The following is a 139,389-nucleotide window of genomic DNA, read 5'->3' as shown; positions in this document are numbered from 1 at the left end:
GCCAGCCAGGTATTGGAATTGCTCGGGCCTACTCCTTCTGACCCCTCCCTTTCCCAGAAGCTGACAGCAGATCCAGCTAAAGACAATTCAGAGTGGGAGGACGCTCGCTTCCGGAGATCTGAGAGGCGACGCCAGCAGAAGGAAGGGTGGGGCAGGCCTGGATAAATGCTGAGTCATGGAGCCACACCCCACAGCCTATATAAAGGACCTGCTTTTGGCATTCCAACCTTGAGTCAAGCTAAGTCTTATCGAGTTTGCTGATACCGGACCCTATCGCTGAAATCACAACTTGGACTCCTGCCTGCCCTGATAAACCTCGAAGGGATTTGGCAAGCTGCAGAGGCTTCGTTGCCAAGTTGGTCACAGACTTCCTTGACTCATTCGTCAGAGTGGGGGGTGGGACACGACATGTGGGCTGTGGCCCATGGGTTGGGGACCCCTGTCCTAAAGGACTATGGAAAAGAGCTCGGTTTAAAATCATTCACAAAAAGGTCCCCTCTGCTCTGAAAGATACGCAAGCAAAATTTGATTTGGAGTAGTTGAGATGATCCAGCCCTGGGCTTACACCTGAAGGAGTAGTGGAGCTGGTGAAATGAAAGTGTCTTATTTGCAAGGCTAAAATGGTTCGTGCAGCTACCAGTAAGTTAAGCCCCGAAATAGGATCCTAAGAATGGGATTTCCACCAATAGGATCTCCTGCTTGAGCAGGGGGTTGGACTAGAAGACCTCCAAGGTCCCTTCCTGTTGTTCTTCCTTTCCCCAATACAGAATAGCAGAGTTGGAAAGGAGTCTTCTAGCCCAACCCTCCACTCAAGCAGGAAACCCTATACCAGGGGGTGTCCAACTATGGGAACTTTTAAGACTTGTGGCTTCAACTCCCAGAATTAGCTGGCTGGGGAATTCTGGGAGTTGAAGTCCAGAAGTCTTAAAGTTGCTGAAGTTGGCCATGCCTGCCCTTTGCCATTCCGGACAAATGGTGGCTGTCCAATCTAAAACCTCCAGTGATGGAGTACCCACAACCTCTGGAGGCAAGCCCTTCCACTGTTGAATTGTTCCCACTGACTGGAAATTTCTCCTTACTTTTAGGTTACACACTATTCTTTCCTAACTTTCCATCCTTTCTGTCTTGTCTTGCCCTCAGGGGCTTTGGGGAATAGGTCAACCCCATCTTCTCTGAGAAAGATGAAATCTCTTGAGAGATGGCAACCACAAAGGAAGTTATTTCAAATACTCCTGAAGCAGCCTCTCCCAAGAGCAAGCCCAGAAGGATTCCAAACCACGCAGATGGTGGATAGTGTGGGGTGATGTTGCAAGCTCTTCTCTTTGGGACACCCATCATTGTATATTCAAGGACGGGGCCTATCTCACAATACATCATCTCCCAACCCTGCTGAAATTGACTCTCCCTTGAGAAGGCAGCTGGCCTATTCTAAACAGACTCCAACTGCAGGTATTGGACCAGGGGCAGATTTCAAAACCTGTCGCTACTGGTTCACTCATGGGCACCCACGCGCACTTGTGGACCTGTGCACACACACGCTTGCAACACTTCTGCACATGCGCAGAAGCATCTGGGCAAGTAGGCGGAACCTCCCACCGCCGCCACCAGTTTACCCAATCTGGGGCAAACCGGTAGCAACCCACCACTGTATTGGACTACCCAAAATGTCTATCCTGCCTGGCCAAAGACTCAGAATAACAGAGTTGGGGGGAACCTTGAAGGTCTTCTAGTCCAGGAGTGTCCAACCTTGGCAACTTTAAGACTTGTGGACTTCAACTCCCAGAATTCCCCAGCCAGCTTTGCTTTTGGTTTTGCTTTGCTGAGGAATTCTGGGATTGAAGTCCACAAGTCTTAAAGTTGCCAAGGTTGCCAACCCTGTTCTAGTCCAACCCCTGGCTCAAGTAGGAGACCCTATACCATGCTCCATTGGGAAGACTCATTTTTCTCAAGCCAAATTGCATCCTGCACTATAACGACCTGAAAAGATCTCATACAGAAGTTCCCACTGTCCAATCTGGCGAGAGTCTGGTAGCAGAACCATGGGTTGAATTTCCCTCCGAGAGCAAGCAATAGGTCACAGGTCATGGCTGAGCCTGGTTCTTACGGCAGGTGGTCCTGTGTATCCAGCTGATTTCAGAGCAGCTCAGCCCAGAGGCCCCGGGGGCTTAGGGAGCTTCGTGGTAGCCATCAGGCACAGACTGTCCCCTGCAATAGTTCGCTCTACTGTTGTCGTGACAGAAAAAAGCTTTTCGCCTCCCTTTCAAAGGAGGAGAGGATTTTGGAGAAATTCTCCTGCGTTTGGGATGAAATTTCATGGGAATCCGATTTGAAAGTTTTGTGCTAATCAGGGATGTAAATCCAAGTGCGGCATGTGTGTTTAACCCACATCCTCCAGGAGTCAGGAAATTCTTGTTTTTGTTAAATGCCCAAATAAGACATCAAGGGTAACCTCCAAGAGGCCTCCTTTTTAATAGTGTGGCTAAGGTCATCACAAAGGGGTCATCATTTTTCCTTACAAATTTTAGTCACTGTCGCAAAGGTTTCTTAGACTAAGTAACTGCCTTTTTCTTTTGTTAAGTGGGACTTCCTTCTAAATTGTTCACAACATCCAGAGTGATTCCGGCCCACAGTTTGAGAGCCTGGGATTATTAGGCAGCAGTTATTTCATTTGAAGAAGAGACTGGACAGACGCTTGTCTGAAATAGTGTAGGTTCTCCTGCTTGAGCAGGGGGCTGGACTAGAAGACCTCCAAGGTCCCTTCCAGCTCTAGTCTGTTCTACATTTTACATATGCTTGTCTGTACAGGATTCTTTTAAAAAGCCCAGCATACTTAGAGAAGAGGAGAGAAGGTCGCTTTCTCAGTCATCTCTGGACTGCTAAAGGGTTTCTTGAAAGGGGGAGGGGGACAGTCTCAGATACCCCATAAAATTTAAAAACAAGTGGACCTCGCCCGTAAAGAGTGAAAGCTAACCACGGTAGCAATGTGGAATAGAGATCCTGGAACAAAGTTTCTAAATTAACTCGGCCCACCCACCCCCCCTCTGAATGCATGGCAGAATTTGTTTAAATCCTTCCTCCAGCTGCTCTAGGATTTCAGCTTTCCTAATCCTCCCCTGCATTTGGAGGGCACCTGGTTGGGGAAGGGCAGTGCTGAACCATGAGGAATTCTGCCCATCTCTGCTTGGGAGCCAAGCCTGGGCTTCCCTGGAATGGTGGGAGGGGATTGGAGGGAGCCAAAAAGGGGGATGGGGGCCACGCCAAGCTCTTCCTGCTGGCCCTCTTGGTTTTCTGGGGCTTCATCCCACGCAGGGTGGGTCAGAAGTACGTTTCAGCTGGAAGCAGAAGAGGCAGTGCTGGTCCGAAGTTTGGGATTCTGTGGAAGAACTGCTGGAACGACTCCTAAAAGATAAAGGGGAGAGGGGTGCCAAGATAAATCAAGTCATCAGATAACTAGACAATCTCTATCAGGTAAGAAACCTGACACAGACCACCCTGCATTACAAACCTTCCTCCATCCCAAACAGAAATCTGGTACGCTGCAACCTGTCTTTAAAAAGAGAGATTAGAATTATAACAAGAAAAACAAGAGTTGGAAGGGACCTTGGAGGTCTAGTCCAACCCCCTGCTCAGGCAGGAAACCCTATCCCTTTTCAGACAAATAGTTATCCAATCTCTTCTTAAAATCTTTCAGTATTGGAGCATTCATAACTTCTGGAGGCAAGTTGTTCCACTGATTAATTGTTCTAATATCAGGAAATTTCTCCTTAGTTCCAGGTTGCTTCTCTCCTTGATTAGTTTCCACCCATTGCTTCTTGTCCTGCTTTCTGGTGCTTTGGAGAACAACTTGACTCCCTCTTCTTTGGGGTAGCCCCTGAGATATGAGAAGACTGCAGTCATGTCTCCCCTAGTCCTTCTTTTCATTAAACTTGACATACCCAATTCCTGCAACTGTGGCCATGGAGTATATGGCTTTAATTACTTCTGTATCTAAAATCCTGCCTAATGTGGAAAATATGGACAGGACTTTTTTCCCTTCCCCTCAGAATTTTGGAAATTGAAGATGATCCACTGAAATTAAAAGCGATTCTGAGCATACAGAAAGAAGGGCTTTGTACTTCCTGCAACTGACATTTTCTGCCATCAGATGTGAAGGTGATGTCCTCCAATTCAGAGATTTAAAAATGTGAGATAAAAGAAATAGAGCTAAGACTATACCATACCATAAATAACATCACCAGATTCACTCAGTACTGTATTTAGAAATCAAACTGACTGTAGAATAGAATAGAATAGAATTCTTTATTGGCCAATTGTGATTGGACAAACAAGGAATTTGTCTTGGAGCATAGCTTTTGGTGTACATAAAAGAAAAGATACATTCATCAAGAATCCTAAGGTACAACACTTAATGATAAGCAATCAAATTAGGAATCAGTCAGTATAAATCGTAAGGATACCAGCAACAGGGTTATAGTCATACAGCCGTAAGTGGGAGGAGATGGGTGATAGGAACGATGAGAAGATTAGTAGTAATGCAAACTTAGTAAATAGTTTGACAGCGTTGAGGGAATTATTTGTTTAGCAGAGTGATGGTGTCGTTTTGAGGGTAGGAGTTGAAACAGTTTATGTCCAGGATGTGAGGGATCTGTGGATATTTTCACAGCCCTCTTTTTGATTCGTGCAGTATACAGGTCCTCAATGGAAGGCAGATTGGTAGCCATTGTTTTTTCTGCAGTTCTAATTATCCTCTGAAGTCTGTTTCTGTCTTGTTGGGTTGCAGAACCAAACCAGACAGTTATAGAGGTGCAGATGACAGACTTAATAATTCCTCTGTAGAACTGGATCAGCAGCTCCTTGGGCAGTTTGGGCTTCCTGAGTTGGTGCAGAAAGAACAGTCTTTATTGTGCTTTTTTGATGATGTTTTTGATGTTCGGTGTCCATTTTAGGTCTTGAGATGTGATAGAACCTAGAAATTTGAAGGTCTCTACTGTTTATTGCTAAATAAAGTGGGATAGCTCAACTATAGCATCAAAGATATGGCCATGACTCACTGTGGAACAGAGCATAGCAAGGTTTGGGGTTAAGCTAAAGAAGGTGGTTTCTTGGAGTCTTAGTGGACAACCAATTAAATATGAGCTAGCAGTGTGCAGCGGCAGCCAAAAAAGCCACACAATCCTAAACTGAATTAACAGAGGGATACAATCAAGATCAAGGGAGGTACTACTACCACTCTATAAAGTAAAACCAACCTAGAGTACTGCATCCAGTTTTGGTCACCACACTATAAAAATGGTATTGAGACTCTAGAAAGAGTGCAGAGAAGAGCAATAAAGAGGATTAGGGGACTGGAGACTAAAACATATGATGAACGGTTGCAGGAACTGGGCCTGACTAGTCTAGTGAAGAGAAGGACCAGGGGAGATATGATATCAGTCTCCCACTTGAGGGGCTGCCACAGAGAGGAGGGGGTCAAGCTATTTTCCAAGGCACCTGAAGGCCAGACAAGGAATAATGGATGGAAACTGATCAAGGAGAGATTCAACCTGGAAATAAGGAGAAATTTTCTGACAGTAAGTGCAATCAACCAGTGGAACAGAAGTTGCCTTTGGAAGTTGTGGGAACTTCATCATTGGAAGCTTTTAAGAAGAGACTGGACTGCCATCTGTCAGAAATGGTGTAGGGTCTCCTGCTTGAGCAGGGGTGAGTGGGTGGGTTGGAATAGATAAACTACAAGATACTTTCCAACTCTGTTAATCTGTTAAAAAAGCCAGTAATCTGCTGGATATGACCTTGAATATATCCATCAACAGACAACAAGTGGTCAAAATTGGCAACACTATATCAAATCCTGTTCCTGTCAAAAGTGGTGTTCCCCAAGGCAGTGTTCTTGGACCAACACTCTTCATATTATACAGTAATTATCTTTGTGACCAAATAACAAGTAATTGTGTTCTCTTTGCTCTTTGTCAAACTATTTAACACCACCAACAATACAACTACCCTTCAAAAAGACCTTGACTTTATATCTGAATGGTCTAAAACTTGGCAACTCCAAATGTCAACCAGCAAATGCTCAGTCTTACATATTGGAAAAAAGAACCTAAATACTAAGTACAAGCTTGATGGACATTACCTTACAGATGACCCCCACCCCGTTAAAGACCTTGGAGTTTTCATATCAAATGATCTAAGTGCCAAAGCCCACTGCAACTACATTGCAAAAAAAGCTTTAAGAGTTGTAAACCTAATCTTGCGTAGCTTCTTCTCCAAAAACGCTACACTACTAACCAGAGCATATAAAACATTTGCTAGACCAATTCTTGAATACAGCTCGCCTGTCTGGAACCCATACCACATTTCTGACATCAGTACAATTGAACGTGTCCAAAAATATTTTACAAGAAGAGTTCTCCACTCCTCTGAATACAACAAAATACCTTATGCCACCAGACTTGAAATCCTGGGTTTAGAAAATGTAGAACTATGCCGCCTTCAACATGACCTGAGTTTAACTCATAAAATCATCTATTACAATGTCCTTCCTGTTGAAGACTACTTCAGCTTCAATTGCAACAATACACGAGCACACAATAGATTTAAGCTTAATGTTAACCGCTCCAATCTTGATTGCAGAAAATATGACTTCAGCAACAGAGTTGTTAATGCTTGGAATAAACTATCTGACTTTGTGGTCTCTTCCCAAAATCCCCAAAGCTTCAACCAAAAACTGACTACTATTGACCTCACCCCATTCCTAAGAGGTCTGTAAGGGGGCGTGCATAAGAGCACAAGTGTGCCTACCGTTCCTGTCCTAATGTTTCCTTTCGTTATATCCAATTAATATAGTTATTACATACTCATGCTTATATATATGCTTATATATTGTATAGTTATTTCATGCTTATGCTTATATATACTGTGTGACAAAAATAAATAAATAAATGCCAAAAATGGAGAAGAAAGCAAGCCGGATTTATTTATTTATTTATTTATTTATTTATTTGATTTTTATACCGCCCTTCTCCCGAAGGACTCAGGGCGGTGTACAGGCAAGATAAAACCAACAATATAATATACAGTTTAAAATGCAATTTAAAAAACTTATTTAAATTAGCCTGAAAATTAAAATTTGCCATGAACTAAAAACCCCATTTAATATTATTAAATTTTAACATTAAAATTCAATTTAAGCCACAATTTATGTCACAACTCACTGTGGAAATTGCTTAGAAGAAAAGAGAAAGCAAAGCAAGGAAAGCAAAAGTGCCAGAGATCTGTTAGAAGAGACAAGAAGCAATAATATCACAATAACATCTGTAAAGACCTCAAAGACGTAAACGATGTGCATAAACAAGAAAAGTCTTCCAGAAGATACCTGAAGTCAGAAGGAGGCGAAGGAGTGTGCAAAAACCAGATGTCAACATTCACGATACCTTTCTTAAGAAGGAATTCCTAATATTAAAAAGAGATTCCTTAATAGTGCCAAAAGTAAAGTTTTACACTGAGGCAAGAAAAACCAAATGCACAGGTGTAGAATAGGCATTACCTGACTCAACAGCACTAACTGTGAGAAGGCTCTAGGAGTCCTTTAGTATGAGCCAGGAGTGTGCTGCAGCTGCCCAAAAAAACCAATGCAGTCCTAGCTGCCTCAATACAGTAGCATCAAGATTATGAGAAGCAATAGTACTACTTTATGCCACACTCGTCAGACCACATTTGGAATACTACCTCTACCACAATACATACCCAAAAAGGGTGAAACTCTAGAAAGAGTGCAGAGAAGAGCAACTAACATTATTAGGGGTCTGGAGGCTAAGGCTAAACCATACAATGAAGGGCTGCAAGATCTGGGTTTGTCTAGTCTAATGAAGAGAAGGACTAGAGGTGAAATTGTAGCAGTCTTCCAATATTTCAGGGGCTGTCAAAGGCAAGAGTGACATTGAAGTGATGTCCCGGTGTCTGGAGGCCATGCGGGTCTGGATGGGGAGGGATGGGCTTCGACTCAATCCCTCCAAGACTGAGTGGCTGTGGATGCCGGCATCCCAGTACAGCCAGCTAGTTCCATCGCTGACTGTTGGAGCCGAGTCATTGGCCCCTATGGAGTAGCTCATTCCATAGGGCAGGTGCTCCCACAGAGAAGGGTCTCCCCCTGGGGGTTGGCAGCCGACATTGTTTGGCTGATGGCACCCTGAGGAGACTCTCCCTGTGTGAGCGCACAGGTCGGTGGGAGGCTATCGGTGGCAGCAGGCGGTCCCGTAAATAGCCTGGTCCTATGCCATGGAGCACTTTAAAGGTGGTAACCAACACCTTGAATTGCACCTGGAAGACCACCGGCAACCAGTGCAGCTTGCTCAGGAGAGGTGTTATATGGGAGCCACGAGTAGCTCCCTCTATTACCTGTGCAGCCGCATTCTGGACCGGTTGGAGCCTCCGGGTGCTCTTCAAGGGGAGCCCCATGTAGAGAGCGTTACAGTAGTCCAGGCGGGAAGTGACGTGAACTCAAGACTTTTCTGTTTTACTGCACAGGGCTGGCCTAATGCATTATGGTTTTTAATTGGGTTTTTTTATCATTTTTCTATTAATAGTTTTAAATGGGGTTAGCCAAATTGAATTAGATTTTTAAAATGTTTTTAATTTTATTTATAAAATTGTTTTTTATGTTGGCTGTAAACCACCCTGAGTCCTTTGGGAGAAGGGCGGTATAAAAATCAAATAAATAAATAAAATAAAATAAATAAATAAATAAGAGAGGGGAAGTCACCGTATTCTACAAAGCCCCTGAGGGCAGGACAAGAAGCACTGGATGGATGCTTATCAAAGAGAAATCTCACCTGGAATTAAGGAGGAATTGCCTGACAGCAAGAACAATTAATCACTGGAACGGAAGTTGCCTTCAGAAGTTGTGGGTGCTTCATCACTGGAGATTTTTAAGAAGAGATTGGACAGCCATTTGTCTAGAATGGTATAGGGTCTCCTGCTTAGGCAGAGGATTGGATTAGAACAGGGGTCCCCAACCTTGGCAACTTTAAGCCTGGAGGACTTCAACTCCCAGAATACCCCAGCCAGCAAAGCTGGCTGGGGAATTCTGGGAGTTGAAGTCCACCAGGCTTAAAGTTGCCAAGGTTGGGGACCCCTGGATTAGAAAGTCCCCTCCAACTCTGTTTTTTTGTATACAATGAAGTCAGATTAGCATTCTGATAATTACCAAACCAGAAGGCTACCAAAACTGATGAGACATCCACTGAAATATAAAATAGAAGGCACATTAGTTGTGCTAACACAAAGTCCGTTTGCCTACAGAGGGAAATGGGTCGACAGACAACGCCATAGCTACTGCTTTACATTCTGTAGCGAGCCATCTGGAGAAACCCGGGAACTATGTCAGGATGCTTTTCATAGACTATAGTTCGGCCTTCAACACCCTTCTGCCGAGCATCCTTATCGAAAAGCTGACCGACTTGGATTTTCCCTCTTCCATCTGTGACTGGATCAAAGACTTTCTGAGGGACAAACAGTGAGGGTTGGGTCTGTCATATCCACCCCCCTGAAGCTTAGCACTGGCTTCCCACAGGGCTATGTGTTCAGTCCCTCCTGTATTCACTGTACACACATGATTGTGTACCATCAGACCCATCAACTGTGATCATTAAGTTTGCAGATGACATCACTATACTGGGTCTTATTACAGGTGGAGACGAAACAGCGCCCAGGGGGAGGGTCAAAAACTTTCTATATGGTGCTTAAAAGACAACCTGCGCCTGAATATCAGCAAAACCAAGGAGATGGGGTTGGACTTCCAGAGGAAGAGAGAGGAACCTGCCCCACTTTACATTGAGGGGGGCTGTGTAGAGAGAGTTTCCTCCTTTAAATTCCTGGGAGCCCATCTCAGCAAAGACCTCACCTGGAAAAACAACACAATCCAGGTGGCCAGGAAGGCCCAACAGAGACTCCATTTCCTTAGGGTCTTGCGTAAAAATAGGGTGGAACAACAACCGATGACCTCCTTTTCCTGGTCCACAATAGAAAGCCTCCTCACTTATTGCATCACGGTATGGCATGCCGGATAGAAAAACATTACAGAGGGTAGTGAGTACATCGTGGGCTCTCCCCTGATACCACTGGATGAGATCGCTAGGGCTCGCTGCCTTAGAAGTGTGAGGAAAACTCTCAGGGACGACTCTCACCCTGGTCACCACTTCTTTACCCTCCTACCATCGGGAAGGAGATATAAAAGCATAGCCAGCTGCACAAACAGGCTGAAGAACAGTTTTAATCCATGGGCTGTCAGTCCTGAATCACGTTCCTATGATGCACTAAGCCAGTGCTTCTCAATCTTGGCAGCTTTAAGATGTGCAGATGTCTATGGAGATTCTCCAGGTCATTCATCCAGGTCCCAGTTGTCTCCAAAAAGTGCTTTTCAAAAAGCAACTGGACTTTTTTTCCTTGAAAACGTTTCACTTCTCATCCAAGGAGCTCCTTCAGTTCTGGCTGAGTGCTGGGGAATGGAAGGGTTTATATTCCTTAGCAGCAGTTAAGATGTACAGACTTCAACTCCCAGAATTCCCCAGCCAGCATGCCTGGACTTCAACTCCCAGAATTTTGGGATTCTCTTGTTGAGGTCTGCACATCTTAAAGCTGCCAAGATTGAGAAGCATTGCATTAAGCTATTGTGATTGGTTTCAAATGGCTTCGCATGTTTGGGCTAATGATCTAAGCCAGGGGTCTCCAACCTTGGTCCCTTTAAGACTTGTGGATGCAAAGCTGGCTGAGGGACCCTGGGAGTTAAAGTCCACAAGCCTTAAAGGGACCAAGGTTGGAGACCCCTGATCTAAGCTGTGGTGGCTTAATCACACTTTGATTAAACTGTGCATAATGCAAGGCAAAAATCCACTGAATATTCTGCTGCTCTAGTAAGATTCTCAGGTTGCCACCCTTGTCTCAGAGTCCAAAGACCAATGTTAGCTGGGCTGGTTTCATTTGCTCCGATCTTGCTCGAGGGGAAATTGGATCTTGATGATTTCCCACCTAAACACAACCTTTTGTAACTCCTCTACTACAGAACAGAGACCAGGTGAAGGAATTTCAGTTCAGGGACTTCCTCTCCCACTGGCCCAAAATCAAGGGTGCTATTCAATAGGTTCTGACAGGTTCTGGAGAACCGGTAGCGGAAATTTTGAGAAGTTCAGAGAACCGGCAAATGCCACCTCTGGCTGGCCCCAGAGTGGGGTGGGAATGGAGATTTTGCAATATCCTTCCCCTGGAGTGGGGAGGGAATGGAGATTTTGCGGTATCCTTCCCCTGCTATGCCCACCAAACCACACCCACAGAACCGGTAGTTAAAAAAAAATTGAATTCCACCACTGCCCAAAATGGAGTAAGTGCCCACCTGCCCCCCCCATCACCCAGATGCATAAATTCCACTCCTTTGGGCTACTGTTTCCCTATTTTGCTCCCTTCTCCTCATGGGTTGGGTGGCAGAGACGGGTCTATGACAACTTGCCACGGCAAACTCACCACGGGACAAGACTTACACTAATATCAAAGAAATAGTGGAATAGACACATTAAAGACAGGATGCAAAAGGAGGGCCTCTGGTGGCTCAACAGACTAATGCAGTCTGTTATTAACAGCAGCTGCTTGCAATTACTGCAGGTTCAAGTCCCACCAGGCCCAAGGTTGACTCAGCCTTCCATCCTTTATAAGGTAGGTAAAATGAGGACCCAGATTGTTGGGGTCAATAAGTTGACTTTGTATTTAATATACAAATGGATGAAGACTATTGCTTGACATAGTGTAAGCCGCCCTGAGTCTTCAGAGAAGGGCAGGATATAAATGCAAATAAAAAAAAAAAAGAAATGTGAATGACAAAAACTAAAATATTTTTTTAATTTTAATTTAAATAATGACATTGAATTGTTAAATTATTCTGCAGTGAGTTGCCCCATGGTGAGTTGGCCATGATGAGTTGTCTCGCAGCAAGTTGGTTATGGAGAATTGGCCATGGCGAGTTGATCATGGTGAGTTGATTGTGACAAATTGACCATGGCGAGTTGTCCCACTCCAGGCAGAGATTGCCGGTGCTCCCCGTCAGGATGCAATGGTCAATTTTTTTGGGGTGGGTGGGGGGGCTCACCTTTGTTGACTAGGAAGTTGCTTCCTCTTGGCATCCCGCAAGTTCAGCTGCCTTAAGATGCGAATCAGCTGGTTGATCTGTCGTAGTGTCATTTCTGGAGCCTGGCATGCCAGCCGCTGACGGTGGCTGATCAGGCACGGAGGATTGGCAAAGATGGAGAAGTAGCTGTTTCTGCCCAGAAGCTGCACAGCTTGCTTGTTCTTGTAGCAGGAGGCGTACTGGGCACCACGGAAGAAAGTCAGAGGAGTTTAAGGTTAGGGCTGGAGGAATCTGTCAGCTTCTTTTTGCCTCTAATTTACATTTGTGTATTGCAAATTGTTGCTTTTCCATTCCTCATTTCAAATTTTCTTTTGAATTTGATGCATGCATCTCCAAACAAGGATTTTTACACTTACACAATACGGTTTTTGCAAATAACTAAATCTAAAAGAGTGGGGTTTTTTCTAAACACACTTTTAAAGCGTAGGGAACATTTTTTCCTCTGAAAAACACTTCTAAAGTGGACAGGTAGTCCTCAATTTACAACAGTATATTTAGGGACGTTCAAAGTTACAACAGCACTGAAAAAACTTGAGTTATGACCGTTTTTCACACTTAAGACCACTGCAGCATCTCCATGGTCATGTGATTTACATTCGGATGCTTAACAACTGACTCACATTTATGACGGTTGAAGTGTCCCAGGGTCATGTGATCCCCTTTTGTGACCTTCTGGCAAGCAAAGAATGGGCAAGCCAGATTCACTTAACAATGGTATTACAACTGCAATGATTCACTTAATGACTCCACAAGACAGGTGATAAATTGGGACAAAGCTCACTTAACCCATGTCTTACTTAACAGTATAAATTTTGGGCTCAATTGTGGTCATAAGCCAAGGACTACCTGTACTGAAAGTGCGTTGCAGAATTTGGGAGCTGCATATTTTTAGGTTTGTGTCTGTGTTTGAGATGCAAAATTAGCTACGTTTGTAGTCAGACGGGAACCAGACGTACTCCCCACTCTAGTTAGAGCAGCCAAGGACCTACTCAAGATCCAAGGATTAGAGCTGGAGGTTGTTGCATCTTTCACTCATCCCTGTTCCCTAATTCTTAGCACCAGGAGAGGGGGGGATGAGTCTGCAAAACTGCCCCCCCCATTTAACCTTTTCTCCAATGGGTTAGCCCCTTGGAGGACAAGAGGATCAGGGGTCTCCAACCTTGGCCACTTTAAGACTTGTGGACTTCAACTCCACAAGTCCACAAGTCTTAAAGTGGCCAAGGTTGGAGACCCCTGGTCTGGAGGACTCAAGGAGCTGCAATCCCAACTGAATTAGGAAAGCTGCACTTCCCAGAGCCACAAAAGGCAGCTGTGTTGCAGAAGTTTTGTTGGGAGATGGTATAAGGCTTTCTGCCTTGATCAGGGGGTTAGACCTTGGAGACCCCTTTAATCTCTATGATTCTAAGATCCTTGCTCTGGACCAAGCTCCAAAGTCTTTTTCCAACAGCCTCTCCCAACTGCCTTCCAGTTTCCCTTGCAGACTTCCTAACTTTGGTTTAAAAAATAAAATAAACAATATCCAATTGAAGTTAGATGGTTTTCATTCATTGTCCATATTAGAATTGTGAAAAACTGAATATTCAAAGTTCATTAGACCTATCCCCTGCAATTTTGCCTTTACAACAGAGGGCTGGGTACGTTTAAAAGGGCAGTTGTTTGCCTGTGTGCATTGACCAAATTCTTGGATTTTAACCATGAGAAAAGAAGAATACATAGGCAGATCCCCAAATCCTAGAGGGCATTTTAAAGTAAAGGGGGAGGAGGCTGTAAACAGGTAACATTACCTAGCTAGAGGACAAATGGTAGAAATATTTGCTCACATTTCACTGATGGAGAAAGATGGACAAGAAATGCAATACAGAAGGAGGTAGAGGAAAAAGTAGCTTCTTACCGGAACAAATGTGGCCATTTTTCCTTGTAGCAAGAAAGATCAGGAGGGAGGGTTGGTTAGTTGGTAGCTGAAGCCTTGAGAGAATCAGCCGTCCCAATTTATAGGCTCACACCTGTGCGTCAGATCCAGAGAAGACCCGACTGCTGTGTGCTGCTGCCTTCCCCTCCCCCCTCCCCTCCTTTCCGTCTCATGTTCCAGCTGATTTCTTCCTTCATCAGGTTTCTGCCAGAAAGGTCTTGGCCACCTAGGCTGGCTCCGATTACTGGGGGGGGGGGGGAGAGGAAATATGAATTAATTATGGCCTTCCATAATTAATCAATTCAGAACAAGCTGGCAAGCAAGGGGTCTTTCGGGCCAACAGGAGACGAGAGAGAACAAAGCTGTAAGAGGGGCAGATCCCAGGAGCCATTTTCAGCTCCCCTTTAAGCTCAGCTTCCAAGTGTAATTAGTTACTGTATTTTTCAGAGTATAAGACGCACTTTAGTTTTTGGGGAGGAAAATAAGAAAAAATCTGATAGGCAGGTGGATCAGCCTCCCCAAATACCCCCAATCAGCTGTTGCAGAGGTGAATTTTAGCAAAGGGTTCCTTGGTTGTGAGCTCTGTGCCTTCCTTGCACTATTTTTTGCTTTTTTTTTCTGCCTCTGAAACTTCTGAAACTCCATTTCAGAAAAAAAAAATTTTTTTAATGCCTCTGAAAGCCTCTGAAAAAAAGCGTCTGAAGCTCTGTTTGGGGGCATCTTTTCTGAAGCTCCACTTCTGATGTTTTTTTCAGCCTCTGAAACCTCCATTTGAGAAGCTGGGCGGGGCTACATTCGGAGTATAAGATGCACCCAGATTTTCACCCTCTTTTTTGGGGGAAAAAGGTGTGTCTTATACTCTGAAAAATAGAATAGAATAGAATAGAATAGAATAGAATAGAATAGAATAGAATTTTTTTATTGGCCAAGTGTGATTGGACACACAAGGAATTTGTCTTGGTGCATATGCTCTCAGTGTACATAAAAGAAAAGATACCTTCATCAAGGTACAACATTTACAACACAATTGATGGTCAATATATCAATATAAATCATAAGGATTGCCAGCAACAAGTTATAGTCATACAGTCATAAATGGAAAGAGATTGGTGATTGGAACTATGAGAAGATTAATAGTAGTGCAGATTCAGTAAACAGTCTGACAGAGTTGATGGAATTATTTGTTTAGCAGAGTGATGGCCTTCGGGAAAAAACTGTTCTTGTGTCTAGTTGTTCTGTTGTGCAGTGCTCTATAGCGTCGTTTTGAGGGTAGGAGTTGAAACAGTTTATGTCCTGGATGTGAGGGATCTGTAAATATTTTCACGGCCCTCTTCTTGATTCGTGCAGTATACAGGTCCTCAATGGAAGGCAGGTTGGTAGCAATTATTTTTTCTGCAGTTCTAATTATCCTCTGAAGTCTGTGTCTTTCTTGTTGGGTTGCAGAACCGAACCAGACAGTTATAGAGGTGCAAATGACAGACTCAATAATTCCTCTGTAGAACTGAATCAGCAGCTCCTTGGGCAGTTTGAGCTTACTGAGTTGGCACAGAAAGAACATTCTTTGTTGTCCTTTCTTGATGATGTTTTTGATGTTAGCTGTCCATTTTAGATCTTGCAATATGATAGAACCTAGAAATTTAAAGGTTTCTACTGTTGATACTGTGTTGTCTAGTATTGTGAGAGGTGGAAGTATGGAAGGGTTTCTCCTAAAATCTACCACCATTTCTACGGTTTTGAGTGTGTTCAGTTCCAGATTGTTTTGGTTGCACCACAAGGCTAGTTGTTCGACCTCTCGTCTATATGCAGATTCGTCATTGTCTCGAATGAGACCAATCACTGTTGTGTCATCTGCAAACTTCAGTAGCTTAACAGATGGATCATTGGAGATGCAGTCACTGGTATACAAAATATGGTATGTGTCATGCAAAGCATCACTCTGGTTTGTTTGTTTGTTTGTTTTGGTGTGGGAACTTCTGAATTGGAAGTTCTACCATTAAAGAGAAGGAGGAAGATGTGTCAGTATGGTTTCCCTTTCTTAGATTAACGGATTAACAAATTAACAGAGTTGGAAGGGACCTTATAGGTCATCTAGTCCAACCCCCCCACTCAAGCAGGAGACTCTACACCATTTCAGACAGAGGGCAGTCCAGTTCTCTTCTTGAAAGTCTCAAGTGATGAAGCTCCCACAACTTCTGAAGGCAACTTCTGTTCCACTGGTTGATTGTTCTCACTGTTGAAACTTAGAGTCGGGGTGACTTCTCTGGTTATGTCTCCATTCTGGGCTGCCATGTCCACCGCCCTTATGAGACCCCCGTAAGTCCCTATTCAACAAAACATGTTCCGTGTGATTGCAACACATCCAGGTCTTTTACAAGAGCGATGATGGGGTGCTTGCCTGATTATTTCGGTTTTGTGGCTTGTGGCTCACTTTCTGCAAACGTGGCCTGTCTGGTGAGTCTTTGCATTTTGTAAATCCAAACGAGAGACGCTGACTTCGTAGCAACGTTGCAGAGTGCAAGAGTGAACATCTTGCCGGATTGTTCCCATAATCTCTCATTAATTAAATGCCTAGCCTGCAGCTGAGGAAACTCACAGTGTTCACGATAATCATAACCTGGATTCCAGCTTAAAGTTTTCACCCACGTGGCATCCTTGATCCACTGGCTGCCAGCCACATGCTGAAACCCCACCAAGATCTAAAGATTTTTTTTTGCATAGAAATTAGCCAAATTTATGACAGAGTAAATGGAAAATTACCTTCCCCACTCTGTAACGCTGCAAGTTTTTAAGAAGAGATTGGATAATCCTTTGTCTGAAGTGGTGTAGGGTTTCCTGCCTAAGCAGGGGGTTGGACTAGAAGACCTCCAAGGTCCCTTCCAACTCTGTTATTCTATTTTATTCTAACTGGAGAAGCAGGAGGGATCCTGCTGCTTAGGCTCTGGCTTGTTCTAATGTTGTGACCCAGGTTCCTGGACCCGGACTCCTGGACTCGGATGATTCAGAAAGTGAGGAAGAAGACCTGGCAAGCCCTGCTTCTCTTGGGCCCTCTCCCTCCCTGGCACCCACTCAAAGGGAGGAGGAGGGGCCGGCAAGGCCTGATTCTCTCGAGCCTTCTTCTGATTTGGCAACACCCCAAGAACAGTTTTGGAGTGATGCAAGACTGCGCAGATGTGACTGGCGCGCGCAGCAGAAGCAGCGTTGGGATAAAGCCAAGGAATGATGGTCATGCAGTGACATCTGCAGAGACTATAAATAGGAGGCGGGACTTCCTGGTTTTTTGTCTTGGACAAAGCAATGAATTTGCGCGGGCAAACTGTATCAATGGAGGGAAGAATATATTCGAGAGTAATTCTGGCCTTATCTATAATTTCCTCGTTATCTCCAGAAACTTGGCAGGCCCGTGGGTAGACGTGGCCAGGACTATGTAAATCTATGTAAATAAAGCAGAAGAGGAGGCCTTTGACTGACTCTTTGTTGGGAGTATTGGGGGAGGGAAACAGAACATCTAACTGATAAATACAGGTAGTCCTCAACCTATGACCAATTTTCACAGTTATAACCTTTGCAGTGTCCCCATGTTGTGTGATTAACATTCAGATCAGTGGTGAAATGCTACCAGTTCGCACTGGTTCGGGCGAACCAATAGTGATAAAAACTACCGATTCAGGTGAACTGGTAGTAAAAAAAAGCTACTGGTTCCCCTGAACTGGTATTTCCAATGATCACCTGTGCCACGCAATTTAAAATTGCTAGAAAGCAGGAAATCTGGCTTGGGAACTGGCCGCGATTGGGGCTTTAGACCGTGTCGTGCCTTTGCGGCCTCTGACCCGGCGTAGGTCTCAACCAGCTCCTTGGTTCTCCGACGAGCTGAGGGAGATGAAACTGCCGGAGAAGACGCCTAGAGAGTTCTTGGAGGTCCAGTCGTTCGGAGGCTGATCAAACACTAGTTAGGTCATATAATAGGACCTACCTAGTGGCATTGAGGGAAGCAAGACGTTGTTACGTCTCCTCCCTCATTGCGTCGGCAGATAACCGCCCGGCTGCCCTGTTTCGGGTGACTCGCTCTCTCCTTCAACAGGGGGAGCGGGATGACCCGTTACAGGGACGTGCTGAGGAGTTTAGTGGTTATCTATATGATAAAATCGTTCAGCTTCGGGATGGTCTGGATCAAAATTGGGTGGATCCAGGTGAGATGTCGGAGAGCTGTCTTGTTGAAGTTCAACCCTGTGGCTCTCGAGGACATGGACAGGTTACTGGGGAGGTTGAATGCCACCACATGTTTACTGGACCCGTGCCTCTCCTGGTTGGTACTGGCCACGCAGGAAGTGACACGAGGCTGGCTCCAGGGGATTACGAATGCTTCTTTGTTGGAGGGGATCTTTCCGGCCGCCTTGAAAGAGGCGGTGGTGAGACCTCTCCTCAAGAAGCCTTCCCTGGACCCAGCTGTATTAAGTAATTATCATCCGGTCTCCAACCTTTGCTTTGTGGCGAAGGTTGTAGAGAGTGTGGTGGCATGTCAATTACCCCAGTACCTGGATGAAACTGTCTATCTAGACCCGTTCCAGTCCGGCTTTCGGCCTGGATACAGCACTGAGACAGCTTTGGTCGCATTGGTTGATGATCTCTGGAGGGCCAGGGATAGGGGTTATTCCTCTGCCTTGGTCCTATTAGACCTCTCAGCGGCTTTTGATACCATCGACCATGGTATCTTGCTGCACCAGTTGGAGGGATTGGGAGTGGGAGGCACCGTTTATTGGTGGTTCTCCTCCTATCTCTCTGATCGGTCGCAGACGGTGTTGATGGGAGGGCAGAAGTCGACCCTGAGGCGCCTCACTTGTGGGGTACCGCAGGGGTCGATTCTCTCGCCCCTCCTGTTCAACATCTATATGAAGCTGCTGGGTGAGATCATCAGTGGTTTCGGTGTGAGGTACCAACTGTACGCTGATGATACTCAGCTGTACTTTTCCACACCGGGCCACTCCAATGAAGCTATTGAAGTGCTGTCCCGGTGTCTGGATGCCGTACGGGTCTGGATGGGGAGAAACAGGCTCAAGTTCAATCCCTCCAAGACAGAGTGGCTGTGGATGCCGGCACTCCAGTACAGTCAGCTGCAGCCGCGGCTGACTGTTGGGGGTGAGTCATTGGCCCCAATGGAGAGGGCGCGCAACTTGGGCATTCTCCTGGATGGCCGGTTGTCCTTTGAAGAACATCTGACGACCGTCTCCAGGAGAGCTTTTTACCAGGTTCGCCTGGTTCACCAGTTGCGCCCCTTTCTAGACCGGATGCCCTATGCACGGTCACTCATGCTCTCGTGACATCTCGTCTGGATTACTGCAATGCTCTCTACATGGGGCTCCCCTTGAAGACCACCCGGAGGCTCCAGTTGGTCCAGAATGCGGCTGCGCGGGTGATAGAGGGAGCCCCTTGTGGCTCCCATGTGACACCTCTCCTGCGCAGACTGCACTGGCTACCTGTGGCCTTTCGGGTGCGCTTCAAGATTTTGGTAACTATCTTCAAAGCGCTCCATGGCATAGAGCCGGGTTACCTACGGGACCGTCTGCTGCCACCGATTGCCTCCCACCGACCCGTACGCTCTCACAGGGAGGGACTCCTCAGGGTGCCGTCAGCCAGGCAATGCCGACTGGCAATACCCAGGGCAAGGGCCTTTTCTGTGGGGGCTCCCACCCTCTGGAACGAACTTCCCCCAGGACTTCGCCAACTTCCTGACCTTCGAACCTTTCACCGCGAGCTTAAGACACATCTATTTATTTGCGCAGGACTGGACCAGAATTTTAAATTTTAAATTTGGTTTTAATGGGGTTTTATTATTTTTATCGCCATTTTTTAATATTCAGCCTTATTTAATAAGTTTTTTAATTGGTGTTTTATTTTGTATTTATATGTATGTTTTTATTAGGCTGTAAACCACCCTGAGTCCCCCGGGAGATAGGGTGGTATAAAAATGCGATTAAATAAATAAATAAATAAAATCTAAATCTAGCGGCACAGCTGATCTCCCCTCTCACTGTTCTACTTACCTTCCCAAGCCTCCTTTTAATGCATGCTGCGCACGCACGCAGCATGTGTTTAGTGTGCAAAGTGCATGTCCACGCAACGTGTTTGGTGCGCACTGTGCATGTGCACACTTGGGACATAGTGCACATGAGCAGCCAGTGAACCGGTGGCACACCAGGTCAGATTTTATCACTGATTCAGATGCTTAGCAATGGGTTCAGATTTAGGACCTTTGCTATGTCCAAGGATGATGTGATCCCCCTTTGCAATCCTCTGACAAAGCCAAAGGAGAAGCCAGTGTCACTTAACAACCGGGATACTCATTGAACATCTACAGGGATTCACTTAACAACGGTGGCTTGAAAGGTCATAAAATGGGGCAAAATTCATTTCATTTAGCAACAGAAATTTTGGGCTCCATTGTGGTCCTTCTCTGGCACCAACACCCTAGGTGAGTCTTCCAGCCAACATACAGGAGGGATAGTCCTCGTTGCTAAGCAAGGGTGGTTGTTGATTGAGTTGTACTTGATTTTACAACATTTTTTGCCACTATTGTTAGGCGGATCACTGCTGTCATTAAATGAATCACATAGTTGTTAAGTGAATCCCCAATTGACTTTACACGTTGGAACCCCGCTGGGAAAGTCACAAATGGCAATTCCTTCAGGATGCCAAAACCAGTGTAAATACATGCTGGTTGCCAAGCAACCAAATTTTGATCACGTGACCAGGAGGATGCTGTAACTTCAAATAGTCACTAAGTGAATGGTTGTAAGTCCAGAACTACCTGTATTCTGTCCCACCGAGACTTCCAGCTTTTTCTACATAAATTTTATCAGTCAGCTCTTTTTTCCTCTCTGTTTATCGCACTTAAATTGAATTGTTTGTCTGGAACACTATAGGAAGTCCTCAAGTTACGACTGCAATGGAGCTCAACATTTATGTTGCTTAATAAAACATTTGTTAAGTGAGTTTGCCTCATTTTATTACTTTTCTTATCACAGTTGCTAAGTGAATCATTGGATTAGTTAAGTTAGTAACAGGGTTGTTAAGTCAATCTGGCTTCCCCATTGACTTTGCTTGCAGAAGGTCGCAAAAGGGGATCACCTGACTCCCAGACACTGCAACCGCCATAACTATGAGTCAGTTGCCAAGCATCTGAATTTGGATCATGTGACCATGGAGATGCTGCAATGTTTGTAAGTGTGAAGAATGGACATAAGTCTCTTTTTTCAGTGCCTTGTGACTTTGAAAATTCCTCTTATTTCCAGGTTGAATCTTTCTTTGTTCAATGTACATCCATTATTCCTTGTCTGGCCTTCAGGTGCTTTGGAGAATAGCTTGACCCTCTTCCTCCTCTCTGTGGCAGCCTCTCAGATATTGGAAGACTGCTATCATGTCTCCCCCGGTCCTTCTCTTCACTAGACAAGCCAGGCCCAGTTCCTGCAACTGTTCATCATATGTTTTGGCCTCCAGTCCCCTAAATCATCTTGGTTGCTCTTCTCTGCACTCTTTCTAGAGTCTCCACATCTTTTTTATAATCTGGTGATCAAAACTGGATGTAGGTGTGGTCTTATTAGGGCTTTACAGAGTGGTATTAGTACCTCCCTTGATCTTGATTGTATCCCTCTGTTAATGCAGTTTAGGATTGCAGTGGTGTTTTTGGCTGCTGGCTCATATTTAATTGGTTGTCCTCTAAGACTCCAAGATCCCTCTCACGGTTGCCACTATTAAGCCTGGTTTCACCCAATCTATAGGTGGACTTTTGGTTTTTCTTGCCTAAGTGTAAGACTTTACTTGTCCTCTACATTGAATTTCATTTTGTTAGATAGGGCCCAGTGTTCAAGTCTGTCAAGATAGTTGATGCTCTGTGTTTTATACAGTTCCCTCTTCGGCCATCCTCGGCTGCACTCTCTTTCTGGACCTTCTGTTCAAAAGGCAGAGATCCTGGAAAGAAAGGCACAGCAGGAGGGGAGCTCAGGTGCGTGGAGAAGAATCACTTCCCAGAACAAATCTAGCTGCAGACAGGCAGTGTGTCAACAATCTGACTTGGGACCGAAGAAGATCCTCTCGGTGCATGGTTTATTCATGCCATGACAAAGGCTCGGGTGACAGAGACGCTCTGTTAACAAGACGTCAGGCTGAAGTGGGGATAATGGGCTCTCAGGTTCTTCTTCTGCAGTCGTGCGAAACAGGAAAGCGGTTTGTCCTTCTGATGAAAATAGCTACCACTCTTTTAAATGTGGGGCTGCCTCCCCCCAAGTGATTCGCGAGCACAGAAGTTACAGGAAGTCCACAATTGATTCCAAAGTTTCTGTGGCTAAGAGAGACAGCTTTGTAAGTGAGTTTTGCCTCATTTTACGACCTTGCTTGCCAAGGTTGTTAAATGAATTCATGGTATCTGTTAAGTTAGTAACCTGGTTGTTAAGTGAATCTGGCTTCCTTAAAACATCCTTTTCATGACCTGTTTTTCTTCTTGCCTTCTGGGAGGGGGCTTCATGGTATCCAAAGCAGAACACCCAGATTCAGTCACACTTTTGTTCCATATAGCATCAACATTGTGAACAAAGTTTCCTTTTTCTGCTATGTATTTAAGACGGGCAGTGATTAATATTCACATGTATTTATATGTTAAGGTGTAGGTGTATACTATATATTAGAGTATGTCTATAGTATATCTATATGTTTGTTAATGTATGCATACACTTTTGAAAGCAAGCAATAAAATTTCATTTTTAATGCGTTCCAGAGTACCCACAGTAAAAAATGACAATAAAGGTTGTCTGTCTGTCTGTCTCTGTCTGTCTGTCTATCTATCTATCTATCTATCTATCTATCTATCTATCTATCTATCTATCTATCTATCTATCTTCTATCTTCTATGTTCTATCATCTATATCTATCCATCCGTCTGTCTGTCTATCTATCTATCTATCTATCTATCTATCTATCTATCTATCTCTATATCTTCTATCTTCTATGTTCTATCATCTATATCTATCCATCCGTCTGTCTGTCTATCTATCTATCTATCTATCTATCTATCTATCTATCTATCTATCTATCTATCTATCTCTATATCTTCTATCTTCTATGTTCTATCATCTATATCTATCCATCCGTCTGTCTGTCTATCTATCTATCTATCTATCTATCTATCTATCTATCTATCTATCTCTATATCTTCTATCTTCTATGTTCTATCATCTATATCTATCCATCCGTCTGTCTGTCTATCTATCTATCTATCTATCTATCTATCTATCTATCTATCTATCTATCTCTATATCTTCTATCTTCTATGTTCTATCATCTATATCTATCTATCTATCTATCTATCTATCTATCTATCTATCTATCTATCTATCTATCTCTATATCTTCTATCTTCTATGTTCTATCATCTATATCTATCCATCCGTCTGTCTGTCTATCTATCTATCTATCTATCTATCTATCTATCTATCTATCTATCTATCTATCTATCTATCTCTATATCATCTATCTTCTATCATCTATCATCTATATCTATCCATCCATTCATCCGTCTATCTATCTATCCATATATCATCTATCTATCTATCTATCTATCTATCTATCTATCTATCTATCTATCTATCCATCCATCCATCTAGCTATCTAGCTATCTCTATCACCTATTTATATCTATCCATCCACCCATTCATCCATCATCCACGTCTCAACTTCAACTCCCCAAATCCCCAGCCACACTTTAAAGTTGTCAAAGTTGAGAAAGATTAATTGAAGACAAATGGAAGGAAAGGAAAGATAAAAGTCCACACAGAATTTTGAAGCACACTAATTTAATCCCTGTAACCCTCAAAAGGAGTTCCTTGTGGTTCTCTTTACTATGGAAAAGAAAGACCAGATGAAACATAGGTTTGGCAGAATTTTACACAAGCATTAAGCCTCCCCAAAGAGACAAGGAAGGAACTCGTGAGCTTGAAATGAGCACATGGGGATCTGCCAACGGCTGCAGAAAAGGATAGTTCCTCTTCAACACCCTGAGGAGATTCCTGTTCGGTCGAGGGTCCCGCTCTGCTCCCCTCTTCATCCTCAGTCTCTTATTCGGCTGACTGAACAGGTTCTAAGAATGCAATTTACAACTGTATTCTCCAAAAATCGACTTATGACCACAACTGAGCCCAACATTTCTGTTGTTAAGTGAGACATTGCTTAAGTGAGTTTTGCCCCATTTTATGACCTTTCTTGCCTCAGTTGTTAAGTGAATCACTGCAGTTGATAAGTTGTTAAGTGAATCTTGCTTGTCAGAAGGTCACCAAAGGGGATCACATGACCCGAGATACTGCAACCGTCATAAATATGAGTCAGTTTCCAAGCCTCTGAATTTTAATCATGCGATCATGGGGATGCTGCAAAGGCCATAACTGTGAAAGATCGTCATAAGTCCCTTTTTTCAGTGTCGTCGTAACTTCGAACAGTCACTAAATGAAGTGTTGTAAGTTGAGGGCTACCTGTACTGATATTACCAACAGAAGAGAATATTTGTAGCCGTGGGTTCTTTGGTGTGCTCTGAGGGAGCCGGGTTGTTTTCTTGCAGACGTTTCATGACCCAGCTAGGCAACATCATCAGGTAACAGTTACGGATCTTTTCAAGAAAAGATTAGGCATCCTTTTATCTGGGATGGTATAAAGCAAAGCTGGGCGTTTGATGAGCCACATTTGGCCCTTTGACTGTCCCGGTCCAACCTTTGCCGGCAGAGGCTGCAGTGGTGGCTGCTGTGGTGGCCCCTTTGGAAAATTAATTAGCTGCCAGCCTCCGGTATAAGGACTCCTACCTTGGACAGGGGGAGGGACTAAAAGACCTCCAGCCTCTCTTCCAGAGCTTGGATTCTGTTACTTAGTTGGGTCATGAAACGTCTGCAAAAAAACACTCAAGTTCAGGGAGCATCAAGGACCCCCCCCTCCTCCTCCCCCCACTGCTTTGGAAAATAGTTTGACACCCCTTGTCTTTGTAGGAGCCCCTCAGATTTTGAAACACTGCTATCATGTCTCCCTGAGTTCTTCTTTTCATTAGACTAGACATACCCAATTCCTGCAACCATTCTTCATGTGTTTTAGCCAGGGGTGGGTGCATGCGCAGAGCATCAAAAACGGGACAGGATGATGTCTGGGAGGGTGAGTGGGCGGAGCCTCCCGCAGCCGCCAGATAGAACTGGCTGAATACCACCACTGGTTTTAGCCTCCGGTCCCCTCATCACTTTTATTGCTCTTTTCTGCATGCTTTCCATCCTCTTTTTTATATTGTGGTGGCCAGAACTGGATGCAGCCAAGATTGGAGAATCCTGTTCTAAAAGTTATAAGGTTATAAAGCCCATTTCTTTTAATTCCAACCTGCTCTGTACAGTACAACCTCTTGATTTTTTCCCCTTACTTCCCTTTATTTGATTTCTGGATTCCAGGGGACTAATTTTCATGTATTTGCTGAGTAATCTCACGATTTCCCTAAGAGGCTCAAGACAGCATATGCATAAGTCCTGGCACATGCGAAGTGCTTTCACATTGTTCTCCATTTCCTCTTGCCAAAGACATTTGAAGGCTAGGTGTCTGTAGCAAGCATTAGACATTCAAACACAGAGTAACAGACATATCACTGTACAGTTGGTGCAAGTTTCAGTGATGTTACAACATCTGATGCAAATCTATTATTTGCATCCTGATATCGTGATGCAATACAAGAGCAACCAATAGATTTAAACTTAATGTTAACCGCTCCAATCTTGATTGCAGAAAATATGACTCCTGTAACAGAGTTATTAATACTTGGAACACACTACCTGACTCTGTGGTCTCTTCCCAAAATCCCCAAAGCTTTAACCAAAAACTTTCTAATATTGACCTCACCCCATTCCTAAGAGGTCCGTAAGGGGCATGCATAAGAGCACAAACGTGCCTACCGTTCCTGTCCTATTGTTTCCTTTCGTTATATCCAATTAATATAGTTTTTTTTTAATTTGCATTTATATCCCGCCCTTCTCCGAAGACTCAGGGCGGCTTACACTATGTTAAGCAATAGTCTTCATCCATTTGTATATTGTATACAAAGTCAACTTATTGCTCCCAACAATCTGGGTCCTCATTTTACCTACCTTATAAAGGATGGAACCCTGAGTCAACCTTCCTGAGTCAACCTGAGTCAAGTTGTTGCATACTTATGCTTATATATATATGCTTATATATTATATAGTTACTTTCATGCTTATGCTTATATATATTGTTGTGAATAAATAAATAAATAAATAAATAAATAAAATTATACATCATTCTATACTGATATATCCTCCCTCCTAATCCCTCCCATTCTGTCAGCCCTTTAAGGTTGACCAGATCAGGAAATGGTTTCCACAAGGCATGCTAGAATCCTGTTTTAGTGAGGTGTGCTCTAAATTAGAAGACGGGTTTCAAACTTCAAACGTGACTGGCTGGAGAATTCTGGGACTTGAAGTCCACAAGTCTTAAAATTGTCAACTTTGGAGTTTCCTGTTGTACAAATAAAAGTTTGAAAACCTGGTAGCATTTCCTTTTTCCTTCTTTTTACACAAAAGAGAATCAAAGCAGGTCTGTCTTTAATTTCATTGTTTTTTAAAAAGGTTTTTTTTAATCCTGCCTTGATTAATAAATATAAATAAATATTCTCCTTTATTGATACCTTGATTACAGTATAAGTATCTCAAGATGGTGAGCATGAATTAATACTACTCTCTCCTCTTTCCCCCCCCCCCCATAACAATAACCTTGGGAGGTGGATTGTGCTGAGAAAGAAGAACCGGCCCAAAGTCACCTGGTCACCATCAAATAAACAGTGACGTGGTTCTGGGCCTTATGTGTTCTGAGGAAGATGAGAGCTATGATATCTATGCCAGAGGTTCAACCATACTGGGCAGGTTTCATCAGAGGAAACAGACAAAGTAGGTCTCTCCAGTGGTAAAATCCAAATTTTTTTACTACCAGATTTGTGGGCATGGCTTGGTGGGCGTGGTGTAACTTGGTGGGTGTGGCAGGGGAAGAATACTGCAAAATCTCCATTCCCACCCCACTCTGGGGCCAGCCAGGGGTGATATTTACCGGTTCTCCAAACTATTCAAAATTTCTGCTACCAGTTCTCCAGAACCTGTCAGAACCTGCTGGATTTCACCCCTGGGTCTCTCTCACAATAAATATGGTGATAGATAAACTCCAGAAACCCAAACCTGATCCATTGTTCCCTGGATCAGAATAACAGCTTTGGAAGGGATCTTGGCGGTCTTCTAGTCCATCCCCCTGCTCAAGCAGGAGAGCCTAAACCATTTCAGACAAGTGGCTTTCCAATCTCTTCTTAAAAGCCTCCAGTAATGAAGCTCCCACAACTTCTGAAGGGAAGCTGTTCCACTGGTTGATTGTCCTCACTGTCAACAAAGACTGGGCTAGATGTTGGACTTCTTGGACATCTGGTGAAAGACAGTCTACCGACCTCAGGCCTGTCGGCTGAGCAACCAGAGCCAGCAGCTGTAGGACTACTAAATAATAATAATAATAATAATAATAATAATAATAATAATAATAATAATAATAATAATAATAATAATAATAATAATAATAATAATAATGAGAAGGAGAAGGAGAAGGAGAAGGAGAAGGAGAAGGAGAAGGAGAAGGAGAAGAAGAAGAAGAAGAAGAAGAAGAAGAAGAAGAAGAAGAAGAAGAAGAAGAAGAAGAAGAAGAAGAAGAACAACAACAACAACAACAACAACAATAATAATAATAATAATAATAATAATTTAATTTTTATACCGCCCTTCTCCCGAAGGACTCAGGGCGGTTCACAGCCAGATAAAAACCAACAATAAATAGATACTTATCGTGTGCCAGTTTCCTCATGCTAGTAAAGAACTCTGAAAGACAATGGCTTCTGAGTTTTTTTTATGCAGAAGAGGTTTTTCTGGAACCCTGACATACAAATAAAAACACTGATAAAAAACTTATTAAATTTGGCCCCTAAATTAAAATACATAAAACTATAAAACCCCATTTAAAATTACAAATAATAATACTAATTCTATGCCAGTCCTGCGCGGAAGAATAAATACGTCTTCAGCTCCCGGCAGAAGGTCCGGAGATCAGGAAGTTGACGAAGTCCTGGGGGGAAGCTCGTTCCAGAGGGTGGGAGCCCCCACAGAGAAGGCCCTCCCCCTGGGGGTCACCAGCCAACATTGTTTGGCTGACGGCACCCTGAGGAGGCCCTCCCTATGGGAGCGCACTGGTCAATGGGAGGCAAACGGTGGCAGAAGGCGATCCCATAGATAACCCGGTCCTAAGCCATGGAGCGCTTTAAAGGTAGTAACCAACACCTTGAAGTGCACCTGGAAGACCACAGGCAGCCAGTGCAGCTTGCACAGGAGAGGTGTTATATGGGAGCCGCGCAGCTGCATTCTGGACCAACTGAAGCCTCTGAGTGCTCTTCAAGGGGAGCCCCATGTAGATAGCATTGCAGTAGTCCAGGCGAGAAGTGACGAGAGCATGAGTGACTGTGCATAGGGAATCCCTGTGGTTGCAGCTGACTGTACCGGGATGCCGGCATCCACAGCCACTCCGTCTTGGAGGGGTTGAGCTTGAGCCTGTTTCTCCCCATCCAGACCCGTACGGCCTCCAGACACCGGGACAGCACTTCAACAGCTTCGTTGGGGTGGTCTGGGGTGGAAATGTATAGCTGTGTCATCAGCATACAGTTGGTAACTCACCCCAAAACCACTGATGATCTCATCCAGTGGCTTCATATAGATGTTGAACAGGAGAGGCGAGAGAACCGACCCTGTGGCACCCCACACATGAGGCGCCTCGTGGTCGATCTCTGCCCTCCTGCCAACACCGTCTGTGATCGGTCAGAGAGATAGGAGGAGAACCACCAAAAAATGGTGCCTCCCACTCCCAAACTCCCCAGCCGGCGCAGCAGGATACCATGGTCGATGGTATCAAAAGCCGCTGAGAGATCTAAAAGGACCAGGGCAGATGAATAACCTCTGTCCCGAGCCCTCCAGAGATCATCAACCAACGCGACCAAAGCCATCTCTGTGCTACACCCAGGTCGAAAGCTGGACTGGAACGGGTCCAGATAGACCGTTTCATCCAGGTACTGGGGTAACTGACGTGCCACCACACTCTCAACAACCTTCGCCACGAAGCGAAGGTTGGAGACGGGACGGTAGTTTCCCAAAACAGCTGGGTCCAGGGAAGGCTTCTTGAGGAGGGGCCTCACCACTGCCTCTTTCAAGGCAGTAGGAACAACACCCTCCATCAAAGAAGCGTTAATAATCCCCTGGAGCCAGCCTCGTGTAACCTCTTGTGTGGCCAGCACCAACCAGGAGGGACACGGATCCAATAAACATGTGGTGGCATTCAGCCTTCCCAGCAGCCTGTCCACGTCCTCAGGAGCCACAGTATCAAACTCATCCCAGATGTTCTCAACAAGACTTGTCTCTGTCATCTCACCTGGATCTACCCAACTTTGGTCCAATCCGTCCTGAAGCTGAGCGATTTTATCGTGCAGATACTTTCTAAAATCCTCGGTCCACCCCTGTAGCGGGTCATCCCGAACCTCCTGATGCAGGAGAGAACGGGTCACCCGAAACAAGGCGGCCGGGTGGTTATCTGCCAATGCAATCAGGGAGGAGACGTAAATACGCTTAGCCTGCCTCAATGCCACTAGGTAGGTCTGAATAAATGACCTAACTAGTGTTCGGTCAGCTTCCGAACAGCTGGACCTCCAGGTGCTCTCTAGGCGTCTTTTCCGGCGCTTCATCTCCCTCAGCTCCTCGGAGAACCAAGGAGCCGGTTGAGTTCTACGCCGGGTCAGAGGCCGCAAAGGCACGACACGGTCCAAAGCCCCAGCCACGGCCCATTCCCAGGCCGCAACTAGCTCCTCGGCCGAGCTGTGGGCCAGATCCTCAGGGAACGGCCCAAGCTCCATCAGGAACCTATCCGGGTCCATCAGGCGCCTGGGACAGAACCAACGCATTGGTTCCATCTCCCTGCGGTGTTGAGCAGTGGTCCGAAAGTCCAGACGAAGAAGGGAATGATCCGACCATGACAAGGGTTCAATGACTAAGTCTCCCAGTTCCAGATCATTCAACCACTATCCAGAGTCAAAAATCAGATCCAGTGTGCCTCCCCCGATGTGAGTAGGGCCGTTAACTAATTGGGTCAGGTCCATGGCCGTCATGGAGGCCATGAACTCCCGAGCTGTCATCGATGCCACACCAGTCGATGGCAAGTTGAAATCCCCCATGACCATAAGTCTAGGGGTATCAACCGCCATCCCGGCTAACACCTCTAACAGTTCGGGCAGGGCTGTTGTCATGCAGCAAGGAGCCAGGTACATGATCAACAAGCCCACCTGCATCCTACGACCCCACTTCACAAAGAGGGATTCACAACCGGCTATCTGAGGTACAGTGGCCTCCCTCGGCTCTAGACTCTCCTTAATAACGACTGCCACCCCCCCACCCCTACCTTGGGCCCTCGGCTGATGGAATGCATGGAAACCCGGCGGGCACATTTCTACAAGGGGAACAGCCCCTTCTGTGCCCAACCAGGTCTCCAAAATGCCCATAAGGTCCGCGCGCCCCTGCCCCCGTATAAGATCACAAATCAGGGGGGCTTTATTTACCACGGACCTTGCATTGCATAACATCAGCCGAAGGTCCAAGCTCTGAGGATTCTGGCCACTCAGGAAACAGGAAAAGTCTGAGGGGCCGGAGCGCGCGATCGCTTTTAAACAGCAAGCGCGCACCCCCTTAACATGATACGGCCCCCCGCTTCTGCCATATCTTCCCCTCCCACTTACCGTGCTGATGGAGCAGCTCTCCTGGACAGGAACGTAATCGTCCCCTATTTCCTCCAAACCTGCTGGAATACAGCCGCGAGCATCCGCAAGAACTGGCCCCCTCCCACCCCCCAACCCAAACCCGTCAGTTCTCACCCTCCCCTTAAAACTCCCCTTAAAACTCCCCTTAAAAATTCCCTTAAAACAATTAGTTAAAAATCCCCTAAGCTTCCTATTTTTGGCATGCAAAGTTGTTCACCTGGTACAAATACACAAAGACTGAACTTGGAACAGGAAACATCCCACAATGATACTTTTTAACACCATAAAGCCACAATGTTTGCCAGTCCCAAGTAGTCCTCGACTAATGACCACAATTGAGCTCAAACTTTCTGTTGGTAAGCAAAACATTTGTTAAATGTTCTTAAATGAATCCCTGCAGTTGTTAGGTTAGTAAAATTGTTGTTAAGTGAATCTGGTTTCTCCATTGACTTTGCTTGTCAGGAGGCCGCAAAAAGAGATCACGTGACCCTGGGACACTGCGACCGTCATAAATATGAGTCAGTGGCCAAACGTCTGAATTTGGATCATGTGGCCATGGGGATGCTACAACGGTTGTTAGTGTGAAAAATGGTCATAAATTAATTTTTTTCCGTGCCATTGTAACTTTGAACAGTCACTAAATGAAATGTAAGTCGAGGACTAGCACAACTGTATTTTTTGTGCAGTATTTAGGAAAACAAACAAAAAAGTATTTTATTTAGTATCGTTATATGTACAAAGTTTGACCTAGTTCTTTGGAGCATTTAAAAAGCATTATTGGAAAAAATAACCTCATTCATTCATATTCCAGAAAAAAAATGAAGATTCTGGGAACAACTTGCATAAACGTTCATCTGTCGCCCGCTTTCAATTGGACTGAGATTCATCAATTAAAATAAGGGAGGGCAGGCCAATTTGCACTTCAATGAACTTCAATTTGGATACGTGAGAAGAAGAAGCCCATTTGCTCACTGGCATTGCCACAAAGCCCGGGCCAATTTGTGATGCAATGGCTTGATGAACAGGCTGGTTTTGCATAGCTGCATTCTCACCACACACATAATTGCAAATTGCCTAATCTTACTTTAACTTAGCGGTGTATCCACCTAATCAAGACATTTTCATTCCTGTCTGATCATATTTCAATATAACTACTGATAAGTGTTTGTAGTCTATTCTTGACTTCCAATGTGTTGTCCAAGGTTTCACAATGAAAAACAGGGAGCATAATGCATCTCACTAGCTCATGTCAGGGTTGCAAGTTCCCTTTTATTAGAAATGTCATATTGGCACATCTGGGAAAACCCGAATCTGAAAGCCTCCAAGTTTCCACCCACCCAAAGGAAAGTCCAAGTCCCTGCCCAACACCCACATGTCTAACACGTCGTCTAATCCAAGCACCATCCCAACTGGTACCAGCTGCAGGGCAAGATGTCCTTGACTCTCTGAGAAAGGAATGTTATTATTTTGACCCCATCAGGGGTCAAAATTTTTCCCTAACGGTTCTGTGGGCAAGGCTTGGTGGGCGTGGCTTGTGGGTGTGGCTTGGTCATGTGGCTAGGTGGGTGGGCATGGCCAACTCAATGTCACTCCCACCCAGTCACATGCCCCCCCCCGCCACACCTGCCCAGGTTTTGTGGCTCCCAGTGTTTTCTGTGTGAAATGGGTCATGTGACTGGGTGGGCGTGGCCAGCTTGATTGGTCTCACCCTTAGGAAATTTCTCCTTAGTCCAAATCCAATAAAATAGCACAATAAAATAGCACTGTTCCAACATTTAGAATAGAATAGAATAACCAAGTTGGAAGGGACCTTGGAGGTCTTCTAGTCCAACCCCCTGCTTAGGCAGGAAACCCCTATACCATTTCAGACAAATGGTTATCCAATCTCTTCTTAAAAACTTCCGGTGTTGGAGCCCTCACAACTTCTGGAGGCAAGTTGTTCCCCTGATTAATTGTTCTGTGAGGAAATTTGACTGGCTCTTACAAAAATGAGGGAGTCAATCTATTTTCCAAAGCACAAAGGGCACAATAAGAAACAATAGATGGAAACTAACCAAAGAGAGAAGCAACCTCGGACTAAGGAGAAATTTCCTAAGGGTGAGACCAATCAACCCATGGAATAGCTTGCCTTCAGAAGTTGTGGGGGTGCTCCATCACTAGAGGCTTTCAAAAAGAGTGAGGGAAGTACACCCAAAAGGGCAATGTCAGGAACCACTAAAACTGTTAGATCAGATGATGGATGAGATGGGCACAGCTCTTTCAGTAACAACAGCTCTTTATTAGTAGACCAGTACAACCCAACAACTTGCTTGTCTGACAGAGTCTCCTTTTATAAAGGGCTATCAGATGGTTTAACAATGAGCTTTAAGTATTTTCCCGCTGTTTTGGAGGACCTGAGTGAAGCCTATAGCTCACTCCTTATTTGGTATATGACACTCCTCCCCTCCTGGAATACATTAACTTAATTCAACATATGTACATAATTACAAAGGGACAAGGTGGCTCAGGGGCTAGGATGTTGAGCTTGTCGATCGAAAGGTCAGCAGCTCAGCGGTTCGAATCCCTAGTGCTGCTATGTAATGGAGTGAGCTCCCGTTACTTGTCCCAGCTTCTGCCAACCTAGCAGTTTCGAAAGCATGTAAAAATGCAAGTAGAAAAAATAGGGACCACCTTTGGTGGGAAGGTAACAGCGTTCCGTGCACCTTTGGTGTTGAGTCATGCCGGCCACATGACCACGGAGACGTCTTCGGACAGCGCTGGCTCTTCGGCTTTGAAACGGAGATGAGCACCACCCCCTAGAGTCGGCAACGACTAGCATGTATGTGTGAGGGAACCTTTACCTTTACATAATTACAGATGTAATCATGCAGGTAGGCGAGGCTAGTTGACCTGTGCAGTTCAGTTTGGTCCTGGGCGTTGACTTGAGCGGGTGGTTTAGTTGCTGTCTCTGGTCCCGCCACTGGAAGCTCCTGGAACACATCGCTGGGCGTGGTAGGATCTGGAAGGCCCAACCCCTCCAGAAGTCTGTGCTGGAGTCTTGGTTCCACAGGTGGGCATTCAAGCTGACAATTGGGTAAGAGTTAGTGTTAGACATTGGATTTAACAATTCAGGGCAGTCAGGGCCTGGCCAGTTGTCGGTTTCAGCTTTTTCTGGTATGCGAAACGAAGAGTTTGAAATTCGGCCTCAGAGCTGGTCCAAGTGCCAACGCCACAATCTTGGTTCTCTAACTTGACTTTGTAGGAGCAAGGACCAGATATTTCCACGACCGTGCCAGGAATCCATCCAACCAACTGGAAGTCATACTCAATTGAGTATTTCTTTGATTTGATATACCGGGTGCTCCAGATACTAGAGTTTTACTGATCAGTTTTGTTAAAATAAAAGAAATTATTCCTTCTATTCCATCTAACTCCCATTTTTTATTGTGGATGATCTAAAACTAAAGTTTCAGTAGAGTTTAAAATTGTAGCAAAATCAGAGTTCTGCTGAAGAAATTCTGCAATATAAATTGTTTTCCTGATCAGCATCTGAGAAATAATATTAGGTCAGGCAAGCATCTTTATCATGGGTTAAGAAACTTAAAATTAAAGGTTGACAATCACTACCTGCCCTGAACTAGGCATTAAATAATCTGACCAAAGGAAATAAATTAGTTGAAGTTAAACAATAATTATCATACTTGCCCATCACCCACAGCAAATGTGCTTATAAAGAAGAACCCCCGTAATTGATGTTCTGAACTTTACTGTCTGTCATCCAATCCACATTTTTTTTATTTCATTTGTCACAACAGTATACAAACATTGACATAAAACAACAACACATCATATATATATATATATATGTTTTCTGAGGTTTTCGCGGGTGTTTGTATGTAGGTCTTTGGTTATTCGGGTTTTCTCCCGCGTAAAATTCGTCCAAAGACCTACATATATATATATATATATATATATATATATATATATATATATATATATATATATGTGTGTGTGTGTGTGTGTGTGTGTGTGTGTGTGTGTGTGTGTGTGTGTGTGTCTTTGGTTATTCGGGTTTTCTCCCGCGTAAAATTGGAAGTGTCTTGGCAACGTTTCGACGAAGTCTCATTCGTCATCTTCAGGCTTCAGCTTCGTGCTTCTGGAAGCAATGTGTGATTGCAGCTGTTTCTTCCTTTTTAACTGCTAGTGAGGGTTTGAACTGATTGGGTGGGAGCTTGGCTGTGCTCTGATTGGATGGGGGTGTGTCCTGTTTGGGTGGGGGCTTGGTTGTGCTCAGATTAGTCTGAGTTGCAGGGGGATTTGAGCTGGTGAGCTGCATTGCTGCTGTTTGGCTTCCTGTTTGTGGTCGTGCTACATCTTCATAGTGGGTGTCTGTCTGCTGCATGTATGGATTGGAGGGGTTTGAAATGGCTAATGTTGCAGCTGCGGTCTGGCTTCTGGTCCTTGGTCGTGCTTCATGATCAGTGTGGGTTTGGGTCTGCTTTCTGGGTGGATGTGTGGTGGTGACATCCTGTGTGGACCTCGCGAGTGTGGGTCTGGTGTCATTCCTCATGTTAGGGACTCATTTGTCAATAAGGGCGGGTTTCCAAATGGCTGGTAGGCGGGAGGTATCATCTCATTTGTTCATGCTGTGTGGGCATTTTTCTATCTCGATGGCTTTTCTGATTATTCTGTTGTTAAAGTGTTCAGTTTTGGTGATAGTTCTGGTCTTTTTAAAGTCAATATCGTGTCCTGTGGCTTTAAGGTGTTGGACTAGGGAATATATATATATATATGTAGATCTTTGGTTATTCGGGTTTTCTCCCGCGTAAAATTGGAAGTGTCTTGGCGACAATGTGTGACTTGCTCCCAGAAGCACGAAGCTGAAGCCTGAAGATGACGAATGAGACTTCGTCGAAACGTCGCCAAGACACTTCCAATTTTATGAGAAAACCCGAATAACCAAAGATCTACATACAAACAATATATATATATATATATATATATATATATATATATATATATATATATATATATATATATATATATATATATATATATATATATATATATATATATATATATATAAGCAAAAGAATGCAATGACTATGTTAATTTGATATAACGAAAAGGAACAATAGGACAGGAACGGTAGGCACTTTTGTGCTCTTATGCATGCCCTCTTAGGAATGGGGTGAGGTCAAAAGTAGACAGTTTTTGGTTGAAGATTTTGGGATTTTGAGTAGAGACTATAGAGTCAGGTAATGAGTTCCAAGCGTTAACAACTCTGTTACAGAAGTCATATTTTCTGCAATCAAGTTTGAAGTGGCTGACGTTAATCTATTGTTTGCTCTTGTATTATTGAAGCTGAAGTAGTCTTTTACAGGAAGGATATTGCAGAAGGAAAATGCTTTGAATTGAGCTGCATTGGTGACTGGTGTGTTTCCAGGTGCAATTTGAGGTGCTGACTGTCACCTTTAAAACCCAATATGGCCTGGGACCAACTTACCTAAGGGGTTTCCTTTTCCCAAGTGTTTCTACCCATCCGATCTGATGGAGCAAATTGGGCATCCTGCAAATCAACCAGGGTGTTGACTGGCAGGAATTAGAAGATGGGCTTTTTCTGCAGTGGCCCCTGCTTTGTGGAATAGCCTCCCTTTGAAGGTTAGAATGAGTGCAACCCTCTTGGTCTTTCTCAAGGCTTTAAAAACCTTGCAATGTTCCCAGCCTGCGGTACTGAATGTACAAGACCCCTATTTCCTGACTTCACTATTAACTGGGCAAGTATCTCGGCTGCTGTGTATATTTATTTTGTTGTTTTTATTGTTTTAAAAAATGTTTGTACTAATGGATTAGTAAAGTATCAAATTTAGCAGAAATGGCAAAAATTTCTGCCAGTGGATCAATTATATTCAAAATAAGTATCAGATTAAAAAATACCAATTAGTTTTTGAGTGAAGTTAGGACTTGCTATGCATTAGAGTTTAAGAAAGAAGGGAATTGATAGTGTGATGGTGTGAAATGGAATGTTTTTATGTTATATTTTAGATTATGTTTGTTAGTTACTATACCCTGTATTCTGTTCTGGAAAGTCTCGGGGCGGGGGGGGGGGGAGGGAGGGGAAATGGGGGGGAAGGGGGAAGATTATAAATTGATTGATTATCATTGTACAGGAATAATGGTAAAATTAAATAAGTTGAAATGGAGTAAAGTCGGGGCTGCTCGGTAGCCACTCTGGAAGGGAAAGGGTAAGGAAAGAGGAAGAAAGAAGGAAGAAAGTAGGTAGGCAGGTAGGTAGGAGAGAAGGGAAGGGGAAGAAAGGATAGGAAGAGGAGAAGGAGGGGAAGATAGAGGGTTAGAAAGGATGGAAGTGAGAAGTGGGAAGGAGGAGGGGAAGTAGGAAAGTGAGGAGGAGGAGGATGGGGAAAGTAGAAGAAGGATGAGACTGGTAGAAAAGATTTAGGAAGGGAGTGGCAATTGAGCAGGCCCGATTGAGCATAATTTGAGTACAGGATCGATTATTGGATAAGTGATTGTACTGTACACTGGTCAAATTGTGGGAATTATTATGGAAAATAAAAAACTTTTTTAATATAAAAAAATGTTTGTACTGTTTTAATTGTATATAGGTTGCATAAATAGAGAGAGAGAATTAAGAGCATGTGAAATGTTAGTAGTACCACTTCATACTGCTTTGGTAAGGCCACACTTGGAATACTGCATCCAGTTTTGGTTAGCACAATGTAAAAAAGATGTTGAAACACTGGGAAGAGTGCAGAGAAGGGCAACAAAGATGATTAGGAGGGCCGGAAGCTGAAACATATGAAGAACGGTTGCAGGAACTGGGCCTGGCTAGTCTAGTGAAGAGAAGGACCAGGGGAGACAGGATAGCAGTCTTCCAATATTTGAGGGGCTGCCACAGAGAGGAGGGGGTCAAGCTGTTCTCAAAACGTTTGAGGGCAGGACAAGAAGTAATGGATGGAAACTAAGGAAGGAGAGAATAAACCTAGAAATAAGGAGAAATTTCATGAGAGTGAGAACAATTAACCAGTGGAACAGTTTGTCTTCAGAAGTTGTGGGTGCGCCAACATTTTAAGAAGAAATTGGACAGCCATTTGACATATATTTAATATGAATCATGCTTTAGCTGCTGGAGTTAGATGGTTTACGTTATTGATTAGCCCTTGAGTTATATCAAAGTGAAGAGTTCCAGACACAAATTATTATTACTGATAAAAAATTTAAAATGGAATTGGATAAAATACAATTTAAAATGAAATTGGAATAAAATACAATAATTTAATATATAAATAAAATATACAATAATAAAATTATATTTCGCTGTCACCCCTACAATCTACCCCAATCAGTCCCACATGTGCCGAACTTAACTGAACCATTTGGCTCAAGTCTTGTGCTGTGTTGTTTTCAAATTCTGGCCACTTATAAGGGAAGCTATTTTGATATGGCAATCCCAATGGGTCCTTCCTCTGGTACCTATCTCTCACCCTCTTGAACAGGCAACAATCAAATAGGATGTGAACTAGGTTTTCTATCTCTGCCGCTCCACAAATGCAGAGACATGCACTGTAGGGTATGCAATGCAATCTCCCATATCTGACCATTGTGTTAAGCTGTTCGAATCTCACTCGTGTAAAGATCTCCCTAAGATGTTTTGGCAATTGTAATATATTCAAATAATTCAAATATAGCCGTCTATTTGAAAAGTATGTTTGTATTTGCTCAGCCATTTCAATTACCCACCTTACTAAGGACAGCTATATCATGGCTTTAACTGCTGGGAAATAAATATTGATAATTATTAAATGCTTTAGTCTTAATCGGATTGTGCTTGTGTATTATTCACTAAGACGTCTCTGCCTGTAAAACACTTGGGACTAGGAAGACTTACGCCTGCGTTGTTCAGCCCCGCAGAGGATGATTGAAGCTGTTACACAAAATGGATTGAAGGCAGCCCTGAAGGTAAATGTGACTCTGTACCAAGGTGTCTTGTAATAAATTGATATCAAAATTACTTAAATATTGAGTAAAAGGAATATCGTTGTATGCTTATTAACAATATGATTAGGAGACTGGAGGCTAAATATATATAAAGAACGGTTGCAGGAATTGGGTATGTCTAGTTTAATGAAAAGAAGGACTAGAGGTGACATGATAGCAGTCTTCCAATATCTCAGGGGCTGCCCCAAAGAAGAGGGAGTCAAGCTCTTCTCCAAAGCACCTGAGGGCAGGACAAGAAGCAGTGGGTGGAAGACATTAAAGAGAGATCTAAACTAGAACGAAGGAGAAATTTCCTGACAGTTAGAACAATGTAGGCAAGCATTTGGAACGGCTTGCCTCCAGAAGGTGTGGGTGCTCCGACACTGGAGGTTTTAAAGATTAGGCAACCATTTGAAATGGTAGAGGGTTTCCTGAGCAAGGAGTTGGACTAGAAGACCTCCAAAGTCCCTTCCAATTCTGTTATTCTGTTATATTGTGAAAATATTCAAACTTCAACATGAGTGCAATTTGGTAATCTTTCCTGGTTGAAACTAGCACACTGATTCCTGCTTTTAGAATTATTTATTGATGAGCTTTGGGTGGACTTGGAGTCCCTTGTAAAGATCACTTAGTTGTCTGACCACCTAATTCACTGACCTTCTGGCTTCTCGTTGGCTACAGAATTGAAGCAGGCTCAATATTAGATTTATTTTGCAATCTTTTCCTCTTGAGATGCAATTTGCTCCAAATCAAAAGCAAACGTTACATTTTGTTGCTTGATTTGTTCACTTAATTATTTTCCCTGATTGTTGACAAGCAAGCTAGGGTTGCAGGATTGATGCATAATTGTTGCTTCTCTGTATAAAGACCCCAAAACCTTTTGGAAATTAATTTCTAGGGCTCTCACTGCTCCCACAGTCCTATATTGCTGTACAACATCCAAGACCTGGAAAAATATTTTAAAAGAATTGTTATGGAGCAGGAACAGCCTTTTACTAAGATAGGAAAAAATATTAAAGTTACCTACTTTTCCACAATAGGAACCAGGTTTAGAAGAAGAGATTGTTGAACTGATATCAGAAGTCTAGTATTAGGCTAGTCTAGTGAAGAGAAAGACCAGAGCTGACATGATAGCCATGTTCCAATATTTGAGGGGCTGCCACAGAGAGGAGGGATTCAAGCTATTTTCCAAAGCACCCAAAGGCCGGACAAGGAATAATGGATGGAAACTGATCAAGGAGAGATTCAACCTGCAAGTAAGGAGGAATTTTCTGACAGTGAGAGCAGTGAACCCATGGAACAGAAGTTGCCTTCAGAAGTTGTGGGAGCTTTATCACTGGAAGCTTTCAAGAAGAGACTGGACTGCCCTCTGTCAAAAATGGTGTAGGGTCTTCTGCTTGGATGGGGGGTTAGACTAGATGACCTACAAGGTCCCTTCCAATTCTGTTATTTTAAGTCTAAGTAAAATCTGGCAAGTCTCCTGGCCAGGGGGATTATACCCAATAAACCCCTTCAACAAAATCTAGACTGGTGATGTCCTATTAATCGCCTGAAATAGATAAACAGTTCTGGTTTAATCCTCCGCAGTTGGAATAGGGCTATAACAATCCCCCTATATAAGAAGGGAGATACAGGGAGTTCTCAACTTATAACCATTTGTTTAGTGGCCATTTGAAATTGCGGTGACACCAGGGGTGAAATGCTCCCAGTTCAGACTGGATCGGCCAATCTAGTAGTGATGGTGGCAGGTGGTTCAAAGAACCAGTAGCAAAAATCCCTGCCCCCCCCCAAACCGCCTATGCCAACCCAATGCCCAGTCGCCCGCTTCCCCGCTTGCCACTTCTTTTAAAAGGTAAAAAAAAAAGCTCTGACAATCCCAGCTGAGCTGCCTGATCCTCAGAGCCTCTTTTTTTTACTTTTAAATACATTTTTTTACAACCTATTTGGCCAAATAGGTTGTAAAAAATGCTTTTAAAAGTAAAAAAAAAGATTGTGCGCCACACACACTGCATGCTGTGCTAATTACCCCATGCCTTCCTTTGGCGTGCACTGTTAGGAAATTGTTATTTGTCTAACTAGTTGGCCAGGCAATATATAACTAACTATGCATGTTTGCAGTAAGAAAGGTATTATATTGCTTTAAGGCTGTGCTGCATAATCATGCGTCCTGATTGGCTGAGCTCTGTGACCAGTGTATATAAGGAAAGCTAAATGATGGCTTGTGAGGACTCTACAGCATTGTTACCTGATGATATGCTGCAACTGTATATTTGAGCTCTATGATCATTGCTTGATCAGGGCTATTTACTGATTCCTCAATATTTACTGACTGTTGTGTATTGAACTGTGTTCCTAAAGATCTGGTTTGTTGTGCAAGTCTACAATTGGTAAGAAGACTTGGTATTTGTAATATCCCTGGACTGGCTTTATATGTGAATGACATATAATGGATTGTTTTGGACTATGATTTGGCTTTTTCCCTAAAAAAAAATTAAAAAAAAAATATCATGTAACTTACAACTTCTCCACTGTAAAAACATATGGACTACAAATCTTGATCAAGGCAAAACAATAGATGCAATCTACATAGACTTCTGCAAAGCTTTTGACTCAGTAGTACACGACAAACTTCTCCTAAAACTAATATCCTATGGCATCTCAGGACCCCTTCACAAATGGATATCTGGTTTTCTGTCTAACAGACAACAAGTGGTCAAAATTGGCAATGCTTTATCAAATCCTGTTCCTGTCAAGAGTGGCGTTCCTCAAGGCAGCGTCCTTGGACCAACACTCTTTATACTATACATTAATGATCTTTGTGACCATATCTCAAGTAATTGTGTTCTCTTTGCTGACGATGTCAAACTATTTAACACCACAGACAACACTTCTATCATTCAAAATGACCTTGACCATCTAACCGCTTGGTCTAAAAATTGGCAGCTCCAAATTTCAACCAGCAAATGCTCAGTCTTACATATAGGAAAAAAGAACCCAAACACTAAGTACATACTAGATGGACATTACCTTACAGACGACTCCCATCCCGTTAAAGACCTTGGAGTTTTCATGTCAAATGATCTAAGTGCCAAAGCCCACTGCAACTACATAGCAAAAAAAGCTCTAAGAGTTGTAAACCTAATCTTGCGTAGCTTCTTTTCCAAAAACACCACACTACTAACCAGAGCATATAAAACATTTGCTAGACCAATTCTAGAATACAGCTCACCTGTTTGGAACCCTCACCACATCTCTGACATCAATACAATTGAACGTGTCCAGAAATATTTTACAAGAAGAGTTCTCCATTCCTCTGAAAACAATAAAATACCTTATCCCACCAGACTTGAAATCCTAGGCTTAGAAAACTTGGAACTCCGTCGCTTCGACAAGACCTAAGCTTAACTCACAGAATCATCTATTGTAATGTCCTTCCTGTCAAAGACTACTTCAGCTTTAATTGCAATAATACAAGAGCAACCAATAGATTTAAACTTAATGTCAACCGCTTTAATCTAGATTGCAGAAAATATGACTTCTGTAACAGAATCATCAGTGCTTGGAATACTTTACCTGACTCTGTGGTCTCTTCTCATAATCCTAAAAGCTTTAACCAAAAACTTTCTACTATTGACCTCACCCCATTCCTAAGAGGACCATAAGGGGCGTGCATAAGCGCACAAACGTGCCTACCGTTCCTGTCCTATTGTTTTTCTTTTCTTCTTCCTCTATATATATATGCTTATACCTCCTTATATTTACTCATATAAGTGTTTATATACTATATAATCTTTTGTATGATACCTACATATATTGTTGTGACAAAATAAATAAATAAATAAATAAATAAATAAATAAATAAAAGTAAAGGAATATCAAACCCCAGTTTGTAACTGTTATTGTCCACAACCAGCCTCAGTCGTTTTCATGCATAGGGTACTCTGCTCAATGGTCCACAACCTTGGTTATGAGCCTGGATTACCCCTAACATGCACTGTACGTGCGCACCTTGCATTTGGTTCATGGCGCACACTGCACATCCGCGGCCAGGGAATTGGTAGTAAACCGGTTCAGATTTCACCACTGAGTGACACGGAAAAAAGTAACTTATGACTGTTTTTCACACTTAAGACCATTGCATGGTCATGTGATCAAAATTCGGATGCTTGCCAACTGGCATGTATTTATGATGGTTGTAGCATCCTGGGGTCCTATGATCTCTTTTTGACAAGCAAAGTCAATGTGGAAGCCAAGTTCACTTAACATTCGGGTTACTAATTATCAACCAAGGTCCCTTCCAGCTTCTATTTCATTTCATTCCATTCTATTATTCTATTCTATTCTGTTCCATTCCGTTCCATTCCAATACTCTGACGTAGCCTACACAGGAATTATGTCAAGCTAGTCCAACTGTTATTCTGTATTCTGTGTAGTATAATGCAAGTTAGGTACAACAGGAGAGGTTCCTTAGGTGCTCCATTACTGGAGGCTTTCAAGAAGAGATTGGATAGCCCTTTGTCTAGAACTACGTATCTTGTCTCCTGCTTGAGCAGGGGGTTGGACTAGAAGACCTCCAAATTCCTTCCAACACTATTCTATGCCCCATGAGACAAAATTGCATCCAGGCCTCTACACTATTTAACATCTATCTCAATGACCTCAACAACCACATTACTTCAGCTAGGATCCATCATCCATCATTTGCCGAAATGAGAATCTGGGCTTTGTTATTTGCTGGTAATGCTGTTCTTTTTTTCCCTTTCTTCCCACATACTAGATTGGATGTAAAACATTGACTATTTAAGTATTGTCAAGAAAATCAATTACAAAGGGACTATGATAAAACTGAAATGATGTGGGTTTTTTGGGAAAAAAGGTTAAAAAGTGCATGTGGAAAATTCAAGACCATATAATATCATAAATAGAGAATTTTAGTTATTTGGGCATTTGATTTTTCCATGCTCTAACCTCACAACAACGTTGTAAAGCAACAGAGGTTGTTCTCGACTTATAACCACAATTGATCCCCAGATTTCTGTTGTTAAGCAAGTCATTTGTTAAGTGAGTTTTGCCCCAGCTTACAACCTTTCTTGCTACAGCTGTTAAGTGAATCCCTTCTGGTGTTAAGTTAATGACACGGTTGTTAAGTGAATCTGGCTTCCCCCATTGACTCGTCAGGTCACAAAAGGGGATCACGTGACCCCAGGACATTGAGACCATCATAAATATGAACTCGTTGCCAAGCATCTAAATTTTGATCACATGATCATGCTGAAAAGGTGTGAAAAGTGTGAAAAATGGCCATATATCACCTTTTTTAGTGCCGTTGTAACTTTGAATGGTCACTAAGTGAACTGTTGTAAGCCGAGGACGACCTGTGCTTCTGAAAACAAAATCTCCTAGGAAGGCTTTGCTTCAGTACTTTTACTCAAAAGAAGGAAGATACGTACCTGCAATAAACGTTTTTAATGCCAAGGTGGCTCTTAAATGTTATACAGAGCTCCAATTTGGATCGTGTTTGGTTGATTATTAACATAGCTGTCAACTTGGAAACAGAGCAATACAGTTGATAACAAAGGTCGATTAAGCATTATTAAATTTAGGTAACAAATATTTGCTTTTAACAACAAGGAAGGATTACTTCAGGAAATCTGAAAATAAATCGTCTCTAAATATGTGGTTTAAAGACATGACTTAAAGCAGGAGTCTCCAATCTTGGCAACTTTAAGCCTGGAGGACTTCAACTCCCAGAATTCTGGGAGTTGAAGTCCTCCAGGCTTAAAGTTGCCAAGGTTGGAGACCCCTAACTTAAATGATAGTCAGATTGGCACTGATCTTGACTATTTAATTATTTAATCTCCAGGAACATGCTGTTACCATTTCAACAAACAAAAAGTATGTGATAATTCAACGTCAGGGAATTGTCCTGAGCTAAAGCCAAACCAGGGTTGTGTTTTACCTTGGGGGGCCCGGGGTGGGCGTGGCTCAGGTGGATGTGGCCAGGCTAACATCACTCATGTCGCAGGGGCGCCTGGGATGGCCTGAGGGCTTTGCCAGTGAAAATGGGCTCTCAAGCTCCATTTTTGGCCACAATGGTCTCCTGCAGCCCTCTGCCAGCGAAAATGGAGCTGGGGGTGGGGGGGCATGCATGTCCTGAGCTCCGTTTTCATTGGCAGAGCTGCAGGAGGCTGTCACAGCTAAAAACAGAGTCTGGGAGGGCTGCGCATGGCCCTCCCCAGCCCTGTTTTCGTTAGCAGAGGCACCATGGGCCAGTCCTTTGCTGTTTCCAGGGCAGCCCTGCAGGCCAGATCTAAGCACCCTGCGGGCCACATCTGGCCCACTGGCCTTGAGTTTGACATCCCTGAACTATAGATACTTTTTCTCAACTTCCTAAATATTTGAATAGCTTACATTTAAGTGAATACACAATGGCCTTATCAAAAGCCAGATAAATAAGTTGACATCACATTATGCTACAGGAATTCCTCAAGTTACGATGACAATTGGGAGCAGAATTTCTGTTGCTAAGCAAAGCAGTTATTAAGTGAATCACAACTGATTTTACAAATTTTTTGGGCCACAGTTGTTAAGCAAATTACCGCAATTCTTAAGTGAATCACATGCAGTCATCAAGTGAACCTGGGTTCCTCTATTGAACTTGCATGTCGGAAGCTGTCTGGGAAGATTGCAAATGACAATCTCATGGCCTGAAACGTTGCAACCATCATAGATACATGCCAGTTGTTTACCAATTTCCAATATCTCAGGTGCTGCAACAAAGAGGGAGTTAAGCTATCTCCAAAGCACCTGAAGGCAGGACAAGAAGCAATGGGTGGAAACTCATCAAGGAGTGAAGCAACTTCTAGCAACTAGAACTAAGGAGATATTTCCTGACACTTAGAACAATTAATCAGCAGAACAACTTGCTTCCAGAAGCTGTGAATGCTCCAACACTGGAAATGTTTAAGAAGAGATTGGATAACCAGTAAAGTGGTGTAGGGTTTCCTGCCTAAGCAGGGGTTGGACTAGAAGACCTCCAAGGTCCCTTCCAACTCTGTTATTCTATTCTATTTTGATCATATTACTGTGGACATGCTATAACATTTGTAAGTCATAAGTAACTTTTTTTCAGTGATGTAACTTTGAAGAGTTGCTACATGAATGACTGTAATCTGAGAATTACCTGTATATGGTACATTTTTTAAAAACCCTGTTTCTCAAAGGTTTTATCCCTATAATAGTACTCAACCAGAAATGGTGGATCATATTTTATGGTATTGTGATGTACGAATGTCTATGGAGATTGTCAATCACACTCTCAGAGTGGCAACAACTGGATGAGTGCAAAGAATGTAAATCAGGGGTGTCAAACTCAAGGCCCTCAGGCTGGATCCAGTCGGCAGGGCTGCTCTGAAAACAGCGGAGAACCGGCCCGTGGTGCCTCTGCCAGCGAAAACAGAGCTCGGGAGGGCCCCACACGGCCAAAAATGGAGCTCCATTTTCACTGGCAGATGCTCAGGCCACACAAGTGCTCCTGACACAAATGACATCAAGCTGGCCAGGCCCCTTCTCACCATGCCCATCCCAGCCCTCTGGGGTCAAACACAACCTTGATGCGGCCCTCCATGAAATTGAGTTTGACACCCCTTCCATTCCCCCACCAGTTAGTTAGAAATGAAGAAGCTTCTTGGATGAGAAGTGAAATATTTTCAAAGGAAAAAAAAAACCAAGAAAGTCCAATTGCCTTTTGGGAAAAAAGGCATCACCTTTGTGATGTCAGGTAACAGAGTTGGAAGGGATCTTGGAGGTCATCTAGTCCAACCCCCTGCTCACGCAGGAGACCCATACTAGGGATTCGAACCGCCAAACTGCCAACCTTTCTGATCGACAAGCTCCATGTTTTAGCCACCTAGCCAAGTCAGAAGAAAGTAAGGTCATGATCCAAGCTGGGGTTTAGCACGAAAGAAGTTGGGCACGCTGCTTTAGCAGGGAGATAGTTTTATTTGAGAGCATGAAGACAACACTTGAAGATAGGCTACAGTTTAAGGTACAGAAGAAGTTGGTAATATTTACAGAAGAGATGGTCTTTTGTGTGTGTGTGAATGTGCCCAGGGTAATGTATAATTTAGCGGACTTGCTGTTGTGATGGGCAAATGTTTTATTTGACTTTTATTGAATGTACAAATTTTCTTTGATGTGACTCTAAGTGCCCCTCTGTATGCTCAGGTAAGTTTGCATTCTGTTTACTTGTTTGACTTACTCATTTTCAGCCTGACTGTCAGTTACCAGCAGAAGAAATAGTCTAGGAACCTTTCCAACATTATATTGACTCTGCTTGATGGTCATACAGTATAAATCATTAAATAAAACATCAGAGATAGTGCAGGATTAAATTCAATTTTGATTTAAATCTTACTACAGCAAAATTGTAAGCCTTTGGCAGGAACTTAATCCAGCCTATTTTAAAAGCCAAACCAGGAAGACAGATTTCTGAGCATGTACACATTTTACTCGCTGATGAAAATCCTATAATTACAGTGGCAACAGCCAGATTTTTAACGACGGCTATAAAAACAAGGTTTTTAGTAAAAAAAAATCAGTAAGTTGCAGTTTAAGTGTATAATGTAGTATATATTAGATACTTTGTTAAATTGTTTTAAGTTACATTTTATACTTGCTTCAGGATCTTTTGGTCAAAAATAAAATGGATGGATTGATAAGTCAATTAAGAATGAGGTAAAGAAGGTTTTTCTAAAAATTAACTTGCAACAAGGATTCTGGTAGCAAAATACAGGTAATCCTTGACTGACAACAGTTTGTCTGGTGACTGTCCAAAATTATAAGAGCACTAAAAAAAGTGACATGACCGTTCTTCACACTTACGGCTGTTCAGATGCTTGGCAACTGACTCAAATTTATGACCGCTGCAGAATCCTGGTGTCATGTGATCCCCTTTTGCAACCTTTGGACAAACAAAATCAAAGGAGAAACCAGCTTCACTTAACAACCGTGTTACTAACTTAACAACTTTAGTGATTCACTTAACAATTGTGGCAAGAAAGGTCACAAAATGGGGCAAAACTTACTTAACAAATATCTCACTCAGCCACAGAAATTTTGGCATCAATTCTGGTCGTAAATTGAGGATTAGCTGTATTGAGAGATGAACTTTGTACACTTGATTTTTTTATTTTTTTTTGTTTACATTTATATCCCGCCCTTCTCTGAAGACTCAGGACGGCTTACAATGTATAAGGCAATAGTCTCATTCTATTTGTATATTTTTTTACAAAGTCAACTTATTGCCCCCCCACAACAATCTGGGTCCTCATTTTACCTACCTTATAAAGGATGGAAGGCTGAGTCAACCTTGGGCCGGGCTCGAACCTGCAGTAATTGCAGGCTTTGTGTTCTAATAACAGGCTTCTCTATTGCCTGAGCTATCCCGGCCTATTTCAGGACTTTCATATGTTGTGTTACTCCAAAAGGAGAACAGTCCTGAACTTAAGATAATTTTCCTCACCTCCTGCAAAAAAATGAAGAATTGGCATGGAGGAAAAATGCAATATCAGTAAAAATCCTGGAAAATGCCCAGCTACCTATCTTGTCTCCTGCTTGAGCAAGGGGCTGGACTAGAAGACCTCCAAGGTCCCTCCCAACTCTGCTATTCTGTTGGACTGTGAATTCCAGATGAGGCCAATCTCAGAAACATTTCCTTTTCTTAAGAAAGGTATGCATGGGAAAATCACGCCCACATTTTCTAATTGCTGGGCAATAAACCTCCATTGGCAATTTTTTTTTAAACATTGCATTGTAAAGCTATATTTAGACCACATCATTTTACACAGAACTGGCCAAAACAAGGCAATGTCTATTGCTGATCAAGGCTTCCTGCTTGACCGTGTTTACAAACCAAGTCATGACTGCCCTCCAGAGTTAATTTGGGAAAATGAAAGAGTCTGACGGCATCTGTTTCGATTAACATGCTGTCTCAAAAGATGTCAGCTTTTGTGATATTTTTTGTCATGTTAACACGGCTCTCATTCTAAAACATCTACAACCTGGCATAGAAGGGGAACTTACCAAATTTGTGAATGATGCTAAGCTGGCAGGAATAGCCAACACTCTAGAAGATGGGCTCAAGATCCAGATGGATCTTGACAGACTTGAACACTGGGCCCTATCTAACAAAATTAAATTCAATGTAGAGAAAAGTAAAGTCCTACACTTAGGCAAGAAAAACCAAAAGCACACATATAAACCAGGCTTAATAGCAGTGACTGTGAGAGGGAACTTTGAGTCTTAGTGGGCAACAAATTAAATATGAGCCAGCAATGTGCAGTGGCAGCCAAAAAAGCCAATGCAATCCTAAACTGTATTAACAGAGGGATACAATCAAGATCAAGTGAGGTACTAATACCGCTCTATAAAGCCCTAGTAAGACCACACCTAGAATACTGCATCTAGTTTTGGTCACCACACTATAAAAAAGATGCTGAGACTCTAGAAAAAGTGCAGAGAAGAGCAACCAGGATGATTCGGGGACTGGAGGCTAAAACCTACAAGGAACAGTTGCAGGAACTGGGCATGGCTACTCTAGGGAAGAGAAGGACCAGGGGAGACAGGATAGTGGTCTTCCAATATTGAGGGGCTGCCACAGAGAGGAGGAAGGGGGTCAAGCTATTCTCCAAGGCACCTGAAGGCCAGACAAGGAATAATGGATGGAAACTGAACAAGGAGAGATTCAACCTAGAAATAAGGAGGAATTTCCTGACAGTGAGAACAATCAACCCATGGAACAGAAGTTGCCTTCAGAAGTTGTGGGAGCTTCATCACTGGAAGCTTTCAAGAAGACACTGGACTGTCATCTGTCAGAAATGATGTAGGGCTGTGATGGTGAACCTATGGCACATGTGCCAGATGTGGCACACAGAGCCGTCTCTTTGGGCACGTGCACAGTCGTCCCAGCCCAGCTCCAATCGTGTTTCTCCATCACATTCCACTCAATTCCAACTTTTCACGAAAGAAAAAGATCTCGTGAAGTTGGAATTGATTTTATTTTATTTATTTATTTTGTCACAACAGTATATATAAGCATAAGCATGAAAATAACTATACAATATATAAGCATATATATAAGTATGAGTATGTAATAACTATATTAATTGGATATAATGAAAGGAAACAATAGGACAGGAACGGTAGGCATGTTTGTGCTCTTATGCACGCCCCTTAAATTGATTAATTTTTTTAAATTAAATTAAATTGATTAAATTGATTAAAAATTAAAATGATTGAGTGAACATTTTCACTTACGCGCTTCACAATGGGGGAGTCAGGGTCCCGTCCTTGTCCTGAAGCCCATTATGACGCGGAGCCACAATGCAACCCTGCGTCAGCTCGGCTTGGCAAAAAAAAAGCAGAGCTGCCTGTGTTGGGATGCCCTGCCTCCCCACCAGACAGCTGAGATTCAGTGCACTGCTCCTGAGCTCATTGGCCTTCGGACATCAGATTCCCACCAGCCAGCCCCAGTTCAGGGGTTCCTTCCCCCTGGTGGGGGGAGCGAAATAGAGAGAAAGAGAGAGAGAAACAGAGAGAGAGGGAGGGAAAGAGATAAATGATATTACAAAAGTTTTCCTTTTTTATTGTTGCTAAATGTAATATTTCAAAAGCAGAAACAAAAATGAAGGGGCATAAAAGTGCATTTATCACATTTTTCTTAGAACAATTAGCTGATCTCTGCATTGTTTATCATTATTTTAAGTAGTAAAACCTCATTATTGAGGTTAAATTGCCATGTTGGCACTTTGCGGTAAATAGGTGGGTTTTGGAGTTTGGGCACTCGGTCTCTAAAAGGTTCACCATCACTGGTGTAGGATTTCCTGCTTGGGCAGGGGGGTTGGACTAGATGATTTACAAGGTCCCTTTGAACTCTGTTAGTCTGTTAATCTGGTAAACAGAGTCAGCTGTGCATCACTTCCTCTCTGCACCAGGATCAAATCTACATCAAAAGCACAATTTGACCAAGATTGGGAGTTGCTGTTGGAGCATTTCCTGAAGATTTATCTGCTGGAACTCAAAGTGGCTTCCACAGTTATATAAGCATCACTAGCCTTCACAATTTTTCTTGGAAACCTGCCTGGGTAGGATCATAGCATGTGTGAGGTGTTGACACCTGCTTCTTCCTTCTGTGACATGCCTGGTTTTCAACAGCCTCCCTACAACATCTGTCTTTTCCTCTGAAAAGGCTGAATGGGGTGTCCCCAATCACTTTGTATATCTCCACATTGCACCCTGAATCCTACTTACGGCCACAAATTTAATAATAGTCCTATAAAATATGGGGCAAGGAAGGACAGATATGAACAAATATTGAATTAATTGCAGCTGAGCTCACAATTCATTGCAATTAATTGCTATGCACAGAACTTTAGATGAAGATGGATAAAAGGAGGTTACTTAGGCATGCTTGGGAAGGTGGCTGTGGTTATAAACCTGCTGTGTCAACCAGGGTATCATTATTATTATTATTATTATTTATTATATTTGTATACCGCCCATCTCCCGAAGGACTCAGGGTGGTTCACAGTCAAAAAACAACAGAAAACATATAATAGATAAAAAACAGCTAAAAGAATAGATAGTTAAATTCAATTGATGCTCTAACTTTTAAATACAAATTTAAAACCTCATTTAAACCCCTTTTTTAAAAATCCCAATTTAAAACTACATTCAAGCTAGTCCTGCTCTTCGAAACAGCAACGTCTTCAGCTCACGGCGGAAGGACTTGAGATCGGGGAGTTGACGAAGCCCAGAGGAGCTCGTTCCAGAGGGTAGGGGCCCCACAGAAGGCCCTCCCCTAGAGGTCGCCAGCCGACATTGTTTAGCTGACGGTATCCGGAGGAGGCCCTCTCTGTGAGCGCACTGGTCGGTGAGAGGCTAATGGTGGCAGTAGGCGGTCCCGTAAATATCGGCCCTAGGCCATGGGCGTTTAAAGGTGATGACAAGTACCTTAAAGTGAACCCGGAAGACCACTGGGAGCCAGTGCAGATTACGCAGGAGGGTGTTACATGGGGCCAAAGGTGCTCCCTCTATCACCCGCGCAGCCGCATTCTGGACCAGTTGGAGTCTCCGGGCACACTTCAAGGGGAGCCCCATGTAGAGAGCATTACAGTAGTCCAGGCAGGATGTAACAAGGGCATGAGCGACCGTGCATAAGGAAGCCCGATCCAGAAAGGGGCGTAACTGGCGTATCAGGCGAACCTGATGAAAGGCTACCCTGGTGATGGCTATCATATGATCTTCTAAAGACAGCCGTGCATCCAGGAGGACGCCCAGATTACGAACCCTTTCCGTGGGGGCCAATAGTTTGCCCCCAATGGTCAGTGATGGAATTAGCTGACTGTACCGGGCCGCCGGCATCCACAGCCACTCGGTCTTGGTGGGATTTAGTCTGAGTCTGTTCCTCCCCATCCAGACCCGTACAGCCTCCAGGCACTGGGACATCACTTCAACAGCCTCGTTGGGGTGGTTAGGGGTGGAAATATAGAGCTGAGTATCATCAGCGTATAGATGACAACTCACCCCAAGACCCGAGCCCTCAAGAGATCATCAACCAGCGCGACCAAGGCTGTTTCCGTGCTGTGACCAGGCCGGAAACCGGACTGGAATGGATCAAGATAGACAGTTTCATCCAGGTACTGGGGCAACTGTCGTGCAACCACACTCTTGACAACCTTTGCCAAAAAGCGAAGGTTGGAGACTGGACGATAATTTGCTAAACTAGCTGGGTCAAGGGAAGGCTTCTTGAGGAGGGGCCTCACCACCGCCTCTTTCAAGGTGGCAGGGAAAACACCCTCCATCAAAGAAGCGTTCACGATTTTCTGGAGCCAGCCTCGTGTCACCTCCCGGGTGGCCATGTCATGTCAGACCATCACAAAACAGGCGTTCGGATGTGGCTTGCTGCAGGAACATTGCGTTCCTTTCTGCTGCTTGGGACAGGAGTGAAGAGGCAGGTATGTGGTCAGAAGACAGCCTTGCTTGGTTGGGGTAGCCTCAGGAAGCCTCTTCAAAGCCCAGCAGGAAACCAGCAGGCAAGGTCCGCACTGGGGTGGGGAGGGGAGTGACCTTGAAGGACTCCAGCCGCCACCCAAGGGTGCCGGGAGAAGGAGGAAGCTCCCTTGATGCCTGCTGGTCACAGAATGCCTGGATTTACACAACTCACTGGATCGTCTGCAAACAGGTTGGGTTCTATACTCTTCCATATGCTGTGGGGATCTCGCACTTGATTACCAAATAGAATGAACCAGGCCATTGCTTTAAGCCAAAATCAGTATAGATACAGTAGATAGATAGATGATAGATTCATCTAGATCAGGAGTGTCAAACTTAAGGCCTGCGGGCCAGATCCGGCCTGTGGGGTGCTTAGATCTGGCACACGGTCCTCTCAGACTCCGTTTCTGTCCATGACAGCCTGCTGTTGCTCTCTGACAGTGAAAATGGAACTGGGGTGGGGGGGGGCTGTGCGCTCCATTTTTGCTGGCAGAGGGTGGCAGGAGGCCATCACAGTTGAAAATGGAGCCTGGGAGGGCCGCATGCAGCTTCCCCGAGCTCTGTTGTTGCTCACAGAAGGCAGCAGGAGACTCTTGCAGCCAAAAATGGAGTTTGTGAGCCTGTTTTCTCTGGCAGAGCCCTCAGGCCACCACAGGTGCCCCCGACATGAGTTATGTCAACCTGGCCATGCCCCCTGCCCCCCCCAGGTGAAACACAACCCTGATGCGGCCCTCAATGAAATCGAGTTTGACACACCTGATCGAGAGAGAAAGAGAGAGAGAGATGGATGAATAGATATAATTTTATTCAAGATTTTATTACAACAGTAAAAACTAATACAAACTAAACTTAAAAGGAGAGAAGAAGATACTGTAGAATAAAAAGTGCAAGAAAAGAAGGAAAAAAGAAAAAATATAATAAAGGAAAAGAAATACATAAAGCAGTGACTTCCAACCCTTGTCACAAGAAGTTCCACATACTTACAAGTAATCCGCGATTTGCAACAATTCATTTCGTGACCATTCAAAGTTACAATGGCACTGAAAAAAGTGACTTTATACTCCTTCCTTTTACTTCTAACAGTCTTAATCTTTAATTTATTCAATTTTTTTAAATTTGCATTTATATCCCGCCCTTCTCCGAAGACTCAGGGTGGCTTACAATGTGTTAAGCAATAGTCTTCATCCATTTGTATATTATATACAAAGTCAACTTTATTGCCCCCCCAACAATCTGGGTCCTCATTTTACCTACCTTATAAAGGATGGAAGGCTGAGTCAACCTTGGGCCTGGTGGGACTGGAACCTGCAGTAATTGCAAGCAGCTGTGTTAATAACAGACAGACTTAGTCTGCTGAGCCACAGAGGCCCCTAAATATTGTCATAGGATTTGTTTTCTCTTCGTCTTTGTTCCATCACAGAGAATGTAATGAGCCTCTTTTGTAGATTCAGTAAGGAAACATTTTCCAGGTCTTTTTCCTTTTTGTCATTTGTATTTCCCGTTAATTGTTAAAACTTCAGTCCGCTTCCTATGTATATCTAGCAAAGTGTCCTTTTCCACATCATTTTGCTTGGCCTGCTATTTGTAATTTCACTTTCCGTACTTATCTTCTCAAACAAAACATGTTCTACATCTGATCTGTTATTTCTTTTTTCAGTATCTTTTGGACAAAATTTATCCATAGCATCATTCCTTGCATTGTGGGTAAAAAGGGGAGTCCATTTGGACTGTTGCAAGGTTTCTATCTTGACAGTTTTAACTCCCCCCCTCCAATTCTCCTTGCATGCAAAAAGAGGGCAGGACCCCATCCTGACACATTTAAATCCTTTCCTTCTCTTGAGGGCAATTCTTTCATCAGACAAGAAGTCCTGCATGAAATCCTGATTCCTTCGGGAGAAGGGCGGTATAAAAATTTGATTAATAAATAAATAAATAAATAAATTGGCCATTACTTCCTAGGTAATGGGGAGAAAATGTCACAGATTTTGCAGGGCTTTGAGTGACTCCTTGGCTGGGATTGAAGGGGAGAAGAGGGGCTGCTTCACTAGGTGTTTCTTTTTAACGTATGCTGATTAGTGTACATTCAAAGTGACAATAGTTATTCTAAGTCGAAGTCTAAGGGTGGAGGGCACGACAGCTTCTAAAGGAAACGATCTTGTTGGGCAGCTGTGATGTTCTGCGATTTCTTATTTCAATCAATCAGAATAGAGCTGGAAGGGATCTTGGAGGTCTTCTAGTCCAACCCCCTTTTCAAGCAGGAGACCCTATACCGTTTCATTCCCTCCTCTAGCTTTTGGATGACAAAAGCTTTTATTCATTAGATATAAACGTCACTTGCTTCTTATTCAGGCTCTCCCGGAAGCAGAGATGTGGTCCCTCCTCTCTTGTCCCCTAACAACAACACTCTTGCGAGGTAGGCTCTTAGTCGCGGGACCTCCCGCTGGCTCTCAGACTCGCGGGGAGAAGGTATCCCTCGTGGGATCTCTGTCAGGAAATCTTCCCAGGCAAGCTGGAGTCGGGAGATTCTCGCGGCGGGAACATTGCGAGGCTGGAGGCTCCCGGCGCTCTGCGGACCGAGCCTCGCTGTACCCAGGCCGGGCGCCGCGCCATCCTCTCCCGCGGCCGTCCAGCCGCCCAGGCGTCCCAAGAGTTCCGGGCTTCCCTTCTCACTCCATCGGAGCCGTTGCAGCACCGCCCGGGCCGTCGGTTCCCCGCCCTTCGAGGGTTCGGGCTCTTGAGTGGCTCCGTTACGCCGCCTCGTCCCTCTCCCCGAACGGGTCAGCCGCGTGTCGTGCGAATAAGATGATCAAAGGTCGGAAACTAAAACATACGAAGAACGGCTGCAGGTTCTCGGTTTGGCCCCTCTAAAGAAAAGAAGAATTGGGGGACGGGGGATGATAGCAGTCTTCCAGCAGTTATGGGGCTGCTCCAAAGAAGATGGGGTCAAATTATTCTCCAAAGCACCAGAGGGCAGGACAGGAAACAATGGACGGAAACTAATCCAAGAGAGAAACTTCCTAACAAGGAGGCCAATGAACTCGTGGAACTGCTTGGCCTCCAGAAATCGTGGGCGCTCCATCACTGGAGGTCTTTAAGAAGAGGCGGGACAGCCACTTGTCTGAAATGGTCTAAATTCTCCTGCTTGAGCAGGGGCTGGACTAGAAGACCTCCGAGGCCCCTTCCAGGTCTAGTCTATTGTAAAAACGAGACAAGCGCGCCGGCGGGAACGACGCGGTCCGGTCTCAGGAGGGCCCGCCGGAGGCGCTCCGAGGCCCCCTTTCTCGGGCTCGCCGGCCCAGGCAGTGGCGGCTGGGGCGAGGGCGGGCTGGCCGCGGGCGCGATGCCTCGGCGGAGGGGCGGCGCCGTCGGGGGCGGAGCAGGGCGGGCGGGCGAGCGGCCGCATAAGCCTGAGGCCGGCAGGTGCCCCGCCAGACGCTCCCCGATGGCCGCCCCGCCAACCAGCCGCTCCTTCAGCCGCGCCGAGCTACGCTCCGGCTGCGCCCAGGGCGCTTGCCTGGTGCTGACCGGCCGCCGCCTCTACGACCTCAGCGCCTTCGCGCGCCTCCACCCGGGCGGGCAGCAGGTGCTGCTGGAGCGGGCCGGCACCGACGTGAGCGCCGCGCTGGACGGGCCGCCGCACCGGCACTCGGCCAACGCGCGCCGCTGGCTCCAGCAGTACTACCTGGGCGAGCTGGAGCCCGACGGGGCCGCCGAGCAGGTAACGGGCGCGGATGCTGGGCGAAGGGCCGGGCTGCGGGGCTGTCCCGCCGCGGGTCCCTCCGGCTGCCGAGCCCGGCTCGCCTTTCGGCCGCGGGAGCGAACAGCCGGCCGTAGGCGGGGAAGAACCGAAAAGGGCCGGGTTGTCTCTCGTCCCTCAAGTCCCCGCCGCCTCGCCTGGTGGCGACGACGAGCCCGCGTCCCGTGCCTGACCTGCCGCCTCGCCCTTTACCCAGCCGGGCCCTTTTTGGGGGCGTGAGGGCTTCATCTGGCGGCCTTCTCTGCAGGGGCCAAGATGCCCGGAGGGATGCTGGGAGTTGAAGTCCACGGCTGGCAGGGCCACCCCGCTTTGGGAGGCTCCCCTGCGCCCTCCGCCCCTGTAAGGCGCTTCTTGAACTCAGAGCCATAATTAACCAGTTAACCAAAGCCGATGCTTGAAGTAGCTGCGGGTAGCCTGGCAAGGGCATTTAAACTGATAGGTCGCTTTATGTGGGAAACAATACCAATAGCACTTATATCCTGCTTTATGTGGAAAGGACAGTCAGACATAGAGATAGATAGCAATAGCCCCCAGTAATCTTTGTCCTCATTTTATGGACCTTGGAAGGATGGACAGATGAGTCAACCTTGAGCCTGGTGAGAAGTGCTGTGCAAGAGAGAAAAACTCCAGTTTCCATCCACCCCCAGTCAGGATTGTCTGTGCACGATGGGTGCTGGGGTTGGTACCTGTACAATTTGGAGAGTTTATCCGGAGTGCTGTGCTAGGTGAGGGTAGACACCCGTTTATTTCAAGAGTTGCCCATTTCAGTCCCAGAAGCAGTTCAAAGTGGCTCCAGGCAATCCCAGCTGTTTTGTTCTGTTTCTGGTAAACGGGCTCAGCTGATGGATTGGGCTGCCCCCAGTGTAGGATTTCTATAGTCTGGGCAGTTTCATGGGGCACTGAGCCAGTTTTGGCCATGAAGCTTGTGCTGGAGACTTCTTCTAGTCAGAAGGCTGGGACAAAAAAACCCCAATCCTCCAGTTTAGTAAAATTCATTTGTGGTGACTTTTCTACTCTGTCCTCAGCTGCCAAGGAGAGAGAGAAGATAGAAAGAAAGTTTGGACGAGAAGAAATTAAAAGCTTAAGGGGAAGGTTATGGTGACAGATAGTCTGGAAGAAGAACAAAAAAAAGGTGCTTGTAAAATCAGCAACTCTTACCATGTTGCATGTCAGTGAAAGGATAGGAGCGGATAGGAGCATCATACCCAAAGTTAGTTTATGCATGGAAACACCTGAAAGCAAAGTTTTAGTGCTTGAATTTCTTAGAAACCTTTTGTGCTCTTTTTTTACTCACTCGTTTTCAAAGTACAAAATCAAGGATAGATCCATCACTAGGGAGGTAGAGTGGGCAGGTGCTTCCCAGGGTAATACTTTACTTATCTGTTGCATGGGTGTAGTCCATGAAAGTTGGTGCTGCAGTCATTTTTGAGATAATGAAAGATTGCACAATAAGGAGGAAAAAAAGCCAAATAACCTTCACGTGACACTTGACTCCTTGTGCATTGCCATCACCTTGGCAGGGCATCATGTACGTGGCTTTCTGTGGCTTCTCTTGATGCGTTCTTTTGACTTTGCTGTCTAACCTGCAGCCCTTTCCTTGTTGTATGTATGTGCTGTGTACACACAGAGGCATGGCCACAACATTATATGCTCCCGCTTCAAGCCGGGGAACGTATCAGATTATCTATTTAGTTCAGAGTTCATTTCTTAAGGGTTCAGGTAAAAGGTAGCGCTGGGTGGAGTGGAGGCTAATCTGTGCCAGGGCAAACATGGAAAGGCTTGTGCGTGATACCGGTGGTGGCAGCAAACTTGATTCACTACTTATTAGCTTCCTCGCTGCCTGCCTTGCCAGTTCTTAGCTCTCCTGCCATACTGTGTGATTTTTCTGCTCCTTTCATCTGCCTCCTTCCCCTACAGTTGCTTGGGTTAGCATGTTACGATTTATTTATTATTTATTCATTTCCATCTTGCCTTTATTATTTGTACAAATACCCGGTTTCCCCTAAAATAAGTCTTCCCCTGATAATAAGCCCAATTGGGCTTTTGAGCATATGCGCTAAAATAAGCCCCCCCAAATAAGCCCTCCCCAAAAATATTTAACCGCATGCGCAGCCGGTCCCCGCCATTTCCTCTGGTTAGGGGTTAGGGAGACAGAGCTAGAAATCAGGTAAGACAGCAAGAGGAGCCCTGTTTTGCTCCACGCTCCCCAAAATAATAAGACCATCCCGAAAATAAGGCCAAGCGCTTATTTCGGGGTTCAAAAAATATAAGACAGGGTCTTATTTTTGGGGAAACATGGTAACTCAAAATGGCGAGTACCTTCCTCCTCCTATTTGCCTCACAACAGCCTCCCTGTAAGGTGGGTTGTGCTGGGGGCAGGGGGACTGGCCCAAGGTGACCCAGCTGGTTTTCAAGCCTAAGGCAGGACTAGAACTCACTATCTCCTAGTGGTTGGTCCAAAGTCAGCCAGCTGGTATTCATGCCTAAGGTGTGACTACTCTCCCAGCCTCTAGCTGGTGCCTTAACCACCTTTTTTTTGGGGGGGGGGAGATTTGCTGAGCCCACCTTTGCTAGCGGATGAATCATGATTTTTCCAGTCGCGGAAAAAGGCCCAATCAAACAGGAATAGGATTTGATTGAGGTCAGGAAGATATCTTTTATTTTTTCAGCGTAATGTTCAATGCCCCTGAGTTTAAACAAGTCGGCTGAGAGGGGCTCACACAACAAGTCGGCTGAGAGGGGCTCACACAACGTGCAAAGAGGACCAGACAAAGGTTAACCCTTGGAGAGCTTCATGGGTATAAACTACATTGCTTAGATCTTAATTTTATTTTAAATAATAAAAATAATAAATCTTGACCGGTCCCAAGAATACCGTTTCCCCTCCACTTTTCCATCAACTCTCATTGACACAGGAGCAGTGATTCTTCCAGTGATTTTGATTTAGGAAAGACGGTGAGATCAGGCCCACCGAATGCTTTCCTCAAAGGTAACTGGGAACCTTTAAGCTGGTGGGAGTTGGACCCTTGACTGCTGGATGGCTTCCTCCTCCTCTGCAGTTAGGATTAATTCTGCATGGGGGGAAGGGGAAAGCAGCATGCCAGGAAGCTCCTGGGTTGAAAGAAACATATTGGCACAGAGGCTTGGCACAAGCCACAGTCATATTAACCCCATATGGTCTAGTGCAGGGGTCTCTAACCTTGGCAACTTGAAGCCTGGAGGACTTTAACTCCCAGAATTCCCCAGCCAGCTTTGCTGGCTGCGGGATTCTGGGAATTGAAGTCCTCCAGGCTTCAAGTTGCCAAGGTTGGAGACCCCTGGTCTAGTGGTCAAGATCAGGGCTAAAATCAGTGATAGCTGATAGCAATAGCACTTAAGACTTGTATGCCACTTCACAGGGCTTTACAGCTTTCTCTTAAGCGGTTACACACCACTAATCAAAGGTATATAAAGCTAAGGTAATCCCCATGCTCCTATATGGAGCTGAGGTGTGGGATTTACACAGTTTTAGAACAAACACAGTCTCAGCACCTGAGGTGTATTGTGGGTGTGGACCCTACGACACCTGCTGCAGCAATCACAGCAGAATTGGGAATTTACACAATTCATGCACTGTCTAAAATTAGAACTACTGGCTGAAAATTAATGAAATGGAGACATATGGAGACAATTATGTCTACTAGTGCAGTTAAACTCGCAATCACAAGCCAGCCTAACACCCCCTGTCCCCAACCCAACCCAATTTTATCAGTCTGGCTCAGCATTCTTCGAACTGCGGCTGCCACACGTCTGGAGGGCTCTTGATTGTGGGGGGCTGATCTTAGAAGCTGCTTTTCTGGTTAAACAGCAAACTTGCCAGAAATGTGTGAGAAGTAGGGTTTTTTTTGCTGATAGCAGTCTTCCAATATCTGGGGGATTGCCACAAACTCTCCAAAGCATCAGAGGGCAGGACAAGAAGGAACAGGTGGAAGCTCAGAGGGAGACACCACTTAGAACAGGAGAAAATTTTTTGGCAGTGAGAAGAATTAACCTGTGGAATGGCTTGCCACCAGAAGCTGTAGGTGCTTCATCACTGGAGGTTTTCAAGAAGAGACTGGAGAACCATTTGTCTGGAATGGCAGAGGGCCGTAATGGCGAACCTATGGCATGCGTGCATGCAGAGCACGCCCAGCAGCCAGCTGCTCTTCTGGGTTCCGTCATGCGCGTGCGCACCAGCCAGTTGCTCTCTTCTGGGTTCTGGTGCTCTGACATGTTCGTGTGCACAGGCATGTGCACAAGGGGCGGGTTTCAAAACCTGTTGCTACTGGTTTGCTTATGGGCACATGTGTGCGAGCGTGCACGCACAACACTTCTGCACATGCGCAGAAGTGTCCGGGTGGGTAGGGCGGAGTCTCCCGCCACCACCGCTACCGGTTTGCCCAATCCAGGGCCAAGCCACCACTGAGGCACACGCTCTAGTTTCAGCACTCAGTGCCCAAAAGGTTCACTATCACTGGTATAGGATCTCCTGCTTGGGCAGACGGTTAAGCTAGAAGATCCTGGAACACCAGGGAACTACCAGAGGACTGGAAAAGAGCTGATGTGGTTCCCATCTTCAAAAAAGGAAAGAAAAAAAAAAACAGACCCAGGAAACTACAGACCTAACATCAATACCCGGGAAGATACTGGAAAAGATAATTAAAAAACAGATCTGCCAACACCTAGAAACAAATAAAGTAATCACGGGTTTGTTAAAAAGAAATCATGCCAAACCAATCTTATTTCATTCTTCAACATAGTGACTAAATTAGTAGACCAGCGAAATACTGTGGACATAATATACTTAGACTTCAGCAAGGCATTCGAGAAAATAGACCACAACCTACTTCTTGGTAAGCTTAAAAAAAGTGGGATAGATAACATCATCACCAAATGGATTCATAACTGGCTGACAAATTGTACTCAACGAGTAGTCCTTAATGGGTCTACGTCTAGGAGGGAAGTAAGCAGTGGAGTACCACAAGGTTCCGTCTTAGGCCCAGTACTCTTCAATATCTTCATAAAGGACTTAGATGAGGGAATAGAAGGGGAACGCATCAAATTTGCAGATGAGACTAAGCTGGCAGGAATAGTTAATACCCTAGAAGATAGTCTCAAGATCCAGATGGATCTTGACAGACTCGAACACTGGGCCCTATCTAACAAAATGAAATTCAGTATAGAGAAAAGTAAAGTCCTACACTTAGGCAAGAAAAACCAAAAAGACACATGCAGACTGGGTGAAACCAGGTGTAATAGCAGTAACTGTGAGAGGGATCCTGGAGTCTTAGTGGACAACCAGTTAAATATGAGCTAGCAGTGTGCAGCGGCAGCCAAAAAAGCCAATGCAATCCTAAAATGCACTAACAGAGGGATAAAGTCAAGATCAAGTGAGGTACTAATACCGCTCTATAAAGCCTTAGTAAGACCACGCCTAGAGTACTGCATCCAGTTTTGGTCACCACACTATAAAAAAGATGTTGAGGCTCTAGAAAGAGTGCAGAGAAGAGCAACCAGGATGATGAGGGGACTGGAGACTAAAGCATACGAAGAACGGTTGCCAAAACTGGGCATGGCCAGTCTAGTGAAGAGAAGGACCAGAGGAGATAGGATAGCCGTCTTCCAATATCAGAGAGGCTGCCACAGAAAGGAAGCTGTTTTCCAAGGCTCCGGAAGGCCAGACAAAGAATAATGGATGGAAACTGAACAAGGAGAGATTCAATCTGGAAATAAAGAGGAATTTTCTGACAGAGCAATCAACCAGTGGAACAGAAGTTGCCTTTGGAAGTTGTGGGAGCTTCATCACTTGAGACTTTCAAGAAAAGAATGGACTGCCATTTGTCAGAAATGGTGTAGGGTCTCCTGCTTGGGCGGGGGGGGGAGGGTTGGACTAGATCACCTACAAGGTCCCTTCCAATTGTGTTATTCTGTATTCTGCTACGAGCCTCCCCCATTCCCTAGTCTCCTGGTGAAGATGCCAGGGAACCTGCTTGTCAGCGAGTGCCACATTCCATGTTCGTGGCCATACTCCCTGTGCCTAACCAGCACCTTTCCCCTCCTCTTCTTCTTCCTCTCTGTGCCCTCTCTGGAATCCCCCATCTCCCCTCATCCCTGCTCTGGCAGAACAAGTCCAGCCAGTTCCCAGGAACTGGCTGAACTCAACAAACGGGTTCTTATTCTGCTTCCTTTGAAATGCCAGTGGTGGTACAAATCTACGAGCCAGTTGACGAGGCATCTCAAGCACACAATTGCCGCCTGGCACCAAAGGGGCGGCTTGCCTGCCTCCAGCTCAAGCTGGTGCTCCTCGCTGTTGTGCTTGTGTTTCCTTCTTGGAGACTGACTTTCTCCTGCCCTTGGCAAAGGCTGACCAACAGAGCAGGCTTTCTTACTTACTCATCCCTTATTCGGTGGTCGGGAGGACAGAGGGTTGGGATCAAGCCAGAAATGGTTTTTGATGTAAACAAAGTCTGGATCTATTCCTATGAGTGTATCAGAGCTATATGTAAATACACAGAAGATATTTAGGGGGGTAAACAATGTCTGGATCGATTCCTGTAGGATTCAGGACATGTTGTGACTTGTCCCAGCATGGCGGGGGGGGGGGGTGAACTGTGTACGCACGTAATGATACACGTGACCAAAGGGAGTAGGACATGTTCAGGCTTGTCCCATGAGTATAGTGACCAGATTTTACCATTGGTAAAGTGGGACACCATTGACGGGGTGGGGGCCAGGGGTGGGTTCTATTTTTTTTACTACCGGTTCTGTGCGTGTGGCTTGTTTGGTGGGTGTGGCTTGGTGGTCATGTGACTGGATGGGTGTGGCCAAGTTGATGTCACTCACTTCAAAGGTTAGGGTGCCTGACCTCTCCTCGCCTCAATTTGTATCCATCCATCTTCTGTCTGTCTGTCTGTCTGTCTGTCTATCTATCTATCTATCTATCCATCCATCCATCTATCTTTGATATTCAAAAAGTTTTTATTAGTCAAAAAAAGGTTTATACAAATACATATCAGGTATGGTAAATTTTCATTTTTCTTATCTAAAATAAGAATTTTACTCAAATTTTTTAACACATACAACAGCCATGTGGCAAGCAGGTAACACGAAGTAGCTAAGTTTACTAATTTTAAATACGTAATAAAGAAGGGTCAAGAATAAACAGAATATCGTACTAAAGAGAATAAGGAAAACCAACACAATCCCAAATATCTTTATCACTTCCTAGTTTTGGATCTCAGAACTCTGGGTTCAGCCTGACCCAGCTCCAGGGCCGCAACAGCGGCAGCCGCTCCGCCCCATGATCTATAACCTCCTTCTTCAATTCCTGGGTCATCTGATTCCAGGAGGCTTTGTGTTCCTCCACATAGGCCGTAGCCTCCGCAATTGTACTGATTTTTTCGTAATGCCCTCCCGAAAATCATCAATCCTCTGGCATCAGCCATCTGAAGCCCACTCCTTCTGGTACAATTTGCTTGACAAAAATAATATTTCTTTCTTTTTCACGCACCTGTCTGGGAATCTGCCTCAGAATGGCTATCTCCTGCCCCTGTAAATCAGTGCCCCACTCCTATGTTTTCTAAGAATTTCATCTCTCGTCTCTCTTCTCACAAATTTGACATGAACCTCTCTGGGAACTGCATGCGTGCATATTGCTAATTAACTCTATAAACTCGATCCACATCCCAATTCATGAAATCAACACCTCTCCCAAGAAATTCTCCCAACAATTTAGTCACAACATCTCTCAAGTCTTCTTGGTCCACTTCTTCCAAATTTTGAAACCTAAGGAAATAAGACATTTTATCCATCTGTAGTCCAAGCACAGCATTGCCTGTCGTCTCCTCTCTTTTCTGCACTGCCCGCATCTCACCCTCCAAACCTTCCACTTTCTGCTTGTTTTCTGCTGAAACTTGTTGAGTATCCTTTAAATCCTTTTGGATAGTCACAATTTCTGCTCTTATTTCATCCAATTTCTTGTCCATATTAGATAACTTTTCCAAAATTCTCCATCTCTCCAGCAGTTGGTCTCTGACCTTTGCCATTAAGGAAAAAAAAAATACAAAATCCTCAGGCAGGCACAGTATCCTTGTAATTTCCTCCGGATCCACCAGGGGCCCTCACAGGAGCAGCGAGTCCAGAGTACAGTTAGTCAACCAGGAAGCCGAAGGGAAGTGATGCCATCAAAATTCTCATAGTGAAGGCGGAAGCTGGACGCCACCACTGTTCCCCAGAAGGAGGGGGGGCCTCAAACCTTCCCTCCTAAATTTCTCCATCACCTCTTCTCTCCAGAGCTCCACAAAACCGGTAATCTTCTTATTTTAAGTTCTCCTCTCTCCAGAATAACTCGTGCTCTTCCAACCGCAGGGGAGAAAACCCCCGCACCGGAGCACTCCACCACGCCACCGATATTCCCTTCCCTTCTCCTCCTCAATTCTTCTCCGCTCCCTGTTCACCACCAGGCTGCTGCAGTTATAAATCCAATGCCCCGTGTCACGGGCACAGCGCCCAGGCGACGACCAAAATAATGGCGCGGCCTGTGGCCTCAAACCCCGCCAAGCCTAGGACGCGCCAGCATCGGTCCCCACAGTCCTGTATGTCGGCTGGGAGACCCCTGGCGGGCCGTCCGTGCGGCAGGTGTCCTTTTCGGAACACCTGGCCCCTGAGGGCCTCGGCGGCGGCCGGATTCGGGCACTGGAGGCAGGAGAAGCCTTCCAGACGTCCGTTGCCGCTGGACACCGGAAGTCGTCTCCTCCATCCATCCATCTATCATCTATCTTTCTATCTATCTTTCTATCATCTATCTTTCTATCTTTCTTTCTTTCTATTATCTATCGATCTATCTATCTATCTATCTATCTATCTTGCTATATATCTATCTTTCTATCATCTATCTATCTTTCTATCTTTCTATTATCTATCTATCTATCTATCTATCTATCTATCTATCTATCTATCTATCTATCTATCTTGCTATATATCTATCTTTCTATCTATCATATGTCTGCCTAACAATCATCTATCTATCTCTCTTTCTGTCATCTATCCATCCATCTTCTTTGTCTGTCTCTGTCATCTATCCATCCATCTTCTTTGTCTGTCTCTGTCTATCTATCTTTCTATCAACTATCCATCCATCCATCCATCCATCCGTCCATCCATCTTCTGTCTGTCTGTCTGTCTCTCTCTCTAATCTGTCAAATTTGTCATCTGTCAATCTTATCATCTGTCAGTATCTGTCTGTCTGTCAGCCAGTCAGTCTGTCAGTCTGTCTACCAATCCTTCCTTCCTTCCTTCCTTCCATCCACCCACCCACCCACCCACCCATCCATCCATCCATCATCCATCATCTGGTAGCCTTAAAGCTAAATACACGTATATGTATGTGATCCCAAGAGTTGGCCCTGCCTACAGGTATCTCTGTCTCGAAACTTCTCCTTAAATCTGAACTGCCTAACTATGCTTGACGGTCCCTTTACAGCAGCACCCAGTTCTCCCCGCCCCGCAAAACGCAAAGTCCTTCCTTGTTCCACCAAAAAACAAAACAAAACCCAAGAACGTGCTGACGTTGTTGCAGTCTAATAAACTTTTCGCGGCTTTGCCTCCCTTCTACAGCGCAGTGATCAAAGGCTGCGTAAGACAAGCGGCCACCTCAACCCCCTCCCCAAAAAGATCTCTCTCCATTTGCTCAGAGTGAGACGCTGCCTCCTTCTGCCGGCTCCTTCCTCTTGCAAGAGGACTCTCCAGGTTGCCCTCCTCCCTCCTCCTCGGAGCCCTCTTCCCTTGGCTCCCGGCTGCTTCCTCGAGGAAGGTGCCTTTTCCCTGGGCAGAGTTGGCTTTGCAGAGCCGGCCTCCGGGCGAGCCCTCCGGAGGGATCAGCTGGAGGGGCTGGAATTGGGGGGGGGGGGCGGCTGGAGAAACAGTCCTGACGTGCTCCCCACCTACCCTGGAGGGGATGGGGACTTCACACGCATCCTGCCCGCTCTTCCCCTCCTTTCTTCCAACTCCTCGCCCCTCCCTTGGAAGGAATCTCCTGTCTTGGGGGCTCCTCTGCCCCCCTGCCTGCCCCAGGTTTGCCAAGGCAGCGTCGGAAGAGGCAAAGTGAAGCCCAAATTGACCACGTGAAAACTCTGCCTCCTGGTCAGCCAAGGACCCTCGCTCGCGCTCGCTCTCGCTCTCCTGGGTGGGGGGAGATTCGGCTCTGCCTAAAATGAACGGATGCCGCAAAATGCACCCTCACCTCTTCGGCGCCTCCCCAGGAAGTCTCAATCGGGACTTTTTCAGAACGCCGCGGGACGGGGGACAAATTTAAAAAAAACGGGACTGTCCCGCCAAAAGCGGGACGTGTGGTCACTATACCTATGAGCAGTCAACTCATCAACTCATCTGCTTAAAGCATAGACAGTTTTTTAATAATAAAATGGATCATAGTGACAGCAATAAAAAAAACGATGCTAAGCCAGAGTCAGAGGCTGATTTATTCAATGTAGATGTGAGACCCGAATCACCAAAGAGAACCCGCCGCCTTAGGAAAAGCTGTAAAATGTTTAACATCAAGAGTAAGCGAGGCTTGGTGCTTAAGATATGTTATTGCAGATTCTGCCAAACAACAAATGGTAATTGTATGCAGAATGTAGAGAACAAAAAAAGTTTCATGATTTTGAAAATTGAATATGTTAATGTAAATGGAGTGAATTTCAAATAAAAGAAATCACCCCTTTCTTATCAGCTTCAACATAATACACACCCTGTACCCCCCCACCCCACCAGACGTCTGTAGTGTCACATATAATCCTTTGAGCCAATACCCTTTACAGAACAGAAATAACACATTTCCAAATGGTTCAATATAGCTCTTTTATTTGAAATTCACTCCATTTACATTAACATTGGCTGACCAATTGGCCCCCATCTTCACCCATATTTTCAATAAATCACTAGAGATGTGCTATGTTCCTTCTTGCTTCAAACGCTCTACCATCATCCCAGTGCCGAAGAAGCCCACCATCAAGGAACTGAATGACTACAGACCAGTTGCTCTAACATCTGTAGTCATGAAAACCTTTGAAAGGCTAGTGCTTTCCTACCTGAAAACCATCACGAATCCGCTGTTAGACCCCTTGCAATTTGCATACCGAGCAAATAGATCAACAGATGATGCTGTTAATATGGCTCTGCACTACATCCTACAACATCTTGAGTCTCCAAAGACCTATGCAAGGGTCCTTTTTGTAGACTTTAGTTCAGCATTCAATACCATCATTCCAGACATTCTTCTAACTAAACTAAACCAGCTACAGGTACCGGAACAGACTTGTAAGTGGATCACAAGCTTCCTAACAAACAGGAAGCAGCAGGTGAAGCTAAGCAAGATCACATCAATACCTGTACAATTAGCACAGGGGGCCCCCAAGGCTGTGTGCTCTCCCCATTTCTCTTCTCTCTGTATACCAATGACTGCATCTCCAATGATCCATCTGTTAAGCTACTGAAGTTCGCAAATGACACAACAGTGATTGGTCTCATTCGAGACAATGACGAATCCGCATATAGACGAGAGGTCGAACGACTAGCCTTGTGGTGCAACCAAAACAATCTGGAACTGAACACACTCAAAACCGTAGAAATGGTGGTAGACTTTAGGAGAAACCCTTCCATACTTCCACCTCTCACAATACTTGACAACACAGTATCAACAGTAGAAACCTTCAAATTTCTGGGTTCTATCATATCGCAAGATCTCAAATGGACAGCTAACATCAAAAACATCATTAAAAAAGGACAACAAAGAATGTTCTTTCTGCGCCAACTCAGTAAGCTCAAACTGCCCAAGGAGCTGCTGATCCAATTCTACAGAGGAATTATTGAGTCTGTCATTTGCACCTCTATAACTGTCTGGTTCGGTTCTGCAACCCAACAAGAAAAACACAGACTTCAGAGGATAATTAGAACTGCAGAAAAAATAATTGCTACCAACCTGCCTTCCATTGAGGACCTGTATACTGCACGAATCAAGAAGAGGGCCGTGAAAATATTTGCAGATCCCTCGCATCCTGGACATAAACTGTTTCAACTCCTACCCTCAAAACGACGCTATAGAGCACTGCACACCAGAACAACTAGACACAAGAACAGTTTTTTCCCGAAGGCCATCACTCTGCTAAACAAATAATTCCCTCAACACTGTCAGACTATTTACTGAATCTGCACTACTATTAATCGTTTCATAGTTCCCATCACCAATCTCTTTCCACTTATGACTGTATGACTATAACTTGTTGCTGGCAATCCTTATGATTTATATTGATATATTGATCATCAATTGTGTTGTAAATGTTGTACCTTGATGAACGTATCTTTTCTTTTATGTACACTGAGAGCATATGCACCAAGACAAATTCCTTGTGTGTCCAATCACACTTGGCCAATAAAATTCTATTCTATTCTATTCTATTCTATTCTATTCTATTCTATTTCCTTGTAATAAATTTCTGACACAGATTGGCATATTAATCTTTTGACAAATATAGGTGTCTCTTCTTCTATCTTCTTGCAGAGTTTTCACGTGGTCAATTTGGGCTTCACTTTGCCTCTTCCGACGCTGCCTTGGCAAACCTGGGGCAGGCAGGGGGGCAGAGGAGCCCCCAAGACAGGAGATTCCTTCCAAGAGAGGGGCGAGGAGTTGGAAGAAAGGAGGGGAAGGGCGGGCAGGATGCGTGTGAAGTCCCCATCCCCTCCAGGGTAGGTGGGGAGCACGTCAGGACTGTTTCTCCAGCCGCCCCCCCCCCAATTCCAGCCCCTCCAGCTGATCCCTCCGGAGGGCTCGCCCGGAGGCCGGCTCTGCAAAGCCAACTCTGCCCAGGGAAAAGGCACCTTCCTCGAGGAAGCAGCCGGGAGCCAAGGGAAGAGGGCTCCGAGGGATGGAGGGAGGAGGGCAACCTGGAGAGTCCCCCTCTTGCAAGAGGAAGGAGCCGGCAGAAGGGAGGCAGCGTCTCACTCTGAGCAAATGGAGAGAGAGATCTTTTTGGGGGGAGGGGGGGTTGAGGGTGGCCGCGCTTGTCTTACGCCGCCTTTGATCACTGCGCTGTAGAAGGGAAGGGAGGCAAAGCCGCGAAAAGTTTATTAGACTGCAACAACGTCAGCACGTTCTTGGGTTTTGTTTTGTTTTTTGGTGGAACAAGGAAGGACTTTGCGTTTTGCGGGGCGGGGAGAACTGGGTGCTGCTGTAAAGGGACCGTCAAGCATAGTTAGGCAGTTCAGATTTAAGGAGAAGTTTCGAGACAGAGATACCTGTAGGCAGGGCCAACTCTTGGGATCACATACATATACGTGTATTTAGCTTTAAGGCTACCAGATGATGGATGATGGATGGATGGATGGATGGATGGATGGATGGATGGATGGATGGATGGATGGATGGATGGGTGGGTGGGTGGATGGAAGGAAGGAAGGAAGGATTGGTAGACAGACTGACAGACTGACTGACTGACAGACAGACAGATACTGACAGATGATAAGATTGACAGATGACAAATTTGACAGATTAGAGAGAGAGACAGACAGACAGAAGATGGATGGATGGATGGATGGATAGATGATAGAAAGATAGACAGAGACAGACAAAGAAGATGGATGGATAGATGACAGAAAGAGAGATAGATAGATGATTGTTAGGCAGACGTATGATAGATAGATAGATAGATAGATAGATAGATAGATAGATAGATAGATAATAGAAAGAAAGAAAGATAGAGAGATGATAGATGATAGAAAGATAGATAGAAAGATAGATGATAGATAGATGGATGGATGGATAGATAGATAGACAGACAGACAGACAGACAGACAGATAGAAGATGGATGGATGGATGGATACAAATTGAGGCGAGGAGAGGTCAGGCACCCTAACCTTTGAAGTGAGTGACATCAACTTGGCCACACCCACCCAGTCACATGACCACCAAGCCACACCCACCAAACAAGCCACACGCACAGAACCGGTAGTAAAAAAAATAGAACCCCCCCTGCCCCCCACCCCGTCAATGGTGTCCCACTTTACCAATGGTAAAATCTGGTCACTATACTCATGGGACAAGCCTGAACATGTCCTACTCCCTTTGGTCACGTGTATCATTACGTGCGTACACAGTTCACGCCCCCCCCCCGCCATGCTGGGACAAGTCACAACATGTCCTGAATCCTACAGGAATAGATCCAGACATTGTTTACCCCCCTAAATATCTTCTGTGTATTTACATATAGCCAGACATTGCATACCCCATAATTCCCTTCTGTGTATTTACATATAGCTCTGATACACTAATAGTGTAATGTATTTAAACTTTAGGAGGGAAGTTTGGGCGGGAACAAGCACGTTGCTGATTGGTTGAAGCCTCAGCCAAAATACTATTTAAAGAGGGGTTTTGCCTGTTGCTGTTTGCTGGGATCACAATAAACCAAAGAGCTGCTGTCACTTGTATCGTCTCCTGCCTCTTCATTGCCCGAACGTAACAAATAGGAATAGATCCAGACTTTGTTTACATCAAAAACCATTTCTGGCTTGATACAATCAACCCACCATGCGGTGTGCGTAAACAGACTTTTTAAATTAATTTTGTCCCCCCTCCCCCTGCAGTTCTAACGCTAACCCTAAACATTCCTGTAAAAGGGGTTGGAAGGAAGACAGGAGGGCGAGGGATTATGATGTCACAGTCCTCCAAGGGCTGGATACCGGAAATGATGTCACAAAATGGGTAGGGCTAAAATAGTCCTCCAAAGGCTGGGTAACGGAAATGACGTCACAAAAGGGGCATGTAGTAAGGAGTCCTCCAAGGGTGGGACCGGAAATGACGTCACAAAGGGGCGGGGTTAGACATGACATCACAAAAGGGGCGGGGCTAAAGTCCCATTATAAATTTGGTATACACTCCTTACTACTTATATATAAGCATAAGCATGTAATAACTATACAATATATAAGCATATATTGGTTGGCCGACGGCACCCTAAGGAGGCCCTCCCTGTGAGAGCGCACAGGTCGATGGGAGACTAATGGTGGCAGTAGGCGGTCCCGTAAGTATCCCGGTCCCAAGCCATGGAGCGCTTTAAAGGTGATGACCAACACCTTGAATTGCACCCGGAAGACCACCGGCAACCAGTGCAGTCTGCACAGGAGAAGTGTTATATGGGAGCTTCGAGATGCTCCCTCAATCCCCCGCGCAGCCGCATTCTGTACCAGTTGGAGCCTCCTGGTGCTCTTCAAGGGGAGCCCCATGTAGAGAGCATTGCAGTAATCCAGGCAGGAGGTAACGAGGGCATGAGTGACCATGCATAAAGAATCCCGGTCGAGGAAGGGACGCAACTGGTGAATCAGGCGCACCTGATAAAAAGCTCCCCTGGTGACGGCCGTCAAATGATCTTCCAAAGACAGCCGTGCATCCAGGAGAATGCCTAAGTTGCGCACCGACTCCCTGGGGTCCAGTGACTCATCCCCCACAGTCAGCTAGGGAACTAGCTGACTGTGCCGGGATGCTGGTATCCACAGCCACTCTGTCTTGGATGGGTTGAGTCAGAGTCTGTTCGTCCCCATCCAGACCCGAACAGCCTCAAGGCACTGGGACATCACATCGACGGCTTCGTTGGGGTGGTTCGGGGTGGAAATGCACAGCTGGATGTCATCAACATACAGTTGACAACTCACCCCGAAACCACGGATGATCTCCTCCAGCGGCTTCATATAGATGTTGAACGGGAGAGACGAGAGAATCCACCCCTGTGGCACCCCACAAGTGAGGTGCCTAGCGGCCAATCTCTGCCCCCCTGTCAACACCGTCTGCGAATGGTCAGAGAGATAGGAGGAGAACCACCGAAAAACGGTGCCCCCCACTCCCAAACCCCCCCAACCATTGCAGCAAGATACCATGGTCAATGGTATCAAAAGCCGCTGAGAGATCTAATAGGACCAGGACAGAGGAACAGCCCCTTTCCCGTGCTCTCCAGAGACCATCAACCAATGCAACCAAAGCCATCTCCGTGCTGTACCCAGGCCGGAAACTGGACTGGTACAGGTCTAGATAGACAGTTTCCTCCAGGTACCGGGGAAGCTGTCGTGCCACCACACTCTCAACAACCTTCGCAAGAAAACGAAGGTTGGAGACCGGACGATAGTTAGCTAATATTGCTGGGTCTAGGGAAGGCTTCTTAAGGAGGGGCCTCACCACTGCCTCTTTCAGGGCGGCTGGGAAGACTCCCTCTACCAAAGAAGCCCTAATAATTCCCAGGAGCCAGCCTTGTGTAACCTCCTGCATGGCCAGTACCAACCAGGAGGGACATGGGTCCAGTAAACATGTGGTTGCATTCAGCCTCCCCAGTATCCTGTCCATGTCCACGGGAGTCACAGAATCGAACTCCGCCCAAGTAATATTCTCAAGAACTGCCCCCGCCATCCCACCTGAATCCACCCAATCAGCGTCCAACCCATCAGGATCTGAGCGATTTTATCGTGCAGATACACTCCAAACTCCTCAGCACATCCCTGCAAGATTAACATTAAGCTTAAATCTATTGCAGCACACGGCTGGCTCACACTTAAGTGGCTGTCCATTAGGACTCCAAGATCCCTCTTGAAGTTACTGCCATTGAGCCAGGTACAGACACAATTAAGAAGCCGAAATTTTATTCTGTTTTTGTTTACAGCAGGAAAGTCACACCAGAGATACAGGAAAGGTTCTCATTCAGTGGTGGGATGCTGTCGGTTCGGGTGAACTGGTAGTTGCGACCTGTGGGTGGGTTCTACCTGCCAGGGTGCAATCCCGTCCTATATCGCTCTGTTTTTGATGCCGTACACATGCACAGAAGGCACGCGTGAGCGAATTACCGTGGTTTTTGACACTGCACGTATATGTGAATGGCACACGCAAGCGGATTGCCATGCTTTGTGACGCCACGTGTGGATTGTGCGCGAGTGAAGTGACCAAGCACACACACTCACATTTCTGGTGCTGGGCGAGCCAGTTGTTACAGTATGTGATGCCCACCTCTGTTCTCATTCAAGGTTTATTGAAACAGTTAGGAAAATCTAATTTATAAATGAAAATAGTTGGATAAATGTCATAAAAAGAGCCCATGTTATGCAGACCAGTATGAACATATCTCTTCTGAAACGATTCAAACATATTAACCAGCAAATTTCAGAAACCTGGGAGGGAAATATGGGAAAAGTGCATCCTTCCTGAACTTATATGGGAAATATAGATAGATATTTTTAATATTTATTTTGTTTATGAAATAAAAGGGCTGGATGAAAGCCTCAAAAAATGTTTGCAATTGGCAGCTGCTGCCATTGTGAGAGTTTGCTTCTACGGGAAGGTAACAGGGCTGAAGAATAATCTGCTGAGTTATAATGCGTGGTCATGCATTTCTGATTGCTTTCTGTTGCCAAGCCACACTCTGAAACGATAAAGAACAATTTCAGAAATCAGATAAAGAAGAACAAAATGTATTCAGAAATGACTATTGAGTGGTTCAGTCCACATAACGTAAGTTCTGGGTGATTAAAGTTACCCACAATAGCTGATGTTTGTGGTGTTGTGGTCGTTAGTCTTATGCAAATCAGCCCCTTTTGGGCCGTTGTATGGTACGGTAGGGAATAGGTTGATTCAGTAGCTAGATTAGATGCGCCATTGAACCTGGCTGGGTTGGCACATTTAACCTTCTCTGGCTGGAGAGGAAGACGGGTGTCTTATCTGGTCTTTTAAGAAGCTGGTCATTGGTGCCCCTGCCAGGCCTGGCTTCACACATTGTACTCAGCCAAAATGTGGCTTGTCAAATTTTGGCCTAACCTGATGTCTGAACCTAGTTCTTTGTGGTTTCTCAACCGTGAAGCGCATCCAGCTTCTAACTTGGTTCAGGATTGCTTAGTTTCCTGCAAAAGGTTGCTTTGATTCGGAATCTCTCGTGAATCCATCAAACTTGGGAGCTTCGCTGACAGGTGCCCAAATTTCCTGGACTAAAAAAAATCATTGTTGGGACCTGAGTGGGATGCTGGGAGGCAGGGCAGGACAATGATTAAATTAGGCTGAAAACAAATCCATTGTTCTCCATATATGAGCACTTTTAACTTTCGGTCCCATTACAGCTTTGAATGATGGGGTGTTAGTTAAAGAGCCATGTAATGATATGAAGCTGGCATGGACCCATCCCTGGCCTGGGGAAACCACAATCTAGGGATTTGGAGCCGGAACTGGGATACTGAAATTTGGCAGCCCTAGATAATAGCCTTGTGATTTGCAAACATGAGGATCAGAGGGAGTTTTAACTCTGGAACTGATTGGTTTCTCAGAGGCATCTTGCTTGTATACCTCTGGATGTGTTTTGGAGTCATTGCTCATCTCCCAATGATTTCAGAGACGTATCAATTCCCTGCAGCTTTCCACAATCCCAGATATCTAGTCAGGAGCAGGGCTCTCCAACCTTGGCAACTTTAAGCCTTGGCAGACTTCAACTCCCAGAATTCAGGAACCTTTGATCACGACACCAAACTGGCTCTCTTGTTTGAGTCAGTCCTGACTCCTGGTAACTACCGGGGCAAGTCCCTGCAATTTTCTCAGTGACATTTTTCAAGCCGTTTATCCTGGCCTTCTTGCTAGGGCTGAAAGGGAGAGATTGTGGCAAAAACTCTGTGCTTAAAGTGAAGTTACACCTCTGAGTTTCCCAGATTCCAATCTAACATCTTTAACCACTTGGTCAAACTGTCTCTCTTCTGTTCCCGTTCCTGTGCTGGAGAGCAGCAAAATTATACTGCCTGTCCATTTTGCTTCCTGATTCGAGCCAAGTCATCTCAGGGTGTGGAAGGAGGCTGAAGAGATCCTTTCAGAGGTGGGATTCAAATAATTTAATAACCAGTTCTCTGCCCTAATGATGGCTGGGTAGATGTAGCCATGGTGGGTGTGGCCAGGGCGCGTGACAGGCAGCACTTGGCCTCCTGCACCCCCTGGGAGCAAAAATGGGCCACGGGGGTGTGTGGGTGCCGCACCCCTCCGCACCTTGTTTTGGACCTAGTAGGCCTCCCTGCACTTACCTGGGAACTAAAACAGGGCACGTGGGGACTGGAAATTGAATGGAAAAAATGGATTGATTATTTACAATATAGATATCAGATTAAGAGATACCAGATTGCCTTTGAATAATTAGGATGTATTATCTTAGAATGTTATGGGGAGGTTAGGAAATGAAAAGACTCGGATGAGGTTAATTGGGTAAGAAAGGAAAATCTTAGTCTATGTTTGGTTTATGTGTAATAATACCCTGTGATTGACCCGGGAAGGGGGGGGATGGGCTGAAGGGAGGGGGGAAGGGGGTTTTGAGGGGGGGGGAAGGGGGAAAATGTTTCTTTGGTTTTTTAAAAACTTTTTCAATAAAAAAAAAGAGCTAATAAGGTGGTGACAGAGTTGAGGCTGCTGACAATTGGTCTGAGCGGAGTTCACTGCTTTGTGGGTTTTGGGAAGTCCATATATGGCTGGGGGAACTTCCCCAGAGTAAAGACGGTCATATTGGGGCTTGACCAGCTTGTTTCAAAGTCTCTAGAGCTGTTTTTTAATGTACCATAAACAATTTCATCTCTGTATTTTTTAAAAAATCTTGATTTGGGAAAGTTATTACTATAATGGAATGGGTGGCTGGGAATTATCCTGTCTTTTTTCTGCCTCATTTTTATGACAGTAGCTTTCCAAAGATATATCTGGAACCAAGTTTATTATTTTTTTCTAAACATGTATTAATCCCAAACCAAACAAACTCTATTCTGGGTTTGTGCATCTTTTTTTTGTTGTCTTCTAGCATCCAAATGACTATGGAAGAGTTCAATTCGGGGTGGGATTTTTGTAGATGTTTTGAGTCAGAGGCCTTAATTAAATAGGCTGAGAAGCAGATCCCATGAGTTTATTTATTTATTTATTTATTTATTTATTTATTCGATTTTTATACCGCCCTTCTCCCGAAGGACTCAGGGCGGTGTACAGGCAAGATAAAACAATACAATATACAGATTAAAATACCATTTAAAAAACTTATTTAAATTAGCCTAAAATTAAAAATTTCCATACTAAAAACCCCGTTTAAAAATTGATAAAAGATAAAATTCAATTTAAGACAGCCCCGCGCAAATAAAAAGATGCGTCTTCAGTTCGCGACGGAATGTCCGAAGGTCAGGTATTTGGCGTAAACCCGGGGGAAGTTCGTTCCAGAGTGTGGGAGCCCCCACAGAGAAGGAGTTCATCTGCACCCTTATGAAGGTACTGTTGGAAGAAATATCCATCTGGTTCAGTTCCAAGCTGGGAGAAAGACACTGGAGGGTGATTGGAAAGAGGGTTTAATGAAGCAGAACCACCAAGCACATGGTTCTGGGCAGCTAACCACATGGAGTTGTGAGTTGGGGGGGTGGTATTTATACCTTCTCTTGGGCTTCGCACTTGAGTTTCCTGTTCCTGTGCAAGAACAATAATAATAATAATAATAATAATAATAATAATAATAATAATAATAATAATAATAATAATAATAATAATAATAATAATAATAATATCAGAGTTGGAAGGGACCTTGGAGGTCTTCTAGTCCAGCCCCCTGCCCAGGCAGGAAACCCTACACCATTTCAGACAAATGGCTATCCAACATTTTCTTAAAAATTTCCAGTGTTGGAGCATTTACAACTTCTGCAGGCAAGTTGTTCCACTGATTAATTGTTCTAACCATCAGGAAATTTCTCCTTAGTTCTAAGTTGCTTCTCTCCTTGATTAGTTTCCACCCATTGCTTCTTGTCCTGCCCTCAGGTGCTTTGGAGAATAGTTTGACTCCCTCTTCTTTGTGGCAGCCCCTGAGATATTGGAACACATTAAACTAGGCATACCAAGTTCTTGCAACCGTTCTTCATATGTTTTAGCCTCCAGTCCCCTAATCATCTTTGTTGCTCTTTTCTGCACTCTTTATAGAGTCTCAACATCTTTTTTACATCGTGGCGACCAAAACTGAATGCAGTATTCCAAGTGTGGCCTTACCAAGGCATTATAAAGTGGTATTAACATTATAAAGTGGTATTAACATTATAAAGTGGTATTAACCACTTTATATGTATTCTACATATAGAATACATATAATACATGTATTCTATTGGCTGTTGTCAGACTCCCATGGGGCCATGTACAAATCCTAGGAGTTTGTTTGATGAGCTAAGCTTGGTTGAGGTTTGGGCTGATGCAATGAAGGGGCTTGTTGGGCAATTCCTATTGTGGCTGAGGGCTAATCCTACCTTTGCTCAGACCTTGCGGCAGGGAATTTGCTTATGAATAGAGCTAGCTATCTCTTTATCCCTTAAGTGCTGACATCTGCTGTGGGCTGTTAAGGAAGGTGGGGGCTGCTTTCCAAGGGCATGTTTCTCCATTTCTCATCCAGGGAAATATAACATTCTGCCTCTTTAGTATTGCTCAAAATGTTTCATTCTTCTAGGAGAGGGGTAGGTGCTAACTTTCTACAGTACATTAACCGGCACTGATTTGGACTTAAATCCATCCAGATTCTCTTTGGGTCTACATTCTTTTGAGGAACATTGCCACTGTGAACCAACAATCTTACCACACAGTAACAGAGTTGGAAGGGATCATGGAGGTCATCTAGTCCAATCCCTGCTGTCACAGGAGATCTACACTATTTCTGATAGATGGCTGTCTGGTCTCTTCATAAAAGTTTCCAGTGTTGGGGAGCTCACAATTTCTGGAGCAATTTGTTGACTATTAGGAATTTTCTCTTTCATTCTAGGTTGCTTTTCTGCTTGATTAGTTTTCATCCATTGTTTCTTGTCTTGCCTTCTGGTGCTTTTGAAAATATTTGCCCCCCTCTTCCTAATGGCAGCCCTTCAAGTATTGGAAGACCATTATTGTGTCACCCCTGGTCCTTTGTTTCACTACACTAGGTATACCAAGTTCCTGCAATCGTTCTTCATATGTTGTAGGCCCCTAATCAGCAGTGAAATCCAGCCAGATCTATCTGGCTCGCGCGAACCAATAGTGCTGGTGGTGGGAGGCTCCACCCACCTGCCAGGACATCATTACGTCCCATTTTTGATCATCTGTGCATGCAAAGATGAGGCGTGCAAAGCGTGTGTGCGTGCTCCTGTGTGCTCCCATTCCCGAACTGGTAGTGAAGGTAAGTGGATTTCACTGCTGCCCCCTAATAGTTTTTGTTGCTGTTCTCTGAACTCTTTCCAAAGTCTCAACATTGTTTCTGCATTGGGGTGACCGAAGTTGGATGCAGTGTTATAAGTGTGGTCTTACCAAGGGTTTGTAGAGTGGTACTAGCACTTCACACAAAATGGCTGTCCACTAGGACTCCAAGATCCCTCTCACAGTTTATTTATTTATTTATTTATTTTATTTATTTATAATTTAATTTCTATACCGCCCATCTCCCGAAGGACTCAGGGCGGTTTACAGCCATATTTAAAAACACAAAATACAAACAGCAAATTTAAAACAGAATTAAAACCAAATATTTAATAGGCCGAATCAAACTAAAACGGTCATAGACCGACGTAAAACCCATTTAAAAATTTCGATTTAAAATTACCTTTAGGCCTGTCCCGCACGATGAAATAATAAAGTCTTAAGTTCATGTTTGAAGGTCCTGAAGTCAGGGAGTTGGCGCAACCCCGGAGGCAGCTCATTCCAAAGGGCTGGTACCGCCACAGAGAAGGCTCTCCCCCTGGGGGCCGCCAACCGACATTGTTTGGTCGATGGCACCCTGAGAATGCCCACCCTGTGGGAGCGCACAGGTCGTTGGGAGGCTATCAGTGGCAGAAGGCGGTCTCATAAATAGCCCGGTCCTAAGCCATGGAACGCTTTAAAGATGATGACCAGCACCTTGAATTGCACCCGGAAGGCTACCGGCAGCCAGTGCAGGCCGCGCAGGATAGGTGTTATATGGGAGCAACGAAGTGCTCCCTCTATCACCCGCACAGCCGCATTCTGGACTAGCTGGAGCCTCCTGGTGCTCTTCAAGGGGAGCCCCATGTAGAGAGCATTGCAATAGTCCAGGCGGGAAGTAACGAGGGCGTGAGTGACCGTGCGTAAGGAGTCCCGGTCTAGGAAGGGGCGCAACTGGCGAATCAGGCGAATCTGATAAAATGCTCCCTTGGCGACGGCCGTCAGATGTTCCTCTAAGGACAGCCGATCATCCAGGAGAACGCCCAAGTTGCGCACCCTCCCCCTGGGGGCCAGTACTTCACCCCCAACAGTCAGTGATGGCGTAAGCTGACTGTACCGGGACGCCGGAACCCACAGCCACTCTGTCTTGGAGGGGTTGAGTTGGAGCCTGTTCCTCCCCATCCAGACCCGCACGGCTTCAAGACACCGGGCCATCACCTCGACGGCTTCGTTGGGGTGCTTCGGGGTGGAAATGTACAGCTGACTATCATCAGCGTACAGATGGTATTCCACCCCGAAACCACGGATAACCTCGCCCAGCGGGGGCGAGTTACTACAATAGTTACTACTATTGAGGCAGGTTTCACCTACTCTGCAACTGTACTTTTGATTTTTCTTTTCTAAGTGCAAAACCTTGCTTTTTCTCTACGTTCAATTTCCTCTTACTGGATAGGGATCAGTGAACAAGTCTTATCAAGATCCATCTGGATCTTGAGCTTCTCTTCTGGGGTGTTGGCTATTCCTGCCAGCATGGTGTCTTCTGCAAATTTGATTAGTTCCCCTTTATTCCTTCATCTAAATCATTTATGAAGATACTGAAGAGTACTGGCAGAACCTAGGGCAGTGATGGCGAAACTTTTTAACACCAAGTGCCCAAACCGGAGTGTGTGTGGCACAGCCCTAGAAACTCAAAGACCAGCTGGCCGGTGCGCATGCGCACACTGGCCACCTGGTCTTCAGTTTTTCAGTGCATGCATTCATGCTGGCCAGCTGGTCTTTGCGTGTGCTGGAGCGCCAGAAACCCAAAGACCAGGTGGTCTTCAGATTTTCGGGGCTCCGGCATGCACGAAGATCTGGAAACCCCAAGAGCAGCTGGCAAAGGCGCGCGTGCCCACAAAGAGGGCTCTTTGTGCCACCTCTGGCACACATGCCATAGGTTCGCCATCATGGACCTAGGGATACCCACTGCTTACTTCCCTTTGTGTAAATGTGGTTCCATTAAGGACACCAAGAGGACCTGATGGTGTATCATCAAAGAATGAATGGAAACATCTATTGGTTTTAAAATTAGCAGGCCTGTTGGGTTTCCCACATGTAGGGAGAAGTTGGGATAAGGTAGGGTGTTAAAGGCTAGCGTGGATTCCAGATTGCTATCCTGTTTTTTTGAGAATTACTGTATCTTCTACACTAAAAGATGCCTATCGGTCTTTACCACGTGCAGCTGTAGGACACTCTGATCATTGCATGATTCACCTTGTACCTGCTTACAGGCAAAGACTTAAAGCCATAAAACCAATAATTAAATCAGTGAAAACCTGGACGGAGGAATCAGAATTAAAGCTACAGGCATGTTTTGACTGCACTGATTGGAATATTTTTAAAGATACCTCTGCAGACCTGGATGAACTCACAGATACTGTAACATCATATGTCAGCTTCTGTGAAGACCTATGTGTACCTACAAAGAACTTGTGAATACACAGTAATAACAAACCTTGGTTTACACCTAAACTTAAGCAGCTACGACATTCCAAAGAGGAAGCCTACAGAAAAGGTGACAAAATGCTGTACAATCAGGCCAGAAATGCACTAACAAGGGAGATAAGAGCAGCAAAGAAGCTACTCTGAAAAGCTAAAGAATCAATTTTCAGCAATTGACCCAGCAAACATGTGGAAAACTCTTAAAAATATCACTGGCTATGGCAAACCTCCTTCCCAGGCTGAAGGTAACCAACAACTGGCAGATGACCTGAATGAGTTTTACTGCAGGTTTGAAAGGAAACTACAGCCACCTATCTCCACAACCCGCATCTCAGACACACCAACAACAGCCAAGCCTCCTACAACTGACCCCATTTCATTGGGTTCACAACCCCTAGTGATCACAGAAAAGGAAGTGCAGGACCTATTTCACAGACAAAAGCCAGGAAAAGCTCCAGGCCCAGACAAGATAACTCCTTCTTGCTTAAAAGTCTGTGCTGACCAATTGGCCCCATCTTCACCCATATTTTCAATAAATCACTAGAGATGTGCTATGTTCCTTCTTGCTTCAAACGCTCTACCATCATCCCAGTGCGAAGAAGCCCACCATCAAGGAACTGAATGACTACAGACCAGTTGCTCTAACATCTGTAGTCATGAAAACCTTTGAAAGGCTAGTGCTTTCCTACCTGAAAACCATCACGAATCCGCTCTTAGACCCCTTGCAATTTGCATACCGAGCAAATAGATCAACAGATGATGCTGTTAATATGGCTCTGCACTACATCCTACAACATCTTGAGTCTCCAAAGACCTATGCAAGGGTCCTTTTGTAGACTTTAGTTCAGCATTCAATACCATCATTCCAGACATTCTTCTAACTAAGCTAAACCAGCTACAGGTACCGGAACAGACTTGTAAGTGGATCACAAGCTTCCTAACAAACAGGAAGCAGCAGGTGAAGCTAAGCAAGATCACATCAAATACCTGTACAATTAGCACAGGGCCCCCAAGGCTGTGTGCTCTCCCCACTTCTCTTCTCTCTGTATACCAATGACTGCATCTCCAATGATCCATTTGTTAAGCTACTGAAGTTCGCAGATGACACAACAGTGATTGGTCTCATTCGAGACAATGACGAATCCGCATATAGACGAGAGGTCGAACGACTAGCCTTGTGGTGCAACCAAAACAATCTGGAACTGAACACACTCAAAACCGTAGAAATGGTGGTAGACTTTAGGAAAAACCCTTCCATACTTCCACCTCTCACAATACTTGACAACACAGTATCAACAGTAGAAACCTTCAAATTTCTGGGTTCTATCATATCGCAAGATCTCAAATGGACAGCTAACATCAAAACATCATTAAAAAGGACAACAAAGAATGTTCTTTCTCGCCAACTCAGTAAGCTCAAACTGCCCAAGGAGCTGCTGATCCAATTCTACAGAGGAATTATTGAGTCTGTCATTTGCACCTCTATAACTGTCTGGTTCGGTTCTGCAACCCAACAAGAAAACACAGACTTCAGAGGATAATTAGAACTGCAGAAAAATAATTGCTACCAACTTGCCTTCCATTGAGGACCTGTATACTGCACGAATCAAGAAGAGGGCCGTGAAAATATTTGCAGATCCCTCGCATCCTGGACATAAACTGTTTCAACTCCTACCCTCAAAACGACGCTATAGAGCACTGCACACCAGAACAACTAGACACAAGAACAGTTTTTTCCCGAAGGCCATCACTCTGTTAAACAAATAATTCCCTCAACACTGTCAGACTATTTACTGAATCTGCACTACTATTAATCGTTTCATAGTTCCCATCACCAATCTCTTTCCACTTATGACTGTATGACTATAACTTGTTGCTGGCAATCCTTATGATTTATATTGATATATTGATCATCAATTGTGTTGTAAATGTTGTACCTTGATGAACGTATCTTTTCTTTTATGTACACTGAGAGCATATGCACCAAGACAAATTCCTTGTGTGTCCAATCACACTTGGCCAATAAAATTCTATTCTATTCTATTCTATTCCCAGACCCTTTAGAAGGTCCTGGAAATATTGGGGTGAAATTCTCAGATGACAGGCAAAGACATATTGACGTCCTGCTCTTGGGTTAAATAGCAGGTAAATGCTTCCTTTAAAAAGAATATTCTCTAATTTGGACTGCCGAATTGGGAACTATATTACCAGGCAGCAGTGTTGATTTGGATGAGAGAATGGATCGAATTAAGAAACATAAGACTATTAACTTTGGAAGGACATGATTTACAATTGGGATGGCATGCATTTTTATGGTATGGTAGAACTAAGATGTATATTATATTTTTATTTTTATATTTTTTATTTTTATATATTTTATTTTTATATTATATTTTTATTTAATATTTTTATTATGAATTTTAAATGGGGTTTTAGTATCTATATTTTTAAATTTTTTAGGCAAATTATAATAAGTTTTTTAATCTTGCATTTTATATAATACTGTCTTGTCTGCTTTTATTTGCCTGTACACCGCCCTGAGTCCTTCGGGAGAAGGGCGGTATAAAAATTAAATAAATAAATAAATAAATAAATAAATATATGTATTTCATAGACATTTTATAAGAAATGCATTGTTATTGGTATGGGAGAAGGTCAGAGATAAATATTATTTGAAAATACCAATATGGTTATCAACAATGGAAGCATCAATACACCCAAATATTATTAACTTTAGAAATATTGTTAGATATAAAGATTTATTAACAGATATGGGGGGAATTGAAAGGGAAACAAGAACTGGAAGAACAAGGGATTGAGATGGATTGGTACACACATATGCAAATATGCGTATATGGAGAGAGTTCTCCACTCCTCTGATTACAACAAAATACCTTATGCTACCAGACTTGAAATCCTGGGTTTAAAAAACTTAGAACTCCGCCGCCTTCGACATGACCTGAGTAACTCATAGAATCATCCATTACAATGTCCTTCCTGTTGAAGACTTCTTCAGCTTCAATTGCAACAATACACGAGCACACAATAGATTTAAGCTTAATGTTAACCACTCCAATCTTGATTGCAGAAAATATGACTTCAGTAACAGAGTTGTTAATACTTGGAATACACTACCAGACTCTGTGGTCTATTCCCAAAATCCCCAAAGCTTTAACCAAAAACTGTCTACTATTGACCTCCTCCCATTCCTAAGAGGTCTGTAAGAGGCGTGCATAAGAGCACAAGCATGCCTACCATTCCTGTCCTAATGTTCCCTTTCATTATATCCAATTAATATAGTTATTACATACTTATGCTTATATATATGCTTATATATCGTATAGTTATTTCATGCTTATGCTTATATATACTGTTGTGACAAATAAATAAATAAATAATAAAATAATAATAAATACAAACATGATATGAAAAAGATGCAAAACTATATGATTTTTACTTAGAAATGACAAGTTGGATAGGATACAGGAACAGAGGATAAAAATAATAAAAAAAATATAATTTTTACTTGGTATTGAATTAAAAGAAGAGCAAGTAAAGGAAAAATGATAGCCTGGGGGAAAAAAATTGGATATTTAATTGAGTTAGACAGATGGCAACAGGAAAGGAATTATAAATTAACAATGTCCACTGCATATAAAGAAAATCAATATAAAATGTTTTATAGATGGCACATGCCTCCGGAAAAATTGGCAAAAGTGTTTAAAGATAAATCAGCGAAATGTTGGAAATGCCATTAGACATCAAGATCTTATTACCATATGTGGTGGACATGCCCAGAAGCTAGAAACTATTGGAGTAAAATTAAGACACAGTTAGAAGAAATGACTCAACAACATATTGACTTAAAACCTGAGCTGTTCCTATTGGGTATCCTTCAAGAGAAAATCAGTAAAGAAAATATATATCTGATTATACATGTAATAACTGCAGCAAGGATAATATTTGCGCAAAGATGGAAAGCAGAGAAAATCCCTTTGGAAGGGGAAGTAATTAAAAAAATTCTAGACTGTGCAGAAATGAGTAGATTAACATTGATAATTAAAAAGAGGATACAGAATCTTTTAAGATATGGGGACAATTTTATCATTGGTTAGAAAAGAGATATAGATAAATAAATTAATAGTTAAATAAGAGAATGGTATAATAAAAGTATTGTATTGTGGGAGTGGTGTAAAGAGTAAAGAGATTAAGAAAAAAATGAAGATAGGAGGAGTAACAAGAAGAATAGTTACACTGAGAACACATTCCCTGTGTGTGTCCAATCATACTTGGCCAATAAAAAAAGAAGGGTGGAAAGGACTAAGGAAGGGAGTGGCAGCTGAGTAGGCCCGATTGAGCATAATTAGAGTATAGGATTGATTGTTGGATAAGTGATTGTACTATACACTGGTTAAATTGTTGGAATTATTATGGAAAATAAAAACTTTTTTTTAAAAAAAATTATATTCTGTTCTAAATATTAATAGTATTAAAAAAAATCAATAACAAAGAAGACCAAATCATTTGGGTCAACATATCCTCACATTTCTTACATAGCCAGCCAAGAAAATCTGATGTCCATCTTTGGATGCCTTGGGGCTTCCCATAAACTTGGAATGAAATCTTTTGAGGAATTAATTACTTCCTCAAGGTCCAAGTGATGAAGGTAAAGAATTTGAATAATGTAGAAAAGCCAGGAGTTGAGGAACATCTTGTTTCCTTCTGGGCGGGGCTGCATTTCTTTCCTTCTCAGTGCAGAGGCTGTTTTGGATGTTCCTTCTCTCTGGAAACCTCTATCCGCTTTGTCAGCCCTTCGAGGTAGTCCAGAGCAGGAAACCAAGCCTAACCCTAACCTTTAGACTTTAGACTTTAACACTATCCAGTGAAAAAAAGGACTGGGGGGGACATGATAGCAGTATTTCAGTATTTGAGGGGTTGCCACGAAGAGGAGAGGGTCAATTTATTTTGCAAAGCCACAGAGGCAAGGTAGCTTTTTAACTGATTAACAGAATTGGAAGGGACCTTGTAGGTCATCTAGTTCAACTCCCCCCACCACCCAAGCAGGAGACCCTACTCCATTTCTGACAAATGGCAGTCCAGTATCTTCTTGAAAACTTCGAGTGATGAAGCTCCCACAACTTCCAAAGGCAACTTCTTTTCCATGGGTTGATTGTTCTCACAGTCAGGGAATTTCTCCTTATTTCTAGCTCGAATCTCTCCTTGACCAGTTTCCATGCATTATTCCTTGTTTGGCCTTCAGGGGCTTTGGATGGCTTCAGGGGCTTTGGATGGGCTGTGGGTGGCTCAGGCTGTAAGACAGCCTGTTATTAAACACAGCTGCTTGCAATTACACCAGGCCCAAGGTTGACTCAGCCTTCCATCCTTTATAAGGTAGGTAAAATGAGGACCCAGATTGTTGGGGGGGTGCAATAAGTTGACTTTGTATATAAATATACAAATAGGATGAGACTATTGCCTTACACAATGTAAGCCGCCCTGAGTCTTCGGAGAAGGGTGGGATATAAATGTAAATTTTAAAAAAAAATAGCTTGACCCCCTTCTGTCTATGAAAGCCCCTCAAATATTGGAAGATGGCTATCATGTCTCTCATGGTCCTTCTCTTTATTAGAGTAGTGAAAACAAGAAACAATGGATGGAAACTAATCAAGGAGAGAAGTAACCTGGAATTAAGGAGTAACTTCCTAACAGTGAGGACAATTAACCAGTGGAACAGCTGGCCTTCAGAAATGTAGGCGCTCCATCACTGGATGTTTTTAAAAAAGAAACTAGACAGTCACTTATCTGAAATGGTGCTTGAGCAGGGAGTTGGACTAAAAGACCTCCAAGGTCCCTTCCAGCTCTATTCTGATTGATTTTCCACAAACATTGAAGAAGGACATGCATTTTGAAGGCTCAGTCCTCTGAGCACAGGTTGGCCAGAAGAGAAGATCCTGGGATGGAGGAGATGCTCGAGAGGAATACCAGCCCTGAAGGGGGGTCAGGCAAATTGCTGGATCTCAGTGGCTCTTAAATGGAGCCTGCACCAGGGCACGCAATCAAAGGTGGGCACTGCCTTCAGGTAAAAAGCCCTGCAGACTTCTTCTGTCCTGTTCTGTGCTCAGCCTTAGGTGATCTGGGTTGGGAGGAGATTACGAAGCCAGCCCTCATTTTCTGCTGCCTCCAGCTGTCTGAAATGTTCTTTGATCCAGTAGACTCCCCTGAGGCAGGAATTCATCGGGGTGGCTGGAGCAGCTTCCTCCATCTTAGCCCATAGTCAGAAGATTGAGTGAGAAGAACAGGGAGCCGGTGGGACAGTTGGCCTTCAGAAGTTGTAGGTGCTTCATCACTGGAGGTTTTTAAGAAAAGACTGGACAGCCACTTGTCTGAAATGTTGCTTGGACTAGAAGATCACCAAGGTCCCTTCCAGCTCTATTCTGATTGATTGAGCTTTTAAAAACCCCTTTTCCTGTAAAAAGAAGCCATTGCAGATTATTTGACCTGATTTTGCTTTCTACATCACCCCAAAATATTTGTCGGGCTCTGGATAGAAAGACAGCTAGTTCTCCTCGCTCCTGAGCTCAATTCTTGTGAACTTTGCCCAAGACAGAAGGAAAGATTAATGGACTTTGTGCCAAGCCATAGCCAAGCCTTGCCCATAAATTCCAGGTGTAACTTGACATACACACCCAACTTGACATACACACCCATTGGGGTGAACAATGAAATGTAAACAAGACGGGTCATTTTATCACCTTTGATGGACTTGTAAAAAATTCTGGACTTAAATGCAGATTTATATATAATTGAGGCCAGAAATATGGTGGATGAAGATGCTGGAACTTGCTAGGGAGAGGAAATTGACATCCAAAGCACCTGAGGGTAGAACAAGAAGCAATGGGTGGAAACTGATCAAAGAAAGAAGCAACTTAGAACTAAGGAGAAATTCCCTGACAGTTAGAACAATTAATAAGTGGAACGACTTGCCTGCAGAAGTTGTGAATGCTCCAACACTGGAAATTTTTAAGAAAATGTTGGATAACCATCTGACTGAGATGGTGAAGGGTTTCCTGCCTGGGCAGGGGGTTGGACTAGAAGGCCTCCAAGGTCCCTTCCAACTCTGTTGTTATGTTATGGATTAGAAAAAAGACAATCTATTTACTGCTGACTGGAAACAACTTATGGACTTTTTATATAAAATAGGAAAAAAATGAAATTATTTATGGCTTGATGAAAAGACAGGATAGGTCATAGAAAAAAGAGAGTTATATTGTAGCCATAAAGTAATAGGTACATTGATAATTGTATTTATAACTTCTGTAAAGAAGATCAGAAGATACTTTGTTGTATTTTTTCCCATCCTTTTCTTTTCCTTTCTTTTGCATTTTTTGTTGCACTATTAGCTGGAGACTCCTTGGCTGTTTTTTGGACCTTCTTCTTGCTGCTTTCCCATTCTTATTATTTTTTTCCCAAACAATATTCCAAATATTGTAAAACAGTTGGGTGAAAGGGCTTAGAATACTGGCTGTCAGCAGGACAATGCTTCTAAAATTGAACAGACAGGGACTAGATTAAATTAAATAACTATTAATTAATTAATTAAATTAAACAGACAAGGACTAGGGGTGACTTGATAGACAATATCTAAGGGGCTACCACAAAGAAGACAGGGCCAACCTATTGTCCAAAGCACCTGCAGGCAGGACAACAAACAATGGATGAAAACTAATCAAGGAGATTAGGACTCTTTAGAAATAAGGATAAATTTCTTGACATTGAGAACAATCAAACAGTAGAATGGCTTCCCTTCAGACGTTTTAGGTGCTCCATCACTGGAGGTTTTTAAGAAGAGACTGGACAGCCATTAGTCTGGAATGGTCTTGGGTCTTCCGCTTGAGGAGGGGGTCGGATAAGATGACCTCCGAAGTTCCTTCCAACTCTGTTATTCTGTGTTCCAAGTTCTCCATATGGGGAGAAGTGGGTAAAAGAAAGGTGAACTTTAAAAATGGGCCCAATCCAGCCACAGCTGCCAAGAAGGCAAAAATCAGGAAATTGCATCCCAATTGGAACGTTTGTGCTGGAAATGTAGACGAGTTATCCAGTCTATGACCCCCCTCCCCCCATCCCCATCTCTTCCTTCCTGATCATGTGATCCAGAGCAGAATTTCAAATCCAGCCTGATGAACAGTTTTGTAGGACTCCAAAGCTGGTACCTTCTGTTATACTTTGCAGCTGTGGATCTTGAATCTTTTTTCATGGATCAGCTTGGGGCTCCCAGGAACCGTGGTTTCCGATCAGCTTGCTAAAAGGAATGCTGATGTCTCCTTGGTGGGGGGGGGGCGGTTTCACAGCAATCTTTGCTGCCTAGGTATCCCTCCAGGCATTAAGCTGTCAACCTCAGAGCTTCCTATGCTTCCAGTCTAGTCTACTGAAAATGGGAAAATGTGACTTAGGGGGAGCCACGTGGTACTTCTGGCTTTGCAGAGGTGAATCCCTGTGGTCGAGAACCCAGGCAAGAGTTTGGACCAGCCTGGGATGACACCCAGAGATATCCTGTCTCCCATCCCCACCAAACATCAATGCTGAGGTGCAAACTTGGAGGGGCTGCCAAAGGACTTTGGCGACCGATGCATTGGTGAGAGGGTGCCAAACATCTGGAATGGACAGGGACAACTTCTGCCTTTCAGACACTGTTGCAGATCTTCCTGGAAATAATGCCTCAGCCATTATGAAAGATGCTAGATAAAATTTTATTAGGCACAGATGAAAAGGTGATAAAGAAAACTGATCAATATCTACTGGAATATGAAATGGCGGAACAGCTAGTGAAGGAAACTAGTGTGGGCCAAAAACTTTGGTTACAATATAGAACTGGATAAATGGCAAGACTTACGGGAGCGAAATAGGCAATTAGCCACCGCGTACAAAGAAAACCTATATAAAATGTTTTATAGGTGGCATCTTCCACCTGCAAGGTTATCAAAAATGAAGAAGAATCTTTCACTGCAGTGTTGGAAATGCAACTCAGTGCTAGTATCATTTTATCTTATGTGGTGGTCTTGTATGAAAACCAAGGAATTTTGGCATCAAATAAAGACATGGTTGGAAGAGATTCTAGACCAAAATATAGATTTGGAACCAGAACTATTCCTATTAGGAATTATAAAAGAGAAATATAGTAAAGAATTGATATATTTAATGCTGCATGTTATAACAGCAGCAAGATTGATGTATACGCAAAATTGGAAAAATAAGGATACCCCCTCTGAAGAAGAGATAATAAAGAAAATAATGGCCTGTGCAGAAATGGGCAGACTAACACTAGAACTTAAAGGTGAGACAGAGTATTACGAAATTTGGAACAAAATTTACCAAAGGTTGGAAATGAAGAAAAGGAGTTGAAAAAGAAAATATTGAGGATTGGTAGAACAGAAACTGGACAATACTTAGACAAATATTCAAATGAGGATAAGGGATATGTTTATAATATCAAAGTAACAATACATGGTGAGTGGGAATTGTATCTGTAGTTATGCTAAAATGTGTATGGAAAGACAAAGTCAGGATGGTCACACTGTGTCCATCGTTTTAATGTTTATTTAATAAAAAAAATTAAGAAAGAAAGAAAGAAAAACAAAAAAAATCCAGTTGCCTTTTGAAAAAAGCACCTTTGGGACTCCAAGGCTATTTTTGAGACCCATCACATAGAACGATGCAGTCTGGAATCTGTGAAGCCCATTGTCCTATCACAAACTGAAGTTGCCAGCCACAAAAATGGTTCCCAGGAAGTAGATCGCTCCCCTGAATAATTTCTCCTATGCTTTTTCTTGCAGATTTGCGCAAAGGCACCAAACTCCACCACTTCTGAAGCCTCAGCTCCTGTCACGTCCGGGAAACTTAGATTGGCATCAGTCAATGGAGATAAGGTAAGAGACTTGATGGAAAGACAAAGGGGAATTCCGCTGACAATTGAAAGCCAAGCTGCAGAATCTGTTAACATCATCTCAGGATGTGAGAAAGATTAAAGTGGCAAGAGAGAAAAAAGATTAAATGATTTCCTTTCTGTTTCATTCCTCCATGTCAGATTTAAATGGATGTTTAGTTTTACACCCTCATTTTAGGGTAGAGGTGGACAAAGTTGTCCAGCTGATTTCCCTCAAGCTCATATGTTTAGGGCAGTGTTCCATAAGATAAGAAAACATTTATAGCAATAGCAATAGCACTTGAGACTTACATACCACTTCACGGTGCTTTGCAGCCCTCTCTAAGCGGTTTACAGAGTCAGTCTATTACCCCCAACAATCTGGATCCTCATTTTACTGACTTCGGAACGATGGAAGGCTGAGTCAACCTGGAGCCTAGTGAGATTCAAACTATTGGCAGTGGGTAGGGTTAGCCTGCAACACTCCATTCAGCAAGTGATTTTACAGGGTAAATGTCCCAAAAAGTCAAAATGGCACCTGTAGCACAGGTTAGAAGGGTGAGGTTTTGATCATGGAACTTGACTTTGTTGATCCTTCTCGTAAAACCTCTTAAATAAGATGTATAATTATGATTGATGGATCTCTGTCTGACTTTCCTTGCTGACTAAAGTGCTCCGCATTGTGGAAAAGGGGGAAAAAATGGCCAATAATAGTGTTTCCATGTCTTTCCTGTTTCTATTTTTGGGTTTTTTCAGTCTGATGTTGATTTTTTTCCCCTTGCTCCTTGTGGCAGTGTGCAACTTGGCTTAATTGCCCTTCCTTTCTGCAGTCGGGGCTGAGATCTTCTGGATTGTTGCTGAATCTTGTTGTGATCTCAGCTAATTAAATCAGCCTCCTGCTGTGTGACCGGTATTGTGACCCGTGTCCTGGCATTAACTGCACAAAAGGAGCTAGAGATGAATAGGGTAGCTGACAAGGAAGCTGTTGGGGAGAAGGTGGACGGGGCAAAGCGAAAAACCTGGATGCTAGTCTGTCTAGCCAAGTACAGAATAGAGTTGGAAGGGACCTTGGAGGTCTTCTAATCCAACCCCATGCTCAAGCAGGGGACCCTATACATTTGAGACAAGTAGCTGTCCAGTCTCTTCTTTTTTTTTTTATTGAAAAGGTTTTACAACAACAATTAAATTTTTCCCCTCCCCTCCCCCCCCTCCCTCCAAAACCCCTCCCCCCGACTTCCCGGAGCAAACACAAGGTATAGTTCAATAAACAAACAATCATACATTAAATTTTTAAAATCTAACACAATTATAATCCTTCTCTCCCACATAACCTGACTTCTTCCATTAAAATCAAAAACAACGTCCTTCATTCAAAGGCAATCTGAAATTTCTTAATCTGATATCTATTTTGAATATAATCAATCCAATTCTTCCATTCTTTTAAATATTTTTCTTGAGTATTGTCTTTCAAAAAGGCTGAGATTTTAGCCATCTCAGCCAAATTGGAAACTTTCAATATCCATTCTTCTATTGTAGGTACTTCTTTTTTCTTCTAATATTGTCCAATCAACAGTCTTGCTGCTGTTATTAAGTTCAAAATCAACTTAGTCTCAATCACCATTTCAGATAAGTGACTGTCCAGTCTCTTCTTAAAAACCTTCAGTGATGGAGCATCCACAACTTCTGAAGGCAACTTCCATTCCACTGGTTAATTGTTTTCACTGTCAGGAAGTTTCTCCTTAATTCTGGGTTGCTTCTCTCCTTGATTAGTTTCCATCCATTGCTTCATATCTTGCTATGGATTTGAACTACCGTTCTGACCACAGCAGGTCAGTTCAATACAACCAGAGAGCAAGTAACTAACTTTCTTTGATATCTTAGTCTTTTTTCATTTCTTAGTTTACAAGAGGGGAGAGGGGGTCATGTCTTTTTCCCATTGTTCCTCATCTATCTCTCTTCCTCTCTCTCTTTCCCTTCTGACTCTTGCTTCTCAGCCCAGAAATATTAATTTATTGAATTTAACTTGTGAAAGTAGCAATGCCACTCAATTCAAAGTGACTTTGAGAGATATTTGTTCGACGGTGGTTCATCCAGACACTGTCAACTCTGAGCGACCAGCTATATAGATTTGTTTCCATCATGATCGGTCCATCATTTCATTCTTCAGGTCTTTCAACCCATCACCACAGTACCTGAGTCCATCCTCAGACCTCGCTGCTTGCCATCCCCCATATAACAAGAATGCTATTGTGGATCCCACCGGTATTTAGGCCAAGGTCTTTAAAAAGAGAGAGAGATTTTGAGGGCTTTTTGAAATAGAGTCAAAATAGTAGCCAAACGAACCACAGGGAAATGTTGTTTCCAATAAAGAAGAATATCTGTAGCTCAGATTAGAAATGAGGAGTCCTTGGTGCTCTTTGAGCTTGCTTGTTTTCTTGCAGACGTTTCATGACCCAAACAAGATAACGCTATCAGTGGCAGTAAGGAGTCTGTAGTTTGCTATCAGTTTATATTCTAATGGCTTACCCAACATTGACAGGGCAAGCCGTAGAATATAAATTGATCGCAAAGAGCGCTCTTTACTAGCACTGATAATTTTACCTAGCTTGGGTAATGCAAGAAAACAAGCAAGCTCAGAGAGCATCAAGGACCCCTCAAATACTGTTACAAGACGGGCGCAACAGAAAATGCCTGTTTCCCATCAGATGACAATACTGTTTTGTTGTTGGGACTTGGACCATGCTAAGTAAAACAGGATGGGCAAATGGTATGGGAGAGAGGCAGTGCCTGGGCCTTCTGCCATGAAGGCCTCTACATGTGCCTCCTAGATGCATCCAGAAGTCTCGTTGCAGATGCGGATAGTGAGGCATGCCCATAACTGAACATTGCAACTAGGCATTGCATCCTGGATCAACCAGAGCATCTGAGTGGGCTTCAAGGACAATTCCATGTAGGACACATTATAGTAGTCCACACATGAGACAACCAAAGGGTGAGTGACAGTTCAGAAGGCCCACAAGATGTATCTGAGCAAAGGTCTCTTGGTCCAGTTGGCACCTGGTGCTCGAGTAGTCACTGTAGGTCCATGAAGATGCATATCATGGCCTTGTCCTAGGACACATTTCCATTTTGCAAATTATCAAATTTGGAATGGGGTGTGGGGTGTGTACGTGAAGAAAAGCCACTGAGTGGGAGTCATTTTTCCTCCCCACTATTATGGTTAGTGAATGTGGAAGAGCAGGCTGCTTAACCAAACGGCAGCCTGCCTGCCTTCCCTCCCATCCACTTGAGCTGCCCCTCCAGGGCAGAGTGGTTAATAAAACTGCCACCTTGAGACAAGTGTGGGAGGGGAACGGAGGATAGGCGAGTTTTGGAATTCTGCAGCCGCCTTCAAACAGATTATAGCAGTCAAACTGTCATGGATCCAACCCTCGGATTCCTCTCTGGACACCAGTTCGGAGGAGGAGGGTGAGTGTGAGTTGGCAGAGGAAAGTGTGGAGCCAAGTGTGGGTCAGGATTGGGGCTCGGAGAATGCTAGCCTGATGGAGCAGCCTCAGCTGGGTCAGTCAGACGAGTGACAGGCTGAGACTGAGCAAGGCGAGACACAGCTGCAGCAAGTCAGCCAGCAAGTTCCAGGCAAGGCTGGGAGCATCTGCCACCCATCAGCAATGAGTAGGTAGAGTCCACACATCCTCCCGATCCAAGGACACATAGGGCAGAGAGGTGACAGGAACAATGCTGATCGGCTAGGCTACACGTCAGGAGGCAACCTCGCCTCTCGTGAAGAGCTGCTGTGGCATTGCCTACTTCATCCTGCCCTGAGCACTTGAGTGTTACTGCAGCAACGTGCCCAGTTTGTGTCTTGTGCTGTGTATCCTGACCCGTTTGACTTGTGGATTGCTGTCCTGGATTTTGTGTGTTGCCCGTTGGACTCAGTTACCCAATGACTTGCTGTGCTGAACTCGGAATCCAGACCCGCGCAGCAGGGGGGCTTTCTGAGGACTTGTTTGGGGGGGGGTGTTGAATAAACACCTATAGAACTCTTGCAGTATGTGCGTGTGTATTTGTGTGTGAGAGAGAGAGGGGGAGAGGGGGAGGGGAACAGCACACAAACAAAAGGCGGTTTTCTTTCAGAAGGAGTGGAGGGTCCAAAAGAGAGGAAAAGAAGTAGAGAGGCTGGCTAGACAATGCACAAAAGGTTCAAGAGCACTACATGCTGGCCATTAATAGAGAAAGAAGACAAGAGAGGGGGGACTTAAGGCAGAACAGACTTAAGAAAGAAACATTGGGGCATAACAGTAATAGCATAGAGCATAGCATAGCATGTCGATGATTGCAATAGGTATAAACATTGCCATAATAAAAGTATACAGGTACTCCTTGACTTATGACCCCTTATGACATGACAGAATTTTCATTGCTAAGCAATGTTGTTCAGTGAGATGCCTGATTTTATGATTTATTTATTTTTGCCATGGTTGTTTAAATCACTGCAGTTGTTAAGTGAACACGTGATCATTAAGCCAATCCAGTTTTCCCCAATTACTTTGCTTTTGGAAAACGGCTGGGAAGGTCACAAGTGGCCATCACACGACCCTGGGACTCTGCAACTATCCTAAACCCATGCAGGAGAAGACAAGGCGGGGCCTGGGGTGGAGTCAAGAGAGGAAGCAGCCTGGAGTCGTTACATTCCAGCAAGCTCTCCGAGTCCAGCCCCACTTCAGTTCCATTAACTCTTATCTAGCACCAGTTTAGCGCTGACCGTTGGTTGATGAGATTCATGTGAATATGCTTAAGTGATAAATCTTAACAGGAATTTAACATTAACATAACCTCAGGTGCAAAGACCAAGAGCCACAGGTAAAATTCCGGTCAAGAAGAGTGATTGCTCAAGCTGTTATACAAGAATCTATTGTGCAAATACAATCCAGTTACTTGGTGGGTTTTTTTGGTTTTTTTTAATTTGCATTTATATCCCGCCCTTCTCCAAAGACTCAGTTAGCAATAGTCTTCATCCATTTGTATATTATATACAAAGTCAACTTATTGCCCCCAACAATCTGGGTCCTCATTTTACCTACCTTATAAAGGATGGAAGGCTGAGTCAACCTTGGGCCTGGTGGGGCTTGAACCTGCAGTAATTGCAAGCAGCTGCTGTTAATAACAGACTGTCTTAGCAGTCTGAGCCACGCAGAGCCCTTTGCTGAGTGTTGTGCAAACGTGGACAACAACTCAGTTCCTACAGGTAATCCTCAACAATTTAGAATTGCAATTGGAACCAAAACTTCCTCTGGTAAATAAGGCAGCCATTGTGAGTTGTGCTGATTTTTAAAAATCTTATTTATTTATTTATTTATTTATTTATTGCTGTGGTTGTTAAGCAAATCACCCTGGTCATTAAATGAAGCATGTGACAGCTCTTAAGTGAATCACACTTCCCCCATTGACTTTGCTTGTTGGAAGCCCCCCTGGGAAGGACACCAGTGGCAAACACATGATGCCCTGGGAGGTTGCAACTACATCGTAACACATTCCAGTTGTCAAGTGCTCACATTTTGATCATGTGAAAGCAGAATGCCTGAAGGTTGCTAGTGCAGGGATTAGTCATAAATCACTTTTTTCAGCACCATCGTAACTTTGAATGTTCATTAAATGAATAGTCATAAATTAGGACTATCTGTAATCCAATAAAGTAAGTTGAGTCAAGTTCTTTTGGAAATGTTACTTTGAACAAGCTGCCAAAAGAAGCTTTAGCTTAACCTTAATCTAAATATATAAAAGCAAAATACTACTCACGCATTATCACGAAATCTTCAGAACAGTAAAGTCTACAAACTTGAAATTTGTCATATATGTTCCACTTGGCTTCTAGGTTGCTCACTAAGAAAGGATTTTTCGAAATGACCATCAGAGCATTAGTATTTCCTATGTTTAGGAGTTCTACTCCCCCTCCCCACCTGAAAAGAAATCTATTCCAAATGCAAAACACAAGCAGAGGAGAGGAGTTTCAGTTTCAATTTTACTTTCACAGCAGCAAGCTGGGGATAGGATAGGAGAGGCCTCTGTGGGGCAAGGCTGAGGGAGAGAAGGGGAGAGGAGTGGCCGATCATAACTGCTCATTAATTTTCAAGCTGTAAGTGTTGATTTATCAAGCCCGATCACATAGTTTCGTAGTGGAGCATGGGTATTCAACTAGTTAATAAATAAATGAATAAATAAATAAATAATCGATTTATAGAAACCAGAAAGAGACTTTCGTGGAACCTGGGAGCAGCCATTGCCATCCCATGCAATCTATGTTTCCCTGAGAAAGTCAGATGTTTCTCCTACTATTACCCCTCCCAACTATGGCCAGGAAGCAAAAGGAAACAGATTTTTGGCCATGTGTTGGTATCTCTTGGTGTCCAGTTTGAAACGAAGGTACTGGCTGGAGCTCTTGGGTTGTAAATCCCAAACTTGCTCCTAGTAGAACCCAATACTCTGCGTTCTTGGATTACAGTAACTGCTTCTGGCCTAGACCAGGGGTCTCCAAACTTAGCAACTTTAAAACTTGTAGATTTAGAAACACATAGCTGGTTGAGGAATTTTGGGAGTTGAAGTCCACAAGTCTGCCAAGTTTGGAGGCCTCTGGTCTACACCCCCAGGAGGGACATGGGTCATAAATGCCCCTTGGAGCTGAACTAGCCTTTGGGTAGAGTTACAGACATCCAACTGAAGAAGGAAAATATCCTTCTTTGTGGTTTCTGTGCTGCTGATGTAGGTTTCTTTCTTTCTTTAACTAATTAATTAATTACCATAATACAGCTGCCCATGTCACTGGAGGCAAAATCATTCCCCAGCTTTTTGAATATCTAATAAAAATATATCTAGCAAAACAAAAAAGCTTCCTGAGCCGCTTATTTTTTTCCAGGACACAGGTTGACCAATAAGCACTAGGGGCAAATTAAAAAAGTTCTGCTCTGTAGACCTTAATTAGTTGATTTGTGGTGCTATCTGAAGTTGACAAAGCTGTAATCAGTAACACCGGAAGGCTTTTGCATCCTAAGGAGGCACATTCCTCAGATTGAAAAACTGGTTTTTTTGAGGCTGAAAAAGGAATTGCATAGACATGAACCTCTAAGTACATTTTTTTGCGGTTTTTCCATTGAATATTTTTCATCATGGTTCCCAAGAAAATTAAACAATTACAGGAAATCCTCCACTTACCACCGTGACTGAGCCCACAGTTTCAGTAACGGTCCTAACATGGTTGACCACATGACCAGACCTGATTTTAAGACCTTTTTTGAGTGGTTGTTAAGCAGACTCTGCAGTCGTTAAATAAAGTTATTTGTCAGGCAGAAGAATCAACACCACACATAAAGTTCCAGTTAAGATAATTTATTACACATGCCTGTACACGAGAATTTAACCAACCAATGTTGAACACTAAATTGATACTAGATAAGAATCAATGGAATTCAAGAGGGGTTGGACTGAAACTGTGGATATGTAATGACTCTAGGCTTATTCCTCTCTTGGCTCCACCATCACCAAAGCTCTACCTGTCCTTCACCTATATCATTCTTTGCTATGGAGCAGTTTTGGCCGGAAACCAGATGTAATCACTAGTTTCCAGTAAAAGCACTGTAAATTGTGGTCACATGATCACAGGGTGTTGCAGACGGGTGTAAATCTGCCGAAAATGTGGCCGTGTGACCCTGTGAGAGAAGTCATTGGAACTTTGAATCTGGGTTGTAAATCGCTACCGTAATTTTGAACAGTCACTAAGCAATTGGTCATAAGTGGAAGACTATCTATAGCAGGGGTCTCCAACCAAAGCTCCAAAGCTGGCTGGGGAATTCTGGGAGTTGAAGTCCGCCAGGCTTAAAGTTGCCAAAGTTGGAGATCCCTGATCTATAGTGTATCTTCCTTCCCCTCTCTCTCTCTGTTCCTCTCCAATTTCCCACGCCCTCCTTCATCTGTTCAAGTATCTGGTTACCTTACCCCCAGATGGCTTCAGGGAAGTGATAGCAGCGTGGTGCGATTGGACAATGCTTTTTTCCAGAGAATATTTTTCAGCCTCATAACATACCTGCAGCACTTCCACTCAGGTATCTACCAGTCCCACTCTGCTTTGCTACCAAGCCCAGGTAAAGTCACATAGGTTTAGCAACAGTGTGTGGAATATGCTTAATTCACCTCTGCAGGCAATGTTTCACGATGCAGGGCAGGAACTCATGTCAGAGGATGTTTACTTCTAAGGGCCAGGAGCCTGGATGTAAACCCTCCACCCGGCAACTCGACTAGAACATAGAATTGGGTTGGAAAGGGACCTTGGAGAGTTTCCAGTCCAACCCGCTGGCCATGGTAGGAGATCCCATTCCAGACTTTCTTTGGGCTTGATGGGGTGGATACACATAATCCTAGAAAGAATAACAGAACAATAGAATTGGAAGGAACTCCGGAGGTCCTCCAGTCCAACCCTCACACCTAAGCAGAGTCCCTATATCATTTCAGACAAGTGGCTGTCCAGTCTCTTCTTAAAAACCTCCAGTAATGGAGCATTCACAGCTTCTGTTGCCAATCTGTTTCATGATTAATTGTTCTCAACTGTCAGGAAATTTCTCCTTAGTTCTAGGTTGCTTCTCTCCTTGATTAGTTTCCATCCTTTTCTTCTTGTCCTGCCTTCAGGTGCTTTGGAGAATAGGTTGACCCCCTCTTCTTTCTGGAAGCCCCTAAATTGTTAATTTTCTAAACTGTTAACTTAATCAAAAGACTAAATTATCAGTTTTCCCAGCCAACAATTAAACAACATAACTCCAAACCAATACAGTAGTTGCATGTGTCCCTTTTATTTGCAAAGGAATTGCAACCGAAGAAAAGGCAGTTTTAAAATCCAGCTCAAAGCATATCTACTGGCACCAGTCTGCAGCAGCAATCCCTTGCTATAAACCAGCATCTTTTTAACTTTTAACATCCTTGTAGAAAATGTGGGTGGGGAGTATTGATACATATAAAGGAGGAACATATTTTCGATTCCTTGATCACAGTTGCAATCTTTTTTATCTCCACTACCACTCTACTGGCCCTCCCGAGCTCTGTTTTCACTGGCAGAGAGTTGCAGGAGGCCATCCCAGCCGAAAACGGAGATTGAGAACCCGTTTTCGCTGGCAGAGCACTCGGAACATCACAGGCGCCCCTGACATAGGTGATGTCAAGTTGGCCACGGCTACCCTGGCCACACACACTCAGTCCCCGCAAGGTCAAACACAACCCTGATGCGGCTCTCAATGAAATTGAGTTTGACATCCCTGCTCTAGGATATTGAATTTATGTTTTACGACAAAGCAATAAATAGATTCTTTGTCGGTAAAACATGAATTCAACACAAAAATAGTTTGTCACGAAAGTGACTGCCTGCAAAGCTCCTGGATTGGGGCTGAAAGGCAAAAGTGGAAGCAGTAGCAATATGCTCCATCCCATAATTGGTTGCCCTGGTAGACCGGTCCCACCAGAAAAAAACACTTTCACCCTCTGTGATGCTCTTTCTGAAAAGGGAACTAGTCATTGGTTAGTTGCCTCTTTTTTTTTAACAATTTTTTTTAAATAACTTTTTTATTTTTTACAACAAACAAACATAAAAGCCTGTTTAATCCAATTACAGTGTGCCGGTGGGATGTTTACATATCTCTTGTGCAATTTCCAGATAAACATCTCTTTCATTCATCTAATCTTACATTATCCAAATCTCTTACGCAATCAATTTTTAATTAAACAATGGCTATAACATTTCATGCTTTCATTTCATGTTAATTTCCCCAAATTAGTGCTTTATCTAATAACATTGTTCATTCCATTCTCCTAGATTAATTCAATTGCTTCTCTTAACAACAACCTTTTTTAACTCTTTTCTAACATATCTTTCTTTTTTACCATTGATAAAATAAATCTCATATTTTATAATATTGCTTATCTTCTTGTTCTCTGATTTCAGATGTCAATTTACTTATTTCTGCACATTCCATTATCTTCCTAACGATTTCATCTTGCAAAAGTAGTTTCTCATTTTTCCAGTTTTTAGCAAACACAGTCCTAGCTTCTGTTATAACTTTCACCATCAAATATTTTAATACTCTACTATATATTTCTGGTATAATCTCCAACAGAAAAACTTCTGCCTTAAATTCTATATGTTTTTTAATCATTTTCTCCAACCATGTGTGTATTTTAGTCCAATATCGGTTAGTTGCCTCTTGACTGCACAGTTCTTACAGCATCTCTCCCTGAAGCAGCAGGGAAGTGACCTGGCAGAAACCAAATTTTTACCCCTTTAAATTGACAAACTAGTTTCGTATTAGGTCCCTGTGCCAATGAAGTGGGAGTTTTATCAGGGCATGACATCTTCTGAGGCTAGAAATGCATTTTCCTGCTCTTTCTTACTCAGCATCCCATGTGTACAAACAGCCATGTGAACTCTGCTCTTTAAAAACTCTGTCGCAAGATACATTTTGCAGGGCACACCAGGAAGTTTATAGTCATGACACACTATTGAAATAGGGGGAAAGAGTACATAAACAATGAGGAAATAAAAACACAGCTAATCAATCCTGATTCAGCTGGCAAATGCCCCCAGGGCTGGGCCCACGCAGATCATCTCTATCACTTGATCTGCAAATTTAATAAAGTTACTTCTGGTAGTTTTCTTGGGTAAGTCAGTTTTAGGGGACTTCCAAGGACAAATCAAATGGCAAGCGGAAATGATACCCTGGCAAAAACAGCTTATTTATTTTATTTATTTATTTATTTTATTCGATTTTTATACCACCCTTCTCCCGAAGGACTCAGGGCGGTGTACAGCCAAATAAAAATCCACAATATACACATTAAAACAAAATTAAAACAAAACATATTACAGGGTAGCTGAAATTTAAAACAATTTAACAAACCTTAAAATATAAATAACCCCAATTAAAATTTAATAAAACTTTTAAGCCAGTCCCACTTGAATAAATAGGTGCGTTTTCAGCTCACGGCGAAAAGTCCGAAGATCAGACACTTGACGTAAACCAGGGAGAAGTTCGTTCCAGAGCGTAGGAGCTCCGACAGAGAAGGCCCTTCCCCTGGGGGCCGCCAGCCGACATTGTTTGGAGGACGGCACCCTGAGAAGGCCCTCTCTGTGTGAGCGTACGGGTCGGTGGGAGGCATAAGGTAACAGCAGGCGGTCCCGTAAGTACCCGGACCCTAAGCCAGGGAGCGCTTTAAAGGTGGTAACCAAAATCTTAAAGCGCACCTGAAAGACCACAGGGAGCCAGTGCAAACTGCGCAGGAGTGGTGTTACATGGGAGCAACGAGTTGCTCCCACTATTACCTGCGCAGCTGCATTCTGGACTAGCTGCAGCCTCCGGGTGCACTTCAAGGGCAGCCCCATGTAGAGAGCATTGCAATAATCCAAACGGGAAGTGACAAGAGCATGAGTGACCGTGCATAAGGCATCCCGGTCAAGGAAGGGGCGCAACTGGCGAACCAAGCATACTTGGTGAAAGGCCCTCTTGGAGACGGCCGCCAAATGATCGTCAAACGACAGCCGCCCATCCAAGAGGACACCCAAGTTGCGCACCCTTTCCATTGGGGCCAATAACTCACCCCAACCAGTCAGCTGCGGCTGCAGCTGACTGTACCGGGGTGCCGGCATCCACAGTCACTCCGTCTTGGAGGGATTGAGCTTGAGTCTGTTTCTCCCCATCCAGACCCGTACGGCTTCCAGACACCGGGACAGCACTTCGACAGCTTCGTTGGGGTGGTCCGGGGTGGAAAAGTACAGCTGCGTATCATCAGCGTACAGATGATAACTCACCCTGAAACCACTGATGACCTCACCCAGCGGCTTCATATAGATGTTGAACAGGAGGGGCGAGAGAATCGACCCCTGAGGCACCCCACAAGTAAGGCGCCTCGCGGTCGACCTCTGCCCCCCCGTCAACACCGTTTGCGACCGGTCGGAGAGATAGGAGGAGAACCACCGATAAACGGTGCCTCCCACTCCCAAGCCCTCCAACCGGTGCAGCAAGATACCATGGTCGATGGTATCGAAAGCTGCTGAGAGATCTAATAGGACCAGGGCAAAGTAACAACCCCTATCCCTGGCCCTCCAGAGGTCATCCACCAACGTGACCAAAGCTGTCTCCGTACTATGTCCGGACCGGAAGCCAGACTGGAACGGGTCTAGATAGACGGCTTCATCCAGGTACTGGGGAAGCTGCCATGCAACCACACTCTCTACAACCTTTGCCACAAAACGAAGGTTGGAGACTGGACGATAATTTCCCAAAATAGCTGGATCCAGGGAAGGCTTCTTGAGGAGGGGTCTCACCACCGCCTCTTTCAAGGCAGTGGGGAAAACCCCTTCCAACAATGAAGCATTTATAATTCCCCGGAGCCAGCCTCGTGTCACTTCCTGAGTAGCCAGAACCAACCAGGAAGGACACGGGTCCAGTAAACATGTGGTTGCGTGTAACCTCCCCAGCAACCTATCCACGTCCTCGAGAGCCACAGACTCAAACTCATCCCAAACAACTTCAACAAGACGTGCCTCTTGGATCATCGCAATTTTGGTCTAAACTATCCCGAAGCTGAATAATTTTATTTATTTATTTATTTTATTTATTTATTTTTCGTATTTTTATACCACCCTATCTCCCTAGGGACTCAGGGCGGTTTACAGCCGGATAAAATATACATATAAATACAGAATAAAACCACAATTAAAAAACTTATTAAATAAGGCCGAATATTTAAAATGGAAATACAAATACTAAAACCTCATTAAAAACCAAATTCAAAAATTTAAAAATTCTAGTCCAGTCCTGCGCAAATAAATAGATGTGTCTTAAGTTCGCGGCGGAAGGTTCGAAGGTCAGGAAGTTGGCGAAGTCCTGGGGGAAGTTCGTTCCAGAGGGTGGGAGCCCCCACAGAAAAGGTCCTTCCCCTGGGTGTTGCCAGTCGGCACTGTCTGGCCGACGGCACCCTGAGGAGTCCCTCTCTGTGAGAGCGGACGGGTCGGTGAGAGGCAATCGGTGGCAGCAGGCGGTCCCGTAAGCAACCCGGCCCTATGCCATGGAGCGCTTTGAAGATAATTACCAAAACCTTGAAGCGCACCCGGAAGGCCACAGGTAGCCAGTGCAGTTCATCCAGGTACCGGGGTAATTGACATGCCACCACACTCTCTACAACCTTCGCCGCAAAGCGAAGGTTGGAGACTGGACGATAATTACCTAAAACAGCTGGGTCCAGGGAAGGCTTCTTGAGGAGAGGTCTCACCACCGCCTCTTTCAAGATTTTATCGTATAGATAACTGTTAAACTCCTCAGCACGTCCCTGTAAGGGGTCATCCCGCCCCTCCTGGTGAAGGAGGGAGCGAGTCACCCGAAACAGGGCGGCCGGGCGGTTATCTGCCAATGCAATGAGGGTGGAAACGTAAGAACGTTTCGCCTCCCTCATTGCCACTAGGTAGGTCTTAGTAAAAGATCTCACTAGTGTCCGATCAGCCTCGGAACGGCTTATGATCAAATAACAGTGTTTTCCATTACATTAAGTTGTAGCTTCTTGCAAATTAGGAATTTGTTTCATGTGTGCGCACCGTGGAATAAATCTCATTTTAGCTGGGGAAGGGAAAGTCTCTTGCTGGGAGGATTCAATTCTTGCTGACTTCATGGGCACCTCACTGGCAGTTTCTCCAGAGTTGGCAAAGAGATGGTGAGATTGCAGGAATCTTGAGTATTTCAGTTGCTGAACTCACACATTTATTGCTTTGATTTATTTATTACGTCTACAGGCTGCCCATCTCGTTATCCAAATTCATGAGCAGAATAGGTTCCCCATCTTTGTGCAGCCGACACAGAATATTCGTTGTAAGTTCTTCTTCCTTCTGTTCCTGAAGGCCCCTAATTCTCAAGGCCTTCTCCAACGCCCTGTATTGTAACACCACCACATGATCTTCATTTTTATCCACTTTATTTTGCAGTTCTCCCACTTTATTTTCCAAATACTGATTTGTTTGGCTAATTTGTTCCACTTTATCTTCTATTACTTCCAAATTTTTTGCCAAACCTTGAAATGCCATCAATAAATCTTCTCTAATTTTTTTATTATTCTCTTTAATTTCCTCTCTAAGCTGATCCTTCACCTCATAAATATTATTCATAAGTTCCTTAAATCTTTCTTCAGAAACTCTGTTCTGTTCCTTTAACATATCTTCCAGATTTGATTCAGACCCCCCTTCTTGTTATGGGAGCTTTAGGTGGCTTAGAAGCCATTCTGGTTTGAATAAAGTCTCAACTTAAAGTTGTAAAATAAAAACTTTCACCTTGTTTCCTATGGAGAGCTTCAATTCTGCTAGAATCCACAAAGACGCACTTCACTTTCACTTACAAGCAGCTTCCAATCCACTTCTTCTCAGACGCCATTTTTTTTCCTTCACTAAATTAAAGTGAGAAAAAGTTCTTTCCTTTTTTAAAAAAAAAGGTAGATGTCAGCTTCTTCTTGCTGCTTCAGCAATCAATCACTTGTATTTGTCCCATCTGCATCCAGTATTCAAAACAGAATCAGTCGAGCAGAGGTGGACGTCTTCCTCTCGTCCTGCCTAAAGCAGGATCTCGCCGAGTCCGGAGCAGGGCTGGGTTAGGCAGGCTCCCCTCCAAGGCTCCGCTAAACAAAGCAGAGCCCCTGGGGAGATCTTCTGCTCTCCAGCCGCTCTTCGCTATTCCCTTTCTCCCAGGGAAAGCTTTGAAGCTGACTAACAGCTGGTATTCGCTGTTTCACCGGCTTTTTACGGGTTCTCAGTTCAGGGCGCCTTTCCAGGCGTCCTCCGAGGAAGACGGAAGCCACCGGAAGTCCTTTAAAAAAGTTATATCAGAAGCTCTAGCTGAAATGTTAGGATTGGACCCTCGAGATGTTGTTTTTCAAATTGACAAGGCATATTGAGTTAATTCATGGGTAGCAAGGCAGAAAAAACTTCCAAGAGACATTGTAATTTACTTTTTGACTACCACAATGAGAAATCAGATTCTGCAAGCTACATATCAAAAGAAATTACAAATAGGAGAACAGGAGGTGTTGGTCCTGAAAGAGATCCCTGCTAAAATGCTAAAGGATAGGAGGGATTTCAGATTTTTTACACAAGAGCTTAAGAAACATCAGATCCAATACAGATGGGAGATGCCAATTGGTTTAACAGTTTTTTTCAGGGCAGGAGATATCGAATTGATACAGAGCTAAAGGCAAAAGATTTTCTTTTTAATGTGTTGAAAGTGTATGTAGAAGCAGTGGATAAAAGCCTTCAAGAGAGACAAATGAGAGAGGAAGCTGAAATGGCACCTGTGATGTCATTATCTCAAGAACAGCCTCAAGAACAAAGAATGACAAGGGGAGCTATTAGGCGTAAGGAGAAAGAGGAACAACTACAAAGAAAGGAAAGGGATACTACCTCTGAAGCTGTGGGAGGAACTAGGCCAAAGAGTGAAAGTTTTTAGCTAATTGCTCAAAGGCTTCGAGATGCCAGCAAGGCAAATAAATTTCTGACATGGAATGTCAATGGTTTAAATTCAGCACAGAAAAGAAGAAAAATATTTCATTATTTGAAACAATTTAAAAATGATGTGATTTGTTTGCAAGAGACACATATTAAATTATCAGATCAGAAATATTTGATTAACTCAAAATTAGGTAAACACTTTGTTTCTTCAGCTCCTAACAAGAAAAATGGCATAGTGATATATTTGAAAATAAATATACCAGCTAAACTAATTGAAGCGGATATCCAAGGAAGATATATAGCTATAGAATTGACATTAAAAGGAAAAAAGACACTTCTGATTGGTATTTATGCACCTAATCGACAACAAGAAAAATTTTATAAATTGTTACATGAAAAATTGACTTCTTGGGATTACAAAACATTTATTATATTAGGAGATCTGAATGGAGTAATGGATATTAGAAAAGACAAAAGAACTCTTTCTAAGAAAATTCCTACGCATGCAAAATTGCCCAAATCTTGTTTTGAGATGATGGAAGATCTTGAGTTGAGAGATATTTGGAGAATACAGAATTTTGAAGACAGAGATTATACCTATTTTTCGGATAGGCACCAATCTTTATCACACATTGATTTTATATTAATTACTAATGACTTGCTTTCTAGGGTTAAGAAAACAAAGATATTTCCAAGGTGTTTAACTGATCATAGTCCAGTATGGATGGAATTGCATCAAGAAAGAGGCAGAAGATCATGGAGAATAAATGAGAATTTGTTTAAGTATGAGTATAATTTAAATCAATGTAAAAAACAAATGAAAGAAATTTTTGATAATAATTTGAATAGGGAACATCAATAGAAATGGTTTGGGATGCGAGTAAGGCCTTTATGAGAGGAATTCTAATATATATCAACAATAGACAGAGGAGAAAACTACAAAAACAGCGTAGGTATTTAGAAGAGGAAATTCAGAGGAAACAACAATTATTGGCACATAATCCATATGACTCGAAAATTAGGGATGCGATAAAGATATTACAGAGTCAATTTAATATGTTAATGGCAGATCAGGTGGCAACCAATATACAATATGCTAAACATAATACTTTTTGTAATGCCAATAAATCAGGGAGGTGGCTGGCTTATATGTTAAGGAAAAAACAGAAAGCACGTACTATTGAAAAAATTGAATATAAAGGTAAAGTGAGATTTCAACAGGATAAAATTAAAAAAGCTTTCTTGGAATACTATACAAATTTATACGCTAGAGATACAATATCGAATATGGATATTGATATTTATTTGCAAGAATATAAGGTCAAAGGTTTAACTAATGAACGAAGGGAAGATTTGAATCGGTCTATAACTTCTGAAGAAATTATTCTGGTGATAAAGCAATTAAAAGTAGGGAAATCCCCAGGCACAGATGGACTTACAGCAATATATTATAAAAATTTACAGGATGAGATAGTTGGTCCACTTAAGGAGTTATTTAATCAGATACAGATGGGAGGGGGAGTGCCACCATCATGGAGGACTACTTTTCTTTCATTGATACCAAAAGAGGATCAAGATTGTACTAATCCTGGGAATTATAGACCGATTTCACTCTTGAATAATGATTATAAGATTTTTGCGAAAATAATGGCAAATAGGTTAATGGAAATTGTACAATAAAGGATTCATACTGATCAGTCTGATTTTATAAAGGGGAGACAAATGAGGAATAATGTTAGGCAGATAGTGAATTTATTGGAATATTTGGAAAAGAAAAATCAGATTCCAGCAGCGTTTATTTTTCTGGATGCAGAGAAAGCTTTTGATCGTTTACATTGGGAATTTTTATTTAAATTGACAGACAAAATGCAATTTGGAAATGGTTTTACACGAATACTTAGGGCAATTTATGGAGAGCAAACAGCTCAGATAATAATTAATGGTAGTTTGACAGATAATTTTAAAATTGGGAAAGGAACAAGGCAGGGGTTTCCTTTATCACCTTTATTGTTTATTTTGTCTTTGGAACCTTTATTGGATAAGATAAGAGAGTCAAGGGAGATAGAGGGTATTAAAAGTAGAAGACATGAATACAAAGCGAGAGCATTTGCAGATGATTTGGTGATTATGTTGACTCAACCTATAAATTCAAGTGTATATTTGTTGGAAGTAATTAATCAATATGGAAAGGTCTCAGGGTTTAAAGTGAATCAAAATAAAACAAAGTGTTAACCAAAAATATGATTAAGAACCAGAAAGAAAAACTAGAGGAAATAACAGGATTTGAAATTGTAAAAAAGGTTAAATATTAAGGAGTTTTTCTTACCTCATCAAATGTGAAATTGTATAAGAATAATTATGATGTGTTATGGCAAAAAATTCAGAAGGAAATGAATATTTGGAAAAAATTACAATTATCTTTGTTGGGGAGAATAGCAGCTATAAAAATGAATGTTTTGCCTAAATTCTTGTTCTTGTTTCACATGATACCAATAATTAAGAAAGATAAAAATTTGGAAGAATGGCAGATTGGAATTAATAAATTTATATGGGAAGGGAAAAAAGCGAAAGTTAAAATGAAAATAATGCAAGATACACGGGAAAGAGGAGGATTAAAAATGCCTAATTTAAAATTGTATTATGAAGCGGTTGTTCTTTCTGTAATAAGTGACTGGTTTAATTTGACAGAGGAAAGGATTTTGAATATAGAAGGTTATGATTTATTATATGGTTGGCATGCATATTTATTGTATGATAAGAAAGTAGATAAAGCTTTTAAGAATCATGTGTTGAGAATTTCTCTTCTGCGTGTCTGGAAAAAATATTATTATAAGTTAAATTATAAAATTCCTATATGGGTAAGTCCTCGGCACACAGTAGAGAATATAAATATAGAACAGGAACAAGAAACGATTACTTATAAAGATCTTTTATACAATGAGAGGGGAAATCTACAACTTAAATCTTTGGATATATTAAAAGAAGAAGGGAGGAATTATACTTGGTTTCAATATGGACAGTTGAAAGCTAGATGGAAAGAAGATCAGAAAATTGGTATTATTCAAAATGAAGAAAATTTGGTTAAACAAATTAGAAATCAAACCCAGGGGCATATAAAGAGATTGTATAATGTGTTGATAGAAATAGATTCTGAAAGAGATTTAATAAAGGATTGTATGATAAAATGGGCACAGAATATTCAGGAACCAATAATGTTGGAAACATGGGAGAAAATTTGGGTTAGAAATGTTAAATTTACGCAAGCACAGAATTTAAGGGAAATTTTTTATAAGATGTTTTATAGATGGCATTTAGATCCTAAGAAATTATCATGTACGTATCCAGATATGCAAGCGAAATGTTGGAGATGTAATTGTGATGATGCTATATATTTTCATGTATGGTGGACTTGTAAGAAAATTAAGTCTTTCTGGATAAGAATTTGGTGGATTATGCAGAATGTTTTGAAGAAGAAGATAAAGTTCCTACCGCAATTTTTCCTTTTGGGAATAATAACAGACTGTACAGTGATTGAGACTAAATTGATTTTGAACTTAATAACAGCAGCAAGATTGTTGATTGGACAATATTGGAAGAAAAAATAATTACCTACAATAGAAGAATGGATATTGAAAGTTTCCAATTTGGCTGAGATGGCTAAAATCTCAGCCTTCTTGAAAGACATACTCAAGAAAAATATCTAAATGAATGGAAGAATTGGATTGACTATATTCAAAACAGATATCAGATTAAGAGATATCAGATTGCCTTTGAATGAAGGATGTTGTTTCTGATTTTAACGGAAAAAGTCAGGTTATGTGAAAGAGAAGGATTATAATTGGGTTAGATTTCGAAAATTTTATGTATGAATGTTTGTTTATTGAATTATACCTTGTGTTTGCTCCAGGAAGTCAGGGGGGAGGGGGATTTTGGAGGGAGGGGGGTGGGATGGGGGAAGGGGGAGGGGGGAAATTTATTTGTTTTTGTAAAACTTTTTCAATAAAAGAAAATGGTAAGTGAACACCTGTCTACCCTAGACGAGTTCAAATCACCAGGACTGGATGGACTACACCCCAGGGTTCTGAAGGAACTGGCAGACGTGATTTCAGAACCACTGAACTATATCTTTCAATGATCCTGGAGCACAGGGGAGCTGCCAGAGGACTAGAAAAGAGCTGATGTAGTTCCCATCTTCAAAAAAGGAAAAAAAACAGATCCAGGAAACTACAGACCTATCAGCCTGACCTCAATACCGGGGAAGATTCTGGAAAAGATAATCAAGCAACGAATCACTGAACACCTAGAAGCAAACAAAGTAATAACCAAAAGCCAACATGGATTTGTCAAAAACAGATCATGCCAGACTAATCTTATCGCATTCTTTGACAAAATGACAAAATTAGTAGACCAGAGGAATGCTGTTGATATAATTTACTTGGACTTCAGTAAAGCATTTGATAAAGTAGACCATAACCTACTACTAGATAAGGTAGAAAAATGTGGGTTAGACAGCACCACCACCAGATGGATTCGTAACTGGCTGACCAACCGCACTCAACGTGTAGTCCTCAACGGAACTACATCCACATGGAGGGAAGTATGCAGTGGAGTACCCCAAGGCTCTGTTTTAGGCCCAGTACTCTTCAACATCTTCATCATTGACTTGGACAAGGGGATAGATGGGGAACTCATCAAATTTGCAGATGACACCAAGCTGGCAGGAATAGCCAACACTCCAGAAGATAGGCTCAAGTTACAGAAAGATCTTGACAGACTTGAACATTGGGTGCTATCTAACAAAATGAAATTCAACAGTGAAAAAAGTGACGTTCTACATTTAGGCAAAAAAAACAAAATGCACCGGTACTGTATATGTGGTACCTTGCTCAATAGTAGTACCTGTGAGAGGGATCTTGGAGTCCTAGTGGTTAACCATTTAGATATGAGCCAGCAGTGTGCAGCAGCTGCTAAAAAAGCCAACACAGTTCTGGGCTGCATAAACAGAGGGATAGAATCAAGATCACGTGAAGTGTTAGTGCCACTTTATAATGCCTTGGTAAGGCCACACTTGGAATATTGCATCCAGTTTTGGTCGCCATGATGTAAAAAAGATGTTGAGACTCTAGAAAGAGTGCAGAGAAGAGCAACAAAGATGATTAGGGGATTGGAGCCTAAAACATATGAAGAACGGTTGCAGGAACTGGGTATGTCTAGTTTAATAAAAAGAAGGACTAGGGGAAACATGATAGCTGTGTTCCAATATCTCAGGGGTTGCCACAAAGAAGAGGGAGTCGGGCTGTTCTCCAAAGCACCTGAGGGTAGAACAAGAAGCAATGGGTGGAAACTGATCAAAGAAAGAAGCAACTTAGAACTAAGGAGAAATTTCCTGACAGTTAGAACAATTAATAAGTGGAACGACTTGCCTGCAGAAGTTGTGAATGCTCCAACACTGGAAATTTTTAAGAAAATGTTGGATAACCATCTGACTGAGATGGTGTAGGGTTTCCTGCCTGGGCAGGGGGTTGGACTAGAAGGCCTCCAAGGTCCTTTCCAACTCTGTTGTTATGTTAATAAAATAGAATATTCGTTGTAATAAATTTTGCAAGCTTGCATGTAGAATGCAATGCATACAGAATGTTGGAAAAGAATTAAGCAAAGGGCCTCCAGACTTTCTGTCTGTCTGTTTGTCCATCCATTATTAGGATAACACCCACAAAACATTTCCCCCAAAATACCCCAAAGGGGGAATGGCTCAGATGCTTCTGGAAGCTCCCTCTTCTTCCTTTCCCTGGCGATGGGAACTGCAACTATTCTTAAGCAGTTTCCACTTTGCTTAGCCTCGTTGGCTTTTCTACCCCAACGCAATGTGAGGAAGAAGGGGCTAGGAAGTCCATCGACCAGGATTGTGCAAAGGAAGTGATGGGGAGAAGAAGCCAGCAAAAGACAATTGAGCTGGAAATGGGCTGGGAGCTGCAGAGGGGAAAAAAATATCCAGAAAAGTTTGCCCAGTTCATCCACAAAGGAGAGAAGCTGGCAGCCATCAAATTCCTTGTATGCCAATTCTGCATCTTGAACTTTTCATTATTTTAGGTGGCATTGTCATAAGAACTGTGATCGGTTGGGTGCAGAGGGGATGGCCCACTGCACCGGGGGATCGTTTCAAAGATTTTGCAAAAAAGCGTTTGGAACTGTCGGTACAAGGGGGTTGTCTGTTATAGGGAGATAAAGTGGTTATTTCAGAGAAATTACGAGGGCATGTATTGGAACTATTGCATGTGGGCCACCCGGGAATTGTAAGGATGAAAAGCCTAGTGGCCACCACACGTAACATTAGCGACCAGGTAGGGAAATGCCAAGCATGTCAAGAATCAAGGCCACTACCCCCAACAGACCCCATCAGGGATTGGGAGAAACCCCAGGGTCCTTGGTCCAGGATCCATATAGATTTTGCCGGGCCGTTCCATGGGCAAACCTTTTTAATTGTGGTGGATGCCTACTCAAAGTGGTTAGAAATTTTACTCATGAAAACCACAACAGCGGAAGCTGTAATCACAGTATTGAGGCATCTATTTGTAACACACGGGTTGCCCGACACTCTAGTGTCCGACAATGGCCCACAATTCATGGCCACCCAGTTCGAGGGGTACTTGGCAGAAGAGGGCATCCAACATATCCTCTCGGCGCCTTTCCACCCGGCGACGAACGGACTTGCAGAACGTTTCGTACGCAGTGCCAAGGAAGCGCTATCTAGAATAAGCCCAGGAGATTGGCAAACCAAAATTGATACCTTCTTGGCAGTCCAACACAGAACTCCCTGTGTGACCACCGGCCGCAGCCCATCGGAGTTATTAATGGGTAGAAGACTCCGGTGCCCCCTAGATCGGTTAAACCCAACATACTCCCCTGATGGGTACCAAAGCACAAAGGGAAGAACCAGAGCAATGACAATAGGTGACCCAGTATGGGCACATAACTATAGTGAGGGCCCAGCATGGCTAAAGGGAACAATTATAGGAGTAACGGGCCCAAAGTCATATTTAGTGGACATGGGGGATGGCCGAGTGTGGAGACGCCACATAGATCAATTACAGAAGAGAATACAAAACAATCCAGAAACCAAACAGCCAGACCCTGACTACCCAATATTTGAACCAACAGCTAACTCAACCCCGAGGTGATCGGATGACTTAGCTGAGTATGAAGAAGTCCAGCAACACCAACCGGCTCCTCCAGAGGGCAGCAGGGACGACTCTGCCAATAATCCAGGGCTGGATGGCCCAGAGGAGGAGCTGGGAGGAACAAACAGTCCCTCCGACCAGCTCAACTCACTCCCAGGGAATGAATTGCGCAGGTCAGAAAGAGTTAGGAGACGCCCTGTCTACCTGCGTGACTACGTGGAAAAATAACATGTAAATTTTATGTAAATAATGGTACAATGCATTCTGGGAGGGGAGGAGTGTAATGTATTTGAACTTTAGGAGGGAAATTTGGGCGGGAACATGCACGTTGCTGATTGGATGATGCCTCAGCCAAAATAGTATTTAAAGAGGGGTTTTTGCCTGTTGGCTTTTGCTGGGATCACAATAAACCTGCTCACGGGTCTGGCTCACGGCACGGCTGAGGAACTAGTCGCGGCCTGGGAATGGGCCGCGGCAGGGGCTTTAGACCATGTCATGCCTTTGCGACCTCTGACCCGGCGCAGGTCCCAACCGGCTCCTTGGTTTTCCGAGGAGCTGAGGAGGATGAAACGCCGGAGAAGACGCCTAGAGAGTTCTTGGAGGTCCAGTCGTTCGGAGGCTGATCGGACACTAGTTAGGTCCTATAATAGGACCTACCTAGTGGCACTGAGGGAAGCGAGACGTTGCTACGTCTCCTCCCTCATTGCGTCGGCAGATAACCGCCCAGCCACCTTGTTTCGGGTGACTCGTTCCCCCCTTCAGCAGGGGGAGCGGGATGACCCGTTGCAGGGACGAGCTGAGGAGTTTAGTGGTTATCTATACGATAAAATCGTTCAGCTTCGGGACGGTCTGGACCAAAATTGGGTAGATCCAGGTGAGACGTCGGAGGGCGGTCTTGTTGAGATTGTTTGGGATGAGTTTGACCCTGTGGCTCCTGAGGACATGGACAGGTTGCTGGGTGGGTTGAACGCCACCACGTGTTTACTGGACCCGTGCCCCTCCTGGTTGGTACTGGCCACTCAGGAGGTGACACGAGGCTGGCTCCAGGAGATTACGAATGCTTCTTTGGTGGAGGGGGTCTTTCTGGCCGCCTTGAAAGAGGCGGTGGTGAGGCCCCTCCTCAAGAAGCCTTCCCTGGACCCAGCTGTTTTAGGTAATTATCGTCCTGTCTCCAACCTTCGCTTCGCGGTGAAGGTTGTAGAGAGTGTGGTGGCATGTCAACTACCCCAGTACCTGGATGAAACTGTCTATCTAGACCCGTTCCAGTCCGGCTTCCGGCCCGGATACAGCACTGAGACGGCTTTGGTCGCGTTGGTGGATGATCTCTGGAGGGCCAGGGATAGGAGTTATTCCTCTGCCTTGGTCCTATTAGACCTCTCAGCGGCTTTTGATACCATCGACCATGGTATCCTGCTGCACCGGTTGGAGGGATTGGGGGTGGGAGGCACTGTTTTTCGGTGGTTCTCCTCCTATCTCTCCGATCGGTCGCAGACGGTGTTGACAGGGGGGCAGAGGTCGGCCCCGAGGCACCTAACTTGTGGGGTGCCGCAGGGGTCGATTCTCTCGCCCCTTCTGTTCAACATCTATATGAAGCCACTGGGTGAGATCATCAGTGGTTTCGGTGTGAGGTACCAGCTGTATGCTGATGACACCCAGCTGTACTTTTCCACACCGGGCCACCCCAACGAAGCTATCGAAGTGTTGTCCCGGTGTCTGGAAGCCGTACGGGTCTGGATGGGGAGAAACAGGCTCAAGCTCAATCCCTCCAAGACAGAGTGGCTGTGGATGCCGGCATCCCGGTACAGTCAGCTGCACTGTTGGGGGTGAGTCATTGGCCCCGATGGAAAGGGTACGCAACTTGGGCGTTCTCCTGGATGAACGGCTGTCCTTTGAAGATCATTTGGTGGCCGTCTCTAGGAGAGCTTTTTACCAGGTCCGCCTGGTTCGCCAGTTGCGCCCCTTTCTAGACCGGGATGCCCTATGCACGGTCACTCACGCTCTCGTGACGTCTCGTCTGTATTACTGCAATGCTCTCTACATGGGGCTCCCCTTGAGGTGCACCCGGAGGCTCCAGTTAGTTCAGAATGCGGCTGCGCGGGTGATAGAGGGAGCCCCTTGTGGCTCCCATGTGACACCTCTCCTGCGCAGACTGCACTGGCTACCTGTGGTCTTCCGGGTGCGCTTCAAGGTTTTGGTGACTATCTTCAAAGCGCTCCATGGCACAGGGCCGGGATACTTACGGGACCGTCTGCTGCTACCGAATACTTCTCACCGACCCGTGCGCTCTCACAGAGAGGGACTCCTCAGGGTGCCGTTGGCCAGACAGTGCCGGCTGGCGACACCCAGGGGAAGGGCCTTCTCTGTGGGGGCTCCCACCCTCTGGAACGAGCTTCCCCCAGGACTTCGCCAACTTCCTGACCTCCGAACCTTTCACCGCGAGCTTAAGACACATCTATTTATTTGCGCAGGACTGGACTAGATTTTAAATTCGAATTGGTTTTAATGGGGATTTTATTATTTTTATTATTATTTTAATTATTCGGCCAATTATGATAAGTTTTTTAATGGATGTTTTACTTGTATTTATATGTATTTTTTATCTGGTTGTGAACCGCCCTGAGTCCCTAGGGAGATAGGGCGGTATAAAAATATGAAAAATAAATAAATAAATAAATAAATAAATAAATAAAACCAAAGAGCTGTTGTCACTGGTATCGTCTCCTGCCTCTTCATTGCCCGAACTTAACAGTTTGGACATGCTATGTTATCAGAATAACTCTGTCATGACTCTGACTGTTGAGATAATGCAGTTGTAAAGCTCACGGGATCTTGCTGTGGAATCTCTCCTTCCAGGACCTGGTGGACTGGGGAAAGCCTCTGCTCTGGCAAGTGGGCCATCTGCAGGAGAAGTACGATGAATGGGTGCACCAGCCAGTGGATCGGCCAATTCGCCTCTTCCATTCGGATCTCCTGGAGTCCCTCTCCAGGGCACAGTGGTAAGGGCTAGAGGTGGGGCAGGAGTGTGCAGTGGGTGCAGCCCAAAGGCACAGTGGTACAAACAGTGTCCCAAGAAAATAGGTCTGGCCAGGATAAAGAGCCGTGGTGATGCAATGGTTAGAATGCAGCATCGCAGTCTGACTCTGCCCACTGCCAGGCGAAACTCGATCCTGACCAGCTCAAGATTGACTCGGCCTTCCATCCTTCTGAGGTGGGTAAAATGAGGACCCAGATTGTTGGGGGCAAGAGGCTGACTCTGTAAAACTGCTTAGAGAGGGCTGTAAAGCACTGTGAAGCGGTATATAAGTCTAAGTGCTATTGCTATGTGGGTGGGGACCATTAATACATATAAAGGAGGAACATGTTTTTGATTCCTTGATCACAGTTGCAATCTTTTTTATCTCCACTACCACTCTGCTTGGATGCCCAAGGCTAGGACAAAATAAAAATGAATTTAGAGTAATAATTAGACAACCTGTGATCCTTTGGGTCATTGTTTCAGAAATATTTTCTTATTGGATTACTCAGTGCCTCAACAATGACAGAACCTGGGTGGCGCAGTGGTTAGAATGCAGCATTGCAGGCTAATTCTGCTGACTGCCAGCAGTTCAATTCTCACCGGCTTAAGATTGACTCAGCTTTCCATTCTTCTGAGGTCAGTAAAACGAGGACCCAGATCGTTGGGGACAATAGGCTGATATTGTAAACCGCTTAGAGAGAGATGTAAAGCACTGTGAAGTGGTATATAAGTCTAAGTGCTCTTGCAATTGCTATTTCCCATGTACTTGAAAGCTTGAAAATTCAGGGAGATATTCAGAGCTGCATCTGTCTTGAAAGTAGCTCGTGCTGAACTGTATACCACAGTCAGACATCAGAGGCGAGAGGCTGACTCTGTAAACTGCTTAGAGAGTGCTGTAAAGCACTATGAAGTGGTATATAAGTCTAAAGGCTATTGCTATTGCTATAAAGCTGAATTTCATTTCTGGCTACTGAGCTGGCCGTGGCTGATCTCAGATGGCAAGCAGACTTGGTTTTGGCTGGTATTTGGATGAGGACCACGTGGGCTGCAGAACTAGACTTAGAAGTTCTTAAAAAGCCAGAAGAAGACAAATTATTTTAATCCTGCTGCCATGATCATTGGGAGTCATTGGAGATCATGGTCCAGACAAAGGTGACTTTCAGTGAAATTTGATTAGTGTGAGAGCAATAGCAATAACAATTATATAGCAGTATATAAGCAGCCTTATATATTGCTTCACAGTGCTTTCCAGCCCTTCTAAGCAGTTTACAGAGTCAGCATATTTCCCCCAACAATCTGGGTCCTCATTTTACCCACCTCGGAAGGATGGAAGGCTGAGTCAACCTGTTAAGCCAGTGAGAATTGAACTCCTGGCAGTGGGCAGAATCAGCCTGCAATACTGCATTCTAACAGGATGGAAGGAAAGAAGGAAGGAAGGAAGGAAGGAAGGAAGGAAGGAAGGAAGGAAGGAAGGAAGATAGCAATCGCACTTAGACTTATCTACCACTTCACAGTGCTTTCCAGTCCTCTCTAAGCAGTTTACAGAGTCAGCGTATTGCCCCCCCAACAATCTGGGTCCTCATTTTACCTGCCTTGGAAGGATGGAAGGCTGAGTCAACCTGGAGCCTGGTGAGATTCAAACTGCCAAATCGCAGGCAGCCGGCAGTCAACAGAAGGAGCCTGCAGTACTGCACTCTAACTACTGCGCCACCGTGGCTCATAGAGCACTCCATCTTTTACATAGTTACCCCATTCATGCCTCACTAGAAACGACAAGTTCCAGGACACTTGTGGGACAGCTTGCAGAGTCCCAAACCTTTGCAAAGCTGTGTTCAAAACGGCCCCTGGCCTTTTAGAGCAGCTCCTAACCCTCCCCTCCAAACCCAGGATTTGGGGACTTGATCAAAGGTATTAACAGTCACACAGTTGGAATTGCAGGTGTGGTTTCTTGGCAACTGACAGCTGCTGAGTGGGGCCTAGCAATGGATTAGGGATGAATTGTAGAGGAAAAAGTCGACACCTTCCTGCACACAGACTGGTCCTGATTTGGCTCAGGGTGGGAGGCCTAGCTTCATTTGGGGCAGGGGTGAGGAACGATGGTCTTTTTATGACCTGTGGACTTCAGCACGGCTGGCTCAGGAATTCTGGGAGTTGAAGTCCACAAGTCATAAAAGGACCATTATTCCCCATCCCTGATTTAGGGAGAGCAGAGGCAGGCTTGGTTCCTTGGACTGCACGGACTCCATCAGGCTGCTCTTTTCCTACTTCCCAGTCTTGTTTATTTGTCTTGAGATCTCCTGTTGGTCTCCACTTGAAGCGCTGTTTAGCATTTCCAAGATCAGCTGAGGTTGGCTTGCTGCCGCCGCCTTCTGTGACAGGTCTTACTAGTCCTGCTCTGGGCACAAAGCCAGCTGGATGACCTTGGTCACCAGTCACTTCCTCTTCAGATCGCATCTGAAAAATCTTGCCAAGAAAATAGCAGGGAAACTTGTCCAGGCAGTCTCTGGAAATCAGACACGTAGCTCTTGGAAAGTTCTTGTCATAAACTCCAAATGGGCCAACATATCTCCACCTTTAAGAAGTCGGGCATTAAACAGTTTGCGTGTAAGGTGTATGTGTGCACCCACACTATCTCGAACATAAATTCTCTTCAAATTGTTCCAACACCTAGCAGCAGATTCTGAACTGGCTGTTGGTCACTCAGTCAGTCAGTCAGTCCAATTATACAAAGAGCTCGTTCATTATCCCGATTAAATTTGGCTATTTTCTTCTCATCTTCATCATCGTCTGGATTCCATGCAGTTACATCCAGTGGATTATTAACTATGTCCCATAGTCCTTCCTTACGTAGAAGTAGGTTGCATTTCACAGACCAGGAAACATAGTTTGTTCCATCCAACCGGGTTATCATGGATATGCTGGATGACTGTTCTTGTGCCATCTTCACTTGGACTATTTATACAAAACACAGCCGTCTGAATATATTACTGTATATTCACACCCACTCTCAGTGTTCTGGGCCCGTAACCAAAGTTAAGGGTAATCTGAGCTCACAACCAAAGTTGTGGACTATTGAGCAGAGTACTCTACGCATGAAAACGACTGAGACTGGTTGTGGACAGTAACAATTACTACACAGACAAACTGGGGTTTGATATTCCTTTACTTTTAGGGAAAAAGCCAAATCATAGTCCAAAACAATCCATTATATGTCATTCACATATAAAGCCAGTCCAGGGATATTACAAATACCAAGTCTTCTTACCAATTGTAGACTTGCACAACAAACCAGATCTTTAGGAACACAGTTCAATACACAACAGTCAGTAAATATTGAGGAATCAGTAAATAGCCCTGATCAAGCAATGATCATAGAGCTCAAATATATAGTTGCAGCATATCATCAGGTAACAATGCTGTAGAGTCCCTGTAGATTCCCCACAAGCCATCATTTGGCTTTCCTTATATACATTGGCTACAGAGCTCAGCCAATCAGGATGCTTGCATGATGCAGCACAGCCTTAAAGCAATATAATACCTTTCTTACTGCAAACATACATAGTTTATATGTTGCCTGGCCAACTAGTTAGACAAATAACAATTTCCTAACACGATTGAAGGGGAGAAAAAAACAAGCTCTTTCACAGTGATGAGCCCAAAAGACCAGAAAGCTGAACTGGGCAGAGAAAGTCTCGTGCCTTTTTTTCCTCCCATTTTTCCTTCAAGCAGCTGTAAAGAGGATTTGCTTCCAAAGGAGAGGGGAATGTTGGAGACCCTCTTACGGATGGAAGGTGGAGCTCCAGTACTCTCTGAAGCAACTTGGTCGCTCCTGTAAAGTGAATGGCCCCCTTGGCTTCCGGAAAATCCCAAGATCAGGAAAGAAGCCTTTGTGCTTGGCCTTTTCAGTCATGGTGGTCTTGCTGGAGGGGAACTTCTCCTGGAGAAATTGTGTAGGAAGGTCTCTGAAGAAACTCAGGGAAATTGTCCTGCCAGTTTCACTGTGTAGAGTAGGGGTATCAAACTCGATTTGTCTGAGGGACGCATCAGGGTTGGGTTTGACTTTGGGAGGCTCGGGGTGGGGGGGGTGCAGGGGGTGTGGCCAGCTTGACGTCACTCATTGAGGCTCTGTTTTCGGCCACAGCGGCCTCCTGCAGCCCTCTGCCAGTGAAAACAGAGCAGAGGACTGCAGGAGGCTGCCGTGGCTGAAAACAGAGCCCGGGAAGCCTGCACGTGGCTTTCCCAAGCTCCATTTTCACTGGCAGAGGCACCGTGAGCCGGCCTTTTGTTGTTTCCAGGGCAGCCCCGTGGGCCAGATCTAAGTACCCCGCAGGCCGTATCCAGTTTGACACCTTTGGTGTAGAGATTCAGTGGAGAATCTGAAAAAGCTGCTTCAGCCCCATTCTAAGGCCAGATTTCGACTGCAGGATGTGTCACAAATCAAAAACCAGTTTGACCCTTTTTTTTTTCTCTTCCAGGTACGTTGTCTGTATAGTCTGGCTACCGGTGGTGTTCTTCCTCAGTTGGCACTGCTACACCGCCCTTGCCCAAGGCAAAACCCAGCTGTTTTCCTCCTTCACATCAGGTGAGGCTTCTGTGTGAGCCGGTATCTTTTTCACACCAAACTCCCTCCCCACTTGAGGGAATCAAGGTTGGTGACAACAGAGGGTCTGGGAAGGATGCTCTCCACATGCTCTTCTCCTTACTCCAACCACTTTCACCCAGTAGCTTTGGAATCCCTGTTGGGAAATACCTAGGAGCCTGATGGGGATGGATGCAGCTGGGAGTTAGCAAACAGGCAGTTTGGGCTAGAGCAGGGATGGCTAACCCAGGAGGGGGGGCGCGTGTGTGTCCACACCCATAATTCTATGCACTCCGCCCCCACCCATGCGTGCGTGACCCCAACCCCCACTCCCTGCATATGATGGCCCAGTAGGCCCATTTTTCTCTCTTATCTGGCTCCAGGAATCTGGAGGGGGGGGGCAAAAATGGCCTTCCCCACCGCCCTCCCCCGGAGGTCCTCCAGATACCAGAAACGGCCCATTTGCCAACTTCCAGTGGGACCGAACAATCATACCTATCTTCAAAAAAGGTGACCCTGGCCTTGTTGAGAATTATAGACCCATCTCTCTTTGTTGTGTCACGTGTAAAGTCGTGGAATCCATCATAAACCAATCCATCACCCTCCACTTAGCGACAAATAACCTATTCTCTGATAAACAATTTGGTTTCAGGAAAAAATTGTCATGTAATCTGCAACTCATACACTGCAAAAACATCTGGACCTCTCAGCTTGACCAGGGCAAAGCAATAGATGCAATTTACATAGACTTCTGTAAAGCCTTTGATTCAGTTGTGCACGACAAACTACTTCTGAAACTTAAATCTTATTATTATTATTATTATTTATTAGATTTTTATACCGCCCTTCTCCCGAAGGACTCAGGGCGGTGTACAGCCAATATAAAACAATAACAGTGTACAATTAAAACAGAGAATTAAAATTTATTATATAATTGGCCAAAATTTAAAATGTTTAAACCTAAAAACCCTTAAAATTCATATAAATTACAACCCCAGTTGAAATTGATATTTAAAATTTAAAAATTTTATGGCATTTCTGGAACCCTACATAATTGGATAGCTGCGTTCCTGTCAAACAGGCTACAAGTGGTCAAAATAGGCAGCGCCCTATCAAATCCTGTCAACAGCGGTGTTCCCCAAGGCAGCGTTCTAGGTCCAACACCCTTTCTGCTTTATATCAACGGCCTTTGCGATCAAATTATAAGCAACTGTGTCCTCTTTGCCAATGATGTTAACTATTCAACACCACAGACAACTCTGCTACCCTTCAAAATGACTTAGACTATGTATCTATGACTTAGACTATGTATCTATGTATCTACATACATGCCAAACAATTGGCAACTCCAAATCTCTGCTAACAAATGCTCAGTCTGCACATTGGCAATAGAAATAAGAACTTCAAATATTTGCTGGCTGGAAATGATCTAAAAGTTGACCCACACTCTGTCAAAGACCTAGGAGTACTCATTTCAAAGGATCTAAGTCCCAGAGCTCACTGTAACACCATTGCAAAAAGGGCCTTAAGAGTTGTAAATCTTATTTTATAAAGTTTTCTCTCTGGTAACGCTGTACTCCAAACTAGGGCATATAAACCTTTGCCAGACCTATACTTGATTACTGCTCACCTGCCTGGAACCCTCACTGTATTTCAGACATCGATACATTAGAGAGGGTCCAGAGGTATTATACTAGAAGAGTTCTGAAATCTTCTGCTCGAAATAAAATTCCCTATACCACCAGGCTTGAAATTTTAGGTCTAGGTAGCCTCGAACTACGTTGTCTATGTTCTGACCTATGTTTAGTTCATAAGATTATTTACCAAAACGTTCTACCTGTAAATGAGTACTTTAATTTCAACCGTAATAACACAAGGGCTATCAATAGATTCAAACTCAATGTAAATCGCTCTGATCTTGATTGTAGGAAATACGACTTCTGCAATAGAGTAGTAAATGTCTGGAACGCTCTCCCTGATCCTGTTGTTAGTCTCTCTAATCCCCATACCTTTTACCTTAAACTGTCTACCGTGGACCTTTCATGTTTCTTAAGAGGTCCCTAAGGGGGGGTGTGCATAAGCGCACCAGCATACCTATCATCCCTGTCCTACTGTCCCCATTTATATGTACTCATTTTATGTGTTTATGGCTATGTTTTGCCTATTTATATCCTTTTTTTTTGTGCCAAAAATTTTTCATGTGTCCATGTCTGTCTGTAAACAAACAAACAAACAAACAAACCAGAACTAAAGAGAATTTCCTGACAGTGAGAACAATTAATCGGTGCCTTCAGAAGTTGTGGTTGCTCCATCACTGGAAGTTTTCAAGAAGAGGCTGGACAGCCATTTGTCCAGAATGGTATAAAGTGCTTGAGCAGGGGGTTGGACTAGAAGACCACCAAGGTCCCTTCCAACCCCGTTATTCTGTGTTCTACCTAGGTTGCCCTGGCTGATTTCCCACATTAAGGAGCAAAAATGCTGTTCTCAGCACTCCACCCTGTTGCCCCCATTGGGGAAAGAAAGACTTTGGAGAGAAAAGAAGAGGGGACCGGGGGGCCACACACCCCTTTCCTCTCGTGCCTTGGAAGCTGCTTGCTGAAGGCCCAGATTCCCAAGCCCCCAAACACCAACCTTTTCAGACCCCTAGCGACCCCCTAAATAGGCCTTTGGCAGAGGACAGAGCCAGCATCTTTGGCTCTCCTCCTGGGAAGGGAACAAGGCCAAATCAACTTGGAGACCCCCTGCATGGGGGGACTCGACTCTAAGGCTGAAGGAGAGCCCAGCCAGGCCCCTGGAAGGCAGCATGACTGGGAATTTGAAGCAGAGAGGGGCCTCTCTACCGCTTTGAGGTGTGTGGTAGCTCAGTTGAACCTCCTTCTTTACAAGCAGTCTACCTCTGCCTACCAGAGCCTGGGGGCAAGCACAGCATTGCATTCATGTTCTGTTTCTGGACTTGCTGGCTGGCTGTGGTTGGAAATCCGCCTTCATTGGCTTGTGTTCTGCTCAGCGGTGGAATTCAGATGTTTTTACTATCGGTTCTGTGGGCGTGGCTTGGTGGGCATAGCAGGGAAAGGATTTATTTTATTTTGTTTATTTATTTTTGTCAATCATATAAAAGATAACAGGTAAAAGTATAAACATAATTTGGATACATGAAAAGAGTAAGTAAAAAAGGGGAATATTAGGATAGCGACAATAGGCACGTGGGTGCATTTATGCAAAATCTCCATTCCCACCCCACTCTGGAGCCAGAATTTGCCGGTTCTCCGAACTGCTCAGAATTTCCGCTACCGGTTCTCCAGAACCTGTCAAAACCTGCTGGATTTCACCCCTGGTTCTACTCCAGGGGACCATTTCTGTTCACACCCATTGTCGCTTTCCCTTCCTCCGCATAGCCTATGCCGTTCCTGTTCACAAGTACTGGTTCCCTCCGCTCTTTGTCTTGGGCATATTCATCTGGTCCCTGCTGGAGTATCTCATCCATCGCTTCATCTTCCACATGAACCCTCCAGCCAGCAACTACTATCTGATCACGTTGCATTTTCTGGTACATGGCCAGCATCATAAGGTAGGTGAGCCCTGGGAAACTGGGGTGATAGCAGCTTGTGGTGAGATAACATCTGGGCCTGTCTCACCAATGTGACCCAGCTCAAGAGCAGCCCAAAGGGAGTTTAGCTCAGCAGTTTTGTGCATTGAAGAGGACTTCCAACATTGCAAAACTGTCAGCCATGGAGAAGTCAAGGCTGACTTGATGGGTCAACTTGACCGTTTATAGCAATTGTATTAATTTATGATATACCAAAACAATTGATATGATTCTGGGTTTTACTGATTAGACTGATGGATCCTCATAGAAATGGCTAGCTTATATTATTATGAAAAAACAAAAAGTTGTGCTTAATGCCTTATTTTACTACAACGGAGAGAGTCGGAAAGCAATGCTTTTTTTTCTTTTTCCTAATCCTTCCTCACTCCCCACCCCCACCCCTTTCTCTCCATCGTTTTCCTATTTTCTTCGCTATTTTCTATCTTATTTTATCTTATAACTCAATAAAAGTTTGGAGTAACAAAAAAAATACAAAAGCAAAAAGGAGGAGAAATAGGGAAGGGATAACACAAATACTACTTGGAAACCGCTTCTGGACTTTGTGCTTGAGGTTAGAAAACAATGAAACTTCGATTCTGGGCTTTACCAATTAGATAGATGTGGTGTTACGGAAATGGCTAGTTTAATCTACTAGGTAAAAGTAAAAAGTCACCGTTTGATGTTATTACCCTCTTCCACTGCACCAAGGGGAGTTGGAAGTCAATGGCATGATGGATCTCAAAGTGTTCTGTGCCAGGTTAAGTTGCTGCCCGACTTAGGATAATTCTGCACAATATCCTCAGCTTGTTCTCTGCCAGTCTGTTCCTGAAGTTTGTTTAAGGGATTCCAATCTGGATTTGACAGGTCATTGTTCCCATTAATTGCCTTTCTACCTGTATGAGGAGAGCAAGATATACCGAGTGGCCCAGTGGTGAAATCCAAATTGTTTTACTACCAGTTCTGTGGGTGTCGTTTGGTGGGCATGGCAGGGGAAGGATACTGTAAAATCTCCATTCCCACCACACTCTGGGGCCAGTCAGAGGTGATGTTTGCCAATTCTCCGAACTATTTAAAAATTCCGGTTCTCCAGAACCTGTCAGAATCTGCTGGATTTCACCCCGGAGTGGCCCCTGGAGGTAGGGATCTACTTATCTAGCAGGGGACCCCCTTCCGTCCTAGAGGGATCTGGTCGCACCTTTTCCACCCACTGATTTTATCCAAAGGCCCAAGCTTTTTGTGAAATCACATCATTGGAATTAGCTTTGATTATTTATTTGTTTGTTTGTTTGTTAGTTTGTTTGTTTGTCAAACACAACAGTATATATAAGTATAAACATGAAATAACCATACGAATTGGATATAATGAAAGAAAACAATAGGACAGGGACGGTAGGCACTCTGGTGCTCTTATGCACGCCCCTTACAGACCTCTTAGGAATGGGGTGAGGTCAATAGTAGATATTTTTATTTATTTATTTATTTATTTATTTGTCGTAACAATATATACAAGTATAACATAGAGGATTATATAATATGTAAACATATATATGAGGAGAAACAAGGTACTATAAACACATATATATATAGGGGAAGAAACAATAGGACAGGAACGGTAGGCACGTTTGTGCTCTTATGCACGCCCCTTAGAGTCCTCTTAGGAAAGTGGTGAGGTCAACCGTGGATAGATTTAGAGTAAAACTTTTGGGGTTATGAGAAGAAACCACAGAGTCAGGTAATGCATTCCAAGCATATATAATTCTGTTACAGAAATCGTGTTTTCTGCAATCTAAACTGGAGCGGTTGACATTGAGTTTAAATCTGTTGGTAGCTCTTGTGATATTGTTATTGAAACTAAAAAAGTCATTAACAGGAAGGACATTACAACGGATGATTTTATGAGCTAAACCCAGGTCCTGTCGAAGGTGACGAAGTTCCAAGTTTTCTAGACCCAGGATATCAAGTCTGGTGGAATAAGGTATTTTATTGGTTTCAGAGGAGTGGAGAACACTTCTTGTAAAATACCTTTGGACACACTCAACTGTGTTGATATCAGATATATGGTATGGGTTCCAAACAGGAGAGCAGTAATCAAGAATTGGCCTAGCGAATGTTTTATATGCTCTGGTCAGTAGCGTGGTGTTTTTTGAAAAGAAGCTACGTAGAATTAAGTTAACAACTCTTAGAGCCTTTTTTGCTATATAGTTGCAGTGGGCTTTGGCACTTAGATCGTTAGATAGAAAAACTCCAAGGTCTTTGACAGGGTGGGGGTCATCTGTGAGGTAATGTCCATCAAGCATGTACTTTGTGATTGGGTTTTTTCTTCCAATATGCAGGACTGAGCATTTACTGGTTGAGATTTGTAGTTGCCAAATTTTAGATAGATAGTCTTTGGTTAAAGCTTTGGGGATTTTGGGAAGAGACCACAGAGTCAGGTAGCACATTCCAGGCATTAACAACTTATGACTCAGTCTTCTACCATATTTGGCCAGCCTGACTGCAATTTAGGCGTGTTAAGGCTCTGCCATTCTGTGCCACTCAACTCTCCACAAATGTGAACACCCTTGCTTGGCATTTTAATCCTCAAAGCAGGAAGAAATCGAAAGCATTTGGACTTTCCCCAGCCCTGATGTTACAACCTCCATTGAGGATGTGGATGGGTTGAAAGGATATTCTGCTCAGCCACAAAGGACTTTCCATTTTAGAGAAAGCCAAGATCCAAAGAGAAGAATTTGTGATAATTCCAGCTTCAGATGGAAGCCCTAATAGAGTTACTGCAAGGTTATTAGAGACGAGTGCCAGAGTGTTCAATGGGGAAGGGGAGCGTCCCAAAAATCAACCTGCGGGATCAAAAGCTCACCCTTTTGATGTGCATCATGTGAACAAAAGGGCTGGAGTGAGCTTCAGTCATGCTCGGTGGCCACATCTTAACAGATGCCCTTAAAATACTGGATGTAGCCTGCTAGGGAATTGATGAATAGGGGACTGGAGGCTAAAACATATGAAGAACGGTTGCTGGAACTGGGTATGTCTAGTTTAATGAAAGGAAGGACCAGGGGAGACATGGTATCAGTGTTCCAATATCTAAGGGGCTGCCCCAGAGAGGAAAGAGTCAATTTATTCTCCAAAAGACCTGAAGGCAGGATAAGAAGCATGGATGGAAGCTTATCAAGGAGAGAAGCACCTTAGAACTAAGGAGGAATTTTCTAACAGTGAGAACAGTTAACTAGTGGAACAGCTTTGCTTTCAGAAGTTGTGGATGCTCCAACACTGGAAGTTTTTAAGAAGAGATTGGACAACCATTTATCTGAAATGGTAAAGGGCTTCCTGCTTGAGCAGGGGGTTGGACTAGAAGACCTCCAAGGTCTCTTCCAACTCTTGTTATTCTGACTTCAACTCTCAGAACTGCTGGCTGGGGGAATTCTGGGGGTTGAAGTCCACACCGCTTAAAGTTGCAGAAGTTGAGAAACCCACCGTTCTCTCTGAGACTGAGATCCCATTATGTCCCCTGTCCTCTTTCTCGCAGTCCCCGTTCGACAGCTCCCGCCTGGTCTTCCCACCTGTGCCGGCCTCCCTGGTCATCTTCTTCTTCTACTTTCTTAGTCAAGTGATTTTCCCTAAAGAATTTGGGCTCTGCATCCTGTGCGGAGGAATCCTTGGCTACATTATTTATGACATGATGCATTATTACTTGCACTACGGCTCGCCCGGAGAAGGCACCTACTTCTACGGTCTGAAGACCTATCACATCAAGCACCACTTCGAACACCAGAAAGCAGGTGAGGGGGGGCAGCGAGGAGGGGGAGGGGAGGAGGCGAAGGGTGCAGCTGGCCATTGAGGTCCTTTTCTTTGCTCTCAAGCATCTTAGCTTCCAGGGGCCAAGCTAAGTCAGTACAGGTAGTTCTCAACGTACAACTGTTCACTTAGTGGCCGTTTGAAGTTACAATGGCACTGAAAAATGTGACTAATGACCATTTTTCACAGTTACGACCTTTGCAGCATCCCCAGGATCATGTGATCATAATTCAGACTCTTGGCAACTGACTCCTATTTATGACGGTTGCAGTGTCCCTGGGTCATGTGCTCCACTTTTGCGACTTTCTGGCAAGCAAAATCAATGGGGAAGCCAGGTTCACTTAACAACCTTGACCCTAACTTAACAACTGCAGTGATTCACTTAAGGTGGCATGGAAAGTCATAAAATTAGGCACAATCCACTTAACAAATTTCTCATTTAACAGCATAAACTCCACAGCTGCTTTGGGCCAGACAGTCTCTCTCAGCCCAACCAATGGATCAATTTTGTTCATTGATTGGGGGGTATGGGGAGGGCCTTGTACTTGTGGAAAAGGGGGAAAAAGTCAAATGCCGAAGAAAAACCAAATGCACAGGTATAGTGTAGGTCAGTGGTTCCCAACCAGTGTGCCGCGGCACTAAGGGGTGCCGTGAGATCTTTTGAGGGTGCCGGGAACTTTTGAGCTACAGAGATTTTAAATATCTATTTCCTTATAAGGGTGCCGGGAACTTTTGAAAGGCTTTCCAAGGGTGCCTCAAACAAGAAAAGGTTGTGCCTCAAACAAGAAAAGGTTGGGAACCACTGGTGTAGGTGGTACCTGGCTCAATAGTAGTAACTGTGAAATAGATCTTGGAGACTCTGGGAAGAGTGCAGAGAAGAGCAACAAAGATGAATAGGGGACTGGAGGCTAAAGCATACAATGAACGGTTGCAGGAACAGGACATGGATACTCTAGGGAAGAAAAGGACCAGGGGAGACATGATAGCCAAGTTCCAATATCTCAGAGGCTGTCACAAAGAAGAGGGAGCCAAGCCAAGCTATTCTCCAAAGCTCCTGAGGGCAGGACAAAAAGCAATGGGTGGAAACTAATCAAGGAGAGAAGCAACCTGGAATTAAGGAGAAATTTCCTGACAGTTAGAACAATTAATCAGTGGAACAACTTGCCTCCAGAAGTTATGAATGCTCCAACACTGGAAGTTTTTAAGAGGAGGTTAGATAACCATTTGTCTGAAATGGTGTAGGGTTTCCTGCCTAAGCAGGGGGTTGGACTAGAAGGCCTCCAAGGTCCCTTCCAACTCTGTTATTCTGTATTTTGTATTATCACCCTGCATGTTTTATTGTCCCCTCTGCCCCCTGCAGGCTTTGGTATTTCCAGCCGATTCTGGGATCATCCCTTCCACACGCTGATTCCGGAAGAAAAGAAGAAGAACGAATAGCCTTCATCCTTCCTGCTTGGCCCCTGGTGCTGCAACCAGAGTCCCGCCGGTGGCTGTCATTGGTGGAACTTTGCAGGGCCTGGAACAACCCTCGGATTTGGACTGGGGAGAGAACATAGTCTCCTTTTCCTGCTGCTGTGTGGCCTTATTTTGGGAGGTTCTCAGGGATGAAGAGTGCCTGAAGACACCCTAGAGCTGTGAAGAAGCAAATGGGGGGGGGCAGTTGCACCTTAACGTCATAGTCAGGGATGGATGTCGGAGCAGAAATCCTGCCCAGTTTTATTTCCTTCTATTTAAGTATAATTTTATTAAAGATTTTTCTTAAATGAAAGAACGTGAAAGCTAATGCAAACTAATATAAAGTGAGAACAAGAAAAGAGCGAAGAAGAAACCAAAGAGAAAACTAGAAGTGCAAGAAAAGAGGAAAAGAAAAATAGAAAAAAGAGATACAAAGTGTCTGATCTATTTTACAGCAGTTATAAGTACAATTATAAAACTTATAATCCTATAAGTTAAATATAAATCCTAATCATCCAAACCATAAATCGTTAAGTTCATTTTTTTCTATTTTATGGAAAAAGTCTGCAAGGGCTTTCCAGTTAGCAATAAACATAGAAAATGCCTTTTCTGTGATCAAAGAAATCAATGTCGGCATCTCAGCAAGTTCCATCTTCTTCACCAGCCATTCCCCCATTATGGATCGTGCCAAATCTTTCCACTTTTCCACCTACCTCTCAGCTCCCTTTCCAAGCACCAAAATCTTATTCTGTAACCTAAATGGTTGAATTTATCCATATAACATCTAAGCGGAGCTTGTGGGAGAACATGTCAGGGGCTGTCAACTTGCCAGGGGCTCCTGGCTCTTAGATGTGCTGGTTTCCGGTGCTGGGTTTTGTGGGTGAGAAAAAGGATGCTAGAAAAAGAGGAACACTTGTCAAAACCCTCGGGGCTGTTTGTGGTTTAACTACCTACATGGAGCCAAAGAGCTCTTTATTGCTCTTTGGAGAATATAGAATAATAGGTCACATAAAGTGATAGCACCACTTTGTACTGCACTGGTGAAGCCACACTTAGACTATTGCATCCGCTTTTGGTCACCACAATGCAAACAAGATATTGAGACCCTTTTGAGAAGCTGTCACAGTGGAGTCAGCCTATTCTTCAAAGCACCTGAGGACAGGAGAAGAAATAATGGATGGGAACTAATCAAGGGGTAAAGCAGAAATTTCCTGACAGGTCGTCTTTTTCCGGTGAGACCAGTCTATCAGGGCAACCTGGTCCACCCAAATATGGGATGCAGCAGTTGCTTTCGTGACAAACTATTGTTTATGTTCAATTTATATTTTACCGGCAAAGAAATAAAGGAAACTAATATAGATTTATTTCAAGCTATTTAGCTTTCGTCAGCTAGCCATACTCTTTCTGGGATTCGAACCTGGGCTACTTTCCAGAATCCCAGAAGAGTTTGGCTAGCTGATGAAAGCTAAATAGTGTGAAATAGATCAATGCTAAGGTAAAGGTAAAGGTTCCCCTCGCACATATGTGCTAGTCCTTCCCGACTCTAGGGGGCGGTGCTCATCTCCGTTTCAAAGCCGAAGAGCCAGCGCTGTCCGAAGACGTCTCTGTGGTCATGTGGCCGGCATGACTCAACGCCAAAGGCGCATGGGACACTGTTACTTTCCCATCAAAGGTGGTCCCTATTTTTTCTACTTGCATTTTTTACGTGCTTTCGAAACTGCTAGGTTGGCAGAAGCTGGGACAAGTAACGGGAGCTCACCCCATTACACGGCAGCACTAGGGATTCGACCGCTGAGCTGCCGACCTTTCGATCGACAAGCTCAACGTCCTAGCCCCTGAGCCACCGCATCCCTTATATCAACTCATTAATAACTTAGTGTGTTCTATAGTATAGTATATCAATGCTAGTCTCCCTTTATTTCTTTGTCGGCAAAACATAAATTCAACACTTCTGACAGGTAGGACAATCAAGCAGTGGAACAGCTTTGCCTTCAGAGGTTGTGGGTGCTTCACCACTGGAGGCTTTTAGGATGAGACTGGACAGCCACTTCTCTAATGGTTTAGGGTCTTCTGCTTGAGCAGGGGGTGGTTGGACTAGAAGACCTCTTTCCAATTCCATAATTCTGCGATTCTGCCCCTTTGTGACATCACAATGTATGTAGATAAGAAGAGCTGTTTGTACTTTGGTGCTGCGACATTGCTTTGACAGGCTGTCACACCATGACCTGCTCTCTCCCCCCCCCCAAAGTTGCTGTGCAGGGGCATTCACAAGACCAAAATCTTCAAGATAGTGGGTGGATGTTGCAGTTGAAGCCCCACCGCTTATGTGTGTGCGTGTGTGGGTACTCCCATCCTGATGGTGATCTTCCCTCCATGGATGTCCCTAGACGCAGGGACTTTCTTTATCTCAATTACCCCTGCATTCCCAGATGCCATGGCCAAGAACTGCTCCTTCCACCCTCAGTCCAGGGGTACTTGGTGACCTATGGGGGCAGCTCCCTCTTGAGATACCTCCTGCACCCTTGCTCAAATTGTGCCTTTATGTTTCCAGAGCAGGGGGGGCCTTGGACCAGCCCAGTGGTGGGCTGCAACTGGTTTAACAACCGGTTCTGTGAGCACCGTGCTTTGCGCATGCGTGCTGAATGCGCTTGTGTGCAACGTTCAAATTACAGCAATTTGAAGCTCAGCTGCTTACTTTCTAAGGCAGCCCCAGTAAGTAGAACAGCTGTGCTGCACGAATCAGCTGAGCCAGAAAGAAGGAAATATAGGACAGGATAGGGCGGGGGTGGGGCCAGCTGATGGTCAGAACTACCAGTTCACTTGAACAGGTCCAAACCGGCAGCAGCCCACCCATTAGACCCTGGGCCCTAATTGCCATATTGCCAGTGGCGTCAACAGCCGGAGGGTTGAATCTTCACTAGACTGGGATGGAGGAGTCTTGCAGGAAAGCAGAGTTGGATGGTTTGAGCTTTTCCCTTCTAGGATGCCGTCATCTTTATTTCCTCTGAGTTCTCTAGCCCAGGCTGCCTCCTGCTGGGAAGACAGGCGAGTTGCAGCAATGAGAGAAGATTTCTGCTGCCTCCCGGCAACTGATTGCTCATTACCTTGTGATTCTGCTACCAACGTTTCCTTTCGCTCCCTTTAGGATTAAATGCCACTGATGAAATGTTGGGGTGTGTGCGTGCAGCTGGCAGCTAGGTTGCGTGTCAAATGCCAAAGTTCTCCTGCCAATTTTGTTTGGGCTCCTTGCCCAAAGGCAGTGAGAAGGTCTTCAGGGAGAGATGCCTGTCTTGCACTGCTCACCCATATCTGTGGGCATCCCAGAATCTTGAGATAAAAAAAAACACATTTTACCCTCTGGTCAGAGATTCTAAAAAGTCCAGAAAACTGGCTGTATTTGCAGAAGATATCCAGGTGGAACCATCGGTAAGAAAGGGACCCCCTCACTCTGTACCAGCCAGTCTAGCAAAATGGCACGTGTAGAAAAAAAAGCTGGAACTGGACACCAGCCCTACCATGTTTCTCAGAAAATAAGCCCGGGTCTTATTTTCTTTTAGACTTGAAAATAAGGACTTGGGCTTATTTTCCAGGCAGTCTTACTTTTTTTCTGAGGTGCAGCAGGCCAGCTTCGGTGAGCTGGATGTGCCGTGGATGCACCATCGCCTCCATTCCAAACCTTCAGCGTTTGGAATGGAAGCTTTTTGGCGAACGAGAGGAAAATGGGGAGGGGGATTTTCCTGCCTGCCATCCTTCCCTCAGTCTGTGCTGAGCTTGAGGAACGGATGAAAGGCAGGAAAATCCCCCTCCCCATTTTCCTCCCATGAGCCTCCTCAAAAGAGGGAAAAAGCAAAGCTGCTGGCCGTGGAGCTGCCAGCTTTGGGGAAACAGCCCAACAAGCAGAAGCGCTGTGCCCAGAAAAAGAAGGGCAAAAGCGGTATTTGCGCTGCCCCAAGGAGCCAGCGGGCTGCAGCTGGACAGTTGCCCCCTTCCACGCCTGCACCTCTACTCGTGCTGGCCACGTCCATCCTCCCAGGCTTATTTTTGGGGTAGGGATAATATTAGCCCCCCCCCCGAAAAAAATAGGGTTGGGCTTATTATTGGGGTGGGTGGTGTTTTTGGAGAAACACGGTATTAGCACACTGTCTTAACAGTAGCTGCCAGTTCATTCTTTTTTTTTTTATTGAAAAAGTTTTACAACAACAATTAAATTTTTCCCCTCCTCTCCCCCCTCCCTCCAAAACCCCCCTCCCCCCCCCCCGACTTCCCGGAGCAAATACAAGGTATAGTTCAATAAACAAACAGTCATACATTCAATTTTTAAAATCTAACACAATTATAATCCTTCTCTCTCACATAACCTGACTTCTTCCATTAAAATCAAAAACAACGTCCTTCATTCAAAGGCAATCTGAAATTTCTTAATCTGATATCTATTTTGAATAGAATCAATCCAATTCTTCCATTCGTTTAGATATTTTTCTTGAGTACTGTCTTTCAAGAAGGCTGAGATTTTAGCCATCTCAGCCAAATTGGAAACTTTCAATATCCATTCTTCTATTGGAAAAAATTACAATGAAAAAAAGCTGCCAGTTCATTCTTGTTTGTTAAATAGTGATTTTATTTATAAGCTTCATGAATCTAACAAGGAGCAGAGGGAGTCTCTCCAATTAACCATGCACATCTGTGTGTGAATTTACACACCTACAAACACCCACACACAAATACTGGGCAACACGTCTGGCCCCTTAAGGATCAGGTAGGTGGGTTAAGTTGGCCAGGATAATATAGACATTATGACAAAGCAAATAAAAACAGAAGCTCCAGGTGCTCCACCTTAACTATAGTTGGACTCCTTTTTAAAGTCCAAGCAAGTTGCTATGACTACTTTTAACCTAGTTTGGCAGGCCATGCACTAATTTCATCTTTATTTGCTTTTGCCATTGCTATGTACATAGAAACAGCTACAGCAGATGCTTACAGATGATACTTTTAATGTGATAGGAATCAGGGAATGGTTAACTGAATTACAGTTTACTGAATTATGATTTACTGAGTTGAAACTGCCCAGGATGTATATACAACCTACTGAAATCAACTTAAATGAACTCATCAATCAAATGAACTTAAGCACCCAGGCTGGGTTTGCATAATCTGTTATTTATTATTATTATTTATTATTTTGATTTTTATACCACCCTTCTCCCGAAGGACTCAGGGCGGTGTACAGGCAAAAATAAAACAGGCAATACAATGTACAATTTAAAATGCAAATTAAAAAACTTATTTTATAATTAGCCTAAAAAGTTTAAAATATATAATAAACTAAAACCCCATTTAAAATTATTAATAAAAAATTTAAAAAAATTTAAAAATTTAAATTTAGGTCAGCCTTCTTCAACCTTAGTCACTTTTAAGGTGTGTGGATGTCAACTCCCAGAATTTCCCAGGCAGCATGATTGGCTCAGGAATTCTGGCAGCTTGTCCACACATCTTAAAAGTGACTAAGGTTGAGAAACACTTTGCATGAATCTGTGCTAACTTGGGGTTGGCTGGTTTGAGTCACCAATAAATAATGCTTTGCAACATCCCAGGGTTCTTATTTTGGAAAAGACGCCCTTGAGTTTCCTCAAAGGGACTTTCTCCAGCCTGAATTGCTCATTTGTAAACTTGATTGCAGAAAATATGACTTCTGCAACAGAGTTGTTAATGCTTGGAACTCATTACCTGACTCCATAGTCTCTACTCAAAATCCCAAAATCTTCAACCAAAAACTGTCTACTATTGACCTCACCCCATTCCTAAGAGGGGCGTGCATAAGAGCACAAAAGTGCCTACCGTTCCTGTCCTATTGTTCTATTCATTATATCAAATTAATATAGTTGATGCATATTTTTTTACATACATATATATATATATATATATTTGTTTTCTGAGGTTTTCGCGGGTGTTTGTATGTAGGTCTTTGGTTATTCGGGTTTTCTCCCGCGTAAAATTGGAAGTGTCTTGGCGACGTTTCGACGAAGTCTCATTCGTCATCTTCAGGCTTCAGCTTCGTGCTTCTGGGAGCAATGTGTGATTGCAGCTGTTTCTTCCTTTTTAACTGCTAGTGGGGGTTTGAACTGATTGGGTGGGAGCTTGGCTGTGCTCTGATTGGATGGGGTTTTCTGTGCTCTGATTGGCTGGGGTGTGTCCTGTGTTGGTGGGGGCTTGGTTGTGCTCAGTCTAGTCTGTGCTGCAGGGGATTTGAGCTGGTGAGCTGTATAGCTGTTGTTTGGCTTTGTGGTCGTGCTGCATCTTCATAGTGGGTGTCAGTCTGCTGCATGAATGGATTGGAGGGTTTGAAATGGCTAATGTTGCAGCTGCGGTCTGTTGTTATTCCCAAAAGGAAAAATTGTGGTAGGAACTTTCAAACAAGAATGAACTGGCAGCTTTTTTCCATTGGAAAAAATTACAATGAAAAAAAGCTGCCAGTTCATTCTTGTTTGTTAAATAGTGATTTTATTTATAAGCTTCATGAATCTAACAAGGAGCAGAGGGAGTCTCTCCAATTAACCATGCACATCTGTGTGTGAATTTACACACCTACAAACACCCACACACAAATACTGGGCAACACGTCTGGCCCCTTAAGGATCAGGTAGGTGGGTTAAGTTGGCCAGGATAATATAGACATTATGACAAAGCAAATAAAAACAGAAGCTCCAGGTGCTCCACCTTAACTATAGTTGGACTCCTTTTTAAAGTCCAAGCAAGTTGCTATGACTACTTTTAACCTAGTTTGGCAGGCCATGCACTAATTTCATCTTTATTTGCTTTTGCCATTGCTATGTACATAGAAACAGCTACAGCAGATGCTTACAGATGATACTTTTAATGTGATAGGAATCAGGGAATGGTTAACTGAATTACAGTTTACTGAATTATGATTTACTGAGTTGAAACTGCCCAGGATGTATATACAACCTACTGAAATCAACTTAAATGAACTCATCAATCAAATGAACTTAAGCACCCAGGCTGGGTTTGCATAATCTGTTATTTATTATTATTATTTATTATTTTGATTTTTATACCGCCCTTCTCCCGAAGGACTCAGGGCGGTGTACAGGCAAAAATAAAACAGGCAATACAATGTACAATTTAAAATGCAAATTAAAAAACTTATTTTATAATTAGCCTAAAAAGTTTAAAATATATAATAAACTAAAACCCCATTTAAAATTATTAATAAAAAATTTAAAAAAATTAAAAAATTTAAATTTAGGTCAGCCTTCTTCAACCTTAGTCACTTTTAAGGTGTGTGGATGTCAACTCCCAGAATTTCCCAGCCAGCATGATTGGCTCAGGAATTCTGGCAGCTTGTCCACACATCTTAAAAGTGACTAAGGTTGAGAAACACTTTGCATGAATCTGTGCTAACTTGGGGTTGGCTGGTTTGAGTCACCAATAAATAACGCTTTGCAACATCCCAGGGTTCTTATTTTGGAAAAGACGCCCTTGAGTTTCCTCAAAGGGACTTTCTCCAGCCTGAATTGCTCATTTGTAAACTTGATTGCAGAAAATATGACTTCTGCAACAGAGTTGTTAATGCTTGGAACTCATTACCTGACTCCGTAGTCTCTACTCAAAATCCCAAAATCTTCAACCAAAAACTGTCTACTATTGACCTCACCCCATTCCTAAGAGGGGCGTGCATAAGAGCACAAAAGTGCCTACCGTTCCTGTCCTATTGTTCTATTCATTATATCAAATTAATATAGTTGATGCATATTTTTACATATATATATATATATATATATATATATATATATATATATATATATATATATATATATATATATATATATATATATATATATATTTGTTTTCTGAGGTTTTCACGGGTGTTTGTATATAGGTCTTTGGTTGTTCGGGTTTTCTCCCGTGACGAAGTCTCATTCGTCATCTTCAGGCTTCAGCTTCGTGCTTCTGGGAGCAATGTGTGATCGCAGCTGTTTCTTCCTTTTAACTGCTAGTGTGGGTTTGAACTGATTGGGTGGGAGCTTGGCTGTGCTCTGATTGGATGGGGTTTTTTCTGTGCTCTGATTGGCTGGGGGTGTGTCCTGTGTTGGTGGGGGCTTGGTTGTGCTCAGTCTAGTCTGTGCTGCAGGGGGATTTGAGCTGGTGAGCTGTATAGCTGTTGTTTGGCTTTGTGGTCGTGCTACATCTTCATAGTGGGTGTCAGTCTGCTGCATGAATGGATTGGAGGGGTTTGAAATGGCTAATATTGCAGCTGCGGTCTGGCTTCTGGTCCTTGGTCGTGCTTCATGATCAGTGTGGGTTTGGGTCTGCTTTCTGGGTGGATGTGCGGTGGTGACACATGGTGACACATGGTGACACACGGGAAAGAAAAACTTGACAACTTCCTCACACACCATTCGTCATCTTCAGGCTTCAGCTTCGTGCTTCTGGGAGCAATGTGTGATCGCAGCTGTTTCTTCCTTTTAACTGCTAGTGGGGGTTTGAACTGATTGGGTGGGAGCTTGGCTGTGCTCTGATTGGATGGGGGTTTTTCTGTGCTCTGATTGGATGGGGGTGTGTCCTGTGTTGGTGGGGGCTTGGTTGTGCTCAGTCTGGTCTGTGCTGCAGGGGGATTTGAGCTGGTGAGCTGCATAGCTGTTGTTTGGCTTTGTGGTCGTGCTACATCTTCATAGTGGGTCTGCTGCATGAATGGATTGGAGGGGTTTGAAATGGCTAATGTTGCAGCTGCGGTCTGGCTTCTGGTCCTTGGTCGTGCTTCATGATCAGTGTGGGTTTGGGTCTGCTTTCTGGGTGGATGTGCGGTGGTGACATCCTGTGTGGACCTTGTGAGTGTGGGTCTGGTGTCATTCCTCGTGTTAGGGACTCGTTTGTCAATAA

General features: G+C 43.9%; 1 protein-coding gene across 1 annotated transcript; it reads left to right on the top strand.

The window, feature by feature from the left end:
- The first annotated feature begins 56,401 nt into the window (after nt 1-56,401).
- Nucleotides 56,402-131,227, top strand: FA2H (fatty acid 2-hydroxylase). Its single transcript, XM_058155598.1, has 7 exons — nt 56,402-56,724; nt 91,286-91,378; nt 116,917-117,059; nt 121,555-121,661; nt 125,054-125,226; nt 128,768-129,020; nt 130,397-131,227. Exons 1-7 carry the CDS (start codon nt 56,449-56,451, stop codon nt 130,471-130,473), a joined length of 1,122 nt encoding a protein of 373 aa, XP_058011581.1. The 5' UTR covers nt 56,402-56,448; the 3' UTR covers nt 130,474-131,227.
- Nucleotides 131,228-139,389: the final 8,162 nt, after the last annotated feature.

Source organism: Ahaetulla prasina, chromosome 12 (genome assembly GCF_028640845.1).
Source record: "Ahaetulla prasina isolate Xishuangbanna chromosome 12, ASM2864084v1, whole genome shotgun sequence".
NCBI classification, from domain to species: domain Eukaryota; kingdom Metazoa; phylum Chordata; class Lepidosauria; order Squamata; family Colubridae; genus Ahaetulla; species Ahaetulla prasina.
Note: the sequence above shows the minus strand (reverse complement) of the source record. Positions and strands in the feature narration are given on the sequence as shown.

Coding starts and splice junctions, on each gene's coding strand:
- FA2H (XM_058155598.1), top strand. CDS start 56,449: ATGGCCGCCCCGCCAACCAGCCGCTCCTTCAGCCGCGCCGAGCTACGC. Junction 117,060..121,554: donor TCCCTCTCCAGGGCACAGTG/GTAAGGGCTAGA, acceptor TTTCTCTTCCAG/GTACGTTGTCTGTATAGTCT. Junction 125,227..128,767: donor TACATGGCCAGCATCATAAG/GTAGGTGAGCCC, acceptor TCTTTCTCGCAG/TCCCCGTTCGACAGCTCCCG.